This window comes from Xiphias gladius, chromosome 16, assembly GCF_016859285.1.
Source record: "Xiphias gladius isolate SHS-SW01 ecotype Sanya breed wild chromosome 16, ASM1685928v1, whole genome shotgun sequence".
Lineage (NCBI taxonomy): Eukaryota > Metazoa > Chordata > Actinopteri > Istiophoriformes > Xiphiidae > Xiphias > Xiphias gladius.
In genome coordinates, this window is record NC_053415.1 from 11,241,188 (window position 1) to 11,385,366 (window position 144,179).

The 144,179-nt window shown below is 38.8% G+C and overlaps 2 protein-coding genes across 2 annotated transcripts in view; one reads left to right on the forward strand and one right to left on the reverse strand.

Moving 5' to 3' along the window:
- Positions 1–4,930: 4,930 nt before the first annotated feature.
- Positions 4,931–60,864, forward strand: cps1 (carbamoyl-phosphate synthase 1, mitochondrial). Its single transcript, XM_040148835.1, has 38 exons — positions 4,931–5,249; positions 6,520–6,629; positions 7,014–7,158; positions 8,719–8,808; positions 8,909–8,965; positions 9,054–9,146; positions 9,289–9,378; positions 10,278–10,406; positions 10,640–10,746; positions 10,979–11,120; positions 11,393–11,470; positions 12,981–13,079; positions 13,311–13,406; positions 14,701–14,890; positions 15,139–15,296; positions 15,520–15,648; positions 16,934–17,078; positions 17,803–18,013; positions 18,613–18,811; positions 18,924–19,100; positions 21,721–21,839; positions 26,068–26,209; positions 26,568–26,633; positions 26,900–26,963; positions 27,571–27,752; positions 29,907–30,101; positions 32,632–32,699; positions 35,595–35,670; positions 38,237–38,314; positions 40,337–40,444; positions 40,809–40,898; positions 41,236–41,406; positions 47,944–48,018; positions 48,144–48,242; positions 56,897–56,956; positions 57,177–57,289; positions 59,279–59,408; positions 59,532–60,864. Exons 1-38 carry the CDS (start codon positions 5,124–5,126, stop codon positions 59,643–59,645), a joined length of 4,521 nt encoding a protein of 1,506 aa, XP_040004769.1. The 5' UTR covers positions 4,931–5,123; the 3' UTR covers positions 59,646–60,864.
- A 72,148-nt stretch (positions 60,865–133,012) lies between these two features.
- Positions 133,013–144,179, reverse strand: part of LOC120801644 (receptor tyrosine-protein kinase erbB-4-like) — a 302,300-nt gene continuing 291,133 nt past the window's right edge. Inside the window, 8 exon segments of the mRNA XM_040148804.1 lie at positions 133,013–133,271; positions 133,463–133,492; positions 133,494–133,683; positions 133,943–134,080; positions 135,167–135,413; positions 139,858–140,028; positions 140,754–140,851; positions 142,295–142,441. Of these exon segments, the coding sequence (XP_040004738.1) occupies positions 133,013–133,271; positions 133,463–133,492; positions 133,494–133,683; positions 133,943–134,080; positions 135,167–135,413; positions 139,858–140,028; positions 140,754–140,851; positions 142,295–142,441 (1,280 nt within the window).

The following is a 144,179-nucleotide window of genomic DNA, read 5'->3' on the forward strand; positions in this document are numbered from 1 at the left end:
TGGAGTCCTGCTGTGCTAAGTATGATTGATGAAACGTGGAGAACCTGAGCTTGAGAAAAAAAAAATTGCGATGAGTGCAGTGTGGTGTAAGATTCCTAAGATGGCAGAGGTGCCATGGTCAGTGGCATTTCGCCTCTGCAGAGAGTTGGAGAGTCAAGACGGTTGTTGTAGAGAAGGAAATGAAAGAGAGCACTGATGAACTTCCTTTGCCTCAAAACATGCAGGAGAGGTCACTCAGTCAACTATCTGTGATGACTAGAGAGTAGATTTTGGACTTTGGTTCCCCCTACCCCCTTGTCCCTCCCATCCCCTCCTACCAGCCCCCCCCCTTTTTTTCAAATTCGGAGTGCTTCCTTCCCTGCCCTCCAACCATGCCAAAAGGAATGAGGCTGTAACTGAGCCTGGGGGGACAGATGGAGCCTATTTATAGTCCCTACAGAGAGGTGTGAAGTTTCTTGGGATTTCTAAGAGCAGGGGCCATGGCTCCTTAAGGGGGCTGATGCAGCCTCTATGGCCCACGTGCGCTCTTTCCCTCCCTTGCTCTCTCAAAAGCTTGTCACTGGCCACACAGGAATTAGATGGGGGCAGGCTAAACAAAGCTACTCGCTGCCCTTTTTACAGGGGACACTACAACACTACAGAGGAAGGGAATCCGATAGCAGCCAAAAGGGACAGTCTCTTCCTTCTTTTTTCTTCGGCTGATGACTTGATCTTCCTTTAACACTGCGGAGGCTGAAGTTGCTGTCGCAGTCTGGACAGACACACTGTCTTAATGTCATGATGCCATCGCCCAAAACAAGACTGGTGACGCTGTGCAGGGGTGTTCTTCTAACTTGACATCACATACTGTAACACTGAAATATGATGGGAGCAAAGTACAATTCTAAAGATGGTGATAATAGTACATATGTTAACCTCATCCCAGTTATGGAGGCTTGAGTGAACAAACTTTGTGATAATTATAGACCCTTCCAGAGGTGAAAGGAATAACGAAAAATTACATTTAAAAGCATTTAAAGATGATTTTTCAAGTCTTTTAAACAACATATTAAGTTATTCTTTATTTAGAACTGGACTTACTCCTAATGCTACCTACTATGTCACTGCTGCTGCTACTAGTGCTACTAAAACATGCGTAAAATCCAGCCAAAGTGTGTTATTACAAAAAAAAAATTTCGGTTCAAACAGCTGTAAAGGCAGAACACATCGCTCTGGTTCGCAAATTTTTGTCTTTCGGTTTGTCAGAGAATTGATCTTAAAACACTACTGCTGGTTTATATCAAGCACCAAATGGCATGGATCATTTCTGATTTGCTGCTACAATAAGGGCCATCCAGGCCTCTCAAATCATCAATCCCCAGAGTCAAAACTAGGCATGGAGAAGCAGTGTGCTTTTTTTTAGATCTTTACTCTATGGTCTGTTTATGTCTTATGTAAAGCACTTTGAATGGCCCTGCTGTTGAAAGATGCTATACAAATAAACTTGTATTTCCGTAACACAATATATAAAATGTATAAAATATCTTCAAACTCTTAAATCAGCCTAATGCTACGCTGAACAAGCACCATCATGGATCCTTGTAATGAACCATTTATCATTTCTGGCATCTCAAGACCAAGACTGTACTTGGAAACCTGGCAAAGACATTGGCAAGGGGGCTTGCCTATCTATTTACGTCCCCTCTTAAGCTTGGTCACCATTTGAAACTCACACTTGAAACCGCAGACAATGTGGGGACCCTCCACTGAGGACAGACACTGGAGCTCATTAGGCCGCACCCGAGCCAATCAGTGGAGGAATTTAGAAGGCAGCAAACCACAGCCTTTGCAGTAATAAAGGGCCACGGTGTACATTGCACAGACTTCTCAGGTTCTCCAAATCATCACCCAGCAATTTTCCATTGTATGTAATTCGGTCATTATCGACAACAAGTAGCCAGGGCTGTGTTTTGAGGGCATAACATAACTACTTTAAATCAGAAACAGTCAGCAGAGAAGAGGAAAGCATCAATTTATTTGGAAATGAAATTATTTAAAAAAATCCAATTGGATCAGCTGCTAAAATAAGCTTGCTTGTAGAGTTTGTTATAGTATCAGTAGATGGCATGACAGTATTGTGTGAAACAGTATATAAGGTGATGTATATAGGGAGATATTTAGAAAGCTACATTTGATTCATATGATTAAGCTCTGAGTAATAATAACTATATTACACAGTTTCAAATGTTTAGAATATGTGTTTGCCGATAGATATCCATAAAGTGAGAGTGTGTATGTTTGCGCTTCGCCATAAATCTCCTGTTTTTGCACCTTCTAAAAATAACACTTTGTGTACTGGGGTTGTGACACAATCTGGACCCTTAGCAAGGGAAACGGTTGCATTTGTATTTATATTCTTACTGCTTTATTTTATAGGAGGAAATATGACTTTATGTTTGGTGGTGACAGCGTAACAAAATCATTGCCTAGTTAAGAGTTTTATGGCTTCATGTTCTCAAAAAACATATTTACACACTTTGTATAACCCTGTGTAATTATATAATATACAATAATAATTCCCATATTTAACAGGCACATCTTCTGTGTGATGGATGTTCTCAAGGACAACTTCAACGGAAATGATTAATCACTGTACATGGAGGCATCAGGAAGAAACATAAATGTGTACTGAGGTCCGTGTTTTGACAGTTTCCAAAGCCAAATCAGGAGAAGGTGAGAGTTAGCACAGTTACTCAAGATAACCAAAGTAAAGCAAGGTAACCTAAATTAGCTAAATTAAGCAGAGAATGGAGAGGTTAAGCACAGGGGCTGAATTTGCTCATGTTACATATTACCTCTTCACACCACGCTTGCGGGTCCCCTGCAGGAGCTAAATGTGTTCAAAGCCTCTTTTAGAGCGTTCAGATCTATATCATTTTTTTTCTCTCACTCTCATTATTTTAATCCCCAGAGTGAAGTTCATATCATCAGGCCATCATGTTTGAGTACCCTCTTTTTAATGGGCTCCGCTCTGGTGCAAACCTCAGCTCTCTTCTGGGTTTGCGTGCCTCATATTTGTTTTCTTTTAAATGTATAAAAAGAACAAAATGGAATTTTCCGTCCACATGAAAAGCTCTCATATGTAACATGCTTTATTTTGAGGGGCAAAGGCAAACTCAAAAAGAACATGCATGGAATGAACAGTAAATGTTAATCTAAAGCATAAACTACTGTCACAGACGGCAAATGATCAGTCTGGCTAAACAGTCTGGATTTCATGGTAATGCATCTTGAATTTGAGATGATCTTTAGTCATCATAAATTATAGACATTATTGGCCTGTGTACTTCAACCCTCCCTTGAATATTGATTGACACTGATATTTAAGAGCAGAACAGTAGAAGTACAGTATCAGCTCGTTTACTAGTAAAGTAACGGTGATAAGTGGAGCACAAATCATGTTTAGGCAGCAGTGTAAATGAAGACATGGTTTAGGGGATCCAGCACTTAAACGCATCACTTCCTACATTACATAAGTATGCATATGTGGTCTGCATAAAGACTTCATGCCACCTGTAAAGCCATTATGGCTTTTACAGGCTGGCAGCTAAATGATTCTAGAGGCCTCTCAGTTGTTGCTGTAGCTCATCTACAGAGCTGCGCTGTCACCTACACATCGAGGGTGCCACTACAACATTTACTAACTCAAAATACATTTGAGCCTTTGGAGCAAAAATTACCACTGGATGTCACCAGTGCTCCACAAATGAAGAAGAGGAGCCAGAGGTTAAATTTAGACAGGAGGATCGTGATCTGTATTTTTAGTTAGTTGGACAAATGCAGAGGAGCAATTTAAAACTAAAGTAGACAAAAATTAAGATACAAGACACAAATTAATTAGGCTGTAACCTATATGTATATATACAGTATGTGTTATGTGCAGAACATATATGGATTTAAATGTAAGGTACTTCAGTGACTCACTGTACCGCCTCACATTTTTAATACTGAAGATTTGCAAATGATATCATAGCTTTCATGGACTGACATAGTTACACAGCCCATTGTTCCAAGTCAGACTTCTGGAGTGTGGAGGTATTGCCTGATCTGCACAGGTCCTATTGCTCACACCCACTTTGTGCAGACTGCTGAACCCAGCAGAGTGGCAGTCAGGCAGCCTTCTCCACAGAGGATCAGTCTTGCAGTGATCAGCAAATACACAGACCACTCTAATCCCACCACCATGGAGCCTGTCCGTGGACAGTTTGCCTTTTTTTTTTTTTTTTTTTTTGTGTGCAGGCAACTGACCTCAAAGAAAAGGCTACACAGAGAATTTCTTTGCACGTATAGCAATGCACACAGGTTTGCTGTAAGTAGGTGCAGTCATTCCAAGTCAACATGCATTTCCCCTTTAGTTCTTTTCAATACCCTACAATGTAGGCTGCTTATGTAATGTAATTTCTTTCCTGACATTTTTTTAAAGTAGTCACTGCAACATTTTTTTCTTCTGTAGCATAAGTGCAGAAACAGAATGAAAGCTCTTTAAAATGGAGAAAAACTTTGTAATTATTGGCAAAAAAAGGCAGTTTGAAGTGTCAAGCCTATATAATGGTGCTCAAACTCAACGCAAAAAAACTCAGCAAAAAAGTAAAATCCATGGAAAACTAATATAAATAAACTGGTTTTATAACTATATATGTATATTCATTCTGATAGGTTAACATTTCCATACACCAGAGAGATTTAAATGACTTTGGCCTGCAGAGCACTTCATTGTTCACACCTACATTCATGTGTGTTTCGGGACTGAAACACACGGGAATCTCGGGTTCATCCCTCTCGCTTGACAAAAACATAGGCGTTTTTTTTTTCCCGAAGACCAATCTAAACAGCGTGCACTTCGTGAGTTGAGAAAAACAACGTCCCAGCAGCCAATCGCGATCAACTTTCCCGAGCGCTCGGTGGAAGTGTCTGCGAGGACACGAGGGGCAGCCCGTAACTTACTCATTCATCTGTCTTTTAACCAAATTTTACTCGTGGTTGTGAGACAGTGTGTAAGACAGTGTATTTATTCAGTCCTTTTTTTTTTTTTTTAATATTCTCACCTCTGTGCTACTTTACTGGAGGAGTAACTCTCGGCTAATATGACAAAAATTCTGTTAGTTTACAGCGTTGTTAAATCTCTGAGACCAGGATGTGTGGTTGGCAGAAGAGTGGGAAACACGTCGGCCTGGCTGAGACTTCAGGCTACAAAGCTTTTCAGCGTGAAGGTAGGAAAACGGCGTGCGAGTGTAAACTGCAGAATTCAGTGGTAAATGGAGCAAGTGAGCCTTTTCCAGACTTTCTCAGAAGTGCCGCCAATTGAGCGCTAACGCCGCAGTAGCCCTCTGAACTTCAAGCCGAATTCCACCGAAAAGTCTGCAAGGTCTGGGATTTCTTGCTTATACGCAAATGTACAAAGGTATGAAAAGTTATTAATGCCTTTTCAAAAAACAGCAGAGGCTACTCGTGTATTCGGCATAGACCCAGCACAACGAACGGTTCTCAGTTGAGCATAATTTAAACCTGGGCTGTAGTTTACCATATACATTTAAACCGCTCTTGCATCAGAAACGCAGCGTCGTGGCCAGCAGGTAGCAGCGTGAGCCGGTTGAAAAACACGGAATCGTGTTGAAACACGGTCTGTCTGGTGGATTGTCACTATCCCGGATTGACATTTGCCTATCTTTAGTCTAGGAAGTCGTTAATATTAAGGCGACGGTTATGTTATTTAGTAAAACCGCAGTAAACTCCCACCTTTTTAAATGCAGTTTGATGCAGCTCACAAAAACGTTTCGTAAACAATTCTGCTCTTTATAGTTGATGAGACTTTCAGGCTGCTGTCGCAGCAGTTATGCAGCATGCAGCTGCTGGACTTGTATGCATCATCTTTGTAAATAACAAGGAGAACTGCATCATGCAATCAGATCCCGATTGCAACATTAGACTGTCTCTACATTACGCTTTCCCAGAAATGCAAACACACTTATTAACTGTATAGTCAGAGTTATGGTTGATTTCTTAACTGTCAGTTTAAAAACTTTATTATTTGCAGGCCATAATTTTCTGAACATTTGAGTGAAAAAAATCCTTATGGATTGTGTACATCAACACTATGTATCAGTATGTGAACACTGGATTTTGGGAAAGGACTCTCTTTGTATGAGTAAAGTGAAGTGTACTATTGGTCACTGCTATTGTGATGGCCAGCGGCTGGAGGTCATAGTGGGTCACAGCAACCTTTATATTCACATATTTATCACACACGCACACGGAACAGAAGAACAGATTTGTCTGTCTCAGCATTCACAGCACAATCCACAGTGGCCTGCAGTTTCAGCATGAAATCCCAGAGGCTCACTGCTTGCCATCACACCTAAACTCATAGTCTACAACACGTCTGTTTCAAAGTCTTGCCCTTGCCCTTGGCTTTAAAAAGGGAATGCATTATTCTTGGTTGAGGTTTTGCTCAACATCTGCCTGCTCTCTTTTAACTCACAGGCCCAGACAGCCCACCTGGTCTTGGAGGATGGCACCAGGATGAAAGGGTTTTCCTTTGGGCACAGTGCCTCAGTAGCGGGAGAACTGGTCTTCAATACTGGCCTGGTGGGGTAAGGAGGAGACATGCCGACATAAATCAACATTAGATAAACATTAGATTGGACAAAATGGTGTACTTGAGCAGGTGCAGGTCAGATTTTATGAAAAGCAAGGAAAACAGAAAATAAACCCTGAATAAACTTATAGCATATTGATATCTGACATAACCTTTTAATTCCAAAATATCAGTCTGGTTTTGAGCTCAACAACCTAGCGTGTTCAGTGTATCAATTTACTTTAATTTAATTTTTATTTTATTTTATTTTTGTACAGTTTTTCACAAGACCAAGGTACACTACATTTCCCCACTTGACCACGAGTCAACAACACAGCAATGTGCTTCATTGCTTCACCAGAATTCCTGGCATATTTGTCCTGCCGTTCCCCTGCTTTAGGTATCCTGAGGCCCTGACTGACCCCAGCTACAGAGGTCAGATCCTGACCCTGACTTACCCAATCGTAGGGAACTATGGGGTACCCAACACCCAGGAGCTGGATGAGCTGGGCCTGAGAAAGCATGTGGAGTCAGAACGAATCCAGGTACGCAATTTGGTTGCAGTTTGGGGTTTCAGGTTTTGTGGAGACCTTGCTCCTTCATTTTATTTCTTAAAAATTCTTGCTTTGATGCTTTTACATCGTTGTGTTGTTTTGATTTAGTTTTTTTCCTTGTCCCTTCCGTGACTTGAGCTATTAACACAGAGTATTTGATTGTTTGATTAAATGGTTAGTCGATCGACAGAAAATTATTTGACAGAAATTTTAATGATTGATTTTCATTAAATCATTTTTAATGCAAAAATGTAAATAGTCTGCTTTTGAAAAGTGAATATTTGCTTCTTTTCCACACTTCTTTGATAGCAAACTAAATACCTTTTCAGACTGTTTGTCGGACAAAACAACCTCTATAATGGCCATTTCTCACAATTTTATAGACCAAAAGATTTATCTGTTAAAGTTATAATCCTCACCATATTCATGAAATAAAGCTCCATTTTTGATTTTTTATGGTGGGCGTTTTTTTCTGAAGTCTTTTCAAAGTATTTACATTCAATCATGAGTTCTCTAAAGTAGTTTAGCGGGGTCTGCGATTCCTTTACTGAATTAAGATTGCCTAACTTATCATGAGGAATTCAGAGGAGACAATGCATGCATGTAATACAGCACAGTTTTGCTCCTTGATATCAGCCTGACTATTTACTGTTCAATCTCTTTACACTGTGTCAGAGCTATATGCAGTTGCTGCTAATGCAAATAGAACATCCTACTGCTGCGGCTTCACATTTAAAGCTTTCCACAGGGGAAACACGTGGTGGCTTGGGTTGTGAAGCAGCCACAGGAAATGCAGTGTGTTTGTCACTGTGGTTGGCACTGAGCTCATTCAATCTAAAATGCATCTATGAAATAAGATGTGGTCATTTTTGAAAGTTTTTCTTTAGCAGATTATTTTGAATTAGAGTTGGGGTTAGGGGGATGCCATATGAAATCAGGTCACTGGTGTAATTATTATTGACTGACTTCTTTATTAAAACAATGTGAGTTTTTTTGGTTGCACTGTAAACGGATACACCAGCTGCTCCTCTGTCATGCCTGATTAAGTATACTGATACTATTATACTGATAAAGTAGCTGCTCAAGGAGTGTTTGGTTGTACTATTTCACTGTTCTTGCTGTTACCATGATAATCATGGGCATTGCCAAATCAACCAGGACTGAAATCTTTGAGATTACAGCTTTAATCGATAAACTGAAAAAGGAACTGGCAGATTAGCTGATAATAAAAATAATTGTTTGTTGTAGCCCCACACGTAACGACAGCATTGCAGTGTTGCAGTTTTTCTGTAACGATAGACAACATAAGCAGCAGAGTTTTTTTTTAGAGCACTTCACATGTTTTAGCTTGTATTGACATATAAGGAATGTGAATTTTTTATGTTTAGTTTCAAATGCTCCGGATATGCTGGCATGCTGACACATTTTAGTATTTTGTGGCAGCTCTTGACACCATACAGCACACACATTAAGGGGCAGGTCCACTTTAGTTGGATGATTTTTAGTTTGACCTTTTTTTTTAAGGCTTATATTGTGCTTTGGTGCTTCTAGGTATCTGGTCTTCTGGTTCAAGACTACAGCCATGAGTACAGCCACTGGAACTCTGTCAAGTCTCTGGGTCAATGGCTACAAGAAGAAAAGGTTAGCATTCAAATGACAAAGTACATTGGGTAATGTCAGAAGCGGTGAATAGGACTCTGCTGTTGGTAAATGTACAAAATTTTACTTTCCTTCTCTGAAGGTTCCTGCACTGTTTGGGATAGACACCAGAATGCTGACAAAGGTCATCAGAGACAAGGTACTGTAAATAAACGAATTTGATCTACTGCATATCTGTAAATGGATAGCTTGACCACTCACTGTTGTCAATCGGCTCATGGTTTCAGGGCACAGTATTGGGAAAGATTGAATTTGATGGGCAGCCTGTTGAAATATCTGACCCCAACCAGAAAAACCTGGTAGCAGAGGTCTCAACCAAGGTAACAGCTGCCAGCTATTATATTTAACAGTTATTGTGCCCATTACATCAGGTAAAACTGGGCTCATAACACATTTTATTTTCTGTTGACAAATGGTGTTGATGAGTGCTAACCTCTTGCTGTGTGTCCCCCCACCTACCAGGAAACCAAAATTTTCGGAAAAGGAAACCCAATCAAAGTGGTGGCTGTTGACTGTGGTATTAAACATAACATCATTCGCCTGCTGGTTAAGGTGAGAATGACTGCAGAGGGAATAAAACAAAATAAACACCTTAGTGTTCAGTGTGTATCCTCATTAGATTACACACTTAGAGATTATGTATTTATGGCTGAGGCCCTAATGAACCTTCTCTGCACAAATATAGAAAAAGAAATTGACGCTTTGTCACATGTTTTCTGGAACCTGACCTAGAAAATTTGAGATGGTAATGTTAGGTCTAACGAGCTCCACAAATTAAAAAATCATTCAGTGGTAATTATTTGTGTCATCCAGCTGTAACAGAAAGTGCATTTCTCTTTTGTTTATTCTCTAGTTAATGGTTTGATGTTATTTATTATGTTGATATTACCTTGTAATTGGTTGTATTAGTAACTCAGGAGAAGCGGCCTGCAGACGTCTAATGCAATAGTCTGTTTTTGTCTATTTATCATATACATTTCTCTTTCCCTATTTGCTATTTATTGGTAGTATGTTTTTCACTTCTTGGTTCATAAAATACAAAATGATAATGCTTTGCTTTTTTACAATGAATAAGGATTGAGTTTGTAGGAGAAAATGAGCGCCACGGTTTTCATTGTATTATAACTCTACATATAAATATTGTCTTTGTCTGAGAACTTTGGAGTCCATGAATTCCCGCCACCATTCATTATAATTCCGAATGTATGGATATTTTGGCAAGACACCATTGGTCATCTTTGTATCAGTCAGAATTTTCATTAAGCCATAGGTTTATTTGGTGTCATTTGCAATAACAAAACGTGACGTCCATCCATGTTTAAAACTCTAGGGACAAATTCGGAACTGGTGTTACATTTATTTAAAACTATTACATTGTTTTGAGTGACTCTACATTACCATTTAGCAATATCATAACACTACAGAATGTATCCATATGTCTCTGTATGCAGAGGGGTGCAGAGGTCCACCTTGTACCATGGGACCAAGACTTGCTGAGTCTAGACTACAATGGCCTGTTCATCTCCAATGGACCGGGAGATCCGTCTCTGGCCAAGACACTCATCCAGAATCTCCGCGAGGTAGGACATGGTCCTTTTTAGATATTTCGAGCATCAGAAGAGTTAAAACTTTGTGCGTTTGTGTTTTTTATTTTTTTTTGTTTTTTTTCATTTACAGCAAGTAAACTCATATCATTTAGGAACCTTATTTCCTCTGGAATTTACAGCACCCTAAAAGAAATGTACAGCTGTTATATTTCTATCATGCTTTATACCATCATAAATAATATTTGTATACGTTTTGTCCTGTGAAGGTGCTGGAAAGTGATCGTCCCCAGCCAGTGTTTGGAATCTGTATGGGAAACCAAATCACTGCTCTGGCTGCAGGAGCTAAGTCCTATAAACTACCTATGGGCAACAGGTGAATGTGTAAATAGCTAAACATATTGAAGAATAATAATTAAAAATATGCACAGTCTTTATGCATCCTCATAAAGATTATAGTCTCGGTTGACCCAGAGACTGTTTTGGTTCAGTATGGTACTCGGCGTGATGTAAAGTTTTTATCCATTTTTCATGACTTTTGGTGTCTGGTCTTGCATAAAGAAATTCTAAACACGGACTGTGTTTTCTGCATGTCTGTGGTTCCCCAGAGGCCAGAACCAGCCAGTGCTGAACGTGATGACGGGCCAGGCCTTCATTACTGCGCAGAACCACGGCTATGGCATAGACAGCGAGTCCCTGCCCCCAGGGTGGAGCCCGCTGTTCATTAATGCCAATGATGGAACCAATGAGGTTGATTTCACTCCGTGTGATTTTTCTTTTTTCTAAGACAACATGGCATTTTGATATTATTATTGTATGGGCTGTTGTATAAAAAGCACAAGCTTGTCTTATAAATTAAGCATAGTCAAGCAAACAGATGCTATATGGAGTCTACAAATGTTTGTTTACAATTAACATTTTGGAAAGACTCCCTTTTTTCTGAGATGTTAATAAATTAAATGCAGAAATATAGAATACTGCTGGCTTTTAGTTTCCTTAAATCAACTGTACATATTTTCCAGGGCATCATGCACAACACTAAGCCTGTTTTTACGGCTCAGTTCCACCCGGAGGCTAAAGGCGGTCCCACAGACACAGAGGTAATTAAAGACTTTGATAGTGGTGTATAAAGTACCTGAATACTCTACTAAAGCTAAGTAAAGGGATATTCACAGGATGCAGCTTAAGTAAAAGTTGAAGTCTTCCGTTGAAACAGCGCTTGTGTAAATGGTAGCCTGGAAAAGTTATTTGGTATTTAGATGGCAGGCAATGAATAAAGGAGGTTAAAAAAAATAGCAAAAGAAGTAATGATACAAACTTACAGGATAAGGAAGTAATGAACCAGTAATAATGTATATGTGTGTATATATGTATGTGTATGTATATGTGTGTGTGTGTGTGTGTGTGTGTGTGTTTATATGTGTATGTATGTAAAATAAAACATACAGGGCTCAGATGTTTAGGAAGACCACTAATAATGTCCTTTTCCCTGCAATAAAACGTTGGTGGTTCTGTGCTATGGTTTTTTTTGTCTCCAACATGTCAGGCAAGGACTGTAGCTCAAGTTCTGGTGAAAGTAGGTTGTAACCTCTGTCATATTAAGGCAGAAAAAAACATACAGTTGAGATCTCAGTTGGAGAATTCTTGCCTTCCACCTGGATTTGACTCCACCCTTGACTGGCAGGGAGGTGCAGTGGTTTTAATGCGTTTGTCTCATACGTTGGGAAAACACTTTTTTTTTTTTTTTACATTCTACATAACATGACAAGAGTGAAAGTTTGCCTGTATGTCAACAAACAGTCCTAGTCAGTTACAATGTGTTATAAGGTTCGTTCAGCTTGATAAATTGGCACATATCATTAACAGCAGACACAGTTACCACAGCTGACAAATTTTTCCACAGCCGAACTGGTTACTTTGTTGTAACTGATGCCACCGATTAGTTTCTATAGATTCTGGATCGTTTAACTACTTTCCAGTGTATTTTCAACTCACATTGTCACTTCCAGGACGCTGGTGTTGTAGCTCACTTGTTGTCCGAAACATCGTATTCCCTTTATTGTCACTGATTGGCTGAGGAAGTCTCAATATATTTCAAAATGAAAAATATATTGAACAATAAACTAAAAATGAAATGTGTCAAAATATAAGTACTCAAGTAAAGTACAAATAATAGAAAAAAGGTATTATTAGGTATTATGTATTATTTTTAGTTTCTTAAGTTGTACTAATTTTAAATTATAGAATTAATAAGATGTCAGTGTATTCCATTGTGTGGTTTTTCTGTAGATTTCATACAGACACTATATTTTTTTCTGAGTAAAGAGCACTCTGATCCAAAAGCTTTTTAAAGCGCATCAGAAGCAACAAGTGTCATGGTTTTTGCGGCGAACAAAAGTGACCTTAAGAATCAGTAAATTTCGAGAAAACTGTTCCACACTCAAAACTTTCAGGCACAGCATGGTCTTTCTATCAACCACTTCCATCAACCAACACTTCCGTTCAACACCCAGTTTGAAGGTAACAAAAACTGAAACTTAGGCTCCTCCTAAAATTATTAATGCACTGTTCAAACTGTGGTCATATTACCATTTTTCTCTGTTTCTACAGTTCCTCTTTGATACCTTCATATCCCTGATCAAGAAAGGAAAGGATGCCAACCTAGTGTCAGTCATGCCCAAGAAACCCTACATCCCTCCCAGAGCCCAGGTACTGTACGCCTTTTGAACAGCAGATGATTTTAGGTGTGGTCCACATGGAGAAAGTTAAGAAATTATGTGACTGTAAGTCAAAGAGTTTCACATCATGGTCACCATGTGAGCACTGAGAAAGAGAATGAATGTCAGTGAATGGAGCTTCATGCTGCAAAGTTGCTGTTAGTTATCGCGATGCATGCAGTCAGTCACTGTGGTTATTGTCTTTCTATTTGTGTTAATGCAGGCGTCAAAGGTGCTGGTACTGGGTTCTGGTGGTCTCTCTATCGGCCAGGCTGGAGAATTTGACTACTCAGGATCTCAGGCCATTAAGGCCATGAAGGTAGGCGATAACACAACATGATGCAAAGGTTTAGGTATTTTCTGTAGCCTAAACCGTATCCCATCATTCTCAAATATGGTGGTGAATGATGCTTTTTCTTTCATGTTGAAGAGGATTGTCCTTTTTTTTTCACTTCAAAAGAGGATATCAACCAACATCAATGTAATATGCAATGTATTATGAAAAGATAACTAATATCACATATCCTGTCCAATCATATGTCATAATGACCTCATTTGTCAGCTTCTTGGTCAGTGGACATTTAAGTGTATCATTATTCCTGATATACTGTAGCTTATATCAGATATACTGTAGCTGACAATCTGTACCTTATTCCTCTGTGCCCTGCACCTTCATTGTTTTCCAAAAACTATTAGAAGCACAATAAATTCAGGCTAGCGCACCATTGTTAGCTATTCTGCAGCTGAAAATAGGTTCCAACATATGCCATTTACTCTGGTTTGAATAATACTTGGTTAAAACTACTGTGCCCAGCATATAAAAAAAATACTAGTCCTTTTTTATTTATTTATTTTTTAACCAATGAAACAATTTATTGTGACCTGTTTTTAAGACTGACTGAAAAATCAGTGGGCTTGGTGCCAACAGACACAGACAGATGTTTTACTGCCAGTACATGCGAATTTTTCTAATAGATGGTTTTTATTCTGTTTACTGATGGATTAATCTGTTTTGATCTGTTTGCTGAGTTAAGACCAAACTGAATTGATTGCTGCTTTATTCTTTAACATTAAGAACAAGCTTTTCTAAAAAACCTATGTTTGAAAAGATCTTTCAAACATAAAAAGTTTGAATAATTTGTCGTGCATACTGTATGGTACCCATTCTAGTCCCTGAAATGGAATAAATAGGCTTTTTTTCACAGGAGACATTTTGACATGTCACAGCAGGAAAAGCTCCGTTGTAAATAATAAAATGAATGATGGCTGAATCTTTTTCAGCTGCTTTGGTTTGAGGGTCCTGGCAATATGCATGGCTGGTTCCCTGTCACACTGTCATGACTTATTGGGTCACTTGAATCACACAGCGCCATCGTTAATGTTATTAGTAATGAAAGTGCTTTTTCTATTATGACAAGTCAAAATGTCTGCTGTTAAAAAGAGTCTGTATAAAAGTTTTATATAAAAAAATGCCAGTCTGAAAAACCGCCAGCACAGCAACAGCACATCTAAAATGAAATACATGAATGTTGTAAAGATAACACTGAAGACTAATCATCATATTCCCGTTTTCTTTTAAATAGATAATAATTAACCCTGTGGAAATGTTGTAGGAGGAGAATCTGAAGACAGTGCTCATGAACCCAAACATAGCCTCGGTTCAGACCAACGAGGTGGGCACCAAACAGGCCGACTCAGTCTACTTCCTGCCTGTCACGCCACAATTTGTAACTGAAGTCATCAAGGCCGAGCGTCCAGATGGCATCCTGCTCTCCATGGGTGGACAGACTGCACTCAACTGTGGTAAGACGTGCACTTGTTTGCTTGGATATGTGGGATCACTGTTTTTGTGGTTGAATTCTTTGTGGAGATCAGTACGTTGGGAAAACACTAATCATGTGGCATCTGGATAATGGCATTCATTAACATAGAATACTGTATGTAATGGTCAATGAACATTAGTTTTTTTGTTTTTTTTTTAATTTTTTTTTTTTATGGCTTGGTTTTCAACCATACATCTGGATGTTGATTGTTGTTTGTGTGGCATTCAGGAGTAGAATTGTTCCAGCGGGGTATCTTGGAGAAGTATGGGGTGAAGGTCCTTGGAACCCCGGTGGAGTCCATCATGGCCACAGAGGACAGACAGCTTTTTGCTGACAGACTGATGGAAATCAATGAGAAGATTGCACCCAGTATCGCTGTCGAGTCGGTGAGGAGATCACTCACAAAAAAACCATGTGTACTTCATTCATAGTTGTGGCAATTCCTGTGTACACGCCCAGTCACTTCATACACATATGTGTAGTTTTCGGTTTGTACTACAAATAATACATTCTCCATGTAAATGTATTTGGTATGTTCTGTAATGTGTTATGGCATGTGTTAACTGTTTTTTGTTTTTGGGAAATATAATATTTGTGTGCATCTTTCAGGTGTCTGATGCCTTGAAAGCAGCAGAGCAGATTGGCTACCCAGTGATGTTACGATCGGCCTATGCCCTGGGAGGTCTGGGCTCTGGTCTGTGTGCCAACAAAGGAAAGCTGGAGGAAACTGCCAACAAGGTCAGAATAAATTCTGCATGGCAGGCATGGTAGACATCTGTGAATAATTATCATTATTCTCAGTATTTTTTTTTCTCCCGACACTTGAGCAATCATTCCAATCAAGTCAGCAACTTAAGCATTTTACCCATAATTTTACTAACAAACTTTTTAGGATAATACTTTAACACGTGTTTACAGCATAAACCTGCACAAAGATAAAAGCTTTGAAATAGTTTAGATGTTTCTGGGGTCCTCTGGCAAGAAAGGAATAGTTTGCTGTTGCTAAGCAACATTCCTTTGTGCTCGTTCAGTATCCAGCATTATGTCTGACAGCTCAGTTGGTTCTCATCTGTGATCATAGGCTGCAAAATGAACCGACTGTGCTGGACTGTTTTAGATTCGTGCAAACTTGTTTATGCCATGCAGTATGTTATACTGCTTCACTCATCTGGCATTTGAAATTATTTATTTTTTGATTCATTTGGAAGTTTCACTGGTGTCAATGTTTCTCTTTCTCTGCCGGTTATGGTTAGTGGCTGTTAAACTGGTTTGTATCAAGTACAGGGCAGAGACATAGTTCACAAAGTCTTCGTCTAATCCTTAACAGGAATACAAAGGAAAACTCAAGGTAAACACTTATTCCTTCAACCCGATAGTCAGTTTAGTTTATTTGTTTATCTCTCAGGGACAGTGCACATCAATAAATTACTCTAAATATGCCAGAAATAGCCAAAAGGCTGATTTTCATCTGCAGTTCCTGGCCAGATGTGAAGTTGGCAGCTTAAAATCAAGAAACAAGTTTAAAACAATAGTGTAAAGCATGTCAGTTACAAAAAAAACCAGAACAAAGACATGTCCTCACCATTATCAAATCGAGTATTAACTTTATTACTATCCATTGCATGTTGCAGTAGAAACAGTTGGTAGATGTCCTTGTAGCAGTTTACCATATTCTGTTTGATCCAAATTTTAGTTTAGTTTAGTTGCTAGGTATAATTTGAACAAAAAATAAATAAATAAATAAAAGATAAAAAATGCAGCGCACATTTATCTTTATTAAAGTCAGTAGGCGGTGTTACAGTGTTTCCATTCAATATGGTTTACATGCATTTGCTAAGCAAGGCGCATTGACAGTAAGTATTACTTAGTGGACTAGTTCCACTGCCAATTTCAAGCTTTCCAATTGTAGTATTTACATTGCACAGCTATTGTATTGAATTAAATTGGACAGGTATTCGTGTTATTGTGTGTACCCACTATGAAAAGGTTAATGTTGACACATAATATTCTGTCCATATTGTAGGCTCTGGCCATGAGCAGTCAGATTCTAGTGGAGAAGTCTCTGCTGGGCTGGAAGGAGGTGGAATATGAGGTGGTGAGAGACGTGGCTGATAACTGTGTCACCGTCTGCAACATGGAGAACTTCGACCCACTGGGCATTCACACAGGTACCAAGTACAGTTTACTCTGTCTTGTGGTATTGTCTCCTGTGCCCTGTTCTTTTTTTTGTTTTGATGTGTCTGATTCACTTTTGTTTTGCTTTTTGTACTCCATTGTCCTCAGCTTTTTTTCAGCGCGAGCGGGTTAACCAAACTTACTGTGCACCTGGCCATAAGATGATATAGATGTATAGACAGCTGTTGACTTAAGCCTTTTGGTTTAGTTCAGTTCTCATACCCAAAAACCACAGCTTGTACAGACTGACACACTTGTGTACCTAAGATTAAAGGTAGTTTGAGTGCTCTTACATAGTCCAAAGGATAAACAGACAAGTGTGTTAAAAGTTGTAAAATTATTTTTTTATGCAGATGTTTGTCGCTGATTTTAAGAGCTATATAGAATTGTAATTCAGATGACACAGGCCTTGATGTTTTTTTTTCTTTTATATACAGTATATTATAATTCCCTTTTAGGTTGGAGTAAAAAGTAGTTAAATGCTTCACATTGGATATTGGTTCTTCTAAGTTTTAATTACTAATGAGAAACAAACTTTAGTTGCTTAATGTTATATGTAAACTGATGATTTTTTTTTTTTTTTTTTACAAAATAACAATGCAGACTCTTGTCTTCATTTTTTTACCACTTTCTCATCAACCAAAAAGAAGTTTGGAGACTGTTAATATTGATCAAAAGTCACTTCTTGCTCTAATCTCTCGTCCTCTTCTTCTTCAGGTGACTCTATAGTGGTGGCACCAAGCCAGACATTGTCCAATGAGGAATACCACATGCTCCGTGAGACGGCCATCAAAGTGGTCCGTCACCTTGGCATTGTTGGTGAATGCAACATCCAGTATGCCCTGCACCCATCATCCTTGGAGTACTGTATCATTGAGGTTAACGCCCGGCTCTCCAGAAGCTCAGCTCTGGCATCCAAAGCTACTGGGTGAGAGAATTCATCCATATGAATGAAAAGTCTAAAATGCATACTATGCAGTATAAAATATCCAATATATAGAATCATGTGTCTAGGTGGACTCCCCCATACAGCTCAGTTGTTAGGCCTGCTCATGTTGTCTAAGGCAAATAAGGTTTATGGTCTCCAAAAAGAACCACCGTATTTAATCTAATGAGCAGTTTGCCTTGTATTCAGTCAGCAGTAACCATATGACTCGACTTTTAGATCTGACTCTCACACTCCAGTATTATACTGTGTATGGAGACTTTGTTAACTTGAAGGAAAATTTGTTTCGGCTTGGCTGGAATTGAATAGGTTCTCAGTTCAGAAATGTTTTAAACTGATTCTCCATCTACAATCTGTCTGTTTAGCTGTCAAACACTTACCTACTGTGGTTGCCATGGAGAAAGTGACTGTGTTCTACCTTAACATCATGTCATTTAAATGGAATCCAGAGTAAAGACAGAATCCGAAAGCCATTCAGTTGTAGAGTTTTAAATATAATATATCAAAATATCCTTAAAAAAGCCTGCTCTCCAACATTAATTGATTTTTGGTCTTTCTGCTGCTTGGTCCTTGTCTCACAGGTACCCCTTAGCATTTGTTGCTGCTAAGCTGGCTCTGGGAATCCCCCTACCGGAGATCAAGAATGCTGTATCGGAGAAGACCACAGCCTGCTTTGAACCCAGTCTAGACTATATCGTCACCAAGATCCCCCGCTGGGACCTAGACCGCTTTCAGGGCATGTCGCGGGAAATCGGCAGTGCCATGAAGAGTGTTGGAGAGGTGGGTGAGGATCCCTGGATAAACACTCACCCCCTTCTCTCATTCACTTGCTTATTCACTGTGCTCATTCACTCACATTTTACCGTCTTGTATTTCCTTCCTCTGGATTCAGGTGATGGCAGTGGGCCGGACCTTTGAGGAGAGTGTGCAGAAGGCCTTGAGGATGTGTCATCCATCAGTGGATGGCTTTGTGCCCCGGCTGCCACTCAGGAAAGCCTGGGCTGACACCCAGGACCTGCAACAGGAGCTGGCTGTGCCCTCAAGCACCCGCATCTTTTCCCTCGCTAAGGTACACTAATGTTTCATAGCGTTAAAAATGAATGACACCAACAACAATTTCTCTCATTAAAATCACAATTTGAGGTGTTACAGAAAAAATGTCATGGAGAAAAATATGAAATGCACAAAAAAAATGTGCCCCTTGACTTCCTGCATGCCTAGTTGTGAATACCTAATTATGTGGAAATGCTTAAATAAATAGGTGCAGAACAGTTATAGTACTTGGAAAATACACACAGTGATTGATTATCTAAGTGACTCTGTGGCCTTTTCAGAAATGTTCAAATTCGGCTAATAATCTGAAGTATGTTTTCTCCTAAGATTGCTTTTGTGCTTGCCCAATACAGTGCTGTTAGTATATGTTTTTACTCACAGAATCAAATCAAGGTGAAACAGCACTTTTATAAGCACATTTAGACACAGGGTCACACTCCATCAATTCGAACACACAGATTTTGCATGAACTATTACAAGTTGAACCTCCAGCTGTGTCCCGAAAATGTAGGTAGATCTATTCCCTTAAGCATGGAGGGAGATCATTGGAGATGGCGACAGCAATAGCCAATAATTAACACCAGCTACAGACATGGCCTAAAGTGTAGGTACCCTAACACATACACCTCATTGAAACAAAGCTCTGTTCTTCCTGAAAAGTGTGCTATTTTCTGATTTATACTTGCACGGCTTTGGTTTGCCATAAAATAAAACAAAGAAGTTGTGAAAAGAGCTGAATTCCTGCTTGTTCTACAAAGCTCGACCAATATCATTGGCACCCCTTAGAAGTGGTGATAAATAAGTGAAGTGTAGTGATATTTCAAGCAGACTGTTGTCTTCACTTAATATCACAGGTTTCTTTACACTTATAATCGGTCATTCAGCTTATTTAAATGGAGAAAAAAAGTACCCATTGTGGTAAAGGCTACAAGACCATCTCCAAGCAGCTTGATGTTCCTGTGACCTCAATTGGTACTATTAAGAAATGTAAGGTCCATGGGATTGTAGCCAGCCTCCCTGGACGTGGCTGCAAGAAGAAAACTGACTCCAGATTGAAGAGAAGCAGAGATTTGAATGGTGGAAAAAGAAGCAAGAAAAACTTTAAACCAGATAGCTGACCTCCAAGATCAAGGTACACCAGTCTTCAGTCACACCTTATGTTGCCTTCTGAATGAATGTGGGCTCCATTGAAGAATACCCAGGAAGACAACGCTTTTTAAAGAGAAACATATAAAAGCCCGACTGGAGTTTGCTCAAATGCATGTGAACAAGCAACAATGCTTTTGGGAGAATGTCTTTTGGAGAGATGAAACAAAATTATAGCTTTAACAGAAGAAAAAAACATGAAGCTATCAAAAAAAAGAACACCATCCCCATTTTGAAACATAGAGGAGGCTCAGTTATGTTATGGGGTTGCTTTGGTGCATCTGGCACCGGTTGATTTGAATCTGTACAGGGTAAAATGAAATCAGAAGATTATAAAGGCATTCTGGAGCAAAACATACCGCCTAGTGTCAGAGAGCTCCGTCTCAGTTGCAGGTCCTGATTTCTCCACCAGGAGAATGACCCAAAACATACAGTGCATTTAAAAGGACCCAGTCCTTTGTCGGTTTCAGCAGAGAAAACTGTAGTTTTTCTATTCTAAGCGGAAGGGTACCAATAATTTCTGCTATGTCTATATAATAATGCAAGGGGGTCTGTACAGTCACCGTTACTCTTGGCCAACCTCCCTTCTCTCTATATCCACCGGCTTGATTTTGAAAGCTACAACTCTTAACGACCAGACCATTTGAGACAATGTTGTATTGTTATGGTGGGGAAAGCATAAAAAATAAAACAGCCAGGGCCATAAGACAGACCTACCCTGCTTAACAGTTATTCAGACATAAGCTATGTTAAGTAGCAATGATACTAGATAATGGAAGAAAATGAATATGATGTAAACCTACAATAATTCGCTGCTATTTTTGCTCTCAGGTTTTGCAGCTCAGGCCATAATCAACACTTAAATCACCAAAACATAGGCATGTTTTTTTAACATTTGATATATATTGTATTTTTTCCAGATTATTTGACTGTTTGCATCTGGAATTACTTTTGAAATTATATGCATTACTAAAACTTTCCACTGAAAGCAACAGTAACCACTTGTAGCTTGATTAGCGGCTCCTAATGGCAGGGCAAGGTAGGTTTCATTGCAGCTTTTACAAAAAGCTGACAGAAATCCCCCCAGTGCTAGCCTAGAATGATTTCTAAGGTCAATCATCTAATATAAAAATAATAAAACACATTTACTAGCTGTTGCCAGAGAAAAACGTCTGTCATATTAAAGGTTGTTTTAATAAAAGGCCAATATTGGAAAAGATATATATAGTTCCTGCAATTGATTTTACTTAAGGGGTCCTTGAAGGAATAATGGATAAAAACATAGTTCTCACAGTGACCGTTCTGAATGACTATTCCCATCCGGTGACAGTTCACTGACTGATCCGATTATCAGAATCTGTTGAAACTTTCTGAAACCTTTTGGATGTCTGTTTTCAGAAAGCTCCAACAACGGGCATGAATGATGAATCTGATAAAGATGATGAATGATAAATGTAATACTGAGCCTGTTTCATGTCTCTGTCTTTTAGGCCCTCCACAGTGGTATGAGTGTGGATCAGATCCACCAGCTGACGGCCATAGACAAGTGGTTCCTCCACAAACTCCACAGGATAACACAGCTGGAGCAACACCTAGCAAACTACAAGAGGTAACGCATACACACAGATCTATAATGAATAAACTGAATTACGAATTTAAGTGATATGATTAACTTTTAGCCTTTTTAGTGTTTCAATGCTACGGATTTACTTTTGTGATTGTATATGTTTGTACATTACCCGCCTGTGTGCCTGAATGTGAGTACATGCAGGTGTTTGCAGTGTGTAAGTAGTGCTATGATTATCCTCAAGAACTAGAGTAAATTACACTTACTATATGGTGTCTGTCTCACTCTCTGCTTCTCTTTGATGATTGAAAATATCTAGTCAAGTGGAACTATCTCCTCCAAAATAAATATCCATAGAGTATCAGTCTAGTGCGCCAAAGGTGTGTCGACCCTAAAATCCTTTTAACCACATTGCCATATCTGCTGATATCCTGGTTATCTCTCTTATTACTTCTGCCCTAAACTTTGTTGGTTTGCAGATTAGTATGGCCCTTTGCTACAGAGAATGTTGTCCACCCTTCAGTGAAATGCTTTTTTTTTTTTTTTGGTTTTAAACTAATCCATTCAGTTTATTCATTTTTCAGAAACACTAGCATTGTGATAGCTCACAGCAGGAGCCTGACAACTAATACAGTACACCTAAACCAGTGTAATGTATATTTGTATAATATGAAAGTTATGTGGAAGTTCTGCTTCTATACTTTAGCTTGTTTGTTTTTTCATAGCCATACATTTTATGCAGGACTACTTTTTCAATCCTGCACCCGCTTACCCCTGCAAGGTTTTTGACACACGTGCTTCTAAAACACTGTTTGTGTATTGGAAAGTCCCTCAGTCCCACTGTCACATGAAAAAGCCTCAGGTGTTGGCTGTGGGAGTTAGAAATGGAAAAATATGTTAAAAAGGATAACATTTGGGGGAAACTCTGAATCAGGTCTGTCTAGCAATTACTGAATATTCTTCAGTCGGAAAATGTTGGTCGTCAAAAATAAGATGAAGCCCAGTCTCTTCGCGTCTCTGTTTCCTTCTCTGACGTGGTTCATATACTCTCTGCTGCCGCCCTCTCTCTCTCTCTAACCTCTGGCTCTTACCTGGGCAGCTCATATCAAAGCCGCTGTGAATTTTCATGGCTCAGCCACAGGTAACCTGCTGCTTCCTTCTGACTCTGCTGTTTAATAATTAATGGCTGCCTGTCTTGTGGGCGCCCACTGCTACACACTGACACATAGAGGGCTGTTGTAGTCTCCATGTCCTCTGGAGCGGGGGACTTTGGAATAGGGACGCAACAATAGGCTGCTGCCAAACTGATGGAGCATAGAGCTGAGTACAGTTGGGCTTCAGGCTCTGCTGTTCTGCAGAGTCATTGTTTGTGTGCATAAGACGGTTGGTTCTTTTATTGCTGTTGTTTTGACTGACGGATATTTAACATTTTATTCTTCTTTATTTGTACAAGAGTCACTTTAAATGTTCTGATAATTGTGTAGGTTACGATCAGAAGGGACAAGAAGTCAGTTCTTTGAATGAAGCTGTCCACATTGACAACAAAAATCTCTATTTTACTGACTGTTTTCACTGAGTTGTTCTCACATTTAAACATTGGCTGTTGATGGAAAATTTTTATTTGGTGAGTACTATACTAACAACTATTAGTGAATCATTTTATGATACAGTAAATAGGGGATAATGAAATCAGGGAAGAAAGCTGATTTTTCTCACATTTGAGACTTGCTGCTCACTGTGTTTTTGCAGTAGCTGCCACGTTTAGGACAAATCATTTGGGATTAAAGTTGTGTATCCCCTTAGTGAACAACTATAAATCGTGAAAAATTAACAAAATGAAAAGTGTGAAATTGCAGAAATTGGTTCTTTTAATTTTTAATTTCAGTTAGTCAGTGTTTATGCATTTTAGTTTTTATAGCACATAGTGGTGCAGTAGTATAGGAATATATGTGAGACTATCTGACAGTCCTTTTCCCTCTGTACAACCACGCACGCACGCACACACACACCACACATTGTGTTCATGTGTATTTCAAGTTTGTTTTTGTGTGTGAGGGTGCATGTGCATCATTTCATGGTATGCAAAGGATTTCCCTCTTGCTTTAAAACTTCTTTACCAGACAGGATGATTGTACACAAGACAACCAAGCTCTCAGATCAAATTTCTTTGCTTCCTGTGATTCTGACTCAGAACTATTGCTACTCTCTCCTTTTATTGTTCCTGGGGTTTGTTATTTCTCAGCCCAGCCATGTGCAGTGGGAGTTAAAACACATTTGACATTTCCAATATTGTTACGCTACAAGGTCATAAATAATTCAGATAAGGAGGAAGGAGAGCAATTTGTGGTTTACCACAAATAACAATTCCTTCCTGTTGTCTCTACCTACGAGATTATAGGAAATATGCTTGTTGCTTTCTTAGTGGCAGTTAGATGAGAAGATCAATTTCAATTTCATCACCATGCATTCATGTATTTAGTTTAACATGGCGGAAAAACAGAAATCAAATGGAGACTGTTAGCCAAACTTTGTCAAAAGAGCCCTCCAACAACTCCATAGCTGTCATATTTACACCATGTATCTTATGTATTTAACATCGAAATAGAAAACATAGTAGTGTGGTTTTAATGAGCATATGGTTTATGCACTGGAACTATTTCATGACCAAGCTCTGTGATTGCACCAGCATCGGACATGTCCTGTCCTTACTGTAATGTTGCCAGCTCGTCATACTTTCCTAACCCAGAGCAAAACTCAGCTGACTTTTGGAGGCATTATTAGCTAGCTTGCTAGAAAATACGATACAATTTTGAAAGGAGTATTTTTACATGAGTACTTTTCATGGCAGAAACTAGCTATTTCACCCTCATCTTTGTGCTAAACTGGGCTTGACATTTAATGGACAAATTTCAGTATTCAGTGCACAGTGATTTAATTGATAATGATCGTCCTTATAAAAGAGCAAACAAACATGCAGTACTTCCCAAATTTTAAGTGTCTTTGTTTAATAGAAGTACCATTCTGATTTATCTTATCTGAATATGGAAAAAAGCAAAGCCATTTTTATTTTAAGCAGATCTACACTGGAATACGTTGTTATTGCTTATTCAGTAAAAAGAAGGAATGAAGAAAGATTGTGTTCTCACTAAAGAAATGCTAAAAGGGCAGCTCAGATGAAAAAGGAGGCATGTTTCTACTGTTTTATAGGAATAAATTATTATCATCAGAGGTCACTTCGGGTGGTTATTGGTTATGATTTCTCTGTCCGTACTTACTTTGTCTGGTTTCATCATTCGCTGCGATATGCTCAACCATTTACTTATGGTTAAAAATGAGGAATAATGAAATATAATTAAAACATTTTTAAATTACTCTCATCTCTTCATTCTCGGATGTCATACACTCCCCTCTCCCATCATGTCCTCTCAGTCATAGTATGCAGTTAGATAAAAGAGTAACCAACAAGGGTACAAGTGTAAACATTATAGACTGTATATACATTGATACATGCACGACCAGCGAAGTGCAAGAAATTAGTATTAAACTAAACTTTATTTCTGCTACCATTTTTCTATTTCTAAACTTACAGCTCAAATTAAAGTTTTATTGATTTAAAATGGGTTTTAAATGGTTGCACTTGCCAACCTGGTGCTCTGGCATCTCAGTGCCTTGTTTTTCGATGTGTTATTGATTGCTCTGAGGTGGGCCAGTCCCAGCTGTCCACACTGCTGGGCAGTCATGACCCACTTGCTGGCTTGACCCTCTTAGTTCAGTGGACTTGAAAATACCACAGACAGAAAAAGAAAAACCCTTCAAAAATAAAATTACTTCTCTTTCATTTCTTCCACCTTTGTACGCTTTTTTTTTTCTTCACTCAACATGCCTGATTCATGTCAGGCATTTTGTGTGCATTGCATCTAATGTGTGGTAACAGAACGAATAAACAGTAAATCTTGCACTTTTTGTTTGGCATAAAGGCAAGTTTGGTTATAGCACAAAACAGCAAGAATACTGTTGCTCCAGTGCAAATGGTGTGAAATGATTTTGGCAGTGATCCTGAAGCCTGAAGTAGTCAAATACAGAGAAATCCTTTGAAATAGAAACTTCCACCAAAGTGCACGTCACTGAAAACTTGAAAAACCTGAATATTTAGTTTAGTGAGTTAAAAGACAAACACTTAATCAGTTGTAAACTGTGGAAAAAGTATGAGGTTTGTATTATTTAGCAAAACCGCTGTATAGTTACCATGGCTTATTGTCCTTTCCTACAGTGGCACAGTACCTGAGGGGCTGCTGCTGAAGGCCAAGCAGGACGGCTTCTCAGACCGGCAGGTTGGTCAGATTTTGAGCTCCAGTGAGAGAGAGGCCAGAGAGCTGAGGCTCACTCATGGTATCAGACCCTGGGTCAAACAGGTGAGCATCAGCATTAGGTGCACTCAATAACCGACCTTGCTTGATCAAAACACACACATTCACACACTCACACAAAGTAATTTCTTATGGCAAAAAATGTAAATGAAAGGCGTGTGAAAACATGTAAGGGACATAAGGGTGAAAGCTACCATCAACTGAACTCCACTCAGGGATGACTGGGGCCTTTCTGTGTGGAGTCACATTGGTTTCCTTTTCTGCCAATTGAGACAAATGTAACAATAGTATTTAAAGCTCTTCAATACTGTTACTATGTGGGGTGTGGCAGATAAATAGACTTCTTTTACATGGGAATGAATGACCCATTCTAACCTCTATTTTGTCTGATCTATGTTCTCAGATTGACACGTTGGCAGCGGAGTACCCAGCTATGACCAACTACCTGTATTGTACCTATCATGGTCAGGTAAGTGGTCCCTGCTAACAGAGAAAATATGCGTGTTATAGAGCCATTATGATGCATGTACTGTATGCAATGCATGTAGCCCACTCAATCACTGAAAATATAATTACAAAAAAACAATTTCAGCATTTTAATTTGCAATAAAAATATCTGATTACTAGTAATATTAATTGTAAGATGGATTTTTTCTTTTTTCTTTTTTTTTTGCCTCGTTTAAAAAATAGTGACATCCACAAGAGTGGTTTTGTTTAATTTATGAATGTCTTCAGGAGCATGATCTGGACTTTAAAGACCAGGGAATCATGGTTCTTGGCTGCGGGCCATACCACATTGGTGAGTCCAGCAATAAGCTTTTCCTGAAATTTTTATGGTGTTCAAATAATTTTAAAATGTTTTAAAAAATGATTTCAAAAGCAGGCTGTTAAAATTTACAGTTGAAACATGTGAATTACCCTGTTTTATATTTCAGTAGCACAGCATAGTTTTTTTTACAATAAATGATTAATCAGATTAAAAGAAATGGTAGCATCGCTGAAAAGATTGACTGTCTTACATTTTTTTCCCATGCAAATTAGCAAGAGTTTGTACCTAGTAGGCACACAACTAAATTTCACTTTTGCCATTCCAACTGTAAAGTTTAAACTTGCCTCATACAATGGCTAAAATACTTTGGCAAGACTTATTGGAAAGTGTCATTATCAGCTCTAATCCAGTAATATTGTCAAGGATGAGATAGGGTTAATGTGAATGAAATGTGGTTTAAACGCAAAATTCTAAAGATGGCAAGTTAAAAGTTAATAAATCATTATCAGTTAAAAAATCATTTGCATATTAAACAAATGCATTGTTTCTCTACATGTCAAAGTGATGCAGTTGTGAATTTCATATGCTGATTTTGTGAACTGTGAAGTACCGATTAACCAGTGGTTTGATCCACCAGGGAGCAGTGTTGAGTTTGACTGGTGTGCAGTGTCCAGCATCAGAGCATTGAGACAGATGGGCAAGAGGACGGTGGTGGTAAACCACAACCCTGAGACAGTTAGCACTGACTTTGATGAGTGTGACCGCCTTTATTTCGAAGAGCTGACCCTGGAACGCATCCTGGACATCACCCAGCAAGAGGTTTGGACACACATGCAAACTTGCCGTATTTCATTTGACAAAATCCAAACTAAATATACATATTCAGATTTTATTCTTCCATTTTATCATGGAAAAGAACAAGTACTGGTTGATAATAGAATTCTTCCACCCTCCACTGGAACCCAAGACACCCACTTATAGTATCCTGGTCTAAATTACCAGGCTTATCCTTGCATGCATTGGGAGTGAGGCCAGGCACCCTGGTCTGGTCACCAGTCTATCACAGGGTTACAGCAACGTTAATAAATACTTAGATATTCATGTTTGTTGAGTGGAATCTCATTAAAATATTGTGCTGCAATCAATTTAAGGCTTCGCATAGGCAGAGTATTATCGATCAGTTACACAATACATATATAATAAAAGGAATACATCATGTCAACCAGGTCAGAAGTAGGAAACGCTTGTGGAATATAAGATTTAAAAAAAAGGCAGATAGATTTATTGCCCTGAGACTGGCGCACAAGCATATACATAATGGCCTAATAATTTCTCCAACTTAAGCTTTCTGATTTGTTTGGTGTGACTGTACGGCTCATGATTAATTCTTTATTAAAAAATGCAGAAATCAAACATTAGAAGTGTGACTGTGATATATTATCATGGGGTTCTCACAGAGCAGGCATCCACTGTGCTGGGGGAACAAAATTCCCTGCTTAGAGTGGCGTGGATGAAACATAACCGGCAATATCCAAAACTTCTCTGCTGATTCATATTTATATATAAACTCAAATGTAAACTCAGAAAATCGTAAAGTGTGCAGTTTTTTCTGCCGTATTCTCTAGGATGGTCTTGGCCATTAAAATCAGCCAAACAAAACCTCTCTCTCTGTCAAACTGGGAAAACTCTGAATTGGTCCAAAATAGGACATATATAATGCAGCGCTATAAGCTCATCTAAGATTTAAGAACTTAGGTTCCTGTAGTTACAGGTGGGAAGATTTTTCAGATTTTTCAATCTTTAATGACGTCTCTGTAACACTCCTAGTTCATGCGGTCGTGCTTGCTAAATAGCTTTTGGTGTAAATACTGTATATTCTTAGGCAGTCATTTTACATCGCTATGAAGCTTTTGGGTCATTTTTATGAGGGTAACTGTTATGATGGAGTTCTTTGAAAAAAGTTGATTTTATTTACAGAAACTGGAAGTGTCTTCTATATACAATTTTTCCAAAATAATTCTTTGGCAGTTAGTCGATTATCGTTTGATTTACATGAAACTTGACATCAGGATGCCATGAATTTCTATATATTGAACCTTATTTTAAATAACATGGTATCACACATAACCAGGATTGATATGTTATGCTATGTACATAATGATACATAATTTTCACTTTACTGTACAAAGCTACTGTGTGTATGCAGTTGAGATAACCCTTAAGGTGAAAAAATATGCTCAAGGGCATGAATAGTGACTATTTCCCTGATATTTTCTCTCCACAATATATGTTTGTTGGTGTATTTATGTTGTATTGTGTCTTTGTGTTCTAATGTCCATCTACTTTCCCTTGCAGAGGAATTGTAATCTAGTTTAAGTTGAGATGGGATCAGAGTCTGATTAAGTGTTTGTTTGTTCGGAGAGATAGCATTGCCATCAATCCCTCTCTCAGAGCTTCAGTCCCCTCTTTCTTTGTACGTGTGTATGATAAATACGGCATAAGAGCATGGAGATAAACCCTGGACAGGAACAGGAGAGTAGGTCTATGAATAATGACGAGATACAACCTGCCATTGCCATGGAAACAGCATCCCCCTGGATCAGCTAGACAGAAAAAGGGGCTGCTTTCTGTTATTAAAAGGAGCATACACACTTGTTCACACACAAACCTACATACGTATACACCATCCCTGGTGATAACTAAACCAAGATCAACTGTTTTTGCTTGTCTCATGTTTTCACTGTGTGATCAGTTGCCAGACTAACTTGTAGTGACCTCAGGTTTCAGGCTGTAAATCTTGGCTGATAGGCCTGTGGCAGGAGGTCCAAGACTTGACAGATTATCTCCCCTTCTCCCGTCTTTTCTTCTCCTTCGTCTTGTTCTTTTATTCTACCTGCCGTTTTATCCTCTTTTTATCTTGCACATTCTTCTTCTTCCACCCGCTCCTGTCCTCTCCTCTCCTCTCCTCCCCAGGGTTGCTCTGGCAGCATTGTGTCGGTGGGAGGACAGATCCCCAACAATCTGGCTGTCCCACTGCACCTGAGTGGGGTGAAGATTCTTGGGACGAGCCCACTACAGATTGACCGGGCTGAGGAGCGCTCCATCTTCTCCAGTGTGCTAGATGACCTCGGGGTAGCCCAAGCCCCATGGAGGGCCCTTAGTTCTCTGGTGAGAGGAAACACATAAATAATGGATAGTAGGGGTGTTACTGATATATTGTAGCCTAATATTTGTGGTATGCAATGTGACAATATGCTAAGAAACTCTTTTCAAAACGCTCCCCAAACAAGGTATATAAGTGTTGTAGAGCAGGACCTATGCATCAAGGAGCAGCTTTTGTTGCCTCCAAGTGTCATAGTATTACTTTTACTTTTGCTCTAAGATGTTCCACCCAGCCAGCAAGCTAAATTCAGCTGCTTCGACCGCTCAAATATTTTTGGCAGGATATCTTTTTGCAAACAAATAGTAAAAGGATTAGTTCCCTAGGTAACAGTATCAGAGTTTCCCCACAGGAAATTAGTTATTAGCTCAAGATGTTAGGAGACTGTTGGTTTGACAAAGTTCAGGTCAATGACATTTGCTCTTTTAAGACATTCCCATCTTTATTTCTTTTTGTGTAGTAGTTTGCTGTAGTTATGGATTGGCCTTTAAGAATGTGTCATTATTTGCATGTACATTGAAATGTATAAGAAATCCTACTGTAATGTATAAAACTAAGGGAACTGAAATCAGAGTGTTCGGACATTTTATGGAAAATAAGGACTTTTCTACCTTCAAACTTTGTTTTCAGTAAAACTTTGTTAAAAATGTCAACAGTAAATTGAAGCAGCAATAATATAATCGTACCAAATGATTGCCCCCCAGGTATCATTACATCACTAACAATTTAAAGCCGAGTTAATCCAAACAAATTTGGTTTTCACAACACAGACTGACTTTCCTGATGTATCTATTTGGTTGTAGAAGTTGCTTCTTTCCCTGTTTATCAATCTGTAACATTTTATTATTCATATTTTTACGAAAATTTGTTTTGGTTTTGACATCTTCACGCCTGCACGAAACGCACATAAGATTACCTTTATTTTACAGCCCTACACTGTCACTCCTTTCCCTACAGCCCAACTTTACTCATCATTTTTAGAACTTTCTTCCTCATAGGGGCACTGTACACCACTACTTACTGTCAAGTTCTTGTGTGTGGCTCTTTCAACTTGCTCTTGGCTACAACAAAGCACTGGAAAACCTCTCTGTGGAACGTGGGGAGCACTGAGACGTGTCTGCAGTCAGCACTGAAATATGTCTCTTCCATTACCGTTGTTCATGTATTCAGTTACCACTGAGGAGCGATCAGCTGGCACTCACATACATAAAGTTCTGTTACTCTCCAGAGTCTACCTACATCTCCTACTTCCCTGCCGATCTTGAAGGAAGAGTTTGTTTTTATTGGGCCAGAATAACTCAGAAGCACTGTGGGGCGATGCGTGTCGTGCCTCTGGGAGGCTATTTTGTGTTTGTAAATGGTACTCCACCTGGCAAGCGAACAGTGGGTAATGATAGAGAGAAAAAGGCTAGTCCTGCAGAGAGATGGAGAAGAGAGAGAGAGCGATGATGATGATGAGGAGGAGGAGGAGGAGGAGGAGGAAGACATACAGCATTTCTCTCAGTGCTAGACTCCTTCTGCAACTCCTACTAAGAAAGCAAAATCAAAAGGGAGATGACGCGAGACCCCACTCACTGACTGAGGGATCATTTATATTCTCCCTTTTACTTTTTTGATTAGTCCTGTTTTTCTGAGATATGGGAGTGTACCCTTTCAGTCTTGAAGCCTTTTAACGTGTCTGGTTGAATTGAGAATGGGTAGAATGGAGCTTATTGTATTGGACGGTTGTTACTATGAGGATGAGTGCAAACACATGCCCTTGATTCAATATCAATACTTCGTTTTCTGTCTCAAGTGGCGCTAATCATACAACTTTTTAGCATTATATGAATTCTTTAAGAGTTACATAAAGATTCAAATACAAAACGAAAGGCCAGTGTCCTCATTTGAAACCATTTCTGTTTCATAAAAATACTTTACTTTTTTTAAAGAATTGCTTTTAGTTGATTTATAGACTGTTTCTATTGCTATTGCGTTAATTGGAATACTATATCTTCTCTGTGCTCCTTGAAAATTATTTATAGCTCAGAGACCACAAGTGTTTGAGCAGTCAAATGTGTTAATAAAGTTTTAAACCTTCTCTACTTCTACAGCAATAAAAAGTGAGGTGAGCAGGAACAGTTACACAAATTGGCTAATTGGTTTTAATACTTGCATTTTGATGTTTTGGCCAATAATTTATGAACTATCAGGTCTCGATTAAACTTCCTGCCTCAATTCAATGGCTTAACACACATTTGTTATACGTAACTATTCTTTCACTTTTTGGCCTAAAAAATTGATACAATCCCAACAATTTGTGCATATGTATGTCAAACACTGTAGCTATAGCTATTACCCGCAGTTACCTTGAAAACTCATACTGTTTGGCAATAGTGCATACCTTTACCTCATGTTGAACACGTTGAAACTTGACATATGTGTTTACAAGGGGTTTCAAAGTGTGTCATACTGTTCAGATTGCTGACTGGCCTCACCATTAACACATGACATACTTTGTCTCTCTAACATTTGTTGTGCCTTACTCGCCTTTCCCAGGAAGATGCCTTTGCGTTCGCCAACCAGGTGGGCTATCCCTGTCTACTGCGCCCCTCCTATGTTCTCAGGTAAGTTTTAACACGTGTCGGCCAACATACAGCAGGAGACGTGGTGTACTGTTACCCTACCAACACCTAATCCCTAACACTGAAGTGCAGTAAATAAGATGATCGTGTCAGCAGTCTCTTAATCACGAATGTAGTAGCGGACTCACCTTAACATCTTAGAACTATTAGCAACAAGCACATTTTAAGTATTTTGTCTACGTAGTAGTTATGTAGTTATATAAATTTGAGGGGCAATTCCCTAAACAGAATTAGTTCTCTTCAGTCAAATATTTAGCCAATAAAGTATTTTAACTAACACAAGGAAAAAAACAGTGCAGTTTTTGTTGGCTGATCCTTAAGAGAAAAAAAATCAATGGACTTTTTTAATAGGTAAATCACAGACTTATCACAGACTAACTGAGTAAAACACAATTTTGGGCAAAATGATTAATGAACTTTACTCAAATGCTCCTTTTAGTCATGTAGTGACACTTCTGTCCAGCAGATGTCGTGATGAGACCCTGTATTTAGCAGGGCTTAGGTGTCACTGAGAATAAACTCATGTATAATTAAGTTTTGGACTTTGAATGATTTTACATTCAGGCTGTGATGTTGTTTGAAAAGGGAATCAATGCTTGCTTATTAAGCACTGTGGGGAACCCTGAGTGTCGGGCACTAGGTCACATTTAAAACTACCAAATATCAAAGTAATTTAATTCAGCAAGGGGATATCCAACTGTACTTAAGATTTCCACTGGATGTTGAAGTAGCCATAATCATAGCATTAATAATATACAGTTTATCATAATGCACAATTTCCTGTTCCTCTGTTTATACTGACTTCTACTGAATACTGTTAAAGATGAAGATCCTCTCCTCTCCAGCATCTGTGTAGGATGAACTGTCTAATTTTTTCCCATCCCCAAAGTGTTTTCACTCTTCCCCTTTTGACATACTTGGTAATGGTTCTTGAATGTTCTTCCCAGCCTCAGTACATATGCACAAAGTCTCACATTTACACACCAAAGAGACTCTTCCTTGTCAGATTCATGCTTCATATTTTTTTCACAGTGAAATGCACACAAACACACACAAGCATACCCCAAAACTCACAAAGTTTGAAGTATTTGGCCCTAAAATATATTAATGTAATAGCTATATAAAATTCTTATAACCTTTTTCTTATTTACATACAATAGTCCATTATTACTTTTGGTTGTGAAAACATTTTGCTCAGGAGTTGAGCTGCTGCGAAATGCCAACACCGCTACACTACACTGCACAATGTTGTGCACAATCCATTAGACAGGTTTCAAACTATACTGTAGTTTACTTATTTTATCTAAGTGACTTTTTAACAAGTAAAATGGTTCTCAAAATATCAGTCCACAGAGAATCTCTCATTTCTTCACTGTTTATAAGTGCCGCAACAGCCGACGTTGGTAAGAGAGAGTGAACTGTGTATACATGGTAGTTCTGAGGAATTAAGTAATGAACATAAAAATGGAAATGACCTTACTGACTTTTATAAAAATCCATCCAGTGAATTTATTGTGATCTCTTGGTTTTAAAATTGTCTAATATGTTGAATTTGGGGATTTTTTTTTTTTTTTTTTTTGAATGAAATCAGGATGTTGTGGTGAGAAAATGTATTAGATCATAATATTTGTTCAGACAGACAGAAAAAAATCACTGAAAGTAATTGTTGCCATGTGTACTCCATAGCTGTTTCCCTCAAATACTTCTGACCATTGACTGTAAGTTAAGGCAGATGCCATTCGCTGTTATACCAAAACGATAGTAATGCGAACATCAAGTCAGATGAGGTGAGAGAAGACCATTTGACCAAATAATTTACCATAAATATGTTTTATGGAAAACTCTGAAAAAAAAAAAAAATCCCTGGCCAGTCTTATTTTAGATCCAGTACTTGACTTGCATTACGACAATTTCACGTCGGTTTCTTCAAGTTTTACCCTATCTTCACAGTCTGCCGAGAGGGAACAAGTGGTCAGTCTTCTTTAAGACAGAAATGTTACTCCCACTCTTTAGTCAAATGACTGAACAAGATAAGATAAACTGAGTACTACTGTTACAGCTAAAATCGTTATCACTATTAATAATTGCTGCTACTACTGCTACGGCTATTGGCCAGCATCAGTATAAACTGGGCCATTGGACAGAGAGACATATTTTTGCATACTCATTTTATACTTGTAAAAGACTCTCCATAGAGGGCTTACTCATTTTTTTCAAGGACAGACACTGTGTCAAAATATAACATTTAGTTTTACTCTTAATGTTTCTTCTAAATGATTGGATTAATTTGAAAATTCAGAGGACAGTGTTGCATGAACTAGATGGCATCCAAGTCAGGGATATGCCTGAATGTAATTGCATATTAATCTTGTATTGCTGTTGCTCAAATGAAGGGTCAGTATTCGTTTGGGGAATGGGCATATGTCTGCCTGTGAGCTACAGACAGCTAATGAATAAAGCTTTGACCGTAGCCTGTGGCCTTTCTCTGTCCTGTTTCTCTCAATCCTTCCTTTTCAAACAGGAGGATAGCCTAGCTAACAGTCTTAAATCAAAAACAACAACCACAAAAAACTAGCCTAAATCTGTTGTTTTTTAATGATGAAGTTCTGAACTCGTGTTCAAGAGCCTGGAGTGCTTTTCGACCTAAATAGCTGTTCTTCTCCCTTTCTTAGTCTCTCTCTTGCGCCTTATTTTGACTGTTTCCAGACCTTGTTCCCGATGGTAATAGTGATGCAACAGAGAGATAATGAGTGTTTTGAACAATCATTAGACGCTTGTATGTTCTCCTGTTTGCTTGCTTCTCTTCCTCTCCCGTGGCCTGCTGTTTTCTCTCCCTCACACTCTTTCTCTCTCTCTGTCCTGCATGCATGTCACCAGTGGCTCTGCAATGAATGTTGTGTACGGAGAAGAGGAGATGAAACGTTTCTTGGAGGAGGCCACTCAGGTGTCCCAGGTGAGATCGGTGTTAGAAGCATACACACACATAACACACCTTCAGAGCAACAAAGGAAAGGAAAAATTCTTGTTTCACATTTAATTCTTAAAACATATGCATAGTGTCACGTCTGTAGGCATACGAACAGTTACACATTTTAATTTTTTTATTTTTTTGGCTCTGTACTCCAGCACATTGGATTTAAAATGCAACAATGACCAATGGGTTCAATGACTGACTTTAAGCTTTAACTTGAGCAGATGAGCAGTGTAGAAATGATAGAGGATCAAAAGAAATTTGACTATTTACCATCAACTTGGAAAAGTCAATATATACTTGGTGTCATCCTTTGCAGTAAATGACTGGCTGTTTGAAGTCAACGACCCATAAAAACCAACAGGCACTTACCTGAAGAAGCTTTGCCAGGCGTGTACTGCAGCTATCTTCAGTTTTTGCTTGTTTTTGCCTGTAGGCTTGAGTTGGATAGAAGTCAGGTAACAAACTTGGTTGTTTTGGCTGTATGTTTAAGATAGATGATGGAGGAAATGAACTTGGCAAAACAACCAGCTCGGAGAATTAGCAATGATTTTACTCTATCAAAAATATTGTCACGTATGTAATTCAAATGCCAATACAGAATCTCAATGCATGCATAATACATAATCTGTGAGATGAATAACCAGTTAAGTGAGCCAAATCACTAATCAAACCATAAGCAATTAACCAGTCAAACCAACCAAAGGTACACTATACAATACAGAAAATTAATCATAACAAGAATCAATTGATACCTAAGTTCAAATCAAGGTTGAGCAATAACTAATTGATATACAAAATATGAGCAAGTCATCATCAGTAATCAATCATGAGGAAGCTATAATCATATATCAATATGTCAAGGCGTTCAGCCATAAGCAGATTAAAAATATCTAAGCCAAAACCAACTATAAAAAGGATAAAACTTTTAAAATGGAAAATGAAAATAATGAAGATGCTTAAAATGTAACAAAGAATAGCTGTTTAAAATGCAAAGAAATAATCAAAATGTCCCTCACGGCCCTTAGATCAATTTGGAATGCAACCTTGAATCCATCAGAAGGTAATTAGAAAATATTGCATTAAGTGTCTATCATCAAAATCACCAGTTACATTATTCAGATTATCAACATGTGAAAAAAGCATTCATCAAGCAATCAAAGAAGTAAATACTTTAGCAGATGGAAAGCATTTATCAAATGTGAGTTATAATCAGTATAAATATGAACTTATCTGATGTTTAAGTGTATAGGTCAACTAAAGAGAAAAGTAAAGGCAGTCTCAGATCGATCTTGGACAGACAGAGTTTCCCCTAGCAATCACCAAGAAGCCCTCGACTATCAAAATGCTTGACTTTATACATTCTTTTTAGAAGCTGTCTATGTGACTCTGAGTCCCCCGGCCCTGAACCCCAAACCTCTACATTACCAAATTTAGACATATCTGCCCACTAACTAAACCCTTAGCAACACCCCTTTATCAAACCTTCACTTTGTGCTACATCTTGCACTTCTCTGAGATGTGTGTCTCTTCAGGTAATGCCTTGGTCGTGGAAAGTTTACAGAACATGTGTTCCCAGAAAATATCAAAACACTCTTCTCATCTATTCACAAATTGCATGGATTTGCACCCAGTCCATGAAAAGGTCATAGACTATAGTCTTTATCAGCAGGTGCAGCCGGCTCACTCCTTTCTTCGCTGAGATTGGAAACAAGGGACTGATTGTTTTGTTTTACCTGACCCCTCCTTACTCAGACTTGACCCGCTGCAGTTGAGGGAGAGAGGCAGTGGACAGCCACATCGTGTAGCTTGCAGAGTGACGTGCAGATTTGAGGGTGTAGAGCCGTGGTTCAAGATGAGGTCAAGAGGTCCAGCTGGAGGTGAGGGTGGTGTGTAGGGTGAGTTCAGATCAGGCTACAACAATAGGTTGTTTTTTAAATTGAAATTAAAATGTGAAAAGAATGCAACAATGTGAAAGGGGTCGCTTGTAGTAATGAAACTACAGAGAATGAAGGCCTGAATCTGCAGCTCCCCTCGGGATTATGGAGTTTTATAGTGAGCTTTGGCCCACAGCTTCGCTTTTCCGGTTCACTCTCACTGCTCTCATCGCATCGCTTTCAGCTGAAAAAGGACACCTTTTTCAGCGAAAAGGCTCATAAAAACAAAAACCCAAGGTACACTGCCTGCTCAACACCAATCGACGAAGAGATACAGCTGGTGAACATAGTGGAGCATTTAGCAGCTAGAGAGCCAGATAGTTCCTTCAGGAGTTGGTAGAGAGCAAAAACAGCTAAAAGAGAGTGAATTTTGAACTTCTATTTGCCAGGTGGCCAGAAACATGACTCCAAAGGACTAATACTGTTGCTCTGTAACTGCTGGATGTGGAAATAGCCAACTATTTCTGTGCTAGAGCACAGAACAGAAATACCAAAAAAATCACTAACTAAAAACTTACAGACTGCAGTACAATCACAAAAGGCAATAACCTTGTTCAGAGTTATTTCACTTTTTAGTCATTGACAGAAAAACCTTCCTGTCTTTCCTCCAGGAGCATCCAGTGGTCATCACCAAGTTCATCCGCGGTGCCAGGGAGGTAGAGGTGGATGCTGTGGCCAAGGCTGGCAAGGTGATACATGTTCTGTCCAGTTATACAGACTTTTGTCCGTAACGCCATTGTGTTGTCATTATGTGTATGTGAAGACACCCTGGCAGTGCAGGCGCATTTCATTGGCAATGCAGGCCAACTATACAACGTGCACCAGGCATATTATGATGTTCTGCCTGCAAGAATTACAAGCACCAGAATGTAAGTTACATGGAGTATACATTCGCTGCATACTGAAACATAGTTTTGCACAGTGCAACAGCCTGGAAAAAAACCCTCTTTGTCCTTCTTTTATTTATATTGACACCTTGTTTGACCATATTTTTATTTATAATAGTAACATTGCTATTCATCTCTGTAGTCTGGCATTATTCAGTCCTCCATTATTTTTCTGTTTAAATTGAGAGGTATTAAAGACACTGAGCCCAGTAGATGAATAAAGTGGAAGTAATCTCATTCTTCTTGAATGAAAAGATATTACAGCCCAGACAGATTTAATGGGGAGAATGGAATACATGAAAACCAAAATGCAGGAAAGTGGTGACACTAACTTATTTTCTTTTCTTTTTACATTCGATGAGTTTTTTTTTGCTTTTCTTGTTGTATTCTCCGGCAGTTCCTTTTGTTGCTCTGTTACGAATGTTATGTACATATATGCTAACGTTATGTTCAGCCTGGTTTTTATTTCAAAAAAATGTTAAAGAAAACTTCAACCTAAAATACTAGAATCCATTTATTTGAATATCAGAAAGTTAAATGTTTGAAATTTCTGACTTCATCTCCTGTTGAACTGCATCTTCCGTAACTTCTGAAGTAAAAACAAGCCAATGGATAAATATTTGATCATTTAAAGAGTAAGACATTTCAGTTCTCAATGGTGCATGAATATGTTCAGATTTCAGTGTGACTTGAAAGTTTCATAAAAAGAATATTCTGTCAAATATTAAAAACTAGATGTTTAAGTAGTTCCCTGGTAATCACAAACAATTGCTTCGATTACATATTAAATATTTGATCTTAACTCCTGAGACACATGGAAGTTTTACATAAAGTTATTTAACAGTAAGCTGAAAAACTTATATAACGCTATAATTGTTAGCATTTTAAGTTGCAGTAAAAGGCAGAGCCACCTCGGTACTTGTCCTGAACGCCCTGTCTGTTTTTCTATTGTCTACGCTGCGGGAGTCATTTCAAGGGTGTCAGTTTAAACGTTGGCAATACAGTTGTATTGTGGATTTCCTCTCTCTGCTTTCCCTGAATACAGCCCCTCCTTTATCTTCAGTATCACATTAACAAGCTCTCCATTCATTGAATACCAACAGGCTTCATTATCGGGGTGTGTGTGTGTGTGTGTGTGTGTGTGTGTGTGTGTGTGTGTGTGTGTGTGTGTGTGTGTGTGTGTGTGTGTGTGTGTGTGTGTGTGTGTGTGTGAGAGAGAGCGAGAGAGTGAGTATATGTGTAGAAGAGTGGAAAAGTCAGAGATAATACATATTAATTACAGGCTCTTTCTGAAGAGTGCTAATGAATGCTGTGGTTAGCAGCAGTTTAAATGAACTAATGACACGGCAGCTCATTTACAGACACACACACTCGCACAGGCTTGCTTGGTGATACAAATCTCCTCTCCTGTGGGTGAAATGTTGGAAGTTATTCTTTTGACACTGCATATCCATGTACATTGTTACTTACCGGCTCCGTCAACAACTACAGGCCCTTTGTCTGGAACAGCTTTTCAATGAGCATTGACTTGACTGAATGTATTTATCTCGTCCACATGCACAGGACAGCACTAATTGTTTTTGAACCGACTCAAAATATTTTGACACTGCATTTTTGTATACTATTTTGCATGGTGACGTTATGTAGGTATAAACACATCCAGTCTGGACACCATCTGCCTTTAAGTCTAAAAAACTCTCATCAGAGAACAGACCAAGGGTGTAAAACCTGAGCTGCTTTGAGAAGGGATTTCTGTCGCTTATTAGAGTTTTAATCTGTATGCAAATACTCTAAGTGTCAAGTAATCACTGCGTGTTTGTCCAGGTTCTGGTTCATGCCATAACGGAGCATGTGGAGGATGCTGGGGTACACTCAGGAGATGCAACCCTAATGCTGCCAACCCAGACTATTAGCCAGGGGGCGTTAGAAAAGGTCAGTTAAGTTCCATAGGAAACAAGTTCTTGGACTCGTGTTCTATGTGATGATAAACCATGATGTACACATTTAAGTCTTTTTCTCCATCATATGTGTATACAGAGATACTGTGGAATGAAACAGTTTACAGACACCCTCATATATAGTGTATATGTTTAAAGTCAGCCTCATATATATTGTGTTTGTGTATATGTGTATATATATATCTATATATGTATATATATCTATATCTCTCTCTATATATATACATATAGATATATAGATATCTATATATTTATAGATATATATATCTGTAAACTGTTGTTTACAGACAGCCTCATACATTGTATGTGTCTGTGTTTTCTTTTTCCCATGCACTCAGGTTAAGACTGCCACCCGCAAAATTGCGCAAGCTTTTGAAATTTCGGGGCCATTTAACACTCAGTTTCTGGTTAAAGGCAATGATGTCATGGTAGGTAATATTTCCAAGGGTATGACTAAATGATAGATCGGCATTTCCACACCTGGTTGCAGGTAATGCAATTCACTCACAAACTGAAATCACTTTGTATTTGGATTTTATGATCAATGTTGTCTTCAGTTCTGATGCTCCAGATAAAGTAGAGATACAGAAAATATGTGTGTATATACAGTATTTTTACCATGCGTCTATATGTTTGTGCATTGGATGCGCGGAGTATGTGTATCTTTTGATTACACTTACCCGATGTGTAAATTAATTAGTCTGCAGGAAAGGGTGACTTCTTGCTCTTTTGAAATGACAGTATTTGTGTTGTGTATTCTTTTAGGTGATAGAGTGTAATCTGCGGGCGTCACGCTCCTTCCCTTTTGTATCAAAAACAATTGGTGTGGACTTTATCAATGTGGCAACGAAGGTAATGGTGGGAGAGCCTTTGGATGAGGCCAGCCTACCCTCGCTGGAGAAACCCATAATTCCCGTAGACTACGTGGGCATCAAGGTGAGAAGGGAAACTGAAATAACTGTTTACAGCTGGCAACTGTGGGACTGGCTTTATTCAATCTTTGTTCATTGTATTTTAATGCCAAGTTTTATAGAATGCAGAGAGTGAATCGATGGATGAATGGATAAATAAATGAATAAGAAGTTGATGGCGTTATAAGCAAGGGAGGACCTGGTTTGGTACCAGGGCAGGCAGGGCTTTGATGCAGTTATAAGAGCCAGATATAATAATCACGATGGGCCTTTTTCGCAGAAGACAATTTTACATTTATTAGTAGGAAAAGCACAGATGTAAATACTACAATTAATGATAGCTGAATTCAATTTAACCGCTTCAGTGTCAGGGCCCTGGTACGGTTCATGCTGCTCACTGTCATACTGTCATGGCTTACTGGGACACTCTAATAGAACAGAGCTTTTGTTAATGTTATTAGTAACACCTTTGCTTTTGTATTATGACATATCAGCTACGAAAAAGGCTTATTCTCTTGAAAAACAACTTTCTCAACTAGAAGTTTTACAGTACTTTATATTGAAGACTGCCAGACTGGGCAGAAAGGTAACTAAGATGACCTAATTGATTGGATCACTTAAATGTTTAACACTCAGATGGCTGCCAACAAACTGTCACATCAAGCAAGTAGCCAAAATGGGCTCACAAGGTAAATGATTATGAACTTACATTAAAGGCTCAATCCTAATGAAAATGTAAGTGTTTTAAGCCCTAACCCGATTACCCCCCATGGTATTGACTTATTTCTGCTTGGACTGAGCCCTTTTACATACTAAAGGTTCAAGTCAGGTTTTATCATGGCACAATTCATTGTTGCCTTATTGTCACACCAGATGGACACCTTTTTTGGTCGGCCCATGACCTATAGTAACTCTGAAGTACTCATCAAGTATCCCTTTTGTTAGCCAATGTGACCCTTTGATCAGCCCAAGTTGGTGCCCAAATATCTCAGGTCAGCATCTGTACTGTCTCTTCGCAGAAGTGCCTTTCTAATTGTGTTGCTTTGCTCAGGACAAAAATGAACCCACGCACTGGGAAAAGCAGCTGCTTGTATTCTTTTTAGACTGTGCCCATGGGAGTTTCTGTGCACACCACTGTAATGGTAACCACTGGCTTCATTGTGCTATTGAATCAATACTTTTAGATGTAGCTTTTGTGTGTCTTTATGTACATTAAAACAGTTGCTGGAGACTTCTCAAGAAGGGTTTGGGGTAAAAAAAAATAAGTTAGCTGTCTGGTTAATAAAACTAAAGGATTAAGAACTTTAAACACTAAAGAATTTAGAATGCTAAGCATTGTATTCATACTGTACATAAAGACAGGTAATGCTAATGTGAGTATAAAAAAGAAGGCTACACGGAGCATGTGGTTAATCATGGTTTTAGGCCAACCTGGTTGACTACTTTTCTGGACAACGCTCAAGTTTGACGATTCTGAACTCTGGCAAAAAAGCCTCAGTTCCAGAAAAATATACACAATTGGCCCAAGTGTGATAACTCTTTAATTATATATGTGAAATACTTATAATTTATATGGTCCAAAATTTATGACTGTGCCTTTAAACAACCAGAAAACTATAATTCATTTGTAGCTTTCGTGTCTGTTTATTGATTTTGAACCTAAACATTCTGTCAAGAAAAGGAAGATTGAAATCCATTTAAACGAAACCACCTCTTTAGTGTTGTACCAGCCGCACAGTCCACAAAGGTCCAAGGTAGTGAATTTGAAAATCTTTGCATCAAACATTTCCCTATGCCACCTAGCCTATTGCTGCACAAATGGAAACAAGTCTTGAACGTGAGAGGTATCACAGGGAACTGTCTATTGTTTGGAATAATGGGTCAGGCAGGGCTTTTTAATAATATACAGTGTGTTTTAAAGGGTTTTATATGCCTATTAAATTGTGATTTGTTCTCAACTCATACAGGACCAGGCAGTTCTTAAACTAAAGTGCAAACTTCCAAAATTAATAGCCACAACTTCAATGGTGAGTTCAGGGATAATAGCTACCTGTTGCTGTATAAAAGGGACTTGTTACTTTCCTTGCAAGTCCATTATAACCATGTCTTTGAACGCCCTACAGTCTGATGTATTATGTATGATCGGAAAATTAGTTCCTATGTAAAGAGCGCCAAATGTATGATTTCTTAATAGGTAGTGCAGGATCCGCTAGTACAGCTTTCATTGGATCACATAACAAAGACAGCAATTACTGCTCCATCCCTCTACCTAGGCATGATGATGGGGAGTAGTAGGTGCTTTCTCATAATGGCTAGGAGGCTTACTTCTTAGATTGGGTATGAGAGAGTTTACGTGTCACCAGCTGTTCCAAAGCTATTTTTTCCAAAGTAATTTCTCCCTCTAATTACAACAGAGCTGCTGTAACAATGGCTGTAGTTTGGAACCAATCACGCAAGTATAATCCCCCACTCTTCCCTGCCACCTAAAGTTTTCAATTTCTAGGCTGCACGCTGGTGAGGAATATCAATCAGCGCTCTGAATACTCCAGGCACCAGGCTTAAAAGACTTCCAGAGTTTACTTAGGGTCTATGATACAGCATTCATATACCCTGACTGATATGGGCTGTGCTTGAAACCCTGCCACAATACATGACAATTGTTTATTGAAGTAGTACTAATTTCTTTCTTTCCGTTAAACACATTACTGCCGCCATAACATCAAGCCCCCACTGTAAACACACTGTGATGTCTGAAACCATTATCCAGCCTTAGTAGCCTGAAGTATGTACCATCAATATGTACTCTCTCTCAGCCTTTATCCTCACTGTCCTCACTGTATCATCACAAGGCTCAAGTTATTGCCATCCAGACAGACATCTTCATTTATCAGTCTCATTTCCTCTCAACCTCACTCTGTTGCACTTGTTGTCTCTTTTCTCTGACAATCCCTTGTTTGAGGCCATGTTGTTTTCTTTTCACTAACAAGTCCCCATTGTGTAATTTATGTCTCTATATACAAACTCATAGGGGCAATAACACAGTTGTATTTATGACACTGTGAGGAAGAAGAGCATAAAAACAACATTTGAGCAGGAGGAAGCTGATTTGGTGTCTGTCCCCAGTGCACACTTAAGGGCTGAGGAAAAATGTCTTACAACTTTTGGAGGTTCTGTCCCCTTGACCGTGGCATGCATGGCATAATGTTCACTTCTGAAACGAGCCTAATGACCCAAGAAAAATCCAAGCTTGAAATGTCTTAGACATCATCAACATAGAAAAGCTTTAATGTAAGGAGGCCATGTTAGTATGACCCAAGTGTAACCTGTCGCAGGCTAAAAATCTAGAAAAGTTTGAAAAAAGGATAAAACTTAAGTTATCTTTTTTTAAAAATGGTTAAAAAGATTTCAGAAATGATTTAAAACAATCAAATTCGATATGTAGTGACACATTTAAGGGTGGAATAAAAAGTTATTCTGTTAAATGACTCCCATTATTGTCTATGGAGAAGAAGGGCCTTAATGCAAATTTCTAAATGTCTAAAGCTGTGTAACAGATTGCAGCCAAAAGTCAAAGCAAATGTCAATGAGCAACATTTTTCAGTGTATCATACATACTGTATATGTGGGAGAGAAAACTGTGTGAGATATTGGTAATATCTGACAGGGTGGAGATATGTAGTAACCATTACATGAAGTTAATCAACACTCATTAACAAACAGATATTTCTATGCCAATGTGCTTTTGTTCAGGGGATGTTAATTGTGAAGTCACCCACTCTGGCTGCTGATGTGGTTTTCTCAGCAGGAAGACAAAAACTTTTTGCAAGTGCACCCTATCCCACAATTTTGTCTCTTTATTTTTGTATAATTTCACTATAACACTACTGTCACTAATGCTACTTCTGCTGCTACCACTAGGACTAATGCTAGCATCAACACACTCCCTGTGAACAGTGGGTACCCACATAGAACAGCTTCCTGAGCAATTATATCGTAGTACCCACTCACAATACCTTAGCAATGTCAAAAGAACCTACCTGGAGCGTCCTCATAACTGCCTAGTAAACAAGTTTAAAATCTCACCTTCTAGCTATTTACACTCTGGAAGCTACACCAAAAACACAAGCAGTCACATAGAAAGTTAAGAGCAATCACCTAGCAGTGTCTTAGTAATGACCTACTGCCCTAGCAGTCACCTTGTAATGTCCTGACAACCATTTAGCTCTCTTTATGACACCAGGTCCAGGTGAGCCTTTCGTAGTTCTTTTGTTAGAATATCAAAATATCCGTCATTTGCCAAAATCAGTAAAAAAAAAACTGGGCATTGTCATTCAAAAATCTGTAGGTACAAATGTAGCTGTTAATTTCCATTTGGCTGTGAATATAAAGACATTTACAAAGGGGGCCACTTCAGCCTTCAACAAGGCCCACAGTGAGCAACCATGTTATGTGGAAATGTCTTACTTTATTCATTACCTTTTCTACTGGAGCTCAGCTGGTGCTGGTGGTGTGTGCTGGTAGGATGTTGTGGGTAGAGAGGCTTGGTTATTGGTTATAGTCACATTCATTCTGTTCCGGAGACACACCATTGCAATTGGAGGACACACCATTATAAATGAGACCATTGAGTTTTTCATAATTCTCTTCATGAAGTCTTGTATACGGTTTCTCATTTTCAGAGCCTTTTAATATCCCCGGGTGATGCCATTTTTCTAACGGCTTCCCTCTCTTTTCCTTTTGTTTTTGTGGTTATATTTCCACTTTCATTTCTGCTTCATAGTTTTAATGATTAAAGAGGCTGCAGTAGATTTGGTTCTGCAGTTGGTGTGCTGGGTAGGGAGCCTTCTTCATTTGGATGATGTACAAATTGGATGGTTCTGGATGTACATTTAGTTAGAGACCTGCAAGCATATGTCTTTGTGTCACTCTTTATTTCAAAAATTCTCTGCCACTAATTTTATTGAAGTTTCTTGTTTCTTTTATTATACTATCAAAAGTTCCCTCTTAGTGTCATTCCCTCTCTGTATGTATTCCTCTCCATCTATTTCATTTTCTTTCCTGGTTACATTCTAACATTTTATCTCTGCATACTTCCCTGTCTTTCTCTAATTCTTTGAACAAAGCCATGATAAGCGATGCTGGTTCCCTGTCTGCCTTCCCTTCTCTTCGCCCCTTCTTACATTAGTATGCTAACATTACATTCAGCTGATTAGATAGCCCGCTTCAAGGATGAATCCCCCCCTTGTGGCCCTTGCCTCTACGTGTGTGTGTGTCAATGTGCGTATGCATGAGCCACACAGCGCCAAACAGCGCCACACCAACTCTCTCTCTCTTCTAGGTAATGGGGGTCATCTGCTTTTGCATAGAGAAATAAGAATGGCTGTCTGTAATACAATAACAAGAAGATACTGTCTACTGCTCTTGTTACTGCACTTCCCTTTCAGTCATTTTCTCCTCCCTATTTCCTCTAATAATTTTTATAAATTTTTTATCTTTTCGTTTCCCTCTCCTTTTGTTTTATTCTCTTCCCCATTCCCATCTGTTCATCTTCCTTAAATTTTGTTTTTCTGCTGTCTTTACCTAATTCTTTCTTTTATTAATTCCCTCCTTTTATTTCATCTCTTCTTTAGAGTCTTCTCGTTCACTTTCTCCACTCAAGTCATTTTATTCCTTTTCCCTTTATTTTTTCTCTTCTCATTGTCTTTACTTCCTCACCTATCCATCTCAATAGCCATTTTCTCAGTTTTCCTCCATGTTTCCTTTCCTCATCTGGCTTACCCTGGTATTGCTTTATCAGTCAGCCCCCCTACCTTCTTTTCCCCTTCATCTTAGCAGGGAGACAGCAGGTCAGACAGGCTGTTAAAGGGACTGGTGTCTTACAGTTTAATAAGCCTCCATTCTTTTCAGAATTTCCGCTTTTAGTCTGTCTGCAAAGGCAGTTGTAATCTTAATCTCTTCGACTTTATGTGTTGCCCTCTTTCTCCTCTCTGTTATTTTTCTGATGTGCCCTTAAAGTGTCATAGCTGAAGCAGAAATGGGGGTTTGCATGAGATGAAATATTGATTAGTATTGGGTAAAAGTAATAATCATTGTCAGTTTGTATCTGATTTTATTTATCATCAAATAGACATATGAATATGCAACTGCCAGAGCCTTGGTTCACCTGTTACTTTTTAAGCGAATGCAAGCTTTATTTCATCCCTGAATTGATTCCAGTAGACTGCAAACATACTGTGATTACCATTTATGTGGCAAATTATTACGTAGTGATTGCCACTTTATTTGCGATACTTTATTAATTTACTGTATCTCCAGTGCTTTAGGAATACAAGTAGGTTGTCATGGTCAGTGAGTAGGAATTTGTAGATAAACAACTGTAAACAATAGCCAGTGATTCAAGGGAATTTCAGACCACATTTTTGATCTAGCTGAACAAATCACGTTGTGACATAAGTGCTGGTTACAGCTAAGTGATGGAGTTTCAGTAGTAGTTCATTAGCATCACATGTGGTGATGTCCTATTACTTCAAAAGCATCCTTCCCTCTTCCCTTCTTCCACCAGGCGCCCATGTTCTCCTGGCCACGGCTGAGGGATGCAGACCCTGTGCTTCGCTGTGAGATGGCCTCCACTGGAGAAGTAAGCACAATGAAAACAACACACCCTATTTTTTCTGTTAATTCTTGTCATTTCTTTTCTCCCATCTAAGCAGAGTTAGCGTTAACAGTTATTCATGTGGGGTCTGTTCATGTGTTTTCTTTCAGGTAGCTTGTTTTGGACCAAACATTTATTCAGCCTTCCTGAAAGCTATGCTCTCCACAGGCTTCAAGCTGCCACAGAAGGGCATCCTGATTGGGATTCAGGTAAGACTATAGCCATCTGGAGGTCCACTTACCTCCTGTTTGTGTTTCCTTTTGGTACCTTCTGCCCACAAGACACCAAGTGTGAGGTGCCTTCTGAACAGGTGGCTTAAATCTTTTAGGTTATTAGCTTCTTATTCTGGCACGCCTCAGTTTGTTTCACACCAAATCACACCTTGATTCATGTGACTTAAAGCTATGATCAGCTCTCAAGTGACAATGTGTGAATGACCCAGAGAGGTTCAAATAGATTTCCAAAATGGATGATGGCCCTCGGATGAATAGATAAGGTACTTGGATCTGATGATGTTACACCTGAATGAATAGGAGGAACTACACAGACAGTACCACAACATTGCACTATGACAAGATAGCTGCCTCCTTCTTCCCTGGCTTGTTTTGACTCTGAGTGTGTTTTGACTCTGAGTTTTTAATTATTTTATCATTTTAGTGAGCTTTTACTATTTTTATTTTAACCAGTTTTAATATTAATTCAAACTGAAGACCAAAACATTTAAGCTGTATGTGAATTGAGGTCTTCTGTGGACTTATCTCCATCTACTCTGTGGAAGAACTATTTGTCGCTACTCCTCTGGACCTTGAAGAAAAGCAAAGAGAGAGAGAATCATGCCTCCACTTACCCCATTGGAATCTGAGCTATCTAGTCTGAGATCTGAACTCCCTTCCATCGAAAGCCTCCTTGAAAATTTCTTCCAGTGGTTAGATATGCTGCAAGAGGTTGCCCCCTCCAGCTTTGAAAGTCTGTCAAGAAGTGACACTCCCAGCCCTGCTGTCCATCCTTACTGCTGGGCATCCGTTTGTGAAGAAGGGGAGAACAATTTTTCTGTTTGCACCAGTCGGGGATGACAACCCTGTCCGGTTTCAGACTACTTTGCTCTGCTTGAGAAGCTAACTGAGCTAGCAGCTACACGTTTGCCAGCTGCTCCAGAACAGTCTGCGTCGGTCCGCTCAAACACGATGAGAAAGCATCAAATTTCCCTGACGACCCCAGATTCCCTTGGAAAGAGTCGCCGTCGCCTTTCCCATCCTTGGACACAGAGCCCTGGGTGCACCCCTCCTGGCCTCCAGGCATCGACCCACTTGCCCAACGGAACACTGGACGCTGCTGTGACAAGCAGCGTTGTAATTTCTCTCTGTCTTAATACCCAGGTGAAACTGCTTCAATCAATTCTGCTGTGCCTGAACCCTAACAAATGTGACTAATCAGCTACCTCTTTCATCCAAGCCCTCTGCCTACGATGGGGGCTGTATGGACAGGCCACTTTATTGGTGATTCCATCATCAGATCTGTTGAACTTCCAGGCACTATCACCTATTGTCTTCCTGGTAGCAAAGTTGCAGACAATAAGAAACTGTCATAGGCCTCCATCCCTCAGCCCACAAATGAATTGTTCAATGATGTCTTCAATTAACAATCAGTTAAAATTTGCAACCAACTAGAGTCTTCAAAAACCTTCTGCACTGCAACTGAGCAGGGCTTTATTAGCCACTCTTTACGGTTTTTGGACCAGACATGACCTTTACAAATCGGGTTTACCTTCACCCCAACACAAAGAGCGTTAAACAATTTGTTAAAAACTTCATCCAGCATATTATTTTTAATTCTAACTGACATCTACATCAGCATGACCCCACTCTAGAAGCTACTCCTGTTCATAATGATGAACATCACTCCCTGGGCCCGGCTGAACACACCTCTACTAACACTAAACCTATTTGGGTCACATTAAACCGTGCCACCTATTGACCCAAGTGCTCTGCTAAGTCTACAATAAGAGCAAACCTAGTTCCTATCCCACCCACTCCAACAATTCAACATCAATTACACCCCTCAACTGTATCTACTGCTGATTCAATCTCCAGCATTTCAACTGTGTCTAGTCAACTTAATGTGAGGTCCCTTGCAAACAAGTCTTTTTTATGCCAAAATTTTATTATGACTAACCATATTGATCTCTTATTCATAACTCAGTCCTGGTTAAGCCCTGAATACTCTGTCACACTGACTGAGGCATGTCCACCTAACTACTCCTTTTTTAATCAACATCTGCTGTCAGAATGTGGTGGTGGCATATTTATCATTTTTAATAACAACCACAAATTTTCCCCTGTCTCTCTTAATACTTTTTCTTGTTTTGAATCTCTGGGTTTTCTTTTAAATGCCTAGCATCCAATACTGTTTGTTTAATTTTTAGGCCGCCTAAGGCTAATACTGGTTTTATTCAAGAGCTTCTGAGCTTCTCTCATTTATTATCGCCAAATATGATAAAGTTCTTATCCTTGGTGATTTAAATATACGCATTTGTTGCCCCTCCATGCCCTGTTTTACTGCTGACTCATTAACCTCTTTGAGTCTTTTAATCTTGAAGTCTGTTAAAAACCCAACTCATAATAAGGGACATACCCTTGACCTTGTGCTGTCCTATGGTGTTTCTCTAAATAATGTTGAATTGCTAAATCGTATTGTCTCTGATAACAAGGCTGTGATTTTCCATACCTTTCTCCCATCTCCTGCTCAAAGGCCACCTACCTGTAGACCCTCTCGGTATTTTAATTCCAAGTCAGGTAGTAGTTTCTGCAAAAAAAAAGTTCTTAGCTGCATTCGCTTGTAATACCCTTAATCAGAAGGGCCTTTCTGTCAATGAACTTCTAGATAATTTTAATAGAACATGTAAGACTATCCTTGATGACATCACTCCTATCAGGATGAAACGTGCAAAATATAACGCCGTTCCCTGGCTTAATGACCATATAAGGGATTTAAAGGGGCAATGTAGAAGAGCTGATTATAAATGGAACCAAGACCAACTTAAGGTATCTCTTGATACTCAGTAGTTAATCGTCCTCTTAAACAGCATATGGAAGCATCCACTGAGATGTGAGCAATTTCTACACCTTTTCGTAAATAAAATACATGACTTTAGGCTCCAGGTCACACCTATGACCAGACATCTCCTCATCTTTACTGAACCATCTGCCAGTATGTCTCACTTGAAACAGATCTCAATGCTAGAATTAAAGAAGTTAATCCTCCACCTGTCAACTAGACAGATGGAAAGAGGTGTCAACTACATTTCTGAAAGAGGTGTTTCAGACTGTTGGGCCATAAATCCTCTCTGTTATCAACTCCTCTTTGTCTACTGGCTCTGTTCCCTCCAATCTTTAAAATGCAATAGTTCAACCTCTCCTGAGGAAACCTACACTTGACCCTCTTGTTTTAAACAATTTATGACCAATTTAAAACATCCCTTTTTTATCTAAATTTTTAAAAAGTCTGTTGCCCCTCAATAAAACTCATACATGAATAAAAGTAATATTTTTGAGCATTATCACTCAGGGTTCCGTGCTAAGCACAGCACAGAAACAGCTCTTATTAAAGTGACAAATGATCTACTGCTTGCCACTGATTCTGGGGCTTGCTTATTTTTATTTGTGCTTGATTTGAGTTCTGCATTTGATACGTTCAATCAAAATATACTTATAAATTGCCTGGAATACTGTGTTGGTGTTAAGCACACTGCTCTTGCCCGATTTTGCACCTACCCATCTGACAGATCGTTCTCTGTTGTAATGGGACAGTTTTCATCATCCCCAGCCCCTCTGTCATGTGGTGTTCCGCAGGGGTCAGTTCCTGGCCCTATACTATTTTCTATTTATATGCTTCCTTTAATCCGTAGGTATAATATTATTTTCCATTGTTATGTGGAGGATATGCAACTTTATATCCCACTGACATAGACAAATTTTACATTTATATTTAATCATTTGGCAGACGCTTTTATTCAACACTAGTGAGTCTTAAGTGAGGCAACTTAAGGTTCAGTATCTTTCGCAAGGCCACTGCAGAAACACAGACAGGAGGAATCAGGATTCGAACCGCCAACCCTGCTATCAGTGGACAACCCGCAATGCCACCTGAGCCACAGCCGTCCATCATGTTGTGGCTTGTCTCCTTTTATTTGCCTCCCCAAACCTGACCTGTGACTTGAAAAAGAATCTTGGGAACCTGTCCTCTGCCCGCAATTTGGATGCAATCTTTTATGTTGAAACAAAACTCAGAGTCAAAGTCACCAAGGTAGTACAATCATGCTTTCTCCAACTGAACAAAATTGCATAAAGTTACTTTTTTTTTTTAGCCCAAGCGGACCTTGAAAAAGGCATCCGCGTTTTTCCCATCACGTCTGGATTATGTAATTCCCTGTATTTGGGGCTCAGACAAAAGGATTCAGCTTGCTCAAAACTTGGCTGCAAGACTTTTAACTAATTCCAAAACGCCATATCACTCCCTTCCATGCTATTCTACACCGGTTACCTGTTGGTATAGAATTGAAATAAAAACTTTAACTAATTAAATTCAAAGCCCTACACGGCCTTGCTCCTACCCACATCATAAATGTGTTACCGCTCTATGAGGCTAGCTGCTGCCTGCATTCCTGAGGTAGAAGCCTCCTAACTGGTCCCACAGCCTGAGTCAGTACAAAAGGAAACTGGGCGTTTTCTGGTACGGACCTGCAGCTGTATAACTCTTTAGCTGGGGACCTTAGGTTAGCAAACTCAGTTCCTTTTTTTAAATCACTCCTCAAAACTTAATTTTACAGGAAGGCTTTTTTGTGGAAATTCTGTTCTCTATCTAGTTTCTATCCCTCTTTTGTAACTTTTATTTTACCTGTCTTTATTACCTACTCTGTTTTATCAAGTCTCATGTTCTATGTTTTTATTTTTGTTTTTGTTTTTTTAATCTTGACTGTGTGTATTACTTTATCTTGTTCTGTAAAGCACTTTGTAACTGTGTTTTGAAAAGTGCTACACAAATAAAGTTTATTATCATCACACAGACATAAAACCCAGTCAATAACTATTAATAACTACAAACATTATTCTCATTATAAAACATCAAACAAAAAATGACAAAACTCGATCAGTATAAAAATATTTTATTCATCAGCCAAATGCTCTGTCAAAAGAAGTCTTGAATCATCATTTCTGGATAATCATGTTGCAAAAACATAACACCATCCTTTCCGAATCCACAGCCATAGAGAAGAACAAAACTTAAGCCTGGGCACTGTACTTTTTAATGTCACCACATTACATGAGTTTTAGTAATTAAGTCTTGCTGCCACCCTGGGTTGCCAAACTGCGAGTCTGACTAATGTAGTTTGAACAAAGCACTCACAACAGTAGCTGTGTAATCGGTGCTCTTCGGGAACAGGTCCACGTCAAAGAAAAGCGCCTGGGGTCACGTACATGGCTTACAAGCAGCAACACTTTAGGTCGACATGTCCAGAACACACAGAGAGGTGAGATTTACCTCCCATAGTTTTAACAAAGATTGTGGTAGAAGGATTAAAACTATTTTGTTCTTGGGTTTTCTTTTTGACCGTGCACTTGTGAGGCAGTCTAGTGGAAAAGACCGGCCTAAATCTTGAGGGTGGTAAATTTCATAGCTTCACCTAGGCTGTACTATGCTGTTATTGTTGGTACAGGGTTCCTGATTTAGGTATGTTATGAATATTAGCTACGTATATTCAAGAAACAAACACATAGAAACCCAATTAATCAGTTTCTATATTTTGTTTTGGTTTGTTTCTTCTATATTAGAAATATGTCATATATCCTTACACATTTAACACTGTGTGTCTGTCTCTCAGACTCTGTAATTGTTCCCATCTCCCTGTGTTCCACTTGACCATTTGCTAAATCCCTCAGCCAACTGTTTGATTGATTTTGTACTGTAACAGCTAAGCAACCATTACTGGGCTTGTCTATCAAGCTTTGGAGTCTTCAACATTTCAAAGTGTATGCAGGGGCTACTAGAGGAGTGCTTTCATAATCCACAGTTTGGAGGATATGATAATTTTTTGTTGCCATTTGCTTTTCCAAAGGCAAAAACAAAAGAGAACAAATACAAGGGATAGTTTTAAAGTAAGAACCAAATTTTATTTTACTGCCTATTGTATTAACTTCCAAAGTCAAGGAAGCTAACATAACATTAACTAACTTAATTTTTTTGTAGGGTTGAAAATAACATTAGAAATAGCCCCATTCAGGACATTAGTTTTAATACGAGTCAGCCCAAAACACTCAAAAGGCAGCTTTTAAAATTAGATCAACACACTTAGGTTACAGAATTTATGTTAAAAGCTAACTGTAGGTTTCAGTTGTCATTTCTTCATCGTCTGTACTGTTTCAAATTTGAAATATTAGAGTTTCAAAGATGCAGCTTGATGTATATCTGCTGTCAGGACACATGAAGTGACAAAGTCAGAGAGAATTATCCCCTGACTCTGCAATTGCCATCAGCTCAGCAAAGCTTTTTAGAGTCTTTGTGCTCATTATTTTGGTTTTTCCAACCCACATATTTACTGTTTTGGTTCACAGCGTGTCTAAACAGAAAGCATTTCAGCCACATTTCTCAGTCTGCCAGAACAGATAAGCTCCTATTTTAATCCAGCTGTCTCCACAGGCCGTGTAACTGCTTGTGTTTTACTCACGCTATATACGTGTAAAATGTGTACCAAAGCATATTTTTATCTCCAAGTTTATTTTCCTGCATTTTGCGCACATAACAACAGTGGTTGTGTACTGGGCTCTGAGCACTTCCAAAACGCAGGTGACCTACAACTCAATACTGAACGCGTCCCGCGCAGACACACACGGAGTGCGGGAAATGCTGCCCTGCTAACATTCTGCTCACACTATGCCCCTTGATAACATAGTGTCAGTCGCACTTGTTCTCATTAACCTTGTTTCAGAAACTGGACGCTAGCAGCTGTTTTCAACAAGAAAAACCCTCTGTACACTACCTGCCCAACACTAAAAGCAGACAAGATTAGCAACTAGCTGGTGAACATAATTTTATGTAGCAGCTAAAGAGCTGAATATTTCCCTCAGGAGTTCATGGAGAACAAGGGGACTTAAATTTGTTAGGTAGCCAGAAATACATCTCCAAATGAATACTAAAGTTGTAAACAAGCAACTGTTTGCTAATGAGTTAACCATATCAACTCAAAGGTAATAATGATTCGATGCAGTGTTTTCTGCTTGTTTCCTCTGCCCTGTTATGCCACATCTCCCAATTGGCCAAAAAAAAATCTGTTAATGCAGACTTTTTAGTGCAACACACTTTGGTTGCTCTGCAATCTTTTGAGGCAAGTCAGTTTAAGCTTGTCACACACACTGGACTTTACTACTTCTAACGTCCATTAGAAGTAGTAAAAGGAGAGTAGCTGAGCAGCCAATGTGATAAAACTGATACTAATGGGATAAAAAAGTTGACACGCATCAATGTTGGAAAACAGGACAGTGTATCCTAAAGAATTGTTGCACGTCAACCTGTGATGACAAGTTTCAGGACGCCGCCGCTGTGTGCTTTGATTCACATCATTTGCTGCTGGTGTATGTTAAGCCCAGTTTCGTACCTTACGCTGAAAACGTTATACTATGAAAAAGAATACATAGTGTTTATTTTTTGGCATTAGTATATTAGGATACAGCTAGAGTCTCTTTAGTTGTCATCGTCTCTCCACCTGTTGCTTTCTAACTCTGTAATTGTCTCCCTCTCTCTCTCTCAGTCACACTCTAATTCTCACTGTCTGCCTCTGTATTTTTAATTACCCCCACCTTTTTTGGACCTTTGTACCCATTTGTCATGTAAGCCTTAGTAAGTTAGGCTCCAGAATATACAAAAAATATCAAACCATATCACAATATTTTTGGTGGGACAGCAGTAATTTTAGCAAGCATATTGTTTACTGAGCTCAAGGGCACCCAGTTTGAGCATAACCAGTTGCAAATCAGCAACAAAAACTCACAAAGAAGTTTTCAATAAAATGAAACCCTGAAATCATAGAACATAAAACTAATTTGAAAATTGGAAATAATGTAACCTCACAACAATGTAATGCCAGAGTGGCTTCAGCGTCTCCAAAGCCCTTGGGTGGCTTAGTTCAAGTCTGCCCTTGAATGAACCTCGCTGAAAATCTGGGGGAGATCGTTCTTCACCCGATATCCTGATCAATTCACACCACTATGTTGGCCACATATAAGCAAGGCATAATTGGATTAACTGTCTAGGTACAGTTGTGCAAAGCTAGTAAGGGCATACCCAGGGAGACAGTGATGCAAAATATTTAATATAGGGTCTGAGACATTTTATTTTTTAAACTAGGGATTTAATGATATGATAAGCTTAAAGTGTGGTACAATGCAGGGTTCACAGTTTGATGCATGCACTGTCTTTTGAAAGGTTTCAATTAAAAATTATGACTCTAGAAGATTCCTTTTTTTCCTCCTCAAGTCCAAAACACATTAGTTGTGTACAGGGCAAGTTACTGTGGGTAGGCATGCTGCACGGCTACAGATATGACTCAGTTTACTTTTTCAGCATCAATGCCGTCAATCGACTGGCCCAAGATTGGCACGTTGATTACCCACACAAAAAATAAAGTGTAAAAAATTACCTAGATAAGAATGACATCCTTAACATAAAAAACAGCATCTATCCAAACTTGATTGAATATTCTCCAAAAACTATAGTTATATATGAACAGAAACCCATATCAAACCACTCTTTCGGCTGGTATTTATATGTTGTATCATTTTGTTTTTCAAAAATCAGTCTGCTTCCCTTCCAGCATTCGTTCCGACCCAATTTCCTGGCCACAGCACACCAACTGAAAGAGGAGGGCTTCAAAGTGAGTGCTGAAAGCTTGTATGTTTCAAACACTACAGACCAGACTTCTCATTGAAAACTAGACATATTTTTATTGTTCGATTTTCAACACTGGTTGATGGAGCTTCGTGGTTCTGATGTTTCTGGCCTTATTAAGATATTGAAAAACTTACCAGAGTCCCCTCAACATTGTTTATAACATTTTGTATATGTTGTATTGTTGCCTTATTTCTGTCATCTAGCTCTATGCTACTGAAGCCACTTCTGCCTGGCTGTGCGCCAATGACGTGCCTGCCACCCCAGTAGCCTGGCCCACTGAGAAAGGAGAAGACACCAGTTTGCCCAGTATTAAGAGGTTGGGAAATGTTAATTTTAATACTAAATTAATGTTTTAATTCTTTTGACACATTAATGAAAACATGGAAACAAAGCCAGCTAATATGAAACTCAGAGTCAAAACTTCGAGGCTAACACTTGCCTATGGTTTTCCTGAGGCAGTGCTTAAGTAATACATAAACTGTGATTCATTAGATCCAAAATTGGGATATCTAATCAGCACAAGATACTGCCTTAAGATCTAAGGGTATATCCCCTTCATTATCACCATAATATGCTGACAAGATCAAAGAAGATGTAGCAGACTCTGAAGTCCATAGTCATTACATTAACCAGACCAGGGCTGGAATAGGGAGGATGAGGAAAGCCTTATATCAGAGCAGTGCCAAGTCAAGTTTAGGGAAATCAAAAAAAGCAGCTGAAGTGTCTTGGTCTTTATTTGGCCATGGCCAACAACAAGGCCAAAAATGTAACTAATACTTTTTTTAGCTAAAAAAAAAAAAAAAAAAAAAGGATTATCAGTTAATTACACTTAAAGTGAGGTTGACTACATTTCTTCCAGTTATTGCTGAAATCAAACACAAGTTATAGCATATAATTCAGTTAATAGAGGAACAACCTTTTTTAAAGGTTCTAGCAGCACAGGTTGATGGCAACTGCAGGTAAAAATTCAACAAACAAGTCATGATCATGCTACACTGAAGCCATCTGGACCACATGTTTGGAAATGAGCTGCTGAAAAATAGGATGTAAAGGGAATTTAATAGGCCTAGGCCAAAACAACACACGGGAACACACACACACACACACACACACACACACACACACACACACACACACACACACACACAACCACACATACATACACATAAGGCTGGATTGCATCAGCTGTGCAAGGTGGCACGGAGGCCAACTCTTTGTAAAAAAGAACATGACCTTTGCTGTCACTGTTGTCTGTCCTCAATATTTTCTGTTAGAAGTTACCCTTAATTCAATGCTGTCTGTCTAAGGCCTTCAAATAGAAAGGCTATAGAGAATTCAGGGCTTTACTCTGTGTGTGTGTGTGTGTGTGTGTGTGTGTGTGTGTGTGTGTGTGTGTGTGTGTGTGTGTGTGTGTGTGTGTGTGTGTGTGTGTGTGTGTGTGTGTGTGTGTGTGTGTGTTGTTTTGGTCTAGGCCTATTAAATTCCCTTTATATCCTCCTTTTCACCAGCTCATTTAGATTAGGGTAAGGGTTGGGGTTAGGCATTCAGTTGAGATTGTTAAGGTTGGGATAAGGGGCTAGGAAATGCATTATGTCAATGACGGGTCCCCACGAATATAGTATAACAAGGGTGTGTGTGCGTGAGGGAGAGAAAGAGAGCGAGAGATACTATAAGTATTATATAAAAGAGGCAAACCAAATTAATTAAAACACAGCTACAATACTGGGTAATATTAGGTTCATAGTTCTTTTTGGCAAGGAGTTTTTTATTGTCAACTCCCTGTGACAGAAACAATGTTTCATGCAAGGAAACTTTCAATAAACTAAACCTTGTCTCAGTTAAAAAACTATAATTCTTCTAGGAATAACATTCCTTTTAACAATTTAAATGATGGTTATGTGTGAAACTGACTACACTAGTCTAAAAAATAGACCGACATATCATTATTTGCCAGATATTTTGAAAGTAGATCGAGCCAGGAATGGGCGTGTTTATATTTGACCACTAGGAGGCAGAAAAAGAAACTCACAGCAGAGCTCTTTTATACTGCTTGCTTAACAAGGTCATACAGCAAACATATTTGCAAAGGACTGCCTACTTCTACATCCAGCAGAAACAGTATGGGCAAACAAAGTTAAGTAATATATCTGGGTCACTTTGGCCCTCTATATTTTAGGATAAATTTCTTCATCAATCACTGGTTGACATTCGACGTCTGTCGAAAATATTGCATGTCGTGCTTTAAGTGGCTTAATTTTCCTGCTGTGATAATGATCGCTGACACAGTTTTTTGTATGTTTTATAGACTGATCAATGGGGGTCATATCGACCTGGTGGTCAACTTGCCCAATAACAACACTCGTCACCTGAAGGATAACTTCCTCATCCGCAGAATGGCTGTCGACCACGGTGTTCCCCTCATCACCAATTACCAGGTCTGTAAATGTCGCACTACCGCTGACTGGGGAAAAGATGCTTCCTATGCTCAGTTTACATTTACATGCCGCCTCTCTCACCTGATGAACTTCAGCATAATGTTTTTTTTCTGTGCGTATTAGGTGGTGAAGCTGTTTGCGGAAGCAATTCACTACGCAGGTGAGCTTGACACTACCAGCCTCTTCCACTACCGGCAGAAAGAAAGCCAACAGAGGGGGACTAGCCAGCAGTACTAGAGATTACTCCCCTCTCCCCCACTCCCTTTTCCCTTAGGTTCCCTTTGTAAAACAGTAGTATTAATTGGGAGCAAATATTTGTAATATAGTTTCTTAAAAATTCTTTGTATCTCTTCTCCCATCCCATGGTGTCAAAAAGGTGTTATTTTAGTGGCAGGAATTGCAGGCTGTTGGGAGTTACTTAAACCAAAGCATAATAATTAACAATGTTGATAAACCCAAACCCTCATGACAAATTTTATACCACTATCTACTGTGATAAGGTATCTTTTTAAAGGGTTTATAAGTTGTAACTAATGGTTTTATTTATGGTCAGCAATTTGCTAATGCTTTACAGATCAGTTGTAAACTATTAACAAACAACTTTTGTGTTGCCAAGTTATGAAAAATCTCTGCTTGGTGTTCCTCCTCCAGCAGGGCACTTGCTTCTAAATGTTAATAATTAAGAAAGGGTTCTTACAATATTAAAGTTTGCAGCTATAAATGTAAAAACCGTAAATAAAAACCTTTGGGTACAACATAGAAACCGCTCATTAAAGGCGACTTATCATAAAGTGGTACCAGAGAGGGTAAAGACACTGCCTTTTTTTCACTGAAGGACATCCATGAGGACAGTGTTGCTGTTGTGTTACAGTGGTTGTATGGTATTGTTTTTGTTTTAATTTATGATCAGTGGTTTATAGTCTTTGTTTTCCATTTCATTTTTGGGCCTTTGTGAATTTCATGCAATGACAATTTTCAACTTCTAAGCTCTCCCTGATTTCATTTTAATTCCAATGGTACTGGTAAATGCCTTTTTTACTCATTTGATCTCATTCATATATTTTTGTTTTATACTTACAATGGTGTTGAAAATGTACTATATAGTAAACATGTACTATATGAATGACTTTTAAAGATTTAGATAAGGTAGCTTTAATTGAGGTAATCCTTAAGCATTTTCTGATAAGAAGAAACTTTTATTTTTCAAATAATCCTCATTACCCTATCGTTAAAGTCTGAATTTGATGAAAACTATCTGTTTATATATTATGTATATACATATATTTATGTGTGTATATACTGTCAGTTTCAAACTGAGTCTGCATTTGAACCTACTCTGGATTTTAAAAGATCACATTGTAAGTACATTTAGCTATGTACAGAAATAACTCCCAACTCCGTTAAAGTTTCTTGTTGATTTGTTCATGTTTGTGTGATGTAAGAATCATATGAAATATAAGGAAGACTTCTCTCACATGATGTGTGTGTGTGTGTGTGTGTGTGTGTGTGTGTGTGTGTGTGTGTGTGTGTGTGTTGTTTTGGTCTAGGCCTATTAAATTCCCTTTATATCCTCCTTTTCACCAGCTCATTTAGATTAGGGTAAGGGTTGGGGTTAGGCATTCAGTTGAGATTGTTAAGGTTGGGATAAGGGGCTAGGAAATGCATTATGTCAATGACGGGTCCCCACGAATATAGTATAACAAGGGTGTGTGTGCGTGAGGGAGAGAAAGAGAGCGAGAGATACTACGCAGTAGCGTGTTATGTTTGCACTGGACATGCATTAACATGCATAACAGCTTCGGCTCCTCTGCCTCAGCTTCTAGATGTAACTTGGGACACCTCAGCATTTGTCTTTGATTAAGCAACATCCACTATAGCAGTGTAAGATCCACAAATAGCACATCCCACTGTGACTCTGGCCACAGCCAAAAAAAAAAAAAAAAGTCTGGTCTCACTGTTACTTTAAGTCCACCCCTCCACCAGAAGGCAGGTATTGATGTTAAGTCTGATACCAGAGCCCTGTCGACTGTTTCATTATTCAGAAAAAGTGACATTATACCACTGTTTCGAAGCTCGCTTCTGATCTGCAAATCTCATATGACTTATGATGTTTGAAACAGCCAGCTGCTACGTTCTGTCAGTGAAGATGCGAGCGGTGTGAACTTGTTTAAACCACTAGGGAATTCATCATTATAACGTTTACTGAATTGCAAACACACTAGTTGTGTAGTTGAAGAGTGCCACAAGCACAGTTACATTCCCCCTATAGTGAGCATTTTCACAGTTTTTGGTTTCGTGTAATTTTCTGTGCTATAATTGCAGTTTTCCCGGCTTTGATATTGGCCAAGGATGTGAGATGAAAAAGCGAAAGAACAAGTGAGAGTGAGAAATCTAAATATATTTATGATTCCAAGGAAAAGTTCCATGTTTTTGCTTTCCTTCACCTGGCTCTCACACACAGAGAATACCAAATTCTGTATAAACAAAGTCTCAAATTCAGTTCACTTGAGCTAATTCTACCTCAACGGCCCAGGGCCATCAGAGTCACGATTCACTGCAGGCACAGTAACCAAGCAACAGGGCTGCATATGAAGTTCATTGCTGACAGTAACTCCAGGGTGTAGACCCTTATGTCTGGAGCTGTACGTCTGCAAATCCCACTTTGATTAAAGTGTAGTGTTGCTATATTTAAACTTACTCTCTTATTATGAAAAACTAATGTTCTGTTTTGGGTTTACTGGCCTTGAACCCTCCAGGAATACAGCACGAGCTTAGTTCTTTTATGACAGCAAGCCCTCCTTGGTTGCAAACTGCAGAACCAAAATATCCCTATTTTCGGTAAGGGAATTTAAAACGTTTTAAGTTTAGTGAAAGACTTGCTTTACTTCAGTAAAGCTGTATGGCCCCAGACTGGAGGAACACGGAGAGGATCTGGAAGAAAATAGAAACTGGATTAGAAACTGGTAGAATCTGAAGTTACTGTTACAGATCTATACTACACACATACAAAAGCACACTCTTCAGTGGTCAGATTTTTAAAATAAAGAGGTGAAATCAACTGGTCAACTCTGTGGACTGCAATAATGTCAAGTGTTGACACTGTGAGCCCTGTCTTTTGGTGAATATATGTTTACATATTAGCAAATAGGCATAATTAAAAGCATTTAATTAGCTATACGCAGTTCCTGTTTGCAGTTTACCCATGAATATACAGACAACTATCACTGTATTATTTTTGATAGTTTCCAAAACCGAAAAAGGTGATGATCCTCAGGCAAGTTCTGAAGTTATAAACAACATCTTTTTTCTATGATTTCTAAGCGCATGTATGGATGTTTATTCCCGATTCGCATTGGAGATAACGATATCTGCGGGGAAGTGTGAGTCACGCCGAATCTAAATTTATGTGTATTATATCTGTTGTGTTCAGCTTTGACTGAGTTATGACTTCAACAAGGAGTATGATTGTTGATCTGAATTTCAGCAATCAGGTGTTCTTCTCATTGTTTTAAGAACACCTGTCCATTTCACCTTAGCAGAATCTTTGACTCACGTCCAGCCCACGCCCCACTTGGGAGGTGAGACTCTATGATATTAATCACTGATTTAATCACTGATTTAATTACAGATTAGATTGGACTGTATTTTACTGATCCTTGAGAGAAGAATTACAGTAAAGTATCTTGGGTGCACACGTACGGCTGGACCTACACCTTATCAGGTGTGTCTGCTTGCCCGTGTCTGTGACTACATACACATACACTATCATACTAGAGGTTTTTATGTCAAGTTTGTTCTCAGTGTTTTGCAAATTTATAATTTCTAAATTTCCAGAGTTAATTGAAATTCATCTGTAGCCTATTGGTGGTATTGTTAGTGCCATTACATGCTCAGACAGACAGGAAAAGAGCAAGCCAGATCCTCAAAGAGCTTCAGTAATTACAGTGCATTCAGCAGCCAAAGTTTATACAGACAACATCGAGGCTAATAAAGGAGTAATAGAAACTAAAGTCAATCAAAGTAGTAACAGCAGGCAAACTTCGGACCTATCCCTACTAATAAAAAAAAGATATGCCTTGTCAAATCAAACAGAATAACTGACATTGTCAGACTTTGTTCCTACTTTTTTCTTATTTTCTTTCTTTTTTTACACAGAAGAAGGATGCGTCCAGAAATCCTAAATAATGCACTGTTTTACTGCATTTCTCTAGCTGACATGAAAAGCGAGACCTGCTGTTTTTCATTTGATGGAAAAAAATAAACCTGGCTAATTGTCATGCGTTTTTCATGCTGTCCTAAATGAATTATTTATGAAGGTGAGGAGCAGACATGGCTTAGATGACTGTGATGTTAAAGGCCCCCCCTTTTTTTTTTTGTTTTTGTTTTGACCAAATAAATCACAGGAATATTCAAAAAATAATTGACGAGTTTTATTTATGAAAGACGTGATTTTTTTTTTTTTTTTTTTAAAGATTTTGCATTACCTTTCAATTATAGATCAATAAAGATGTATCTATAGTGGTTTGTAATACATGCATTGCCTCTCAGGAATCTCCTGCAAACACACACACACACACACACACACACACACACAAATTTGAAGTCTACAGTGGCAAGAAAAAGTGTGGAACCCTTGGGGATGACCTTGTTTTCTGCATTAATTGGTCATAAAATATAATCTGATCTTCATCAAAGTCGCAAGTATAGACAAACAGAATGTACTTCAGCTAGTAACAGACAAACCATTATAATCTTTAGTGTCTTTGTTGAACACACCCATTAAACATTCCCAGTGCTGGTGGAAAAAAGTAAGTTAACCCTTGGATTTAATAAGTGGTTGAACCTCATTTGGCAGCAATAACCTTAACCAAGAGCTTCCAGTAACTGCGAATCAGACCTGCAAAATGTTCAGGAGGAATAATAGACCATTCTTCTTTACTGAACTGCTTCAGCTCAGCTGTATTCTCAGGATGTCTGGTGTGAACGAATCTCAGAGCTCATTCCAAAGCATCTCTGTTGGGTTAAGGTCTGGGGTCTGACTGAGCCACTCCAAAAGGTGGATTTTCTTTGTTTTTACTGTTGTAGATTTACTTTGATACTTAGGGTCATTGTCATGCTGCATCACCCACCTTCTTCTGAGCTTCAGCTGCCAGACAGCCACCCTGACATTATCCTGTAAGATTCCTTGATAAACCTGGGAATTCAGTTTCCCACTGATGATGCTCCATCCACTGTATTTCACCGTTGGGATGGTGTTTTCATGTTGGTATGCAGTGCCCTATTTATGCCATACATATGCTGCATGTTCCTCCCAAACAATTCAACCTTAGTTTCCTCAGTCCACAAAACATTTTCTCAAGCATGCAGTGATGGTTTTCTTTGGTTGTTTTTTTTATTGTTTTTTTTTATTTTATTTTTTATTTTATTTTTTGTTAGAGAGCAGCAGCTTCCTCAATTTTGTCCTGCCATGGACACCATGCTCTATGCACCATGATTTGTGTATGGTAGACTCATGACACTTTGTCTCACTCTGGACTGATGAATATCAAAACTCTTTGAGATGACTTTGTGATCCTTTCCAGCTTTATGCAAACCAACAATTCTTGATGGTAAGTCTTCTGAGGTATTTTTGTCTTCTGAGGCATGGAAGTAGCTCTAACCCACACTTACAATCTGGTTTCTTTGCTTTGACTCCTGACTCCAGTTTGCTTTTGTTGATGTCATTAGCCGAGGGGTTTGCATGCTTTTCCCAACCTACACTGTGAATATTAAGAACATATTTATACATAAATGCAGATAATTCCAAAGTGTTCACTTACTTTTTCTTGCCACTGTATATTAAAAAAAATAATTGAGGAGAAAAAAAATAAGTGTTTCAGATTCTGCATTAACTTTCAGTTACAGAGCAATAAATATATATAGGTATACAGATGTCTATAGTTGTTCATAGCTAATGTGAATCACACTATGTATAAGTAATTCAAACAATTCCAACAGTGCCTATCCACATACACACAAACACACTCAAACATATTCTCTCTCTCTCTCTCTCTCTCTCTCTCTCTCACATGCACACACACACACACAAATTAACACACACTTTTAAGGTGTATACAGTAGCATCAGCAAGTGTTTTACAAAGCCTCGGCTCTTCGCCTTCTCTGTTTTGGTGTGTGTTAAATACCGTCCTAACAGCAAGACACTACCCCATTAGCTGTAACGGTACTTCCTTCCAAAATGATTTTGCAGCTTAATTGTTTCCCAGGCCATCAAACGGTTTGAGTTGCCATCTGTACAGAAATGATTGCCATGATGTGTTTCCATGCTGCTACAACACAATCACCTATTGTTTGATAGCCTCTTTTCACCTCATGAGTTTTAGAATCATTCACAGTGAGTTGTCCTGTCGCCAGTAGTTGACAGACGTCACACATAAATGTACATGTGCCGATGACAGGGAAACAAAGCTTTAAAGCACTGCCTCCATGTTATGGAAGGTCTTACAAGGGCTCAGGTCCACGTCATGTGAGTAAATTCAAGCCAGGTAGTTGGCTCACTAGCCTATGCTGTTGATGACAAGTTAAAAAAAGACCAAGAGTAGACAAGACTTTTGGTCCAGATTATTAAGAAATGAACAAAATCACAATCACGTGGCAGCAGTGCAATGCATAAAATCATGCAGATACAGGTCAGCAACTTCAGGTAATGTTCACATCAAACATAAAAATGGGGGAAAATGTGATCTCAGCCACTTTGAATGTGGTATGATTGTTGGTGCCAGACGGGCTGGTTTGAGTGATTTTGAAACTGATGATCTCCCGGGATTTTCACAGTCTCTAGAGTTTACTCTGAGTGGTCTGAAAAACTAAAAACATCCAGTGAGCAGCAGTTCTGTGGAGAGGTCAGAGGAGGATGGCCAGACTGGTTGGAGCTGACAGAAAGACTATGGTAACTCAGATAACCACTCTTGACAACTGCTGAGCAGAAAAGCATTTCAGAATGCACAACAAGTCAATCTTTTAGTTGGATGGACCCCGTCAGGCTCCACTCCTGCTGCAGTGGGCGCAGGCTCACCAAAACCGGACAGCTGAAGATTGGAAAAACGTAGCCTGGTCTGATGAATCTGGATTCCTGCAGAGGCAGCAGATGGTAGGGTCAGAAATTGGCATCAGCAGCATGAATCCATGGACCCAACCTGCCTTGTGTCAACAGCCCAGGCTGGTGTAATTGTGTGGGGAAATTTTTCTTGGCAAACTTTGGGCCCCTTTATAGAAATCAATCATTGCTTGAATGCCACAGTCTATCTCATTATTGTTGCTGACCGTGAGCATCCCTTTATGGGCACAATTTAGCACCTTCTAATGGCTACTTCCAGCATGATAATGCACCATGTCACAAAGCAAAAGTCGTCTCATACTGGTTTCATAACAAGACAATGAGTTCAGTGTGGCCTCCCTGGTCGTCAGATCTGAATCAGGTAGAGCACCTTTGGGATGTGGTAGAACAGGAGATTGGCAGATGACACATCTGTAGAAATGATGTGATCCAGTGTTGTCAACATGGAGCAGAATCTCGAAGATTTTCAGCATCTTGTGAAATTCATGCCACGAAGAACTGAACCTGTTTTAAGGCAACAGGTTTTAGAGCACTCCACCTGTCAGTTTGGTACATGGATGCACCACTTGACAGAAATAATAAATATGTTCATAATAAAGTAGTTATTGATGTGTGCCATAAAATCACTGATTTAGATTTAATTAGGGATAATTCATCAAGAAACTGGTCAGTACATACAGTAGATTCAAAGATATCCAATACTGAAAGGTATGTATATTTACTCAAGTATTACACTCAAGTACAGTTATGAGGGACTTTATTTTAGTACTACTTTAATTTTACTCCACTGCCTTTAAGAGGGAAATATTGTACTTTTTACTGAGTTTGTCTAATGTATGTAGGGCCCATTTTGCTGCAGAATAACTACTTTTACAGTACTTTGCCCCCTCCTTAACTTCTTCTTAAATTAAGTAAACATTGATTGCAATATTGAAGATTGGAGATTTTGAATGCAGGAGTGTTTTAACATGGTTGTAATACTACTTTTACCTATAAAGGTTCTGAATACTTTTCGACAATTGCAAATATCTAGGAAGTACAGTAGATAATGGTTCACTAACATAGTATCTACTTCTCAAATGACTTATCTACAATGCAGTTTGCTATTCAGAGTTATTTCGAACTACTTGAAAATTAAAAATTAAAATGAATTAATTAATTAATAGAACCACAATTGTGGTGTATCACCAATATAACAACTTACTTTACAGGACTGATGGTGTTCTGAGTCTACTCACTGTAAGTGTCTCTTAAATCCTTATTTTCAGAAGTTGGCTGGTCTAAAAGGCAGGACACCTGTGAATGTCTTTACAAAGAAGAATCTGAGTATAACATTCTAATTGCTGTAGTCCTGAGCCACACACAATTCCCTGTATATGCAAGCTAGCTTGATGAACCGACCTAAATTCCCCCTTTGAATTACTTCTTTGTTAATATACAGCTCGAACACTTTGCAAAAGAAATGGCAGTGATGGCATATTCCATTTTGTTATGTTTTTACCTCCCTGGTCTCAAGGGAAGACAAAGAGAAGGAAGCCTTTAAAGAGTGTGTTTTGCAATCATAACAAAACTTTCCCAAAGCTCAATCACACCCCTTGTTTAGCAAAAGGGGGTGGCAAATAAATACTGTGGTGGATTGTTGTTAGTATTCTGGTGGTGTAAGGGAGAGTTCCCTGTGCAGTATGTGAAGGTTGTAACTCAGCCTCTTTCTAGAATGCCAAAGCCAAGGTGTGCTGCCTCCCACCCCCCAACACACCCACACACAATCACACACAACTGTGCAGCTAGAAAGCACTTGTGTAGTCTGTTAAAAAATGCACTAACCCACAGCAAAGCCCTAAAACATACACTAGAGAAAGCTAGACTCACAGTTTCATAGTTTTATGTTTAAAGCCTCTAACCGTTCATTCACTCCAATATGTGTTAACTAGTACAATTAACAATTAGAGTAGATCAGCAGCAATCCATGGAGTGGGGAGGGGTTTACACCTAAAAAAACGAGTTTTAAATGCAAATGCAGAATGAATAGCTGTTTTGAATGTAAATGATGAATCAATAGCTGTTTGTTACCACTCCATTATTCAGTTACCTGAAGTTACCTTTGTGACATCCATGTTTGAATGGGGATTTAAGACATGACAACGTGGCCAAATAGAAAAAAATAACAGACATAGGCAAAATTAAAAATTTCAATAATTTTCCACTGGGTCCACGGTAGACAACAAGGTACAGACACACTATTTAGCTTAAGATTTATCTTATTAACATGAGGAGCAAAAGTCAAAAGTTCCCTTTGTTTTGCACTCTAGTGGTGCCATGTAGCAGTTTTGTTTGCCTTGTGCATGTGGCTGATGTGAAACACAGTCATGCCAGCGGTGTCACACTACGTATTACACTAATGTGCAAGTGGTAGTAATGTGCCAAGAAATGCAGAAATGCACCAACAAAGGCGACATAGAAGAAGACTACAAGCTAGTAAACATAGAGTGCGTTCAGAAAGTATTCAAACCCCTTCACTTTTTTCACATTTTGTTATGTTGCAGCCTTATGCTAAAAAAAAAAAAAAAAAAATTTAAATCTGCACTCAGTAACCCACAATGTATAATTGAAATCAGAATTTAGAAATTTTCACAAATGTATGAAATAGGAAAAACTGAAATGTCACATTGCATAAGTATTCACACCCTTCGCTACAAAACTTGAACTTTAGCTCGGGTGCCTCCCAGTTCTCTTGATTATCTTTGAGGTGTCTCTACACTTTGACATTGAGTCCGTCTTTGGTAAATTAATTTGATTGGACATGATTTGGAAAGGCACCCACCTGTCTATATAAGGTCTCAGAGCTGACGATGCATATCAAAGCAAAAACCAAGCTATGAGGTCGAAGGAACTGCCTGCAGAGATCAGACACAGGATTGTCACATCACAGACACAGTCGCTTCTGCTGCATTTAAGGTTCCCAAGAGAACAATGGCCTCAATAAAGCAATAAATGGACAAAGTGTGGAACAACAAGGACTCTTCCTAGAGCTGGCTGCCCAGCTAAACTGAGCAATCGGGGGAGAAGGGCCCTGGTAACAGAGGTAACCAAGAACCCGATGGTCACTCTGGCTGAGCTCCAGAGATCCTGGACGGAGATGGGAGAAACTTCCAGAAGGACAAGGTATTCCAAACGTCATTTCTGGTTTCCTCCAGACACACCTGTAGCTATCTGTCAAATGTTTGCCTGGCAGCATTGCTGAGCTGTCTTTACAAGCCTGCTATTGATTACCACCACTCACTTGAAAAGAATGAGTTATAAAGTAAAGGTGTTCATTTACTCAATGGTTACATGGATACATTATGAATGGTGGTGTTACCTCAATGGGTCTAAAGTTCAAACACAATTGGCAGCATTCATGGATGGGGAAGCTAGTGTGTGATTATCCTCGCTGTTGTATGAACAACTTCTACTGTCAGCTACAACATTAAATTGATGCATACACATTAATGCATCCATTATGGTATATAATGATTTAATATATAGGTATATATGAAGCATTTACAAGTAATATACTTTTGATGTAGTTAAACACCAAGATAGGTTTGAAAAATTAGCATATTGACATTAATAGTGGTTTACTGTCTCAAACATAAAACAGTAACTGACATTATTTATTTAATGTAGATTTTTTTTTAAATTGTGCAGCCGCAGCAACTGTATCATCTTCCTTTTTGATTGGGGAAGGGTTAGTGGTCAATTATTAAAGAATATGAGTAAAGTCAAACTCTGAAGAGAGACTGACACAACAAAAGCCACATTTTATAACAGAATCACTTTAGCCACATTTCCTGAGGGCCCACAGGGCTTTATTAGTCTCAAAGCAACTCTTCTACTGCCACTTCACCCTTAGTGACACAGACACACGGCCAAGGAGAAAAAAGGTCTCCAAAACATAATCAAAAAGCCTTTCATGAAAATGACAGATTTTGTTGGATTATTAGGCTCATCAAAAGCTTTCCCACCAAGCTGGTTCTCTATATTTTACCCTTGATTTCCTTTCCTGGCCCTGGGGTACAGATCTGTGCAGATGAGTGCTGAGTGGGTTCCTTAAAGTGTGGGACTTTAAGACAAGCTACATGAATAGAGCTGGCAAACTCGCAGCTAATTAGAGACATGTAGGAACAATGGCTCAGTGCTGCTCGTATCACCAAACAGCTCCCACTGAGACAGGCCTCGTCAACATATGGAGGAAAACTTCTAACTTATCAGGCAGTTGTGGAAGTCCGCCTAACATTGCATACTTAATAATAGCAACAACATTGTAAAACATTGGAAGCCATTCAGCAGATGGTATTTTGGAGGATAAACCTGAGACTGGTATGACGTGATGCAATTTCAGCCTTTATATATTCAGATAAGAAATATATAAGAAAGAAAGCTTGAGGAGCTCAGTTTAAACTCTTCAAATGATTTGTATGAGACCGGCAAGATTAACTCATTTAAAGACAAGTGTAGGTCTCTCCAGTGCGTTCACAACAACACAACATTAAACATTTAACATCGATTCTGTTGCATAACTGGGTTTCTTTAATCTCATTAGATATGAATCTAGGCCAAGTAAATATTTCACCATAGGCTACTGTTAAGTCTGATCCCTAGCTTCTCCTCTGTTTTTGAACCACACTGAAACTATCCCCTCTACCAAAAAAACCCTTAGATGCCTTGCCATTTTTAAACAAGACCATGTAAAACATCCATACAGGTTATTATAGTTGATTTACAACATTAGCTGATTTAATTTGCCCCTCTCTTGAAAGGAAACAACAATTTCATCTTCTCTTTGCTGTCCAATGTCTGCCACTTGATTATAAAAGCTTAAGGGCTAAACAGAGAGAGAGGTAGTCTGTTGTGTGATGCAATGCCAAGCAGCTTCTGTCAGCCATTTTCAATGTAACACTCCCTGGCAAAGGGGAACAATAACATTTATTATGTCTGGCAAAAAGGGGGAGTGGGAGAGCACACCAGGTATGACAGGTTAGTAAAGCAGTGGCGGCAGCACCCACAGGGTAATGGCTGCTTTGGTAAGGGAACAAAAACCATAATGAGATGAGAGTGCTCATTGATTACCCCTCATTACAATACAGATGATACCCCTCTTTAAAACTCACTGGAGGTGGCATCCCTCCCTCCCTCTGTTTTCTCCCTCTCCAGACTACTTATGTGGTATTTGTGTGATACATGCATCCATTCTAGACTGTAGAAGGTTAAGGAAGCTGAAATGTAGCCTGTGTGGGGGGTAAGGGTGTTCCAACAATTTCCGTAACTTTCTGAAACTGAGGATCCAACAAGCAGTCTCACTTCACAGAGACTGCCCATGGTGCGTGGAGGTGAGAAAGTACAAGACTACTAAAACTACTTTTTTCGCCAAGATGAATGCCTTTCGGGAAAAGATTTTCAAAATGTGGGCTGTTTGAACAATTATCTGGTCTTCCCCCTCTCTATGATGGCAGGCTTTTCCCCTTCGCCTTTGAGTTGGGTCATTTAGAACAGCTGTAAAAACTCTTGTCTTATATGTCACATTTACAAAGCTGAATAAAAGCATTTACAAAAAGAAGAGGACCCAGGAAGGAACCTTGGGGCACTCTGTAGCTGATATCTGCGGATGAGGATATGAATTCCTGTTCTGATAAAGCATGTCTAATTTGAGAGCTAAAACAGTCAAGGGTAGAAACAGTGACATCAACCCAGTCATGCAGGCAGTCTAATAAAACAGAGTGGTCGACGGTGTCAAAAGCCACAAGATCCAATAAAACCAACACTGAACAGTTCCCTGCTTCTGCTCTTAATAAAATTACATGGAAAACTATTAAAATGTCATTCTTAGCATTATATCAGCTTCGCTTCTAAAAAGGACGGGAATATTGACTTGAGTAAAGGCTAGTAATGTTTTATTGCAGAAAGAGAAATGTTGTGTTTTTTAACTGTTTTTTTAACAGAAGGGACACACTCTGCAAGCTAGAAACACTAATAATTTAAAAGGATATATGTTGCCCTTTAACACTTGCAGGAACCACATCTAATGAACAATTGGTGGAGTTCCTTTTGAAAATTTTCTCTATGAAGTTAGTTAGTGAGATTTGGTCGAGACAATCATTGAAGAAAAGAGAATGTTTTTCAGGCAGAGAAAGGAGAGGAGATGTATTAAAAACCTATTAAAACCCCCTCATTATATTTTATAAAACATTATAAAACATAATGAAATAACTATCACAATAACATCAAAAAACTGATATCATAAAAGAGAAAGAAATAATGACAACATTGAAAATCATATTACTCAAAATAATATATCATTCAAACCTGAATATATAGTTTTAGGGTGTCAAATTTAGAAATCCAATAGGTTTCCCTTTGCAGCAGTTTTTTTCTTTTAGGGAGCCCCTCCCTCTGATGGATTTTTCAAGAACTTCTAGTCCTTCTATCCGCAAGAGACTGTCATTGTATGCATGATGTTCCATGGAATAAAGATTTACTGATGGTATATCTATGTTCATCTGTCTTTCAGGCATCTCTTGGTAGAAACATTTACAGGGGTACGTGAGGCGAAATATGTGGTATTACAGTTGCAGTCCTGTAACATTGCTTCAAGGGAAAATATCCCGTTTGTGTTGGTGGACTGCTCTGAAGTTCTTTACTTTTAACCCTGGACTCCTCACATTTCTAAGTGGATTATTTGCCAGCTACAGGATGAAGGGTCAGTGACAGAATTGATGACCCTATGTAATTTTACTAAATGAGATTTAAAAAGATTTTTCACTGCTCCATTTTCCTGGTTCATATTTCTTTACAAGGTCAGTTGGCATTTTGCAGTATGATTTTTGTTTTGTGAAGTTTCCACTTCTGCTCATCTTGCCCGCTTTCTCTCTTCAAAGCTGTTGTGTCTCAATAGCTCTCTCAAACAGCGCTAGCAACTCCCGCTGTCTGTTCCAGCCTTCATCACATGTTTCAGAGCAGAACATCAGAGCAGACAGACAGAAAGAAATGCTGTCTTTTTAAGCTGTGCTTACAGTTCATCACAATATGCAGTTCATACATACAATATATTATACATTAAATTTCAATACAATACTGGGTTTTTCTTATAATGTAAGTACAATACCCAATGTAGTAACTGTGTTTGTAGGTATTACGCACCATGTTACCTCTTAAGGCTACTGTCAGTGGAAAAAAATTCCTGATCCTCCTCATCAGTGGATTTCTCCCAATAACTGCTCTGGTATGTATGGCAGTTCTAGAAGCAAAAAAAAAAACAAAACCTGGTCCTTTGAATCTGACAAACTTGCACTTTTAGTATATTTTTTTGTCATAAATCTTGTCTACAGCTCTGCTGCGATTTGTAAATATAATGTCAGGGTCAAACACATTTAACACATTTATGTTTGACAGTTTTATCATGTTTTGCTGTCCTGTTTTGCTCAACAGTTTTTTTCTTTCCCCCCTTGAAAGATGTATCCTTGTTTTCCTGATTAATGTGGGCCTAGTAAGGAATGATTAAAGGAAACACAACTTGACTAACCTTTGAGAATGCACCACCAAGCAATAAAATGACCCAGAGATGCAAGGTACACAGCAATATTCCTTGGAGTATTTTTTTTTGTTACATTGTAAGTCCCCCCATTATATTACAGCACCATCCACCATGACTTAAAATATTTTAAATCAGTTACAGAGGCTTATTGACTCTTAATATATTCCTTATATTCAAATGTGGGAGAAAACCTGTTTTCTTTGAATCACATTCCAGTCAAAAAACAGGCAAAAATCCAAGACATACTCACACGCAATAGTCTAAATTATTCTTGAAAATTTTCAGTTACAGCTTATGATTTCTGCCATTGTCTTTTCTCAACACGACCAAAAATTGACGCAATATATAAATACATGTAAATATCTTAAGTAATGTCAAACACACTGCGTCAGAGTACTCTGTGTACACCTGATAAAAGCCATTGTAATGTTACTTTAATGCCTACGATTTCAACATAACTATCACTTACTATGATATTTTAGTAGTCTCTCTGCAACTCATTGCTCTCTGGTCACATCCATTTCTTCCTTGCAGAGACCCTCTGGTTGCTGTTAATGAGTTTGGGCATTTCTTCAGAGCAGAATGTGCAGAGCCTACCTTCTGCTGATTTCCCCCATAGGAAGAGGCCTCACATTGACTCTCAGGAGCCATAACTGCAACCATCGCAAAGGTCAAGTAGAGAATCAGTTGTACACAACGATGAGAATATATTTAACTGAAAGCAATGATCATGATGTGCATGTGGTTTATTCAGCCGTATTATAATTAAATCTAGATAATGATAAACATCGCACCAAAGTTAGGCAACTGCCACAGTAAGTCATCATCTCTTACTCAAACATCTACTATTAGCCAGCTATTGAGGATTTGATATCATTAAGTTTATTAACTGGATTGGTGAAAAATTTGGTCACTGTATTGTCTTCTGGGCCTTATGCTTTATCAGGGTTGAAACTGTTCCTCTGAGTAAGTAAAGCAGGAGGGTATGAGGGTTGCAGCCTCATTCGCCTGGGTTCAGTCCCCTGTAGAGGCCTTCAGGGTGACTGCTGATTGAACCCAGTTGTGTTCTTAAGTTTACAGGTGGAGGTAGTGATAGGAATTGTTTGCTTTTCCCTGCCAATGGCTTCAGTAATCAAGTCAAACACATTAAATACTTATAAGTAGCATTCAGTGAAAACCTAGTGTAATTCACTCTAAGGAGATTTAGGGTGTGCATGCGTTTACAATAACAACTTGCTGGGGGAAACTCTGATCTTGATAACATAGTAACACACGGTATTGATTACCTGCCCCATGGGCAATTAGCCAACACTCCTTCATCTAACTGCTATACCGGCAGAAGTAAGCAGACTGTCGCAAAGGCTCATTCATTGGCTGGAAAATTAGAATTTTTCATCCACGAAACAACAACACAGAGGTTACTGAATAATGAGAGCCTCATCTGAACCTTACTGAAGCTCGATCTTAAAGTTCACGAGGCCATGTTTCAGACTTACCCTCATTTGAGAGGTCAAGGAATTCTGTCATGAGCTCTGACACAGAAAGAGAGTGAGCAATCAACATGTCTCTGCCACTGGAAACAGAAACCTTCAAATATGAGCCGAGTGTATGAGAAGATTCAACCACTTCCCGAGCGCAGATCATTATAATCACAATAGAACTCTTTGGCAAAAAGAAGGCTCTTAAAAGCCTCAGTACAAGCTGAGGAGAAACATGGCATCTTGGTCACGCAAAGAGTTATACTGACTTTTGGTTTAGAGGAGGGAATGCAAACCAGAGAGGTCAGCCTGGGAGGCTGCAGGCTTCAAACATGAAGTTTCCCCAAGTGTTTCAACTCCCCTTGAATTCTCTGCCATACAGCAGGAGCTTGGCAAATCTGTATCCCTGCACCACTAAAGTCTCAGGTATTCTGATTCCTATGAGGCCTTGTGTGTCAGTACTTCAAAGCCCGAGATGAGCTGTGTTGTGTTTGTGTGCGTCCTGTACTTGTTGCACTGGTACATTGTGAGCTGGTTATTTTGAAAAGCACTTTGTAACTCTGTTAATTTGAGTTCCGATTTTCACTCGGAGGGTAAATGTAATAATGAGTAATCATTTATGCTTGTCAGAAAGTTTCAAATGGAGAGAAACAACCTGCAACATACTATATTTTTGAGTGACACTGTATAATTAAGACTCACCCTGTTTCCAGAGGACCTGGGTAGCATGAGGAGTAATCACTGCCATCCCCTTGACATACTTAATGTTACTGTGAGGTGCAAATCAAGTAACTATATGAATGTTATAACAATGTTATAACACATTAGTAATAATCATTTTTGCGTGGAAGCCCCTCAACAGAGAATCTGCAGGTGAGGGTCAGCTACAGAAAATTTTTTAAAATGTATCATTCCTCAAGCCAGTACAAGGCTTAAACCTGGACTGTCCAGTTGAGTGATGGTCCCCTCAGCTTTGCCCCCTCTGTATTGACGGTCCCTACTTAAACTGAGATAGTGACATCCTTTTTTCTCCTTTAAGCTCTCCTCTGTTGACCTCATCACCTCACTCAAATTTCTTAGCTTTCTTTGATAATCGCAACTTTTTGAGATAGCCACCTTTTTCAGTAATATAGAGGGAAAATGGAGTAAGCACAATTGAGAGAGACCAAGCCCACCTCTCTCTGTGATTTACCTGGGCACTAGGTTGAACAATGAGCAATAGTAACTGCTAAGCAGCATGACAGCTCTGCCAACATTGATGTTTAGGCTAAATGTGATCATTGGTGAATGACTCAGTAAAGCTGCTATATAAATGCAGTCCATAAAATATTTTTTAATTGAGATATAAAAGAAAGTCTGGAGAGACGGAGAGTCGCTGGGGACCATAAGGAGGGGAAGAGCAGTGAGAATAGGCATGTAGGTAGTGCAGTACTGTATGATCATCTTGTCTATTTTAAACTCATATTCAAATTCAAAGGTGCTTTATTTACTTGAAAGTTTTTTAAAAAACAATGTTGCCAAAGCATCAACATACAATTTTGCCAAAAAAAAACAACAATAAAATAACACCAAAATCGATATACATGTAGATATATTAATTTTCTATTTACTTTTTACATAGTTTAACTATCCATAAAAGACCTTAAGAAATTTACCAAGTGCTTCACAGAAAATCAAAGACTAAATCAAACCCAGATAAATGTGTTATATAGTAAACAGGCTGGGAATTAAATAAAAGCAATACTTGTGTCCATTTTACACCTAGTACATTAGTGAACAGTATTATTAGGATGTTCTAAATTTCTCTAACTAATCACAAATCCTCCATTAGGGTTGTTTGGATTTTCAGTGAAAGAGTTATCTATTGTGTTCCTCATTAAATTGTTAAAATTACAGTTTAATGTGTTTAGGTCCATGCCACACACTCCAGCTATCATTTAAAGGGAGTGCCCTGGCACAGGCTTGTTGTTTATGGTTTTGTATATCCCTCTAGAAGCTAGTCAAGCGTGGCTAAAGGTTGGCCCATGCTCCATATTTATGAAATTGGCTCTGTGTGAAATTGGTTTTTACCTAATGGATCCCTGCATGGGTGCTTCCCCTGATACCTCTGCCTCAGCTTATCGGCCCCGGAGTCACACTGAGGACAGAGAGACAGCACAGGAAAAAGGATAAATAAAAAGGAACAAAACTAGAAGAAATGGGCTAAAAATTAAAAAAAAAAGAAGGAGCATGTAAGTGAGAATTATCAGACTTCATTGAAAGAAATCAATTCAAAAGAACTACTATGGGGTTTTTTCACCCTTATATTTATATCTAGTTTTTAGAGCAGGACTTTCAATTATTCAGCGCATCACAAGCTGTTACGGTACATCAAATGATTATATGCTGTACATTACTGTATCTTGGTTTGAGATGTGTCAGGGGCATAATATTAAATGACTGAGAACTGACATGTGCAGCGTAGCACAATACTCCAATTTCACTCGTAGCCTCTAACAGTGTTAACTGTTAGCCTCTACATGAGTATAAATCTGTCTGCTCCAATTTATTGACACACAATTCAACTACAGTAAAGTGGTAGAGCAGAACATCTAACGGTAGCAGGACAATGGGGGGAAAAGCAAAGGGCTCAATTCTCACCTCAAGAACCTCTACAGACACCACCACATACTTTTCTCTCCCTTGTGTGAGCACCCATCAGATGGCTAACGAGGCTGAGGTTGCTTAACACAGTGTGACACTGGAAGCCATCTCAGATTAAGAGAGAAAAGAAAGAACCATGAATAGCTCGATGAACCTTTCTACAAAGCTGTGCATCATTAAACATGAAATGGAGGGATTTCAGCATTGTTGAGGCAACAACCACCTCAAAGGGACAAATCTTGTGTTATTAACCAGGGGTCATGTCATACAGACAGCCCAACTCATGTCAGGGCTGTTGTGGCAAAAGCTGCTTTCCACAGCAATTTCCTCCAAACCCTCCTCACCCCGTGACTGGACAGGGGGTGTAAACCCTTCACACTGAGTCCTGAGTCTCTTTTGGGGTCTGTAGAAAGTGAAAAAGACTAACTAAGAGGAGGGACAATGACAACACCACAGAATCTTTGTAAAATATTGGTGAACGCAATGCAATTACAAGCTGATGGCTAATGAGGCGCATCAACAACTTATACTGGCATAAAATTGCATCATTAAGTAGCTTACCATTCCATCAAATATACTGCCAGCTTTGCATTATTTTTCTTTAGTCCAAAGATCCTTATCAAATGCTTTGCTGATGTCCAGTAAGGTTTTAAAGAAATTAAATAAATGCAGAGTGCATTTTGGGTATTTCATGGAGCCTTGCAGTCATAAAAATCTCAAAATTTAAAAAACCACAGTTAAAGAAGAACTGATTGGTATTCATCAGCAACAAAGCAAACCCCAGTTAGTGGTTATTTTGTGCACAGCGCCAACAAGTTTCAGTGCATCATTTGCACCTCTTAGTTACAGTGATAGCACATGGTAGAACATAAACATGTGCATCACGTGTCAAATGTGTAAAAGCCCAATGCTTCTCTGACTAGATTATACTTTTAAGTTTCCTTGAAGTGAACTACATTTGATCAGTTGCTTTTAGTGAAGGTATTACGTTATAGTTAGAATTTGATCTGGTTTACTATGTGGCATCATAGCCTCACATCCTTTTTTTTTGGCAGAAAAATGGTGGCAAAGGTCCCTTTCTACCTGCTCTCAGGAAAAAAGACCAATGATTTTATGGGAGACACGGAAAGAGCGTAAAAGAAAGGGAAGGAGGGAGGGATGAATGGATGGATGAATGGATGGATGAAGGTTGGCTGGAGCTGTCAGTTTCATCTCTCTCCTGTCTCTCCTCATCCATCCTCAACATGCTGACAGCAGCCTTCCAAGCAGAACACTGCCTGCCTGCCTGCCAAGTAATTCATATTCCCTACCTGCACAGCCACCACCACCACCATCACCACCACTGACACAGGGAGACAGACATGCAGGGAGGGACTGGTGGGAGACCAGAAAGGCACTGAAAAAACATGATACAAAATGAAGGACAGAGATGACTGAAAGAGATCAATTTGGAATGCAACATGCAATAGTGAAGATGTTGGATAATTAATATAATGAGACAATTTAAATTATTTTTTAATCATATTAATTTTGATGTGAGGATACTAAAAGACTGCACATGATTTTTTTTTTGTTAGAGTTAAATGCCATCCATGCTGAGGTACAATCAGTTACTATGAGTGGGTTAAAGAGATTGATTATGATTAATATAAGTGGAAGATAAAAGGCAGGGCAGGCAAATCATATGTGATCCACCTCACCTCGCTAACTACCTGTTTCAACCCTTTCTCCCTGGGAGGCGCTACAGGTCTCTGTCCAATACTTTCTGCATAAAGAACAGAGTTTCACTTCTGCAAAACGATTTTGAATCCTGCCACCCAGCTCCAGGATATAGCCCTGCATTTGTGCAACATGTTCTGAACCTTCTCTGTCTACCTAGGTAAACTATGAATTATTATTAATGGCATGACATGTTATATTAATGTCTGTCTATGTGTGATGTTGCTGTGAAGTGCGTATTGTTAGCGCCATTGTGTTGTAGGATTTTGCAACACAGTCTTAACCAGCTGTCTCCTGTAACAGCATTTGAGCAGTGAAGCTTCTTTTTTTTTGGAATATTTTGCATCAGCTGACCAGCAGAGTGAGTTATCTGGCTGGTGGTGAAAACAATTTGCTCTGTGCTGGGAAACTGTATTTTCCTCTCAACTGAGGAAATTGAGAAACTAGCTTGGCAACACATCATTGTTGTGTGTTGCTTTGCAAGTCACGTTGGGCAAAAGAATCGGCATATCAGTGTAAAATATTCTTTCTCTCATTTCTGCAATTCTTATAAGCCATTGAGGGAACAGAAGCGATAGCTGAAGTCAAGCATGTAATCATATGCTCATTTCATGCAATACACGAAAACGCCTCATCTTTGTTGGTCCTTTTACCATCTAGGGTGATGAATCCAAAATACTTATAATCACTAATACTGTGTGATCATCCCATTAGCATTAGGCTTTTGCGCGCCAGTGTCCTCCGCCATTTTTATTTGTTCATTTAGTGTACTCATAAGTCAGTAGGGCAGCAGGACCCTGTTGGACGACAACGCAAACCACTTTAAATGGTCTGACGTCTTTATAGACTGTAAATTTTCAAACAGGTCATTACAGTTAGAATACTTCTTTTTTTCCCCACGTTCAAATGAATGCTCGAATATCAAACAAGAAGTGACAGCCCTAGTTTAGACCAACTGACAATCAGGTGGTGTCTTGACCATAACTCAGTGAGTCCTGCATGAACTAACTAGAGCCTTGTTTTGGAAAAAAAATAAAATAAAAATCAAGCAGGTTCTTATTTAATAAAATATTTTATTATATAAATAGTGCATTGTTAGACTTCTTCTTTAGAAAAACAACAGCATTTATCTTTTGTTCAATTGGCCAAAACCAAGTTTATGTTAACCTCCCAATAGCCTTTAGTAGCCAACTGACCAAACCATAGCAGTGAACATCTGTGATCATCATATTTTTGTAACGGTTATAACAGTTTTGGAAGGCATTGACAAATGATGTCACCCTGTTGATAGGGCAGTCAGATCAGGAAATGCTGATATGGATATGGATATGGTATGGAATGCTTTTGGATAATACTAAGTGTTATGGGATAAACTTAAAAATAAAACTTTTTTTAAACCTCTTCAGAGCATAACTATATGGAATTACACCTGTACTGTAATCTGACCAGATGCTATTGGATACTAACATCCTGATGTGTGTCTGTTTCTCACTCTTTTTCTCTCTGCTCTCCCTGTTCCTCTTCTTGTCTCAGTGTTCGTCCCTTGCAATTCAGGAGACATCACAAAGACGTCTCAGCCATTGGATGAGGACAGACTGTGTGCCTCTGTAGCGTAGTGCAACCGATAGGTGATTGGATTGAGAATAATTCCCTCTAATGACAAGGCCGGCTCAAGGCTGTTAGTGGTAATGAGAACACAGTACGTGCATAGAACCAGATACCGCTTTGCCTCCCAATGCACCACTGGAGGCCTGGAAATACACATACACCCACATCAACACACACAGATAGAGACACGCTCAGATCTGAAACAAGGACAAGAGCACACTGGCATAACATTGTTGAGTTGTACTTCACTAAATGTTTAATACTCAACTGAAGCAAGCAAACACACACACACACACACACACACACACACACACACACACACACACACACACACACACACACACACACACACACACAGAGTTTGAATATAATAACTGCATTATGTTCTCGTTTTCTGTTTGGTTTGGTTGAGTATACTTCACTAAAGGTTGTTTGGAGCATTTCTACCTACTACTGACTGTTTCTCTGCTCTAAATGAGCCCCATGGCGTTGGCAGGAGATTGGCATGGCTTCACTCTGGTGCCTGGTGCTACTAACTGGCACATACCATTGGTGTGTTTCAAACCACCTACCAGGCACACATGTTACATGTAAGTTGCCAAGAACGGCATTTCCGCACCCCTGCCGCACATGGTGTGAACGCAGCAGAACGTCCCTCTGTCTACCTGTGTCTCCATCCCCCCATTCCCACATGCACACAATGTAACACACACCTGCAAATCAGCAAAGTACATGCACATTTAGTCACACACAAGGAAACCCATCCAAACACAAGCCCAGACACATGCACGTATAGCAGGCCACTTAAAAACAAACAGATGCTGGTGTGCAGGCCTACACACATACAAACACAAGGAGGCATGCAAATCAACACCCACTCACCCACACAGACACCCATACACATATATATGTTCCCAATCACACACATAACAGCAGGCAGATTGTGTACCGTAGTATTGGGAGCCTAACCAAATGATGCATGTCTTTGGTTCTGTAATCATAAAACTCATCCACTGTCCCTTGTGTGGGAGTCACAGCAGAGTATGTGAAATAGTAGCACTTCAGATGCAGTTCGTAATGACGGACCACCAGATGCTCAATGGAATGCTCAATGGAGCTGATCACTGCTGAGTGTTATCATGAAGCTCCCTGTATACCTACTATTCCCACCTCCACTGACAGGGAGACCACCGCTGGTAGCAGTCAAGCAGGTCGTTCCAGTCCCCAGAGCCGACCGAGAGGACAGATGCTGATCTCTTCATAACCACTTGAACGTTCAATAGCTTTGTTTTTGCACTATGGGGACTTTAGGAGTTGTCTGGTAAATGACATCAACACCTTAAGCTGCTGTTACCGATTCATGTCTAATTCTGCTACCTTTAGACATTTAAAAACTAGTAGCACATTTAAATGGGTCCAGAATAGGTGATCAGCTAATTGGAATATAGGTCAAACATTTCCACATTTCCTCATCATAATTTGTTCCAAAAAATTATTTTTTTGGTCACTTATTTAATTTTGATTTCTGTTTATACTGGTGGCATCCTTGATTTTTTATCAAACAATCCCTAGAGATCATATTTCCTCACCGTGAGAATCCTTGAGGAACAGTGATTCACATTGGTCAATGTGCCATATATCCAGCAGGGGGAGCTATTGCAGCTCATCTTGATATAAACAACCTGCTGACCCAGGAGTTGATTAGCAGTTGTGTAAGAGACTCACTACCGACACAGCTGCGTAAATAAAAAACAAAACAAAAAAAACATTAAACATGGACAAATGTCAGACTGTCCCACAGAAGTGCCATGACTCAGTAGAAAACATACAATTCGACTGGTACTTTCTCAGTCCAGTCCAATGTTTTTCCTTTAATGTTGAATAAGCAGACTTCATCCAGTAAAGCCTGTACAAGTCAGTTCAAATTCATGTCAGTTTCAAGTCTTGGGTCTTTAAAGTTTCCAGACTCCTATGCTTCAAGTATTGCATGTCGCCTTTGAAATCTGTGCATCATAGATTAGGATTTAATGTGTTGTGAGGGCTTTACTTATATGTATAAGTATATACAGTGTTTCCTATATATTCATTAGCCTGGGATATGCAGGAGCATACATGTACAGTGGATGTGGGTGACACCAATTACTTCTGAAGAGTTAGAGATGGTTGAAGGATTTCTAAACATGCAGATGTATGTACGGAAATCACTAAAGGTGCATATCTATATGAAAAGGAAAGTCAGCAACAACCAGATCCTCCACACTGGCATACAGAAGCACGTGCACAAAACGGTCGCGGCATTTAAATATTCAATATGTATCAATGGCATATGAAAGGAAAAAGGAGAAGAAAGACGATGAAGAGTCTCAAAACATCAGACTCCGCTGTACCTCGTTCCTCAAGTGTGTCCAGGTGTCTGCCACAGATGATTGAATTAATTCACAATTATGAACTCTCCTCATCATCCATCTACCTGCTGTGACAGTGATGGACAGGGGATAATGCTGCTACCCATAGTCAAACAGTATTTACTATAGATATGATGAATGCTTAATATGAGCCAAACTGCCACAATAAAATCAGTGGCTCAGGTACAGTCGACAGCTTATGAGATAGCAGAATGTTTTTTGGTCAGTAAGTTTCAAATCACAGCCATTCAAATTTTCAATATTTCCAACTCCATATGTGATAATACTTATGGCTTGGACTTTTCCTGCAATAGGCATAAACTGTAATTACACTCTCTAATTGTGTCTCTCTATAGACTATTTCGTTGTCACTTCTGGATTCCAACTTTCCCTCATGATATTCGAAACTGCAAACCCATGTACATGTAAAGTACCAGGGGATTCACAGGAAACAGTGCTTAGAGGTACTTCAAAATAAACTGTAATTTCATCTACAATTGATAACTGCCTTCCCGTTCATTTATTGCTATCATTCAGTTGTATCTGGGCTGTATTAAGTTACTGCCAATGAAAACTAAATAGCTGCAGGCTGCAATTCGTGAGAACGAGCACACCTTCAGCATGTCATCAAGGTAAAAACACATTCCTTTTTCTGTGCCATGCTGTTTTGTATAAAACTCCACTCTTTCTTCTTTATTAAAACAACTTGAGATTGTTTGGCTGCACTGTAAACACACATACGTGTTGCTCTTCTTCTGTTGCATTTCTAACAAGAGGAGCTGCTCAAGGTGTTTGCTATCACCATTTGTAATTCTTTTGTCATTTCCAACCTAACTCTGGAACCTGTATTATTAAAACACGCTTTCTGTTACCTGTGAAGTTGCCAATTCATCCAGGAAGAAATCTTGAGTATTACACCTTTAATAGACTACCACAGTCTCTGCAGGCATCTGGTAGTTTGCATTGAAATTTTTTCAAATGCCTATACCAACTTATTTTTGTGTATTTCTGACAGGCGACCCTCTATGGCCTCACAAACTGCCATGTCCCAAAACTGCTTAGAATGGAATTTGGGATGGGTGGTAGGGTCTACATCCTGCTTTCTAGTGAGCAACTAGAATGTAACCAAAACATGTGGCAGATTAGAGGGATAACTTTTGTTATGGTCATTTGTAACGGTTTTCGAAGGCACTAACAAACAATAACCATCATGCTGATGTGAGCACTAGATCAGAAAATGCATCTGGAAGCCAATTGACAACTTATTTTGTCACTTAGTTTGGAGGACTTTCTAACTTTAGACATGGCAATATTGGAAAGTCCCCGTTCCAGAACATACAGCGCAATTCCAACTACTTTTGTAGATGCCTAAGGCCCAACGAGCCCACGGAAAGACAGAGGCCCATAGTTAATTTTTGCCCCAGAGCACCTTGCTTTTTAATTCAGCCACTGTTTATTTTGGTTTTAACTTTATTTTTCCACACTCCTTAAGACCCTATAAAAAGAAACAGAAAGCAATTTACAATTTGCAGTACCCATACTTGGAATGCAATTCAACAAATAATAGCTCCAGGCTGTTTGATAAGTTTGTCTTCATGCATGCATTTTAAGCAAACAAAAGAGGAGAGAAAGGCAGTTCAAAGCCAATCATTAATAACATAATTTCTTGACTTGATGTGATAAAAACAGCTATATTGAAGATGCTTGTCAATCAGGCTTCATAGTCTATCTATTCTGCTCTACAGAGCTATCAACAAAGACAACTGACAGCAGCCAAACCCGGTTTGATCCAGTGTGTGTATATTGTATAGTATGTGTGTGCGTGTGTGTGCGCGTGTGTATACAGCACTGGAAACAAATTCCACCAACTTAGCTTTTTGGTCATTCATTTAATTTGAAATGAATCGACAGACATGGATGTATGCATGAAGGTTTGTATGTGTTCGTATGTTCATACGTTCGTTCATCTATTCACTCATTCTAAAACTCATCAACTGTCATTTAGAGTAACAGGACAAGGAGTCATACCAGCTGGCAATGGAGGAAAGGTAGAGTCACAGCCTGTATATTGTGTATTTTGTACTGTTTTTTTTATAATGGATTTCTCCTTAGAGCTGATTTAGCAGTCTCCACGGGTTGGCAGCCTTATTTACTGTATATGAGTATCAGTTGGATATGGAAAAGTGTGACAATGCAACCTCTTCCAAATTGGTTCTTTTTTTTTCTTATTTTACCACTATAACAAAGGGCAACAGCTCCTATCAGGCCATACTTGAAAAAATCATATCTGGGGTGCAGCAGTTTGGTCATCTGACACTAAGTTGCCACACTAATCAAATATTAATATTTTTCCACTAATTCCAGTCATTTTTACCAGGAATTTACATGTCAGGTTGAAAGTTCTACTAGCAACTGACAATTTAGGACTTTGTCATAGCTAAAGGTTTAACGAATTAGCATCCTGCTGTAGCTCAACATGTTTTCTGATCAGATGTGCTTAAGTTTTGTGACAGATGTCCAGGGTAAGCAATAACTTAATCCACTGCCAGAGGCACTGCATTAGAAAAAAACACTATGTTAATAATTATTTACCAACGAATGAGCGGGGAATTAATTTCAGCTCCAACGATTTCGTTTTATTTGCTTTTATTTTTTTGTATTCATCTGGGATAAATGAAATAGAACACCATGAAATGATCACATTGAAAAGAGTGGTAGATTAACAGGTTTAAATGAAAACCTTCCACAAAGCACATTCGTGCCTATAATGCGGAACAGCTCCTCTGACATGGGAACAGGGCTAATGGAAGAATCATGTATGCAAGACAGAATTGTTATCAAGCAAAACACCACTGTGAAGGAAGTTCCTTTGTGGGTTTATTAAACAATGAGCAACCATTTATCTGTGTTTTTGAATGATGACTGCGCTTAATGATGTATGCAGCAGCAGAAATGGCAAGCCAACAGTCCAGAGAATGTAGATGCTATGGTTGGTGTTGTTGCATAAAAACCTTGAAACTCATCAACGATTTACTTAAAGGAGATCTATTATGCTCATTTCCAGCTCTAGGTTTCTATTCTGGGACTCAACTAGAGTAGCTTTGCGTGATTCACCGTTTGAAAAAAATTCTTATTTATCTCAAACTGTCTGTTATACAGCCCCTCAGTTCAGCCTGTGACTCAAACTAGCAATATTAGCTCAGGCCTCCTTAAGAGGCCTCTATAAAAGCCCAATTTGTTCTGATTGACCAAATCTCCGGAAGCCTGCCGAGGGGCAGTTCATCCAGCGCTTGTGAGCCCCGTGGAGGTTCTGAAAGCAAACTGTAAAACTAAGTAACTAGTAACTGAAACTAACTAACAAAAAATAATTGATTGGAAATGGCAACTTCTCAAATACATCAGAACATGTTCGACCCTGAATCCAATCTGGAATATGAGAGTGGACGGCACAAACATCCGCTGCAACAAAGATTACAGCAGGACGTCACGTAAATATTACACCCATTACCTGCCTATCGTGTGACATAAAGGTGGATTTAGCTCCACAAACATACAGCGCAACCACAACTAATTTTGTAGATGCCTAAGGCCCAAAGAGCCCACGGACCAATATTGGCCCATGTTCCATTTTTGCCCCAGAGCACCTTCCGCAGCAACAAAGATTACAGCAGAATGTCATTGTTCGGTAAATATTACACCCATCACCTGCTCATTGTGTAACACATTGCTGGATTTAGTCTTTCAATCACAATCCGTATATAAAAATGGTTCTATATATGGCCCTGTTAATAGTTGTATGTGTGGGAAATCTGCTAAAATGCTGAGTGAAGTCTAAAAAGTCTGTTGTCAGGAAATACAAAAGCTAACGTCGCTAGTAAAATGTTATTCTGCTGTTGCCAAACGACTGCACAGTAAACCTGCATCGTCGGTTATTTGTATGCTGGAGTACATTAAATGTCTATAATACTACTCAAGTAGCCTGTTTTGGGAGATATACAGTCATCTGCTTGGAGCAGATGGCTGTATAAAGAAATCCGTCAGCTTGTCATGGAAGTTCAGACTGTCTGATGCCTGAGCTTCTGTCTAACAGGGCTTACTTTTACATACCTTTGGCCACATTTAATATGGACATCCAACATTGTAACGTTATATATATGAAAGTCACATATGCCCACTTGAGGTTATGACACCTTTTCAAAGGTAAGTGGATAACAGAGGAGGTGTGTTATAGAATCAATGCTAAAGCTTGTTTCTAACTTCACTGCACTGTGGATGTGTGTGTGTGTAGTTTTTTTTAAAGAGCGTAAAACTAAGATAAGGTGGCTGTGGGGAGGAAGATGAGGGATAGGGCTGAAGACGTCTGTCCTCATCTCTGAAACAAGAGAGATAATGAACCTTTGTTAGTAAATATGCACGCATGCACACACACACACACACACACACACACACAAACAAACGCAAACACAAACACACACACACACACACACACACACACACACACACACACACACACACACACACACACACACACACACCTCAACTTGAGGTGTTTGCGGGCCTAGCTTTGCTGCTGAGTCTCTTTTTCTAGGCTCAGCTGAAGAGGGTATTTTTGGTTAATTGCCCACTTTCTGCTGCACTGGTTATTCTCTGAATGCTCCGTTAGAATCACTTGTTTCACTCTCAACCAGCTGTCATGCCGAAAAAGATGAAGAAGGGGATAATGGGAACGAGTAAGAACAGGGCAGCTGTACTCTCTGCCTCTCTTTTTGTCTTTTTGAAGAGAAATCCAGGAGTCACCTCAGCTGTCTCCTCCATCTTGGCACATAGGCCTGCCGGTCCACAGCTATCACATTAAGTGCAGAAGGTAATTAGCAAAATCTACAACTGGCCCCCAATCCAATATCTGAAGATATCCCTTTTGCTGCTCCATGCAAGAGCACAAATAAGAAGGGAACTATGAGAGCTGCTGTAAGAAAATCAAAAAACGACCTCATCCTCCATTTGAAATGAACCCTTATTAATATTTCAAAATGTTGGATATGCATGTGGCTTTGAAGAAATTGGCAGCCTTTTCCCAGTCATTTGCTAGTGGAAAAGAAGGATGCATGGTTGGGAGCTATGGCAAAAAAGGGAATTAAACAAGACAGTGAAAAAATGGCATCGAATGGAGCTCTCTTTCATACAAAAAGAGCTCAGTAGCATTTAGCCTGCACTGAGGACCGGCAGGAGAGCATGTAAAGTGTTTAAAAAGACCTGGTAGAGGAAGAGAGGTAGAGGAAGGTACTCCTGCTAGTGTCTCTGTCATTACCCCTTCACTTTGCACACTGCCAAGCCCATTACTTAATTTCCCTTGTCGCCCTTCAGTATGACAGAAGTTTAAGTGAGTTAAAAGCAAATCTGCAGAGGCACGCTGCCTCAGAGAACTGTGATGAAAAAGTCAAATCAAACAATATCAATTTTGAAATATGGTCAAAGATACTGCAGGTTGTCGGATGTAATCAGCGAAAAGCCCAAAGGATTTTACTTAGAATACATCACACAGAGAGTCACAATTTACATCTCCACACCATGGAAACCGAAAGATGTATTTTCACAGAGCACATTCAAACACACACTCACAAACAGATGTATTCACCAACAGACACAATTTCTCTTCTATCTCACAGATGCAGTACTGTGGCCTAAGAGATTTGTGAGCTCATTTGCAGGCATATTAAAGCTCCACTCAATCCAACTTGAAAAAATATGTTAGCCTTTTGACAATTTTTTGTTGCGGAAGTGCAAAACCAATTTCGGCAGTTGACACTTGGGTATAGATATTAGAGATACATGTATTTTTGGAGAGGAGCTAGTTTGTGGAAGCAAGGTATGTCTGTAAATTGGATGTGCAAACAGTTTTGGTATGAGATGTTTAAGGTTGGGAGGATATAGAAAATTATCACGCCTTTTTGCCGTATTGATATATGCCAAAGTATATGTCATCTGTAACAGCAAGTGAGAGAATCTTCTGAGGGGATTTCCCAGACAGAAGTTCAAGCAGATGCTTAGATTTTGTAAAGAATGACAAAAAAAAAAACTTTAATTGGGCTTTACTTCCCTTTGAGTAGCTCAATCTATTCTCACTGATGAAAAAAGTGGTAAAAAATGAAAAAAAAAAGTGGTGGTTTTCTGGACAAGAATGGAAAAAAAACTGTTTAAAGTGTGAAGGATGCATGTATTTAATGCACCAACAGAAAAAGTATGGGAGCTTTTGGATTAAGTCTTGTTGCTCTCTTGCTTTGCTATCGCAGCAGCATTCTGAATTCATATGCTGTAAAAGCCCTCTTCTGCCAAGCAGCCAATAAATGATTAGCAGGGAAAATTACCCAGGAAAGGCCTGCCAACCAAATAGGGTAAACAAAAAAGAACCTATTAGCTTGTGGAGGACAACTCAGCTCCACTGGGGACCTGTTGCACTGGGCTGCTGGCAGACGTATACAAACGTAATGGGATGTTTTCATGTAGCCCCACATGTAAGTGCAGTACCTTGACATGTTAGTACCCAATCAAGCTGACATGCTTGCTAATTAGCTGGAATCAACAACCCTATTCAAAGGACCTATGCTGAATTTTTGTTACCTGCTGACTAATAATTAAGATAACCCAGGTCTGCTTAAAGAAACATGCTACTAGGGGGTGGAAACATTGTTTGAATAGTAGGTTTTAATTACTGTGTTCTATTAGGCTGCAGAGCTGCTTGTTACCCAGTAGCATATAATGGTTTTTGTAAAAAATATTGTCACACATGTATGACACTGCAGTAGCCTACAGCTCTGTCGAATACCAGTTAGTTGGACAAGTCTTGTAGGGATGAAATGTTTTTGACCTATATTCACAGTGATACAACATAATAAAGTTAATTAACATTAACAGTGCAAAATGGCCAGAATGCCAATCATTTCAACCTCCAAATACTGATTCTTCTGTTAGTTCCCTGCTGTAATAAATTCATTTTATTTTCAATTTTCCATTTCTGTCAATAAAGGAATACTTGAAAAAGCTATGTTTCACATAACTTTACTGCATAGTGTTGTTCACAAATACTCAGACCCAAACGCATTAAATAAAGATAGGCTAAAGAAACAGACACACTCTGAAGGGCAAGATTATATCATGTTCACTTAAAGGTAGTCTTAATCTAAGTAGTAGGCCTGGCTGATTGCTTAGCCCTATGCTACCCTCTTCTTACGTGCAAACAGCCAATCGAATAGAAATAATTCAAACTAGGCCTATGGAAAGCAATTGTGGGAGCTGTGGCTGAATAAGACAGAAAAATTGAATTATACAAATTTTTAAAAAAAGGTGAATAATTTTGCCTAATTAAAGCCTTAGAATACAAGTATAAGCCAGCCAAAAGTAATGACCCATTCTTTGGTTTAGCAGACCTAATCATCTAGGTTTTTTTGTCGAAAAGACAAGAATATTTCCTTTGTTAGGCTTTACCTGGTAGCTTTGGGGGGCGACTTTGGTCCCCGCTGTGCTGAATATTCGCTCAGATGCAGCACTTGCACAGAAGAACGGTTTGATGTGATACCCACTTGTGCCACAACTTTCTTGTAGCAAGTGGCTCTCCTCTATCATCGGCTCTGAACCCATAATATTCCCATAATATACTGTTAATAGAGTGTATCTGTATGTTTTTGATGGTACTGAAAAGCATACCTTAGGGATTTCTAAATTCTGTGGTATACCTTTATACTGTGATACTGCCTAAGGCTAAGCAGCAGGTAGTGGAAATTACGTGTTCAACTTAAATCTTTTCACAGCAGAGACCATACACGCCTATTTGAATTTGTCCGTAACAAGCCGTGAGAAATATGTGCTTATGAATCTACATTGTTTACTGTGCTTCTGGCGCACATGGTTTTTCATTTACTTACCACCGTCAATGTAAGTCAGCGTGGCATGTGCCAAATTGAAACAGAGTGCTAAGTACTATGTTTCTTGAATAAAATCAGTGCTTCTTCTGTCTCCTGAACCCCTGAATCCTGAGTCAACAATCTTGTGGCGTTACCCCACAGAAAGTTACCTCAATGAACACATACTCACTCCCAACACCACCCCAACAACTCCGTCTCCCACTTAAACATCATTGGTGTCGAGGCCCTGGGAGTGCTGCATGTGTAATGTCACGGCCATATTTTATTCATGTAGATGGAGTGTTTGGGTGGCCCTGCTTGAGACCGGGACACAATCTCTGCTGCCGGTAAACACCGATTTAATGGGCCTGACTGGCTGGGAAGAGCTGCAGCAGCTGGGGGAAGATGGCATATATAAGAAATGAACAACAAGGATGTGTCAGACACAAGCAAAAAGCAGCGAGGGGGAAAAAGTGGCAGCGTAGCAAATGTCTCCTACTAGAAAAAGGCTAAGAGGCATGACAATGTGCTGGCGTGAGCTCTTGCAGCTCCCCCCAGGGTGTAGGTACTGTATGCTGAAATGCTCTGAAATGTTAGTACTGGCCCACCTCGCCTGTCTGACATAGTGCTAAAGACAGAGAATCATTTTAGACGCTTAACACCAAAATGACATACAGGTCCATGTTAGAGAAGGTCCTATGAGGAGGTACATAAATATACGGTATGTGAGCAAACAGTGGCTGATGGCAGCAGATAAAAAGGACTATATCTGGACAGTATTTGGGTCATTCTCAAGTTTCAGCTGGCAAGAATCATAAAAACTCAATGAGTCTTTTTTGTGGTATCTAACTCTAGAATATGTATAACAGTACATTCAAGGTTAATGCTATGTGACAGACAAAAGCGGACAGACTATGCTTAAAGCACTTTTGCATGCACAAACTCTCATACAAGTGGCTCTTTAGAAAAAAATGCCTAAAATATGAAGTTAGTGTCCTTATATGTTCTACATTATCTTCATTAGTGTGAACCTGTCTTGGTTAAAGATAGAGGAATAGATTGGGTGAATGAGGACAAGATAGCCGCTTGAGCTGAGAAGCTGAAAAGTGGACAGTAACTCCCCAGACAAATCAGCAGACAAGAAATGTGCGTGAATAGAAAAGGCTTTGACACATACAGTTTTACGGCCACTGAAAAAAAGCCGAAAGAGCTCCCCCCTCCTTTTCTTGTTATGTCTCATTGTGGTGATTTAAAGAAACATACACAAGCATGGTGTACCCCTCTTTGGTGGAGCTTAACAACCACTGTGACAGCATGTTAGCTTGTGTCTCAGCATGGCATGTAACACATTACTGTAGCAGGAGCTGTACTGTACTGATACTGGATGTTGGCTCCTCATGTCTTCTCCATTTTTCTTGTTGATTATTCCACAAAAGTGCTGTCAGCCTCTAGCCTTTTCCTGAACCTGACAGGTTTTTCACAGTCCTAAATAAAAAATCTGAGGATGTTTTGAGGGGGTAATGGAAAATTGAATTTAAGTGAACAAAGCCAGATAAAGTGGCTTGGTGGCATTTGTTATTGAGAGAGTGTTAATCCAGAGCAATGCTGCCCAAATAAAAGCAAGTGCAGAATGAGCTGTTGCCTTTAAGCTAATGAGATATTGGCCAAATCCTCTTAGTCAAACTATTTTGTGAGGGTTCAGTGAGCGATTGCCTTGCTGGCACTAATATGAGTGAAGAACTGTGATTTGTTGATTGCCAGGTGAAAGTGACTCAAGATGAGACACATATTTAATACGCACGTATGTAGAAGGCAAGTTTAAAACTATAGTTTTGTAGGAGAGTGATTGTCTCTTTGAACAATCCCTAACAGATGCCTATCAAACTAACTTTCTTACTGCGTTTTATTGTGCAAGTCTAGACTACTCTATTAATTGATTAAACTGTTATATATCATTATCAGAGAAAAATATGTCATTTCCTGCACAGTTGAAATGTGAAATCTTTATTACTAATAATTTAGAACAGATACAATAAAGGACATGCAAACAAAGACAATACAGATAAAGAAAGAAACAGATCATTAATTTAAATGGTAATTGCTTGCATTGAAAATTTCTAAAGAAATATTTTCTCTTATTTTCTTATAAACTTCCTTATGAAAATAATTTGGATGTTTCTAACAACCATCTGTCACCGCTGTAGCTCTATTCCAATGACTTTATGTTTCCTGTTGCGATTTCTATTAATACTTATTCTGGCAATAAGATTCAGTTTGAAAACTGGGATATTTTCACACATATATTGGACCAAGGCATCCATACTGTACTTTTTGACACTTGTAATAGTTGTTAATACTTGCTTTTTAAATACTTTTAATGTTTTCTTGGCTGCTGATTGTAAACTACAATGCCAGAATTCCAGTTTTTCGACATGTTAGTCGATAATATTTGAAATATAAACTAAATTATCTCTAATCTGTTTCAACCAAACCGATGGGGTATTGTAACAGAAGTCAACAGAAGCCTCACAGTTCAGTCAGTGGGAGTGTGAAAGAGTGGCGTACCAGCCAATTCTTGATCTGAGATGCAAAACTTAGAATAGACTGAGATGTGCAGACTCTGTTCCTTGGCCAAATCACTTACTTTTCTACGTACAAGTGGACTGGACACCAGGGTTGCAAATGTGATTTGACTTTTTACAAAAGATTATACTAATTAAACTATGGGAAATAATCTACTACATGGCATAATATAATAAACTGGGGTACAGCACAAATAACCTAAAATATGAATAATGTGCTCCATGAACAAAAATTTAGAAACCATGATATGAGGACATGATAAATACACGTGAAGAGCTGTGGATAATAAGGATTTGGAAGTTAAGGGGAAGCATTATTCATTCCTTAGCACTGTGGACCACCTAAACCAAGAAACTTTCCGCTGTGAGTGAAAGCAGAATCTCTCACTTAAGGTTTAAACCTTAACCACAACCTAACTCAGGTTTTTGCCTAAACTCACCCATCAACATTCAGCTTATGTACCTGCAATAATAGATTTTTTGGCTACTTGGGGCAGTGGAAACAAGCTGTGAACATAACACTGAGATATTGATAAAACTTGATAGCAAACAATTGTTTATTTATGCATCCAGTAGATACAGAGTATTATTAGCATTTATCTGGAGGCATGCGTTTAGCCATCTGCTGAATGTAAGTCCAATATTCACTGTCCTTTGCCTGCTAGGCGGCGTACATTGGCTTTGGGCTTTTTTCACTGAAAACAAACTTATGAGAGCAGAGAGTGAACCAAGACAGTACAGCTCTGGGCCATAAAACCAAAGCAATGAGCTGAGAGATGCAGAAAAGATCTTTACAGATGAGGGGAATGCTTGGTTGGTGCAGCTTTAAGTACAGTACTTGTGTAAATGCTACTTGTGTACTTAGTTACTGCCACTGCATAATGGATATACCACTAGAAAAAGGAAGTAATAACTATAGCTCTGTGGAAAATAAGTTGGCGGTTGAGAGGATCCATTTACCCTTCTGTGTCTCTTCGATGAACTGGGCTCAGTTGCCCACTTAAACCAAGAAAATATATTCTGTGAATGAAGGTGTCATCTTTATCTTAAAAGTTAAACCTTTCAAACTACATTTCGGGTTACACTCGACGGGTTGTGCGACCACGTTGGAATTCAGATGTTTCTATGGTTGTTCCAAACAGCTGCACTAAAAGGTGGAGTGAAAAGCTGGCCATAATAGAGAGGGAGGAGATGTGGTATTGTTTAAAAACTGGGATAACGGTACATATTCTCAGACAGTTTTGTCCAGGAAGACATTCATAGTTCAAACCCTGGCTCCTGACTCACTTCCACACAGATGGCCAATCCTAGCGTCAGGTGTCTGTGAATGTTGGATTGTCGGTTTTTGAAAGTTAAAGAAATGGTCGTACACAGCCCCCATAATTTGCCGTCGGAAAAGTGTGGGGGGAAGGGGTTTCTGAGGCTATTCAACCATCTGACAGGCACTTCTCAAGAAGCGTACTGGCAGCTTAGCTCGAGGGGTTCAGCTTTCCTAAATTTACTCTCAGAATTCCTGGTAATTTCATAAAAGTTTATGGGGCTGTTGCAAATGCGGGGCACACTCTCAGTTAAGTGCTCGTTACATCCACTTACACATTAGATTTGCAACTCTAAGGGTTTAGCTTTTCTTACCTGTATGATACAAGTGTGCTTTATATAGAGCAGTCATGTGTGCTGGCTACGACATGTGAAGATTTACACACTATCATGCCAGTACAAGGAGCAATTTATTCTCTGAAGGAATAGACTTACGTTTCTCTGCTCTGTATGCTAATGAATTCTAAGGGCAAAAAAAAAAAAGGTTGATTTACAAGTTGACCCTTACCATCCCAAACAGCATTACAAACAGATCTGATTTCCTTGCACTGAGGAATCGGGGAAGACAGAGAGGGCAATCATATTCATCTGTAGCCGCCCTCACTCTGCATTTGCTAGGTCTGACAGAGAAACCGCAGGGGTTGTATGCTCACTGAATGAAATGTGAATAAATAACAGAGAGAGAGAAAGGAAGGAGAAGAAGGAGAAGCAATAGCATTAATTTCTCTCCTTCATTCATATTCATGCGGCAGGGCCATCGCTCTCAGACGTGTGATCTTAAACAGATTTGTTGGCGCTCACCCCATCAGCGTATTTTCTTTGTCATGTATCAAAGCCATCGCTTATATGAATAAACCCCCAAAACCAACGTCACATCCTGCCTGAGCTGAAGCGATATTCAGGACAGAATCAGGAGGGGGAGAGGGGGTGCACGGCAGCAGGGATCGTGGCAGGAGACGACACCATACATCAGTGGGGACATAGGCTGTCAGAGCGTGAATGGGTTTTGTCATGAATGAATAACTACCAGAAATGTGCGGCAAGGGGAAGAAGAGAGCTTTACTTGCCTAAGCCCTTTCATCTCCTGTGATCCACACTTCAGGGTCCGAGTTAAGGGGGAGGGGGGGATTCCTCAGCGGGAGAAGATGAGGAAGGAGAGCTTCTTCTTCACACTAAAAGGAGGAGAGCACAAGGAAATGGATAACGTCTGTAACAGAAGGTGCAGCCAAGCCAATCTGACAGGGTAAATGGAGTGTCTGTGCAAGCATTGTGTTGTATACTCATGTGAACTGTCCCCTCTGGCTTGTGTTGTCTCAATACTTTTGTTTCAGAATGTAGAACTAATTTCCCACCCAAAGGGAACTCTGTCACAAGGAATATGCAATGAAGAAAATGCTCACTGGGACTATCTTATTGTTACTGTCTTACTGTCACCATGTCAGTCCGTGATGGTGATTTTCTCTCCAGTGCTCTAACTATTGAAACCTAAATGGCACCACTGTGTATGCATTTTAAGCATACAGAAGCAAAAACTGCCATAAAACTGTAATAGTAATGCCATTCTCTCTAGTGAGTGATAAAGGAGATAGCCGGAGGACAAAAAAAAAAGGCTAATAAATGGAGATAGACTAAAAAATGATGTAGACCCTCCTATGGGATAAAACAGTTCATACTGTGAGGAGGTGGGTGAGATTGGGAAGGTGAAGAAGCTGGGTTCAAGTTGGAGGAGGGGGAGGGGATACTGAGTCTTGCTCAGCTTACAGTATTTGTACTTTACCAGCAGTATCCCAGTATGCCGCCTGCTGATTTCCCATCTGCCCTGGCACTGACTCTCATGGCAGCTGGCATCCCCACTCCCGTCCCTCCCTTCCAACAGTGGGGCCAGTGTCAAAGATTAGCTCCACCTCTTACTTCCATGGTTTTGCTCTCCTGTCACCTTTTGACCTTTTTTACATTATCACCCGGCGACAGGATGTGCTAATGCATGTACATTTACACACACACATACTGTATATGTATCCGTATCTGCTGAGACAGTCTGCTGAAAACCATGACTGCATTTTTCACTTTTGTATGGAATTGCCTTGGTTTGTCTCATTTTGTTTCACTGATCATTGTAGTATGTTGATACCAGCCTCACTCATTAGGTCTTTCATCATTGCCCATTCACACACACAAGCACATGGCTCTGTACTGTCCACTGTACCCTTGACTGTACAAGCTGGGGGTGATTTATGAATTCACAGGGACACTGAACAATGAAAAACACTTATTAGGTGTCATGTTCTTCATCGTTCATGATCAAGGTTAAACATGTGCTGCAGAATAGGAGTGTGTGTGAGTGTCTGCGTGTCTTTGCCGTTCCCCAAAGGCCCAGTGGTTCCCCCTGACTAACTGTGTAATCGATCATAAAAAATGCTGAATAGCTCAGTCTGAACAAGAGTCGGGGAGGCAGCAGTGCACAAGGGACATTGACTGAGATAATGGTGGTTTATGTGATGGCCTGTGTGTAGTTGTCTTTATGGTCACTGGTATGAACTCCATCGCGCTGGGATCTTTTTCAGGATATAATTCAAATTTGTATTTGTCCAAAAAAGTACAGTCATGGGTGAGCAGCATGCTGAGTAGTTTTAGGGTCTAAAGCTCTTCGGTCAAAGTTAGATACCGGAGTCTTGGCTTTCATTGTGCCTTGTCTGCTTTATTAGACTTCAAAGCAGACGCTCAACTACACGCTAATATTTAAAGCTTGAAGGAATACCCTGACAATTAGGGATGTATGTTTGTTTGCTAGCTGTCCTAAAGTCTGATGAGAAAATCACTTTTATCTCTCTGCATGCACAATAGAGATCTGGTCCAGTTAGCCATTAGCTCAAAGACTGGGCTAATGATGTATCACGTTAGCAGGAGACGTGAATACAAAACAAGTCACCAAAGCTCACCTGGGTTTGGTTCAGCGTTATGAGAGTGCGCAGGGCCTGCAACTTCAATATGAAGACAGGAATTCATAGGTGCTCCAAAGCAATCACTCTCACTCACAGTAAATGGTTTAGCTTCAGTGCACAAGCTAAAATTGATTGGCCTCCCTGGTTTGGATAGCAAATCAGCAATCAGTAAACCTTACAACAGGTGTTCCTGACTCAGGTTGCTGAAACTGACCAGTTTGTCTGATGAATGCCTAATGATGAATAATACCAACCATAATGCAGTTGTAGATTATTCCATGATGCCCCTTTAAAGTTAGTTAGTTGGTTCTAACTATATTTTTCCAAATGAATTTTTTATTGTGTTTAGGATAAATGAAGAAAATAAAGCAGTTAACATCATAAGCATCGGAATTCAAAGGAGAAATATTATTGGCTAAAATTTGTGTCATAGAACATGAATATGAAAACCACTCACTCAGTTTTCTACATAACTGAAAGACCTTTGGGGAAAGAAATTGCAAAACTCCTCTGAAAGAATCTGCAGCTCAAAAAAACTGATACATTTGTGGGTTTTAGAATTAAACCTTCAACACTCTACCAGAAACAAAACTACCTGATAGATAAAGTATAGCATTAACATTGAATATATCATTTTGCAATGCATTTATAAAATCTAAAGTAGATTCAAGGTAATATGCAGAAGTAACATGATTGACAATGTTTTGATTGTCAGAAAGCCATGAAGCCAAACTGGACATTAAGTGCAATATCAGCATCTGTTAGATACCAACATTTTGACATTTTTATAGTAATGTGACTGATAGAATCATCACCGAAATTGTGAAATACCAGATTTTTTTCAGCAGTGGTGTTGTCCACCTGTGCAACACCGGATCTATAGTTATGCACACCAGTGGAGGAAGAGCTTAAAACAACCTTAGAATCATGCTAGACAGGGTTATTCATGGTAGCCTTGTCATGTGTCTGTTAATTTACCAAGCGCGTATGACACTTGGGCTTGGGAGGCCCAGATAGCTGTGGTAATAAATGTTGAAGAATGAAATGCTTTAACAAATAAAATTACTTACATTATTTTTATTGAACATAAATAGAAATAGATAGTATAAACTTAAAGACCCAGTCTCTCAGACTCATCTGAAAATTCAAATGTAATTTGACTAACAAGATAGGTGTACAGGAAAAAGTTGCACCAGTTTAGTCTAAGGTTGTACCTCTTTGAAGTTGGCACCCCGTATGATCAGGATATTAATAACCATTTTGATTTGTTTGCATACTTACATTTTCAAGCACAGGCCTCAGCACCCCATTAACATCCAAATGACTCCAAAGTGGTGACTCATTCATTTGCACATCATTTGTGCACATTTGTGCAAGTAAAACAAACATTTTTGCTTCATACATTCTCAAGTTATGAGCCTTACACATGAATAAACTCTGAAAACTTGAGAAATAATCAAGCACAGATGTTTGTTTTGGTTACACAGATGAGCATAAATCACGTACAAATGAATGAGACCACTGTGGAGGGATTTGGGCAGTAATGGGGTGCTATCATAATAGGCCTATGCTTAAAATTTTCATTTTTCAATTTTTGAATTTCATAAAAATAGTTCAAGCACAAACACATCGAAATAATTTTATTCATATCCTGATCACATGGGGTGCCAACCTCATGGAGTTGCAATGTTTGCACATGGTTTGGTAGTATTCCCTACAGACCTCAGTTCGGATCACTGTCGTACATTTTTTTCAAATTAGACATACTACCTGAGTAATTAATGCAAAATGTGCAGGTATTTTGGGTATTTTTTCAGGTTATCATTTTGCCATGGACATTTGGAAAACCTTCACTTTGTTTCACTTAGTTCTGGTACTTACATTATATTTCTGCTGCCTTTGCCAGAAAAGTTCGCTAAGTAAAAGACCTTCCTTTAGGAGAGGTAGGTAGGTCTACCTTGTTGCCGTATGTTGCTTCTCCTGAGCGAATTGGCCAGCTGCTACACACACTCACCAACTGCTTATGTTAGACTGCTAAACAGTGACGTCAGTGTGTGTGTATGTATTAAGTTGTGGGTGTGTGGACCGGTCCCCTTTTTTTCACACTAGCCCCAGTCAATTGTGCACAGTGTAGAAAGCGCAAGTTACAGTGGTTGCATTTCATCGTGAATATTAATGAACCACGTGAAATTTCAGCAGCAGCACTCATAATATGAAAAACACTGAATACGGTGCCCACCTGAAGGTTACAACTTTGGCAGTCATTCATTGGTATTACCTGTTTTATTTCAGAAACAGAACCTCAACACCATTGTTACATCAGAATATCAGGTTTCTACTGACACCCAAGTCTTTTGGTTGATGTTAAACATTCACATCATGCATAGTATGTCAATTTAAAGGATTGAACTTTGAACAATAAAATGCATTCTTGAATGTTTTGCTCAGATGTTATCCCCTAAACCAACCACCAAGGTGATACATGAAAAGCAACAAGGATTAAGAAACCCGAAGAAATTTGTGAACGCACAGACATTGACACACACACCCACACACAAAATCAAGCTGTGCACCCCTCCCTAATCCAGGCTGGATGGGGCCTGTAATACAGCGACTCATCCCTCCTGGTAGACCCTGGTTCGTCTTTTATCTCCCAGGGACTGTTTACTTCCAGTAATTAGGCCATTCATCACCCTAATGGGAACATCCCCCTCCACTAAATAACTTCTCTTTTCTCTGAGAAGGCTTACAATCCTGGCACAGTGTCTTGGGAAGGAGGTGGCACTCCTCCTGGGCACGGTGCCAAGGGGGGGCAGGAAGTCCCATCTGTCAATATTTCTTATCAGAACGCCATTCATGGCCCGCACTGCACTGGGGCAGGCTGCAAGGGGATATGAGGTCTGATTTCAAAAAGATGCAATGTGTAATTCCAATTATACTGCAGATGCCCTCAAGTATAATAATGTGCTATGTGAAGGTATTTTTGTGATTGATTATAAACTGCTTGAGTGATCTGATACCAGGAACCTCAGTGTCTTTGGAAAACAGCTATATGGGATGCCTGATGTGTGTTGAGTTGTGGTTGCCCTTGAAACTTAGTGTGTGTGGATGAGCCATGCAGTTGTGCTAAAGTGTATCTTTAACTTGCATTTTGGGAGACAAGCTAACTCACCCCATTACATAAAACTACACGTGACCGTTTGCTTATTGGTTGTATTCTCTGAAGAACGGTATCATGGGTTGGCAGTGTGTGTTTTAATATGGCTGGTTAAACAACTTTTATTGGCCTGAATAACCCCCAACTCAACTGCGAACACAGTATCTATCCATAATATGTTTAGAATCTTCAGTCTGCTATTTCTCCAGAAAATTTTAAAATTGATGTATATTCCTGCATATACATTAATTTTTAAAAAAGCAAGAGCCCAACTATATTAAGTATATAAGCAGATGTTTCAACACAGAGCAACACGTTTGATGATGCAGGCCTTTCACTGACAACTGACAACTGGGAGAACCTCGTCCTGATTAAAGGTCAGTAAAACCACATAATTACTCATTATTTTCCCCTTCAGGTTTTTTGTAACTCTTTGCTTCAGAGTGAACAATAGCTATTTTGGTATGGACAGACACCTAAGACAAAGCCATGGGAAAAGAAGGGGGAGTATATTAATGAACCATTGGTTCGGTGCTGTGCTACTTAGAGATTGGTGAGTTGATGGCTCCAGCAGTTCTGCCTTTCCATTCATTACCCTGTCCGGCTGTATAGGCACAGGCTGAGGTCCAAAGCCTTGTCTTGTCCACTGGGGAATGACTGGACAAGCTGGACTCCTCATCTACCTCTCTGATCACCACTCTCCTCTCTGAGGGTGCCATTGTGTCCTGTCCCTCTTCATTAAGATAGGCCTTAATGGACTTTTTCCATTGTGCTCTGTGCTTGCAGAGAGAGACAGAGACTAGGGAGATGTAAAAGGGCATAGAGGCTTTGGAAGAATGCGTTCCCCTTCTCTTGTCACCGACACAACAGGTTCAACAAACTAAAAAGAAAGTCCTTTTCAATAAAGACTGGGCTCTCTTTCAATATTTGGTCCCACAGAGGGAAATGAAAAGATAGGAAAGAAAGGAGGTGAGGTGTTCCTCTCTTTTCAGGGGTCTTTCTATGGACAATTGCGATTTGGGCCAGTAGCCTTACTTTTCTTGCCCTGTGAAGTTATTCCTATTTGAGAACTGAGCCATGGTAAATATCATGACCATCTCCAAACATGTTCCACCTATCTCATACAAGACAATTATACAGTCTGATCTGTTTAGACATGTCAATGGAATTATGCTCAAATGTCTGTTTTTTCTCTGGACTCTGAATTTTCAAGGACAATTCTGAAAAAAGAGAAGTTTCTCTTTCATGTCCCCCTTATTTTATTGCTACCCCATCTTCCCCTTCTTTCTTTTTCGAGCATTCTGTCTGTTTGGTTCATGGCTCCCGTAGGTGCTTTATCGGATGTCTCTGATCTGGGTCCTTGTCCTTCAGGAGACTCAGCCTGTGTGCGCTCTAGCTTTGCTCATAACTTCTTGTACATCATTTTTGGCCTGAAGTTAACTGTGGTATCTTCTTCTAGTATCTCTTGTCTCTTTCTCTCTCTGTTTGAATAGTATGTAAGTTCTTCCTCAGGGTTCCAGGTAAACATACATATGCAAGAATTTTTTTAGTTAAAATTTCACGTGGTTGCATTCGTGTGAGTGCAGCACTTGAGAAAGTTGGTAGCACCAGTGCTACCAGTGGGAAAATTAGTCTTGAGCCCTGTGCGCCTTGTGTGTATGTGTAGTCTGCCTTCTTTCCAGGTCTCTGTGGTACAGAGAGGAGGTTTTGGTTCCAAGGGCCCATCTGCCCTTTGTTACCCTTGGAGGTCTGTTGATGTACGTAAATATATATTACTTGATATTGTAATTCTCATTCTCTGTTCACTCTATATATACCTATAGACCTATTGCCTTTTGTGAAATAGATGTGAAAAAAAGTTATTGGATTATATATCTGTAGATCTTTATTAATTTTTTCACTTTTTCTTTGCCTTGGTCATAATCCTTACACAGATGCAACTGTTGATGATGGGTCACCATCAGTGTTGCGCAGTAACACATTACTTAGAAACGTGCTGAAGTAATGTGATGACTTTTTTGAGTAACTCGGAATGTAAGGGATTACAATGTTAAATTCAGTAATTACATTACAGTTACTAATCTCAGTAACGCTTCATTTCTTTCAAGTCAGTTTGTTGGTTGTTTGTAAAGTAATTGTTGATGCAACTAATTACTTTTGCACTTAAGTAATTAGTAAGGTAATCTAATTACTTTTTTCAGTGAGTAATATTCAATGAGTAATTTAATTAGACATTTTTTAACTTATTTACCCAACATAAATTGAAAGTATATGCTTAATTTTAAGAGGGTTCTAAGCAAAGAAACCTGGGAACCACTGCTTGTTTTGCTTGTTTATTCATAATTTATACATTAAATTTCTATATGCTTTCAGTCATAAAAAACACAATGGATTTTGTATCTCGAGAAAAGAGAGCCATTTCATGCCCCCATCCCCCCACTAATATCAGATGCGGGTTTAGTATTCAGAAAAGGGTCATTCTCATTAGTCAAACCCTTGTATGGCATGGTAATGAATTAAATTAGGTAGCTTATTAGCCTGAAACTGGGTAATAGGTGAACTCATTTGAAGAGCATGGGCCTTCTCTGGGTTCAACACTGATGAGGATGTTATTGGAATAGGAAGGTGTGTTTCACTGGGAGGTTGTTTTGCTGCTCACCTTTGAAGGTTTTACACGAGACAGGGGAATGAAACCAATTTTCATACATCTGATCCTGACTGCTGGAAAACCTGGTAGCACAGTTAAGCTGAGAATAAAAGAAACCATGAAAAGACTTACCTGCACTGAATAAAGTCTGAGCCATATGAATAGAAATGGATATATATTTGTCACCGCCGCCAAGGACTACCTGTGTCTGTCTATTGGTCTGTTGGTTTGATTGTTTCTTGCTTTATTTATTTGTTTTGTTTGTCAGCAGGATTACACAAGAAGTAGTGAACCAATTTGCTCCAAACTTGGTGGAAGGATGGAGCATGGGCCAGGGAAGAACCGATTAAACTTTGGTGCAGATTCGCTTTGGCGGAGGTATACACTCTACTGAGTGCCCGTCTAGTTACATTTGTTTTAGTTAATTGAACAAGTTTGTGCATAGAACAATATTCCCCTTGTGTAATGTAGGTGTTTAGTACAATTTCCTGCTTTTCTGGTAGGCCTGTGCCTCCCCAGTGGTACCTGGGGTCACATAGGTCTCAACAGTCCAGACTCACATGGTTTAGCATGAACTTACATCAAAGGTAAATCTGGACCAACATCTTCTTTGTGATTACTAAAAATTAAAATCCAAGTGATTTGATCAAGGAATTGTGTCAGAATTGGAACTTAAATAGATCTGCTACACAGCACCTTGTCATGTTCTACTATATGTAAAACAGAAAGACCACAGTCATGATTCAAGAGCTCCTTTTTTGAAATTCATGGAAAAAGGAAATTAAATTTGTGAGGACAGAGAAAGACAATGATAGCATACCTTCTGGGTTATAAGAATATTAATTTATGAATTTGTAGATTAAAGTGTGAAAGTAAAATTTGGACGTAGTATAGTAAGTTTAGTTGCGTACTGTAGCAGTATGACATAACAATTATTTCACAAGATCCACTTAAAAGCTTTTTTCTGGAGCTCCAATCATATCACTTGGTCTTAATTGGCAGATAGAGTTTGTTCAGTTGTCATGGAGATGGATCTGGTGACACACAAGCTCAGTCGCTGCTATGATTTCATCCATAACATCTATTAACATTTTATTTCTTGTCCATGTTGCTTAAACGGTACACAGAAAGGTTCCTACCTGACCTTTAAAATAGCAGACAACAATCAAAACTCTGATGACGCATCAAACTCAGAACTCTCGAAAACTCTCTGACAAACAACAAAGCGTTTTTTGGGGTTGGGTCAGCTGTGATTGGGCACAGGAGGTAAAGCAGGTCGTCCACTAATAGCAGAGTTGTTGGTTTGATCCCCGGGTCCTCTTGTCCATGTCCATTAAATAACTTTAATTATTTTAATGACAGAACACCAATAAATGTTAAAGCAGTGTTGCTCTTTTTCAGTCTACACAGTTCCTTTTAGAAATTACTACTGGACTGTACTATTATCAATATCCTGTTCTGTGCCCAGAACAGGGTTCCTCGGAAAACAAACTTGTTCCTGTCAATCAAGGGGATACTGAATTTACTTTGACATTAATTCCCCGGAGGTTAACCTAACCTAACCACTACCTGCCTAACCCTAACTCTTAACCTTTCCATATCCAACATAACCAAAAAACTGAATACCACTTTTAACCCTGAAATTTAATAATTTACCTTTAGGACCAGGATTTTAAGCAAAAATAGGAGGTCGGTTCCTATAATGTCACTGCGTGAACATGATTAATATAAGTACACACACATACTCACATACTCTCTTTTTTCCTCCAGGTTGTTGCAGTCCCTTTCACATTGCTTTGGTTTGTACATGTGAAGGACTAAAAATTCAATATTTGAGTGGTGGGGCATACAAAGAGCACAGCTGAGGCCCTGTTTACTACATAATGGAGACAGAGGGGCAGATGGAGGGAGAGAGACAGAGTGAGAGAGACTTTTTTTCATGGGGATGGAGATATCCTCGCCCCTTGTTTACTATTTCTGATGAAAAATCCATTTTTTTTTCTCTCACAACCACACACACACAGGCACATCACAAGGACAAAAAGCACAGTAATCAGAGCTTTGAGTATCCATTATGTTTTAAAAGGGGGAAATGATTGATGCACATATGAATTAAAGTTCAATTGAAGGTTGCAGCTCTGAGTTATGGCTGCTATTCATCAATTAGATCCTGAAACACCCCCTTCCAAAGAGAAAAAAAAGAAGGTAACACACAGAGTTTCCTTCATTACTTTCATATTTTCCTCTGGATGGACACAGAAGAACTCAGTGGCTACTTTTAATTTGAAGGAGAAAGGACAACCCGCTTCCAATAGTTTTCACTTAGCAGAAGGTTTGTACTTAAAAAAAAATAGAGAAAAGAAACTGGCAGAATACTAATTTGAAACTCTGCTTCACATGCACAACCTTCACAGTGTGATTTTCCAAAGCAAATAACATTTCACCTCGCGTCCAGTTTGTTTTTGTAATTTTTAAACACATTCAAAGTTAACAAAAATTTGATAAAAAACATTCAGTCCTGCAAACTCATCAACAATTATGATAATCAGTTGATGATTTCGTTTTTTTATTCTACAAAATTTCAACATTTTCTTGTTCCGGCCACTTAAATGTGAGGGTTTGCTCACTGCTGTTTTGTATCTTTACTGTATTTCCTTGTTCATCATATTCGTGTGTCCTGTGTTATTCTGTCCTTCAATTTTCTGTTCATAAAGTGCAAGTTACTGTTAGTGCCACTCTTTGTTATTATTCATGCTGCTAATGATATCAATAATGCTTCTGGACAAATACTGTATACGATAAAAAACTATTACTGTTTCTTTGATTGTCGGTTTTACTTGTTGATATAAGATCACCATTCATTTATCTAAAAATATCTCAAGTCATTTTTTCCCTTAGTATAACACATGTATGAACATTAGAGTCATATGCTGTATAAAGCTGGTAAATCTCTGCAACCTGTCTTCTCTTTGTCTTGTCTTTGCAAACACAGCAAGCCGAGAGTGACAGTTCAGCAGGTTTGTTGGCTAGTAAAATGGCATAAAGCTTGTACGGTTTATCGTTGTGATCTTGCTAGTAATAGCAGACAGCATCCTCTACAATTTTCCAAAATCACCACATGTTTTTTTTACCATTGCTGTTGATGCTTTCGTTCAAATACCATACAATATCTCTCAGACGTTTGTACTACAACAGAGCTGAAAACCAATAAAGAACCCAGCTTCCTTGACATTTTGCAGCTTTGCCTTTGTCAATTCTACCATACAATGTTTCTGAAGGTGGTAATCCGTGAAACAGAGCTTTGATCAGGTACTTGTTTATGGTGCTGAAATCTAAGGCCTTAATCTGCTTGAGAGATACCAGATAGTGTCATCCCTGGGTGGCATTGAGTGGATGGAATAGTGTGTGGTCGTGACTTTGTGTGCATATGTGGGGATTAACAGAGAGCAAAACAGAGTAGAGGAGAAAAGTGTAGAGAGAGAGAAATTATATAGAGGTAAGATGATGACTATGTTTCATATCTGAAGGAATAAACAGATCCATGACCACATTCATTCAATGATTTGCAAGACCAGTATTAACAAAGTACCCTCAGTAGTTATTCTGTTAAGATGCATCATTTGAGTAATACAGATAACACTTACAGGGGTATCACAATACTTGACTTCAGCTATATATCAAGAACACTGCAATTGTTATTCTCTGTACATATTTAGCTGTCATTTCACACCTGACAGGAAATCTGTATGTTGATCTGGCAAATCTGCCAGAAGATGTGGTTTTTAGAACTTAAACGGAGAAGCAAGATACAAAAAGTTGATATTGAGATTCAATAGATGTTTTTTTGTACAAACAGGCTACTTATCCTTCCCTCAAATGAAAGTATTGGAAGCTCTTACTTCATTGTAATATTCAGAGTGATTAGATTTTATTATCTGGCTGATTCCCTTTTGGAAAAAGCGGGTCTGTCATCTGTGTCCTTGTCTGTGACTGTGTTTTTACTAAAGTAATAATTTCTAGTAGTATAAGTAATAATTTGTTCATTTTGCAAACCAAAAGGAGCTATAGGGCTGTTTTCGATCTCCAGATCCTCCCGCTGAGGTAAAATTAACTTTGCACTACTAAAACTACTTTTCTGTTCAAATTAGGGCTTTACATTGTGCACCATTCTTCGCATATTATAATAGCAATCTAAACAAGATGGACTTCTACTTGTGTGGGGCCTTCTGGTGGCTTACATCATGACGTCCCAATCATCTTTGCATCTGAGGGTGTTATGAGAATCGATAATGCGGCACCAAGTTGATGCTGAAATTATGAAAATGTAACAGAACTTGTTTTTCTAAAGTGCCCTAGATACTGTAAATGGTGTACGTACTGGAGATGTGATTCTTCCAAGAGTGAAGAGGGCTGATAGCCCTAATAGCCCGACAAGTGTTGTAGCCTGATGTCAAATGCAATGGGGAGAAAAAGAAGGAAGGCAGACACGGTAACAATAACAACAACACATGGAATGAAAGTGCGGGTGCAGCAGCAGGTCTGCCGGTGGAAAAAACATGCCAAGAGTTGTTGCGTTTGAGGCGACTCATCAGGGACAGTTCATAGAGAGCCAAAAGCCAGTATGTAACCGGTGTCATAGAGCACTTTGTACCAAAGGAGGAAAAACCTCAAACTTATTTAAGCACCTCTAAGTAAGGCATCCAGATCTGTTCACAGAAAATTTGGTGAGTGAGTTTCAGTTGTTAACTTTATATTAACTCGGCATAACACCTGTCTCAGAATATGAAAGAAACTGCCTTTTTGGTTTCTGTTTTCTGGTGGTTTTATTTTTTGTTATATGAAGCAGAAAAATGAAAAGCAAATCATTTTTTAAATTTCGCTCATCCCTTTTTGATGCCTTGCTTTCAATTTTTACTTTTTTATTTTCAAACGAGAATGACACGACCACTCGTTTCTTGTTTCTTAACACCCGTTTTTGAAAAGGAAAATCGAGTGCCCAAAAAATACACAGACCATAACGGTAGAATGCTACTGTCATTACTGACTCTCACCATGTTAGCCAATTTAAAAATACTGCTTGCACACTGAGGTTTGTGTGTGTGTGTGTGTGTGTTTGTGTGTGTTTGTGTGTGTGTGTGTGTGTGTGTGTGCTTGAGTGCCAAGGTTATAACATTTGATATCAAGAATTGTGGAGTTTCGGTGGTATTGGTGCCAACTAACAAAATTCTTGTATTGTGACATCCCTACTAAGCATCTGAACTTCTGTGAGAAAACTCAGTATAAACTAAGGTTATTTCAAATTGTGTGTAACTTTAGATTATTTGCACGGTTACATAGGTATATACAATAGGAAAATGTGCTTTTAAATAAAGTTTCCTTTACTTTCAAAGAAACACTGACTGTTGGTAGTAGAGCAGATGTGACCTCAGGTGTCCAGTGAAGGAGTCAAACACTTAATACTTTCCAAGTTGCAAAAGAAAAAAGTCAAATAGCATATTACGTGAGCACGTGTTTTAATACATGATTATTTGCAATATAAAATAGTTCTGTATTCAAATCAGAAATTTTGCCTGCCGCGTAAGCTGCATGAGGCAGAAAACAAAAGGTGACCTCCACGTCACAGTGAGTGAGCAAACCGCAACACATGCACATTTAAACACAATCGGCCTCCGCTCCTACATCCTTTGGTGCAGCGGTGCATTAGTAGCAGCTATTGTATTATAACAGTGGGTTCACATCTCTCATTATGCATAACCATGCCAAGTGGAAGAGACATTGGGGTGCAGATTAGTGAGACTCCATTATTTAGGTCCCCAATGGTTTTGGAATCAATGGTCCAACCCATGAATGTGACGTTCATTTTAAAAATTAGCACAATCAACTACGACTATACACCGATCAGCCACAGCATTGAAACCAGTAACTGGTTTTAATGTTTTGGTTGATCGGTGTAGTTTTTACTAACAAAAGTGATGTGTTTTTAATGGTATTACTATTCATTTGCATAATACATAGCATATATGTAAACTTTTATTTACTATTATTATTATTGTTTTTTTTTACGTTATTATAAATCAACAACCAATTGCTGGTCCTACAGCAAGTACTGTGTGTGTAGCCACACTGAATATAACTTAATAGCCTTTTTTTTCCCAAAATTAAATAAAAACACAATCAAAAACACAATCAAGAGCCGTATTGTCGTATTAGGTGACATATTCCTATCATTATGATGAACATGGCCAATGTTACAACTGCCAGATACCTTAGCTACAGCTATCAACTTTCAACTGTGATAAATTTCAGCGATTCAGACAACTGAATGGAAGAGAAAATGAACTGAACTTACAGGTCTGTTAAGTAGCTATGCAGGTTGCTTGTGAAAAAACATGATGGAGTGAACCACAGCCTATATGCTTGCGGAGGAATGAGATCATCGCAGACCCTTTAGAGCTAGAGTATTTGAAATTATGTGGGATGGGGGTGTACATGTCCCCCCTTTAAATTACACCTTTAGTCTGAGCACATCTCAAACGTAACTGCACTGTTGTGATTAAAAGACACAAGAGAGATATGGAGACGAAGTGCCTCAAAGAACAGACAGAAAAGAAGGCTGATCATTTTTCAAACTGATGTTTTCCGCAGGACAAGGCTGGAAGGGGGAATGGAGCCAGCAAAAAGAAAAGAAATCACAATAAAAAATGCTAATCTACACTGAAATTAATTAAATGATGTTGAGTCTGATTTTATTTGACAGGAAGGTAATTTGTCTCTCTCTGGCTGCCTACACACTATAGATGTTGTGTGTGTGTTGGTTTTATAATTGCTTTGTGCCAATGGGGCACGTTCTCTGCATTGTATGTGATGTGAGCATTTCTGATTTTGCACTCGGGATGTGTCTGCTGGATCACACAGGTGAAGGACATACAGAACAGTCAAAGCTACTGCGTCCTCCAGATTTTAAAGCAGTATATAGCATCATGTGATTGCTTTCTATTATATATTCTTTCCAATATTACTTTTGAATTCTTTTATTAAAATATCTATGTTAATTTAATTATATACAACTTTAGAAAAAAGAAAGAGGGCTTATCAAAAGGTACCAAGTTGATGCTGGGCTTATACTTGAATTTTACTTGAGTTTAAACTTGATTGGGACCCGGGCAGTACTAACTGAAGCAAAGATGCATCACTTCACATCATCCCAGAAACAAGACAAAAAGGATAGAGATGAGGAAAGTAGCAGAAAGAGATGGAGTTCCTGATGAGTTCTGTGATCAGTCAGGGTCTAAGCTGTCAAACAAACTCAAACACAGCAGAAGCTAGCTAGCTACAGCTAAAATCTGTGTAGTCAGTTAGGCTTTTGCCTAATGTTATTTGCATGCAAAACAAGTCCCATGTTAATTAAATGCTGTCTCCTCTAATGACATGAGGCACATGGAGATAAGCAAATCAACAAGTCCTCATGCCTAAACAACAAAACAGGTTGGTAGTCGTTGCCTTCCAAAACTTCCCATATGACACTTAGAAACTAAGAACCTTCAAAGGCCTTAACTATAGTTAAAGTTTGTTTAGATTTAGGCAACTAAAACCACTTGGATAAGGTAATGGACAGTGTAGACTAATGATATAGTAGGAGACAGGAATCAAACCAATGTGTCTGGTGTCAAAGACATTTCATACGCACAGCCATTCACCCCAACCTCTTCCCTAAGGGCTTTTGCAGGGGTAGAAAATCTTCCTTTCTATTTGGCTTTTAAAACAAATCTGTAAAGCACACCAGGAGGTTGTGTAAACTTTCTACATGGTACATATTTCTTAAGTGACCAGTGACATTATCAAAATCCAATTTTTTTCCGGATTTTTTTTAACCACTTTGACTCAGGGGACTGTTTCAGTTCCCATTGAAAAACAAAAAGCAGCTAATTTCTTTGTTCAGTTTGCGATCTCCTGCAATAAAGGGGCTTATAAAATGAACTCCTGTTTTGCCTGGTTGGAATGAAAACGTAAACGATGAGTATTTATACATTCGACCTGCAAGAGTAAATCTAACCTTACAGACACCTTTCAAAGTCTCTGCCTTTCCCTGAATTTATTCCAGTTTCATGAATATCACTCTAGCTCTCTTAACCTTCCCTGAGACACTGTGGCTTACATCTTAGTGAAAGCCTTTCAACAGACAATGAGGTGGTGGACTGGGAGCGGCAGAAGATCCCGGCGTAACCTGCCCAGGTGACTTCGCAATCTTCTCTCAGCTTGAATTCTGTGACACTCCTCTACAGCCACCTACTACGCATTTTCCGCCTCCAGTGGCCGTTGTGGTTTGAGTAAGTTGAGGGATAAATGAGAGTGCGATGCCTTGTGGGAGTATCTTAAAGCTTTTCAAATGCTACTGGTCTAATATAAAGCGAAAATGCTGTGAAGAAGAGGTCAAGAGAGGACTTTGCCGTATGCCTTAATTTAGCAGCTGCTTGGATCTGTGAACTATAAAGAAAAATGCAATCGTCCTTTTGTGCTGGAAAAAAAAAATCAAATTGCATCATGAAGGAACATGGTGACAAGGGTAATGACACTCTCTGCATGATATCCAGATGTAATACGTTTCTTTCTGCAGCAGCAAAACACACAATAGTTTGTTAGGGAAGTGTCGGAGCAATCATCAGCTTTTCTTTCAACGTGGTGATGAAACATGTAGATAGCCTACATGACCAATCAATTCAGACTGTCCACTTTCAAGATGCACTCTTTAACTGTGTGCCCCCAAATTAATGTGAACACAAAGATGGTGCACTCATTGGGGAGCTACAGTTTCTGCAAATGGCCACACACTGATTGTCATATTGTCATTTAAAAACGGACTAAGTTTCTCATGAACACACTCAAACACGTGGAAACATGATAGCAGTAATCAGCCCTGCATTAATCATGTCTTGTGTATTCCTGTCAGACATCGATCTCTATTTGGTTTCTTGAACTCATATTACTGCGGGAATGTGAAGATGAGGTGAAGCAAGATGAAACGTCCATTTTAAGGTAAAAAGAGAAGGAAAACACTAGAGCCTGATCAATATATTGGTCAGAATCAGTGTATATATTGTCCGATAAGCACTGATATGAACAGAAAATAAAGCAGAAAAAGATGATTGGGGTTATTTAGAAATGGTGAAAATACATTAATAGATAAAACTCAAAAAAAGAAAAAAAGCTGCTTTGTACCAAATTTAGCTACCAGCTAATTTCCATTTGCTAATTTCCTGCGCAGGTGAACAGAAACAATAAAACACAGATAAAATCCATCATAATCTCCAATACAAATGGACTAACAACCTGCTGACCTTATATATATATGTCACAGTATATATATATATATATATATATATATATATATATATATATATATATATATATATATATATATTTAAGTCCAGCATCAGTAGAGCTCTAGAAAACACACACAGAAACACATGCTTATGTGAACAAAGTCTGAGTCCTCTGAGTGGTAGAGGTCTCTGGGCTCTATGTCTCTCACAGTAAGTGGAAAGAGTAAGGGAAAGTACCCAATAAGTAGAGATCAAATAACCAAATAACATCCCCAGTTACGTGTTACTTTCACAGTGAACATTTTGCCATGTAGATGGTTGAATTCCAATTCAGAATTTCGTCAGATGGTATTGCTAAAGAATGGCCACATCGTCTCCAAAAGCAATAGGTTTTTCCTGTTGGGTACATGCATACAGATTGAAAAGACTCTGAGTGAGTTCCAGGTTACTAGATATTTGCACTGGGAGAAAAAAAACAAAACAAAAAACAAAACAAACAAATTTTGAAAAATTTGATCCAGTGTTAGGGGATAACCAATATTAATTGCTTCATTCAACTTGAAAGTGGGAATGAAAAGCAAATTTTATCCCCACCCTTATATTTGTTTTTAGCCATGCTAGCGGCATGGGCTGATTAGCAAATGTAAGCATGATAACAAGCTAAACCAAAATTTTAACAGCTAATAGTTCACATGTTAGCATTATTATTGAAAGCATGTGAGCATGTTGATTTTAGCACTTTGCTCAAAGCACTACTGTGCCCAAATACAGCCTCACATAGCTACTAGCATAGCTTTAACTCTTAGTCTTGTTGAGATACAGTTTATAAGACAAAAAAACATATACATGCAGATGAAGGCAGTCATATAACTGATTGCGGGCTGGTATCAAGAAGAGATATTACTTGTAAAACAAAGAAAAAAGCTAAACTTCTAAGTGTTATAATCTCCCAAATGTCCAGCCTATGGACTTGGAGACCGACGGGGTGTCAACACAGTAATTTTTCAGTCATCCGTCATGTGCTTGAGACGGAACAGATACACTTCTATTTTGGTGAATCAAACTGTCTATCCAGGCTCGAAGTGCATTTTTAGCATTGGAGCTGCTGCTGCTGCTGCTCTGCTAACATGCTGCTCACACACAAACCTTCTGTGTAGACTTTGGTCATAAACACTGTGACATGTGTGAGGTAGTCACCATCATCACATCTATGTGAGATGGGACTTTAAACTTCATCCATTTCAGTCGATAGGACTGCAAGTAAATCACTCTGTAAATCACCTATGCAAATGTTTTTTCTAATTAGTTTTTTATTGACACTAGCAATATATACAAGATATGTGCAGGACCTGTTGCTTTATATAATATAATAGGGATAGATAATGGTTCATATGCAAAGTAAAATTTTACACAAGCATAAAATTGCTAATATGACATATTCACTCAAACTGAACTGAGGATCATCACATCATTGGTGGTCCAATATTTTCATTCTTAGTTAAATAAAAAACAACATTTGCCTGGCTAACTGTGGATATCATATCAAAGAAATGGTACAGTATCTGTGTACATTTGATATTGCACATGTAAAAGATATAATGCGTATCTTGTACATATGCAATATCAAATCTCACTACATCAGAAGAGGTATACATCAAAAATAAAAAAACGGATGTCTTCAAAAACACTTTGGTGGATTGTATGTGGGCTACAACAGTTCTCCCCTAGGTTTGATGAGCCTTGATTTACCCAGAAATCATAGAAAATTAATTTGACTAAATATAGTGAAGAACCAGAGAGCTGTGTGTCAAGCTTATGTTCTCAAATCAGCCTCTTGGAGGAGGTCACTAAGGCTATGTGGCACTGGAGACCAAGTGTAATAAACAAAAGGAATTAGTAGGAATTAAGGTCAGAAAGGCGGATTATGTCTGTATCATAACTGTAAAAATTAATTTTAAAATTTCAAGCTGAACCGGTGGAACAACAAATATTTACTTTTTTAAAAAATCTACTGTCTGCTCCTGAGGGATCTCAGAACAAGTCAATAGGTTAATTCTCCACTACTAAAGTTTGACCAGCAACATACATTTCAAATACAGTAGCACTGCTCTGGCAGGATGAAGTCATAAGGATGTAAACTATATCTTATTACTGAATGAATGTTTTTTTAGAGTGAAATAGAAAAATTTGCTGTGATGTGCCATTTTTATTTGTGAAAGAACATAATTATGCCTCCGCTGTAAGCCAACAAAGAACTGTCATCTAGCCATTATGTTACACATGAATAAAGCAGCGTAATTGCAATGGAGAGTTGATTTTAACAATGACGCCTCCTCGCTTAGGACTGTTGCTTAATTAAAATGCAGCGTTGCCCACAATTGGTCTCATTTATCACTCTGCTCACATGTCATTAGTATATTCTATGACTGGAAGTAATTTTAAAATCTTACTTAATTTCCATTAACTTTTCAGAAATGAGGAAATGCTAGTTTGCTTGCTGTGTTCTTGATTAATCTTTAATATGAGTAAAGGGATGCTCTTGCACATAATTCAAATTGCATCACAATATGGCCACTTTTCTCCGTATTTGGAGAAACTCTGTGCTTGACTAGGTGATTGGTAATAATATCATAGATCTGCTAAATACTAGACTTGTAAACTAGATAAGCCAACCCACAAATAAACAAATAATGACTTAACTTTAAGGAATGCAAAAAATAAGTTTTAGTCCTCACTAATTTTAGTCTCCACTGCCTCAAAGTGCAACAAAGTTCTAAATATTGTACACAATATATAAAGCAGTATCTTCTGCTAAATAAAGAAAAAAAACATACAGCACAACAATATTTGCAGTGTCATAATGATACACCTGAAAATGATGTGAGCAAATGGTGGAAGGAAGGTAGTTTGAAATGAGCTGTGACACACCTTAGACTGATGAATGGAGATGAAGGAGAAGTTACTGCTGAGATTCACACCAAAAGGGAACAGAGGAGGAAGCTGCCATACACTACACCTAAATCCCAAATACATGTTCTGATGAATAATTTCGGAGGAAAAAAAAAAGAAGTTTGTTTTGGCTTCAATGGAAAATTCAGAAAAGTCAGATTTTGGTGAGACAGTATATCCCATTTGATTGGTCAAATGTTTATGAGCATTATTTAATTGTAGGAGCTCTTACAGTCACTTAAAAACATTTACCATATAAGTCATGTCATTAGTCATGAAATTCATTATGTTATATATATAAAAAGTAGAATAACCACCTTGAAGTTATATGCTTCAAGGTGCAGTTTACATCCATGTCTGTCCAGACCCATATAATGCATGTAGTGAAGACTTCGAAGGAATTTAATGAAAGGTATTGATATTATTTTTTGGTAAAATTTTAGTTATCACTATATTGACATGTATGATTTCAATTAAATAATTTCCCATGAGGAACGTGCTGTCTAGGGATATATAAATGAAATGTATTTGTTGTGACTTCGTTAAGCTTTGTCGTGTTGTTCTGCTGTATTAGTGGGTAAGTTCATTGAGAGAAACAATACACAGAGTCAAATTCTTTCTATGTGTTCACATGCTTGGCCAATGAAGCTTATTCTGGTACGCATGACAGTAGACAATGCTTCAAATACGGATGTTGCTGCAAAGAAGTTACAAAGTCTAATATGTAGATGCTTCACACACATCTTCAACCCGGCAGCACAGAAGATCTATACAATCACCACAGTCTCGAGGAGGCACCCAAGATTAGTGTCACCAATTCAGTATCCACCCAAATGTGAAATATGGTCACAAGTTATGGCGCTGAATAATGGCCAGAAAATGCAAAATATTATGATTTTATTATTATGATATATGATGATTATTACATTTGACCTTTTAGATATAAAATGTCATCACTTCATAATTTTATCCTATTAGACGTTTGTGGGAAATTTAGTCATAATTAACACATGAATTCCTAAGCCAAGGCCAAAAGTGTGTTTTGTGAAGTCACATTGACCTTGACCTTTGACCTTTGACCACCAAAATTTAATATTTAAGACATTTGTGCCAGATGTAATGAAATTCCAAGTTCCCGATGCATGGCATTCACAAGAATGAGACATTGTAGTCGGGTCTCACCAAATGGCGAATGAATAACACGCCACTTTTCTTAAGTCATTTTGTGTGTTATCATTTCATCGCATGTTTTGCTTTTCAGGTGTCATTTCATGCCATGTCATTTCTCTTCTGACTGACCCCTAGCCCTCCCCGAAACACTAACCCTAACCCAAACAGCGTTAAATGACAAGAGGGATTCTATGGCTTTAAATGACATTCTAAATGTCCCCGCAAGTGGTGTACTATTTAAATGCAATCCCCTGAGATCGTGTTGGATGGACGTGAGGTCACAATGACCTTGACCTTAGACCATCGAAATCTAATCAGTTCATCCTTGAGTCCAAGGCTGCAGTTGAAAAGTCAAAAAAATGTCCTTTCCTAACCACTTTTTCTTGACCTCAATGTAAAACAAAGTAAAGGACAGATGTGAAAATAATTCATAAAGGCTTATGAAAAGGCAAGACAATGCGACTGCAATTACACTAGACTACATAATTATGCGACAGCTGATTTTATTCACATGGGTTGCTTTAAATGTTGCTGCTGCAAGGAATTCTGGGACGGCATTATCTCCTTTACTTTTTCTGTCCACAGCAGGGTTTTGCCTACCGTTATAACACTTAGGCGCAGTGCCTAAGCATTTTTGCGCAACCCCAAACCAAACTATGCTCCATGGCTCTGGAGAGAGAGGATACCGTATTGGCCTTAATATAAGACGATATTTTTTTGTGAAACTTGTGAACAAGTGAACAAGTGTTCATGTCTAAATTGTATTGTTTCAGTGGCAAGTGAAATTTCAGAAGTATCCCTCTTCTGTGGGCTTTTCTGATGGTTTCTGAGACTTAAAAACTTTTCAGCGAAGAGACAAAGAGGCAGAGGATAATTTCTAGAAATACCACAAACAGCAATCAACATTTGGCATGCGGCATAGACCTAAGTCAAGAATAACTGGTATTACTACAAACACAGACAGCTACCCTCTCCCTGAAGATATATTCAGTTATCACAATATCTTTCATTATTGAAAGGGAAAGGAAATATATGTGAGTTGCAATGACCACTTTCTCATTACAATGCCAATGCATTTTCAATAAGAGTCCCCCTGAGTGAATAGTGCCTTGCTTAACAAAGTGAGTGATAAACACTAAATGCTGAGCAGCTCATATGCAACAGTAATCAGATGAGCTGTATCACAATCGCTATGCAAATGACCAATAAGACTGCCTTATTAATCTTAATGTTTGTGCTGTCAACCACTACTTAGTGAAATGCTGGACAGTTTTAGATCTTCCCAAGCTTGAAATGACAATATTTGAATGAAGCCAAAATGAAGTTGCTTGTGCAAATCTTTCATAACCATTAATTCAATTTTAATTTTTCCCAATAAATCATTAAACTTGAATGGGTTTGGGATAGTTTGATTTATGCTATGAAACCACTTAAGCATTTGGTGTCTTGATATAATTGTGCAGATCTTTAAACAGAAAAAAGGACTGTAATATGGCCCTGTACCGGAAACCTACTAGGTTCCAGCTTTTCTCGCTTAAGAACAGTACAAAATGTAGCCCAACTATTGCCAGCTCATCATGAACATATTTCAAAATGCTGATTTAATCCTGACAAACACTAACATTTTCCTTCACCTCAAATCCACCTTCTGTGTGTGTCCTCTGTCTTCTGTCTAAAACTTGTGTTCGCAGTCACACGGCTCCCTTTGTCTCTGTCTCTGCGGCACAATCCCTTTACAGATCCTCTGACTTGGATCTCTCCCACAAACTGATATAGAGCTGAACAACACAAGGTGAGCTGCACTGTCTTATTCTGATGAGGTTTACACAGCAGAGCCACTTGATGAGTTGTTTGTGCTGTTGACCAGAAACATCAGATGATAGTCAGGTGTCGACCTCTCAGCCACCTGTTCAACTCAACATGTTCTAGATTGTGCATAGGCTATTTTTAACATACATCTAAAGAACATCATTTAGGGGTCCTAAAAGGAGTCCAAAAAAACGTTTGAGGGACATCTTCCAGATGTCATCCGGACATTATAATTGTTGTTCAATTTATCACTCTTATCATCGTTATTGTAATGTTATATTAGTTATTATACCTCATATTATTGTTAGCATATAAATACTGTAGAAATATATGGCTAACAATATGGTAACAATATTACTGGATACAAGACTACATTTATAAAGAGCATCAAACCGAGGTTGCCATTTCCAGCACAAAGTATACATTTTTTCAGCGTTAATCAAGTCAATAGGAAATACAAATTTAATAAATGCAACATAATATAGACTATAAATAATGAACAAGCCAACTTAAATAGTTTAACTACAAAAGACTTCACCACTCATCTATCAGATGCAATATGACTTAGGAAGAAAGGTTTTTGCGCAGGTTCAGATTCCAAGTCCCTTGCCCCTCGTGGTCCCAGAATGGAGTGGCTCATAGAGCAGAGAGGCCTTCAAGAGGGCAACTGAGCCTGTCCCCGTTGAGAACTGGAGTTCTCTGTTGGAGGGTGATTCTGGGGCGATGGTGGTGGTGGTGGGTGCCCTGGTGAAGAGGAACACTGAGGAGGATTGAAAGGGCTAGTTTATGAAGATGAAGTGCCACAACTGTCCGCCCAAAATATGACCAATGATCAGATGATTTGGATGAAGTCGGATGTAGATGGAGAAACTACTAAGAAAGTAAACCGCCTGGCTTAGTCTCATTGTGGAATTTCCCTACCTCCAATGATTTAACATAAATAATGATTTTACAGGTCTTTGTGTATATGCATATTGCAGTATTACAGTATCAGCCTTGAGAAATAACCTTAATTACCATAACCTTAGAAATAATGAGCAGATGTTTACAGTGTAGTCACTCTTGTACACTTCCCAGAGTCACAGGGCAGGCATTCTGTATATTGTGTATGTTAATGATTGTGTGTTCTTGCCTTGATCCTGATAGTGATAGGAGTGAGCCCACATAATCCCGATGGGAGTCTCTGCCAGGCCCTAAACACTGTCAATAAAAATATTTTAGCAAATAGATGACACTCAGTATGAGATGAGCAAGTTAACATGTTCACTTTAAAAATGTTGTGAAATATCTCAAGAAAGGCGGCATGACTGCATCCTATTCAAAACCCTAATAGGTCAGGTTTTCTATGGCACATCAAATCTAATCCGTATCCTTGGGATGAACACTGTACTCTTAAATCTGAAATCCTGTTCTGCGAAATATTCCCCTTTCAACTGTTGACTGACAGCATCTTGTCTCAGCTATGTGTTGCAGCTTCTATATCATCTATGGAGTACACTTTTTGAGAACCTGTTAGTTTAGTTTAATTTTCCCAGTCTCATCTTAATGAAGCTAAGGACACTACCTTTTTTGAGTTCAACTCTGAGTGGAATGAGGTGTTGTTCACCCTTCACATCATCAGTCATGTTTAGGAGGAGCAATAGAAAGATGAAGTTACCACTGAGTAGCTTATCTGACATCAGAAAGTGCTAAGCTAGAGATCCTCCAAAAACAGTAGCATTAATAATTTTATGTGTGTGTTCTCTCTGTGATCTTCCTGCCTCACTTACGTGTTTGCATTTAGTCTCCCATGGTCTCCATCACTAAATAGGCAGACTTCAAGGAACCAGAGAAATAAGGATCACAGGGAAGGATGTTCAGTTTTAAGTAGTCTTGCTTGCTACTTGTGCGGTCAAAATGGCAGCGGAATAACTGGTTATACAACTGTCCTTGAAGTAATTCTATAAAGTTTGTAAAACACTTTTCATAAACAGAGAAAATTAGTGTAATTTTTTTATAACAACCTGACACGGACATTCTACATTCTCTGTTACTTGACCTGTAATTACTTGTTTTTTTATACCTGTTTCCCTGATTTGAATCTTCATTGAAAATTTGTCCATAAAGGAGACCATCTGGGGCTAAAAAAAAACAAAAAACAAAAAACAAAATGCCAGCAATCTCTTTCTTGTTACACCCTTTATAAATATTCATGCAAACAGGCCCTCTGTTTACTCCGTTTTTGAAAGCCACGAGAGGACAGATAATGAAGGCACAGTGGAAACCGAATCAGTAAAAAAAAAGAGAAATTAAAAATTCAGTCTTTTCAGTTTATGTTGGAATGTAACCATTTCTAGCTGATTGTGATTTAGATTATAACAAGAGCTTGTGTCACTCTTTCCCATAGTCGTGTCACTGATATAACATTTCACAAATATTATACATTTAACAGATATTAAATCTTCTTGTTTAAAAATGTATAATAATAATAAACGGTAAGAACTGACCTTGTGTGTAGTTCAGGGTGTTCGGTAATTGTGTTTTGCATGGAATATGCTTTTGGGCTGCAGTACCGCTGTTGGCCACTGGGACAAACTGACAGAAAACCGACTTGCCATGCTGTATGCAGCTCTCCCCCAATATCCATGGTTAAAATAGATTTATAATTGGTCGGCAGCGCAAAATTGCCCGTCAAAGTTCACCTACAGAAACTTAATTAACCACTGACTGTAGTCAGTCCCTTCAAATCATGTAGTGTATTAAATGTTGTTGTGGTCAGGCCCTAAACCTTCACTTGACGAAAACTAGAAAAGACCCCTCTCTTTGCATTGCAATGCATCCTTTGTGATTTGGTCCCACTGTAAATCTATAGGTGTGTGTGTGTGAGCACCTGCACCCATTCTAATTGGCTGATCTATGGACAGACCACTTACTGTAGAGGTCATCTGAAATACTGGCAGCATCACAGCAACTGTATCAGGGTGTATTTATTATGTCTACACTGTAAGAAACCAGATTCACTGAGAATCAGGCAGGATTTATGACCGGGTTGTGTGCCTGTTGTCTTGTATGATGCCTCTAGAGATAGACAGCCTGCGAAGAGTATCCAATATGCTGTTCCATAATGAAAGCTCTCAAGGGGGGTCGCAACCCTGTACAGTCCATTCAATCACAGGCTGACAACATGCTGGGATTTAGAGGCAGCCACCCTCACCACTGGCTCCCTGAGTAAAAGAGATAGCAATGCCAAAACATTGGGAACAAGACAGAGCAAGTTGTGGAGCTTTGGTATTACATTTTGCTGCCTTTTTAAATGATAACATTGCATACAACATATGATTGTATCAGGTGTTTGGATGTGATTGTCTGAAACTGTTGTGCAACATGTAACCATCTGCTCTGGTGAAACATCCACAGCATGTTTGATCTTAGATGAGGGCTGTACAGCTTATTTGCTGTGACAATCGGTCCACTGACCTGGGATAAGACAGCAAAAACTCTACCAACAGAGAACAGTGTGTACATGACATAAAATGGCACACTGTGGAAAAAAGACTTCTTGGTGGAGCAAGCAAAACTGCAGTTCTGGTTCACAGCCAGTTCTTAAACCTCTGTCTCTGGAAGTGTTTACATCAGCACATATTAAAATAGCTGCACATGGAAATATGAAGACAGTAAAACTATTTTGCTGTGCTGGGGTGTTGTGGTAAAGATTGATGCACTGTCAAATAGAGCATTCACTTTTATTTGCCAAGAAGCGTCAGTCAATCGATTCACCTACAGACATTTAAGATAATTTACATTCAACTGTGCCGATCATCCCTCATATCAGGTAAAAATCCATACACTTTGTCAAGGAGGGTTGGCATGTGAGAGTGAGAGGAGAGGCAGTGACAGATTGTTTCGATCGCACTCTATTACCATCTTAAGGCAAGTGATTTGACTTTGCATGAGGCAAAGGCTCCAAGATGCCGATCTCGTTATTGGATTTCCTATGATAATGCCATAAATGTCATCAGCTGGAAAAGAGATGCATCTATCATGCACGAGCAAGTGTCAGAAGTAATGACACTTTATTATTGCTGCTCCCTTGTGATTTCCCTGCAAGTATACAAGTCTGTGTGTGTGAGAGTAGGTTTTAATGTGAAAAAAATGGCCTGAAGAATAGAGGTTGTGTCAGGAAGAGTGGCGCTACTTGCTCTTTCTAACCTAAAGGCACAATCTGCTGAGTGGTGAGAAGTCTACGGCCCGGCCTCATCTGGTCAGAGTGAAGATGTCATGCTGTGACCGCGGGCTACAAAACACTCCCATGTGTCTGGTTGAACTACTCGAGAACGGGCTGACATTTGAAGTAAGGAGGTGTAAAGGGCCCTCAGATATGTAAGGGCTGAATTGAAGTAGCACTGGATCCCATCTAGAGGGGGATAAAGACAGATGGCCAAAATGAAGCCAATCATACTTGGAAAGAAACATGCAATGACTTATGCGCACCTTGAATTTCTCATTCCTGCTATTCCTCCAAAACTAAAATCAAATGTGAGTGTAAAGTTTCTTACAAATGACGGGCTATTTTTATAACTGGAATGACACTAACAATAAGAGTTGATTATAATTGCTGACATGAGGATTCCTTTAAAATGCAGACCATTTGGTTTTCTGTTGTAGTCCATTTGGAGTATATCCCTTGTATACCCCAGTAGGATCCCATGGGATCCAGTGCTTATTACAAGCCAAATCTATTGAGATTTTAATTTCCACTGGGATCCCACTGGGAGACTGGGGTGTGCCCATTGGAGTGCCAGTTAGGGTCCCATTATGGCATACCCCAGTGTAGTTAATTTTGCCACTTCATAATAACACAACACTTGCAGCAATGTAAAGGCCTAGAAAAATGAACACAATCCATCTTTATTGACTGATATTTATTCATATTGAATTAAAAATATAGTTTTGACAGATTCATGTAACAAAACAAAGGGAATACATATTTAAATGTTCTAATTTGGGAAATGTGTCAATTAACCAGTGAAAATAAACATTTAAAACTGGTAATATGTGACAGGGAATGGTCTATAAAACTCTCAATCATTCTGATGAGACGATATGAAGAAATTATAATTCATGATCATTTTTATAACAGAAAATACTACCTTCCAAAGTTCAGTGTACTTTTAAAAAGATTCAACGACTTTTGAGGAGCTTGCCAAAATGATCACTTTACACTGTATTTGTAAAAAGGCAGGATTGGCACCAAAATCATCAAATATAATGCAACACTTTACAATGGTAAGTGTATAATGGGCTTATAGTATTCAGTAGGTAATAGGCAATATATAAAAATGATGACAACATTTAATTAATCCATAGTTGATACTGGTTAAAATCTTAAGTTTTGAAAATAAAATCGTAATATAACTCATTAGTGAAGTATACAGTATTATCAGAAAAACAGCACAAATCCTTTAGTTGTCTGACTCAGTTCCTGGATGAAAAACACAAGTTGTGTTTGAGTACTTTACAATTGAAATATGTAATACAACTGGCAGTATATTCCAATTATCAAATTGTGCATCCATATTTACTACAATGCCACAATGAGAATGGAACTCAACCTGATTTTGGTGCCAGTCCTCATGTCATGTATTAGGTAAGGTGACAAAATGGCCAAACTCCCAAAAGGTCCTGTCAAGAGCCCATTAAATGAAAATACTAACTTCCTATAAAACCGTCACTTTTAGAAAACAGTGGACATTTAAATCCCAATGAAACCAAAGTAGTACCTACCAACTTTTCTGTACAAGCAGATATCAGTGATTTAAATGATCAGTCCAACTCATACAAACTGTCTTTCATTCAGTTACTCAAACGTCATTAAATCACTCTCAGCAGTGCAACATCATATTGCTACACCATTCACTCAGTATTGCCACAAATGGATGAAGAGCTGAATATCATCTGAAAGTAAACAATGACTGAGCTCACAGGGAATAGAAATTAAACTGCTCAAGGAAATATAATATAGGTCCTCAAACCTCAGAGTGTAAAGTGACACTGGTGGATTAATAACATTTGTTAAGAAAAGACTGAGAGAAAAGGGGGATTAAATATTGAATATTCATTAGTTTTGCAACAGCATCTTAAGAGTGTACAAAATCTTAAAAAAAAAAAATCTCAAGTGGTGGATAATACTGAGAGAAGCAACAAGGGTAGTGAGGGTATAATAACTCAGTAAAAAAAAGACAAAAATTCACTCCCACAAATTGAGCAAGAGCAGAGGTTGAAAGACAAAATCCGCCAGGATGTACTTAAAACACAATCACACATTCACAGGAGGAATGATGGGATGGGGGTGACAAGAGACCCTGCAAGCGTTTTCAAAGTCAGAGTTCACTCTTCAAATTACATTTACAGTATATATGTATATATATACATATATACTGTATATAATTATATACATACAGAAAAGATATTCTCAAAAGAAAAAAAACAAGATACAGTAGACCACTAAAAATGCAATGATGCGAGGAGAAATAAAAACCAAACAAACAAAAAATAGCTTCAGCTGGAAAAATGAAGCATCATTGTCCTATTTACAGATGCATCTGGCCACTTTTTACCTACCTATAAAAATACTATCCACTTTTTGTTTATTTATTTATTTTTAAATTTTTTTTTTTAACAATGGTAAAACTGTTGAGCAACCCACTATTTTAATGTCTTCGCCGTTTGGTTAAAACACTTAATTATTACTTCCATTTTACAGTTTTACCATCAATTCAATACATAGTAAACTGTGCTTGCTCAACCACTGTCATCTTTCCCTTCATGACATTGTATAATATACACATATGGATCAGAGTGAAATCAGAATATGAGAGCCATACACAGTTTGATTCTATTACAGTGGTAGAATATGTGTTTGTCAGTTGCTTTATGTGTGATTTATTTGATGATGCATTGAACAAAACTTGTTGAGTAATTAATAGAAGTTCTCTGAGATGTAACATGTTTTTATCCAATACAGTAAGAACATTTAGACCACAGGTAAATGGAATTTACTTATGTTGTGAAAACATGTCCTCATGATATGAACAATCAAAGCATAGGAAAGAGAAATAGAGGACACACTATAAATATAGTCACCCTGTTCCAGTTCAGGGCTGGACCCTCTGAGGTCCTCTTTTCTGGGCAGGATATGTCTTAATAGTCCTACAAGGCCTGTCCAATTTTAAAGGTCTCACAGAATGTGACTTAAAAATTAAGTCTGCCTTTGCTTTGGAGGACACAACTGATGTATCATTTGCAGTCTTCAGTATCCCACAATCAATTCCGTACCGGTCAGTTTTAACCTGAGTGGTCAAGCAGTTCCCCTCAATTTGTAAAACTGGGAAATGTAATGTGAAAATGTCATATTTAGGAGATATTTTCTTTTCAGCTGTTCTATCACTGATAATCAAATCATATTAACTGACCAATGGAAAAGTCACTGCAAGGTGTAAAATAAGGGAAACCAGCTGTGAACTCCACTGTCTTTGCAGCCTAGACATTTTATTAGATTGTTAAGAAGTGGAAGTTATTTGGATATTTGCAGTTGCCAGTTGTCCATCCGGTGCAAAGGGGAAATATCCAAATCGTACTGTAAAGTTAGGCAAGGTGAAACCTGTTCCACTTAATCACACGTTTAAATGTCATATGCTGTCTGCAGGGAACTGCTTGGTGAGAAACATGCAAAAACTTAATCGGTTGATGAGCAACTCAACACATCACTTTTGGTCTTTGTTAATCTAGTCTCACTTGGCAACCATATGCAGGTTCAGCCTGGACTTCAGTTCCTCTTAAGGGCAAACATCCAGCCCTTAAATTGGGACACCAATAAAAACTGCTTTAAAGTTAATTAGAGAACATGACAGATGTAAGATGATGACTTCAAACTCCATATCAAAAAATTCACATTAGACCCTGAAGAGTAAAAACAAGGAGTAAAAACAAAACTTTACATACCATTTACAATACATATGATTACAGACACTACCGATCAAAAGTTTTAGAACCCCCCCATTTTTCCAGCGTTTACTGAAATTTCGGCAGTTCAAGTCCAGTGAATAACCTTAATTGGTACAAAAGTCAGTGGTAAACTGCCCAAGGTAAAAAAAAAAAATCATAAAAAAATTTAGGTCACCAAATCTGAAAAATGATGTAAATTTCATAGAAAACTGGCCTTTTTGAGGGATTAAGAAATTGGTTAACTTAAGGCTTTCCTGCAGCAATGGAAGTAAATGATGCCTTGAAGGTTAATGCAAACAGTTCCTACAGGTTCCCCAACTTTTTTTTAATTGCTTACAAAGCCTCTGTCTGTACAAAGACAGTGCTGGAAAAAACTGTGTTATTACACCCTCTGATGCATTACAATACTGTACTGCAGGAAGTAGGACTGTATGTTGCTTTCACATGGTGAGAAAAAGAAGACACATTAGAGGAAAAGACCTAAACGGTGGCTTCACATGAGGGAAGACCAGCACAGTCTCCAGACTTAAACCCCATGGAGCTGGTTTGGGATGAACTGGACAGAAGGTGAAGGCAAAGCAACCTGCAAGTGCAACACATCTGTGGGAACTTCTGCAACAGTGATGGGACAAACTGTCTGAACAGTATTTGATTTCCATTGTAGAAAGAACACTTTGAGTGTGTTCGGCTGCTGGATGAGTCAAAATTTTAGATTAAAATTAGCTCAGCAAGAAGATTCCATGATTCCTTGTTTTTTATTTTCCAATTGTTTATTTGATCTATGCTTCAATTTCAGAAACACTCAGACACCGAATTGTGTTAATTTAAACAGCTGGAAAATGGAGATGGTCTAAAACTTTTGACTGGTAGTTTTATGTCTAAAATACACCAAACTGAAAAAACAAAAGTAGATGTACAAAATAAATAGAACTGTTACCATAAGGCCTATTTTCTGGGTGAGCAGTCAGTACTGAGAGTTATTGTGCTCCTTTAAATATCTACTGTACCTATGAGGTTTACTTTTATACAGCAAAATCACATCTTTTCACATGAAACTATGACTCAAGTTAACATTTGACCACAATCACTTTTCCCTTCCAGATCATTTTGGTTTTGTTTGTATTCACTCCAAACATAGCTGCTTTTCGGTTTTCACTGCTTCAGCTGCAGAACAGTGTTTGCGACATACAATTCTGCAGTCACCTCTGACGAGGAAGAAAGAATTGCAATCAACTCTGGTCTCCTCTGCCAGTTACAGTGTACTTACACCTTCTCTCCTGCTAGCTTTTGTAACATTGATGCATTGGTCTAGTAACATTTCTGGAATGCTAATACCTTAGTTTTAACCCCGCTGCAGGATTACAGCCTATTGCCTGTCGTTCAGGGCCTCTCAGCTGGTGCACCGGGTAAGATGTTGGTTAACATGATTTCCCAACAGAACAACAAGCGAAAGTGGATGAATTAGCATTCAGAAAGCTAAAATCCCCTCGTGATGCCCGCTGGCTGACAGCACCAGCAGGTTTTCTCCTCCAGAAGATTGGCTTTATTTTTCCACAGAGATCCATTATGGAGCCTTTTGGTGACTCTCCTCTGCTGTCATTGCGCTTAAACACACGGCTTAATTTTAGTCTACAAGCACTTCAACTAATACCTTATTCGTGAAGGTAAAAATAGAGTTACATAATTGACTTTCAAAAACAAAAGACACTTTCATTTCACACATTTACACAAAGAATGTATACATATGGTAAGTGTAAGCTTAAACAAGTAAATCTGAAATCAGCAGAACAATCAGTATCTCAGAAAGTGTGATCTAGCAAAGCTAAATGAAGTTAGTAACAGAGCAATGTCAATGCCAAAGTGTCAAAGTGATACTTTACACAGTGCTGACGTCAAGACTGACCATTTAAACCCTGCACCATCCCATCTATAAAATTCACATTTCTTTTGAGTTGCAAATTTCAGCACTGCATCTACTGTGGTATTATGGCACTAATCTGTCTTCCATTATACTTTAATTTCAATAGGTCTGACGTCCTTTTATGATGTGGCAACTTGTGCCTCAGCTGGAGCTCAAATGGATGATTATCGTTCCCCATAAAACCTGAGAGGGAGAGAAAACACTGTGCCTGGGCAACATCTGTCTTTTGGACAGTAAATCATCAGCACTGCTTGTCTGAATCTTCCCTCTACCCGGTATTTTCAATGAGGAGGCACAAGGTAGTGTAACAGTAGTTGTGTATTATTATTACAGCAGTAAGACGTGAGCAGTAATTAGTCGGGCTCCACCTTTTATGGTATTATCACCTATTACTTAAGGTAAGTGATGCGGAGTCATCTATCAAGGTTTTTGTGGACTCATATTGAAATATCACTATATATAGTGATGTAGTAAATTTTCTGGAATATCAGTCGAGAAGCTGTGTAACTATGGACAAAATAACCAGATGCGAATGTGTGTTTTTATTTAAAGGAACACGCCACTGATTTCACACATGGAGTTTTGTTTACTTGTCACGATCAGTACAACTCAGCTTGTGAAAACATTCGTATACCATCTTTTGTGGCTCTGGACGGAGCTTTCTAAAGTTTGAAAAAAATAACCCTGATGATGTCGTCAGGGTTTTCGTGGTTTAGGCTTGAGACTAAAACTTTTTAACAGAAAACTTGCATTATAAACTAGAGGTGTGGGGTTTGACAGAAGTGGGGATTTAGGAGGGATCAGTAGATGCTTTCAAGCTGCATTTTGTAAATGTAGGATCCAGTGCTTGTGGAGCCTGACTCATACTAGGGACTTTGATCATTCTTTTTAAAATCTCTCTCTTGTGTGTCCCCTAACTTTGTGGAAGCGCAATACTAAATCACTGGAATACCTCTTTAATGAATATCCCTTTCATACCCCTGAAAAATCAAGGTATTTCATCACATTGGTGCAAAAATCCTGTAAATCAGCAGTGTCTGTAATAATCTAGTAAACTACTAGATTTTAAAGGGATAGCTAACTTGTCATAAATAGTATTGATAGTTTGACAAATGTCTATCCTCTTACAGTGTATATCGTCATATGGCACAACCCCATTAATATTATGATAGTCTTTAGAGATTAGGGATATGCTTTTGTTTGTAAATTTCTCAATAAAATAGATAACACTAGACCTCAGTGCAGTGAAAGCTGTTGTGTAACTGTAAATTATAGTTGCAACATAATGAAAAAAAATTGAATGAACTGCTGCTTAGAGCGAGAATAACAGCAAAGTCATTTGGCTGTGCCAGAGCATTAAGTACTATTAAATTTTCAACCCCGGCCTAAATTAGGCCTCAAAGTCATTTGATGACAGATGCTAGTGGTCTCCACCAGAGCTTACTGTGGCATCTGGCAGTATTGTATCAGTACAGAACGGTAGCCATCAGTGGATTCAGTGATGAGTTGTAATGTCTCACCATTAATGTCAAGCGCCGATAAAAAAGAAAGTGTCTCATTTTCTTGTAGTGTTCCATGGTAAAAATGTGGGGGCCTCTTTAGACAGTTTTGCCAGTCTCTCCTTCTGAACCATCTTTATCCTAAGAGGCAGAGCAAAGCCCTGTAGTCGTGACTACGTGGTCAAAGATAATTTTCCGTTTTTATGACATACAACAGTATGAAGACAGAGAGGTGAAAAAAAAATCTTTTATCCTCATCTTTTGATGTACTTTGACATCTTTCCAGGCGCAGCTTGGTCCACAGAGCCTTTTTCTGGGATTGTGTCTTTCTGGTAATGACATGTAATTGGCTTATTTACAGCTCTGCAGGGTTAGCCTCTTTGCCATCTCCACAGTGCTCTGGCTGGGGGTCTGTGCTGTTTACCTGCCCTTCATTAGTCACATCCACTGTAAGACAAGGTGACGAATTAAACAGATCCCTGATGCCTAAAAAGAAAGAAAAACAACAAAAAACATGCTCTGATCCAGATTCTGAACTCATATCTTTCTGTCATGGCCTGTTTAAATGTTCTCCACAATCATGCTCCTTGCCCTGTTAAAAAGAGTTGTCCATTTCCAGGCACCAGTTCCACTGAAACATCAATCCTAGTGCTGTAGTTACCATTGGTTATGTCAGTCAGGATCCTATGAAGGTAATATTGAACTGAATGGTTTGCTGGCTCTTCGAACTGGATTGGTGTGGATGAAAGGAGAACAGGAGGGATCTTAACGTAGGAAGTTAAGGGTCATCTTCTGAGTGATTAGCCGTTCAAATCCCTCCCTAGTCATGCCAATAATCTGTCGAATGCTTTCCCCTAAGTACTGGATGATGTCACAGCTTTCCATAAAACTGTGGTGACATTTACTTTCCTGTTGAGCCATTTTCTGCACTGCACCGCTGACTGCCATTATCAACACTGTCTTCCTGCACAAGGTCAATTTAGCCTTTCCACCAGAATATATTTCTAGTGGCAGCAGGCTTATTGGTGTGTGTATTTACTTATGAATTAATGTATAGTAATTACTGGTGTGTCAAGGCTGCAGGGATGTTAACATGTTGTAAATATGATATGAGCTGTGTGTGATAAATGTTTGAATCCCATTACTGGTGCAGCAACATGTAAAACATGTAAAAGTCAAAGAAGCATGTGGGCAGGCATGCAAGCCACATCTGGGCCCTTCAGTATGACTGCAGATTTGCTGGTAGGTCACCACATAACTCCATTTGCATGTGCCATTTGACAGATTGCACACAAGCAATAGCAATATGTGCATACTACAATGTGTACATCTAGCTGGGTGGAAAATAAGGGAAAAGAACATGGTGAAATGGTGAAGAGTAATGTATGGTTATACAACGAAAAGGTTTCACAATTAATGTAAGGTCATGGCAATAATCCTCTCTTTGGGCTAACCTCTTTTTATTTCTCCTTTTTTATTCCATAAAGCATCTAATTTAAATCTTTGATTGACAGTGTTGTTTCTGTGCCTCACGAGTACTAAAGATGCCAGGACAGTTTGCTCCAGAACAGAACCAACCTCAAAGAGATGTGTCTACTGGCTTTAGGGGCCAAGGATGGACCTCAAAAAGATGGTTTGCATGGCAAGTGAGGCTGTCAGTGACTGTTATTGTGGTCCTGTCAAGAAAAGGCAGAACCTTAGAGTGAGAATAAAAGACTTGCATTCAGATATAACCGAGAGAAGTGTTAAGGGAGGGTGCAAGGAGAACCCAGGTTGATAAGTACTGCAAGGACACAAAGGGACTGTTCCCAGTCCATTTATCTCCACCCTTATCCCTCTATTCATCCCTCCATGGTGCTACAAGGGGGTCACTACACTACAGTGTTCCTCTGCCTGTACGGAGGGGGTGGCAACACATTGCCGGCTTTCATAGCAGCCTCGGACAAATATTCCTGGTTTTCGGCCACAGCAGGGCGAATTCGTCCATTCTGCCGGTAGAAAAAACGTGTGCTGCAGTCCTGCAGGTACTCAGGATTGTGCAGTGAGGACTTTGGGGGGAGACTGTGCTGCCAGTATTCAGGATTGTCAAAAGTGGCCTTCTTGCCTTTCTTATCAAACATGATGGTGCTGCTGGTGATGCCTGAGTGCAGAGCGTGTCCTGAATGCCCTGGATGCAGGGTGTGGGATGGGTATGATGGGTGGGGGAGGTGGCCAGGAGGTACCACATATCCAGCGGATGAGACGATGTGGCTTGATGTTGATGGGTTGACTGTCTGTGATACTGACTGGGCAGCAGAGGAGCCAGGGCCAGCGATGGAGACTGCGCCAGCCAATCCGTTTTTGTCCCCAGGGTTAAGGAAGGTGTTCAGGTACAGTGGCTCGTTGACATACTCATCGTCCCTGTGGGTGGACTGGCTTTTGAGGGCAGCAGCAGCTCCAGCCATGTGCAGGGTGTGGCAACCTGCTCCATCAATCACTGCATGTGCATCACCATTCCTCCGACGCGTGACGAAGGGGTTCTCCTCTACAGGGTTGAGATAGTCTGGAAACAAAAAGGGGATATTAAGATAAGCTAAGATCTTTTCATCTGCATTTAAACCACAAAAAGTTATATACTGCAACACTAAAATAATGCTTACAATATGATGTCTGCATTTAAGTGACCCTTGGGTTAGCATGTAAGATATCAAGGTGCAATATGTAAAGAAACACAAACTATTTATTCAGTTCTATCACCCTCCAGCCAAACATCCGTTTGCTTTTAGGACACATTCAGAAGTTCTCAAAAGTGTCAAAGTAACCTGAGTTGTTCTTGTCTCTCATGGCACTCATGTAGCCATCCTGGTCTTTGTCTCCTTTTGTTCCTCGTTCTGTTAAAAGACCGGTTGGATCGGCACTGTAACGCTGTCCACTACTGTCCTCCCCTCCAACTTGGGAAGCAAAAAGAAAAAAAGCAAGCAAGAAAGGTTATTTACAAACCCTATTTACATGAATAAGAGGATCCTGGAGACAGATTTGTGGTATCTTGTTAATCTGTGTCATCTTTTTAATGCAAGTCATTGTTTTCGATAAACAAGCACCTTGGATTTTCAGTTCAATCACATTTTTTAACTATTTTTACTTGTGACTACACTCTCGGGTAGGGCTATGGCTAATAGCTCAATAGCTCAACCACTCTGTATTTTTCTTGGGATTTGGGGGATTTGATAACCCGAGATGCATTTTATCTTACCTGTGGCCTACCCTGCAGACATTCAGAACCTGTGATTAAGTCAAAAGTGTTGGTCGACTTGTTTTCAACTGTTCCCTTTTCTCTCCTGCTGCCCGAGAGGTGTAATATGGGATTCGCTTTTGTCAGACAGCTTCTAGATATGATCTTAGCCTGTTGTTCTCATCTCCAAAATCCTGCACGAGACAGTGAGTGATCCACCATCACAGTACAATACCAATGAGGAAATCCGCAGATATGGCCACTCAAAGAAGGGCACGAGCCAGTCATCTCACTTTAAATTGGTTTTCATTGATGAGTGATTGCACAAATTATGGTTTATGTGTTAAGCTACTGGTTCGTGGATTACCAACTTTTTTCACCCAGTATTTGAATTTATTCCTGGGGTGTGGAAGAGGGTTGTTATACAGGAAAATGCAAGGCCATACAAAAAATTTAAAATAAATAAAACAATTTACGCAATTAACTGTCATGTTTGGTTAAAGGTCTATCCAAACAACCATAGCACATGTGTAGCAATTACCTGGTAATTTCAAGAGAAATTCACTTTAAAAGTCCTGCAGAGGAAATTATAACAGTCACTAACCCTGAGAAGTTTTTGGAAGACTATGTGATTGATCCATGCCCATAAATTGTCTTTAATAAAAATTTTAAAAGTTTAAAATCAGTTACCGGTTTTAATTTGTATACATAAATATGTAGGTTTGGTTTAGGACAGACACACTCACAGTGAGGAGATTACTGTCCTATACCATCCTCACATTTTCCAAAACTTTCCGATAACGCTCTGCTTTACCTTGTCCTGTAGTGAGACCTGAGCCAGCCCCAAGGGTGTTTGACCTTGGGGAGACCTGCTTCCTCAGGGTGCCATTGCAGCGGGGGTCATCCTGGCTGCCACGGCCAAATACGCCACCAATTTGCCCCCCTGAGGCCAGGTCCTGCGGAGTGAGGCAGCTTGCAGACACTGGTGGAACAGAGACTCTGGGGAGGGTGGCCAGCATGTCTTCCATGCCGAAACTGGGGTCCTGGTAGCCAAACTGGTTCTAGGGAGGAGGGGAGGAAGGAGACGGTTTAGTTAGGACAGAGCTACAGGAATGTGAAGCTGAATTACAAGAGTATTAATTTACAGAAGCAAAGCAAACCCCATGCGACACATAAAAGTGGGGAGAGTTATGGCAAAGTTTTTTCTGCTCCTCTAGGGATAACTAAGGTTCAGATTATTCTCCATGTGAGCAGATATTCATGTGTTGTCTAGTCTTTGGTCTACACATTAGTTTAAGTTACTAATGAAGTACAAAAGTACAAAAAAAAATACAAACATACAATCAAACAAATAAATAAAATAAAAATAAATTATAGAAATATAAAAGTAAAATTGCCCTACAAAAATAGTGTGGATCATAAAATGCAGAATTCAAGTTCTTTGTTCCATTGTTCATCTGTAATATTTCAATGAGACAGGCAGGGAAGACAAACAGCAGTGTGAAAAATTGATATGGCAGCATGACTGCCAAGGACAATATAATTAAAAGATTTTTAATTAAAAGGCTCCATGCAGTAAAGTCTTAAAGAAGCCATATCAGCCCTGCCCTGCTGTGTGAATTTCGTGCTACGCTCATTACAAAAAAATGCTTTTTTGGAAACTCCCTAGGAGCTTTATTCTGATTTATCTTTGTTCCCCTGTTTTTCAAGCAAGAGGTTTGTTTTCTGTTTTACACCCTAACATAGTGTCTGATAAGTATGTAATCTTAATAATAAGGCAGAGGCATCTGTTATTTTCCTGTTGCGCTTATTTTGTCTTAAACACGCAGTTTGAAAGAATTGCAAAAGGCACTTAAGTTCCTGGATTTCTGGTTTGTGAATTAAGGTGCAGGTTCAAATCCCAGTTTTTGTACTCTTTTCATTACAGGTTCCACAGTTATTCATCACCATGTAGCCCATAAGACAGTGATAACACAGCCTGTACCAAGAATCAGAGACAAATAGCCTTTTATTAGTAATTAGAGATGGGTTAGTCACTAATGGTAGAAATACTGACAATTTTTAGCTTGTGGTGTTTGTTTTGACAGTGAAATTGTCAAAATAGGATACCAGCGCAAAGGAGCAGCAAATAACAGCTCTTTTTGGACAACTGGCATTTCCTGGTGTAACCCTGGTTGTTTGCCACTTGTTGCACTACAATCTTTTTTTTCACTGTCTATCACTGTTGAATTTTCCTCACTTTCTCATGCAGCCGTCTATACTTTAAGTATTAGTCAAGACTTGAGAGCTCACGCTGTTTTCTCATTCCCCTATATCTACTAAATAACCCTTTCTAAGTTCTCATTTATACCTCCTCCTCCTTCCTCCTCTCTTGTCTCAGTATTCTAACAGAAAATACCATGACTAAAAAATATCTTTAAATCATATTTGAAGTCATTAAAATTAACCACCAAGTTCACAATCATATTATTTTCTCAAAACCTTGACCATGAAGACCATCATGGACATCGTAAATCCTTTGTGGAGACATTGGGAACTATGGTAAAGTAAAATATCACATTTGAATATTTAGGAGAGTGAACTAAAGTGCCCCACTCAAATGTTCCCCTGTGAGAGCACAAGGAGCTTGTAGCATACCCAATGTTTTGGTCACCATTAAATTGAATTGTTTTCATGGTCAAATGAAATTCGGAACTCTCAGACTCTCATTGTTAGGCACTAGGATGCATATTAATAATGGCAGTTCCTAATGTCGTGATAACAATGTGTGTATGTGAATTTGGAAAAAGCTCTTTCAGCTATGTTGTACAACTATGCAAGTGAAGATTGTATTCATCTGTAAATATTATTATTATTTTGTTTGCTACAAAAATTTAGTTCATTACAGTCATCTACATTATTTGTGTATATGAAATTAATCAAATTAATTCAGTATCCGCCGTGATAAGACAGCCCAAAAAAAAACAGAGTATTACTTGTATTACAAATATTATGCAAATAAATAATCTTTCACCTTTCTGAAATGCACCAAACAGAGCTGGAACAGAAGTCATTGGCATTCAGCAGGCATTTTTTATTCTGACACAAACACAGGGGGATATTGGAATACAAAATGGCTGAGTTGCCTGGCTGTGTGACTGGTTTTGTGATAGATTTAAGTACAAAGAAAGAAGATGAACAGTTAAAGAACTGAGGGAATCTGGCCATAAACCCCAATTTTGAAGAAGCCAATTATTATTGTTTCACAATGGAGAAAGCCCAAGGAAAACGGACAGAGAAAAATAGAGCAGGAGGAAGATGGGAGTGAAATTAAAAAACTGTGTGGGTTCTGTTTCAAGTTCTCAATCTTTTGTGAGAGTCCTGCATTGCGTGCCTAAAAAAACTAATTCCCATATATGTATGATCATTTATATAACATATAAATGATCTGAATGACTTTATATTGTCTCCTTTACTATCATGGTTCAATGCCAGTAATCCTGCTGCTACACTCAAAATAAATGGTAATAAGAAATGGTAATCAAGAGCACATGTTTAATGAAAAGATACTTAACTAAATCTCTTTTATTATTGTTATTAAAAAAACAATACCATACCAAATACCAAGTTCATTTTGTGTAAGTATGCATACTTCTGAGCAGCCTTTATGCAGTATAGGAAAAACACGTCTGCATTGACTCAGCTGCTGAAATACATATATGGTTGCTTATAATTATGAAAATCAGGTTTTGAAAAAAACATTTTTCTTGGAATATTTAAAAATGTTCTGTATTTTGCAGGTGCAGTGGTCTGGCAGAGTGATTGTTCTGATTTTCTGACTGACATACATTGTTAAAATGCACGCCTGTTACTCTAGCTTGACAGTGTTCTCTCCAAAAATGGTACTGGACATTAAAACTGGACAAAACTGCGCTTGACTATATTGTTAAAAGAGGTTAAAGAGTTAAATCCTTTACTGCTTTTTAAGCTCGGGTCTCCTACACTCACACTTGTTGCAATGCATGTTTTATTTAGAAAATATTTGAACAGGATCTTTTGAGGTTCAAGGACATTTATCATTAAAACAATTTAGCATCTGTCTGGTGTTGGAAAACTATGCCCAAGACGTACTTGAATTAAAAAATAGAGATACACTTGTGATCACTTTAAAAATGTAGAAGCAAACAATACACTTGGGATGATTTTTTGACCGCTTGAAAAGTAGATTTGATAGTATCTGTGATTAGAGACTTTAAAATCTTTTACAACCAGGAACTTAATATCCAGGTCAAGTATAAGAAATAAGTCAAAGATATACAGTACATAGCTGTGGTCGGCTCAGAGACAAACTGAAATTACCAGGCCTCCAGTTTGAGCCCGGTAACCAGTGCAATCAGCCAATAATGCCCTTGGTAACGCTCTGAAATGTCCCATTAACACCCTTATTTTTTCCACCATGTTGGGTGTAAAATTTCAGATGTGGGTATGTTATTACCACAGCCACAGCTGAAAAAATATTATACTATACAAAAGATAAGGTTGCACAAAATCACAAGATAATAATTTTAAACTGCAACAGGAAAACATCTTGAGTTACTATTGAAATATTTTGAAATATTATAGTGACATTGGAAATAAGATTAAAGAACTACAATTATGTTAAATCAAATTAACTGTAAAATCACAAAATCTTACTGGATTGTTTTAAAGCCTTGTATTATAGGAATGTGACTGAAGGCTTGAAATAATGAAGGGCTTTAGTTTTTTTCTTGCAATCTGATGGTAGATGTTAATAATACCTTACTTTACACAAGTATCGGGATATTGTTTTAAGTTTGTTTATAAGAGTAGTCAAATTAGGTTTCTGCAAAAATCTTTTCTTTACAATTCATATGCTGCCACCTTTATAAGACAGAAACATAATAATTACAACTTAAGATATGCCATTGCTCCAATGATTTACTTTAGAAACAGACACTGCACATAGGCCATTTTCTGTGAAGGAGACCCACTGTTTCTGTAGCTAAACGTGGAGGCTGGTGGATCTCAACAAGGGCACAATGAACTACAAAGTGGCTACATCTATATCTATCTATATCTATACCTATCAACACTTTTAAATACAATAGCCTGTCCACAATCCCAACCACTATGTTAAGAGTGCTAATAAAATCACATGTATGGCATCACAGTTCAATCAGGTGGCTATCTGGGTCTCAGATCTTAGTGAGGAACATAAAATCCAACTTTGTAAAGTTCCATGTAGGGAGTGATTTTATACCTAGAGGAGAAGCCAGTCATTTAAGGACAGCACTGCTCATATCACCTCTGCCATCTGGTTGTATAACAGTAGCTAACAGAAAAAGCCAAACTAATTAGATGTCTCACTGAAAAGAATAAAAAGGCATTAGATCAAACATTCCACTGCTAATAGGACTTCATTTTGTGTCCACTAAATATCACAGTCTAAATATTTGTCAAAGTGTCCTCGATTCAAGGTATGGGGAGACTCCTAAATCAAAATACCTTGCTGGAGTCCATGCGTGGGCGGGGAGTGTATGCCAGTGGTGGAATGTTGAAGGAGTGGGGGACCAGATACTCCTCAGCGTCCATCAGGTCCTCCAGCTCCTCCTCATCCAAGAGGCTCTGGAAGAACTTGCTGTTGTTGGGGCTGGGCAGCTTCATGCGATCGTCACCCTGAGAAAAGTTGTGTGTTGATGTTTGTTTGTGTGTGTGTGTGTGTGTGTGTGTGTGTGTGTGTGTGTGTGTGTGCGTGTGTGGTGGTTTGGGGTTATGAAACACAGATATGGACAAACTTTTTAAAATCTTTGGAAAGTACCATTTTTGACACTTCTCCGAAGCGTATTTAATTGAAATCCATGTGATAAAAAGGGAGAGAGTGTTATAAGCAACTTAGGCAAAGGCTTACATTACAGTCAATGTTTTACTTTCAGTCTGGTAGTTTATTACGGTAATTAATAATGTATTGTATTCATGTAACAAATAGATTAGTATTTCTGTCACATTCAAAACACTTACATTTTAATTGGCATAATATCTTCCCGTGATTTCTATTTAGTTAAAAAGCTTAAAACAACGATTTGTCATTATTATTCTGTAATCTGCTGATGATAAAAACTTAACCTTTACTGCATTAGCTGACTAATTTAAGCCTAGCAAGCACAATCACTTTAAGGTATAACACATACCTCTCTCTGTCTCTCTCTCTCTCTCTCTCGCTCTCTCTCTCCTTCTTTCATATATATATATCTAACATCACAATGGGAATGGGTTTCTACTTTGGAGGAAACCTACCAATTCTGATTTTTTTTTCAACCAAATGGTTTTACAAGAAATGTCATCAAATCCTCTTGAAGACATTTAATCCAGGTCTTTTATGGAAGTCACCAAGATTTACCTACCTGGATGACTAGGTATCTCTGGGGATCACGAGCCATTCGAGTGAACTCTGCAGCCAGCTCCTTGAACTTGGGTCGACTGTCTGCATCAATCATCCAGCCTGAAAAATGTGTTTGTGTTAGTGTTTGACCAATATGAGGTTCCAAAAACATAGATATTGATATTTAAACCTTTGGATAGTGTACACCCAACAAGATCCATTTATTTCCTGACTGACAGTGCATCTTGTCATCAAACTTACATTCTGAAAGATGCACATAAGTTTCCCACTTCTAAAGGTCTCAAAAGATTTTCCATTTAAACCATTTTCCGTGATATAAAACATTCCCATTCGATCCATAATGAACAATTACAGATTTTTTAATGATGTTCTCTTTATTGTAATCACTTTTTCCATTCTAAAGATAAATACTGTTTCATCACTCGAATGGCCATATGGAGTAAAGTGCTCTTTTGCCAATTTCTCTGTGAACACATCGCTACAGTGCCAAAGCAATCATGTGATCTGGCCCTGAATAGAGCCTGTCTAGGTGTCCAGGGAAATAAGACATAGAGATCGAAAGACAGAAATGTCGCCTTACACACAAGTAAACACATACAGATACAGGAGATTTCAAATGAAAAATTATCACCTTTTATCTCTGTATTAGTTTTTTGCCAATAAATCCTGTAGTAATGAAGTGAACTGAATATGAAGTTCATTTTCACCACATATGAAGTGTGTGTATTGGGTGTATGAGCTCTGTATGTGTAGTGGTACGAAAGAAAGGCAGGTAACAGGCAGGTGACAATGACCTCTCCCTGCTGCGTGTGTGTCGGCTTGCCAGGTTGGCGCAGGTTCAGGGTGTCAATAAGAGCCAAGGTGACAGTGAGGGGCAGAGGCTACAGCTTGGAGAGTAGAGGACAAGGCCGTGGTGGCGCTGGCACGAAGTCTTTGTCCTGGCAACAGTGGCCAGAGGTTACAACACCACCTGTGACCCCAGTGCCTGATGGCATGACAGCAGTGACCGACCCTTAGGGCCAACGCGTAGACGGTGAGGCTAACAGCCGGCCAGAAAAATGAGTTCCAAATTCAACTTCTACCATAAGTCCCTCTAAAATGTGTTATTTTTGAATGATTTTTCACAATTTTAGAATTGTAATATTTTGGCTTTAAAAATATTCATCTTGGACACCACCTAGACCCTGTTTTACAAAAAAGCCTTGGCATTTTGAAAATCACTCTTTAAAAGCATAATTATTTTTGTCTGCTTCAATTAAAAACCAGTTGGCCTCCTTTTCACCCCTAAAATCCACCGGCTTTTCTACTGTGTACTGTCTACAGGGCTGGGCACAAAAGTTGGAAATCATGTATAATACTTTATAAGGTAGTGCTATATAGAGGCTCTGCACTAAATACATTTTTTAAGATTATAATGTGAAATATTTGTTGAGACTGTCAGAAAGATGAAAAATTCTTTCTGCGTCTGTGGCGCTGTTGCATTAAGTTATTTTATATTGTAAGGAACTCCTGATATTTTGCCCACGGCGATGCTATACCTACATTTGACCATGACCATGTAGACATCGATGGTGCAGATGGGCGGCTGCGGAAGACGCTCTCCTTTCTCTAGCAGGTCTGGGATATCTCTGGTGGAAATCCCATCATATGGCTTCCCTCCAAAGGTCATCAGCTCCCAGATGGTTACCCCTAAAATGAAAAAGAGGGGAAAAGAGACAAATGAAAAACAGAGGAGATGGCAACAATATAATAGAAAAAAGAGGAAGGATCTATAAAGTAGAGCACACAGGAAAGAACAAGTAGAGAAAAGATAAGTAGAACGTTAAAATGAAAGAGTTCAGAAGGGCAGGTTGTACAGCAAGAGTAATGAAGAGACGAGTAAAGAGATGGAAACAGAAAAAAGTAGAATAGTTGACAGGAGAAAATAGGAGATCAAGCGAAAAAGAAAAGTGAGGAAAGAAAGAACAAAATGTAGAAAAGGGACGATAAGCAAAAGATATGAGAGACCAGAAGAGATCAGAGGGGAAGAGAGAGGAAAGAACACAAGTGGAAGAGAATAGGAAGATACAAAAAAAATGTAAAGAAGAGTGACAAGAGAACAAAAGAGAACACAAGATCAGTGGAGGAGAGGAACTAATCACAGTCTTGAAAGTCGTCAGCTGGTCTGAACTTTCAGCACTCTTCAGGCTTAATCATGTTAGTGTTAATGAGCTAATGAGTGGCAAGCAGAGTAAATGCACACAATACCATGGAAGTATAATAACCCCTGGTCATAGAGGACCACTGGGGACATGGACACACTACACCACACTGATACTTTTAATCAAACACAAATTATTCTCTTTGATATGACCAATCTTGCACATTTTATTTTCTAAATGATTTTACAAGTCTTTGGTAGACTTAAACAGGAAATTGTTATTGGAAATATAGTAATAATAATCTGACTAGACTGAGGGATAATGGAGGAGAGTCGTCAGATTTCAATCTTGCAGACATGCTGATGGCTGCAAAGACTGATTTGAATATTACAGTAGTTAAAGGAGTAGATCAGCCTATTTGCATTTTACAGTAATTGCGATTGCCACATGTTCAAGCAGTTATAGAAGTAAGGGAAATCATCAGTCTTCTCTCATTTGTCAGTAATGCCATGGTGGCAAACTCCCCCACAGCTGCCTTAGATCCACAAATTCCTCCCCACCTAGAAACTAGTCTGGAGTTAACTATACACGCAATACATGTGAGATCTCTTCTTTAGATTAATTTGCATCCACACTCTACAGCATTCCTGATATCTTCTTTTTAATATCTGTTGTCCTGATTTCTGTCTACACCGTACTATTCTGACATGTGTTTGTTTTTGGTGCAGCCATTGCCCTTCTCTGCCTGGAGGGTTGCCGACCCTGTCACTAAGTGGACCCTGTGGTTGCTAATCACAGTGAAGACTCTCCCCTGTTCTGACCCCACAGTTGTGGAATGAACTCCACACTGAAGTCAGGACAGCAGAGTCACTGCCCATCTTCTGCCGCAGGCTGAAAACTCACCTTTTCAGACTAGAGTATGTGTACACACCACTTATAGTAATACATCTTATTTCCCAAAAAAACCAACCATTTAGCAAGTTGGGTCTCAAGGGTAACTAAGGATGACCAAGCTGGTGCTACCCCATGTAGTACTTCAAAAAGAAATACATGATACTTAACCTGTAAAGGGAGGCTAATACAGGAGAAATATGGTTTCTTTTTTAGTACCGAGGAGTCTTGCTGTTGCATTTTGAGCTAGCTGCAGATGAGATCTAAGGCAGTTTTCATATTTCCAAAATTGAAAAAATATTTTATTTTTAGCTATAGACCTAATGAGGTAAAGATACTTCTAGCAACAAAGATCGTTTTTCAAATTTTAAAGCAAAATCAAAACCAATAAGTGC

Bases quoted from the DNA above. Each gene is read 5' to 3' on its own strand.
- cps1 (XM_040148835.1), top strand. From the start codon at position 5,124: ATGACAAAAATTCTGTTAGTTTACAGCGTTGTTAAATCTCTGAGACCA. The intron at 14,891-15,138 runs GTAAGACGTGCA...TGTGGCATTCAG, and splicing joins ACAGACTGCACTCAACTGTG to GAGTAGAATTGTTCCAGCGG. The intron at 48,019-48,143 runs GTAAGCACAATG...GTTTTCTTTCAG, and splicing joins AGATGGCCTCCACTGGAGAA to GTAGCTTGTTTTGGACCAAA.